The sequence below is a fragment of the Lytechinus pictus genome, chromosome 4 (assembly GCF_037042905.1).
Source record: "Lytechinus pictus isolate F3 Inbred chromosome 4, Lp3.0, whole genome shotgun sequence".
NCBI lineage: Eukaryota > Metazoa > Echinodermata > Echinoidea > Temnopleuroida > Toxopneustidae > Lytechinus > Lytechinus pictus.
In genome coordinates, this window is record NC_087248.1 from 26,448,267 (window position 1) to 26,571,478 (window position 123,212).

General features: G+C 36.7%; 3 protein-coding genes across 3 annotated transcripts; 1 reads left to right on the top strand and 2 right to left on the bottom strand.

The window, feature by feature from the left end:
- Window positions 1-30,735: 30,735 nt before the first annotated feature.
- LOC129258254 (quinone oxidoreductase-like protein 1) lies at window positions 30,736-35,018 on the bottom strand. Its single transcript, XM_064099012.1, has 3 exons — window positions 34,880-35,018; window positions 33,087-33,192; window positions 30,736-31,455 (listed from the first exon to the last, which is right to left on the bottom strand). The coding sequence occupies exons 1-3, from the start codon at window positions 35,015-35,017 to the stop codon at window positions 31,406-31,408; spliced, it is 294 nt and encodes a 97-aa protein (XP_063955082.1). The 5' UTR covers window position 35,018; the 3' UTR covers window positions 30,736-31,405.
- An 11,348-nt stretch (window positions 35,019-46,366) lies between these two features.
- Window positions 46,367-65,323, bottom strand: LOC129259221 (quinone oxidoreductase-like protein 1). Its single transcript, XM_054897524.2, has 6 exons — window positions 65,203-65,323; window positions 57,356-57,506; window positions 55,144-55,257; window positions 52,053-52,186; window positions 51,249-51,360; window positions 46,367-49,524 (listed from the first exon to the last, which is right to left on the bottom strand). The coding sequence occupies exons 1-6, from the start codon at window positions 65,275-65,277 to the stop codon at window positions 49,322-49,324; spliced, it is 789 nt and encodes a 262-aa protein (XP_054753499.2). The 5' UTR covers window positions 65,278-65,323; the 3' UTR covers window positions 46,367-49,321.
- A 324-nt stretch (window positions 65,324-65,647) lies between these two features.
- On the top strand, window positions 65,648-117,054 carry LOC129258767 (intersectin-1-like). The gene is made up of 32 exons (XM_054896997.2): window positions 65,648-65,824; window positions 73,278-73,331; window positions 75,180-75,260; window positions 80,091-80,154; window positions 81,400-81,569; window positions 82,634-82,783; window positions 83,267-83,336; window positions 87,477-87,650; window positions 88,246-88,715; window positions 89,528-89,625; window positions 90,198-90,250; window positions 91,081-91,192; window positions 92,065-92,214; window positions 93,217-93,357; window positions 94,479-94,566; window positions 95,387-95,526; window positions 96,081-96,238; window positions 96,782-96,966; window positions 98,722-98,760; window positions 100,229-100,279; window positions 102,613-102,678; window positions 104,096-104,520; window positions 105,095-105,279; window positions 105,927-106,416; window positions 107,067-107,254; window positions 107,953-108,221; window positions 109,340-109,600; window positions 110,335-110,456; window positions 111,300-111,422; window positions 112,234-112,270; window positions 112,939-113,136; window positions 114,352-117,054. Coding segments are annotated over exons 2-32 (4,788 nt in total). The 5' UTR covers window positions 65,648-65,824; window positions 73,278-73,303; the 3' UTR covers window positions 114,354-117,054.
- The last annotated feature ends 6,158 nt before the right edge of the window (window positions 117,055-123,212 follow it).

Consider the following 123,212-nt stretch of genomic DNA (forward strand, 5'->3'; position numbering starts at 1 on the left):
GTATACAGCTGGATGTCATCAGCATAGAAGTGTATACCAACACCATGTTGCCACATTACAGAGCCAAGAGGAGTGATGTACAGTTTGAAGAACAAGGGACAAGGACAGACTCCCAAGGAACTCCATATCAAAGGGTAGTCACAGGATACTGCATGCCAGTGATGAATACAGCTTCATACAGCTCTGTTGGCAAGGTAAGAGAAACCTGCCATTGGAGTGCAGAATCATCAATTCCAAAACAGACTGTCAGTCTCCCAAGAAGAATGACATGTTCACTGGTATCAAAACCGGTTGACAAGTCAAACATAACTTAGGCAACTGCTTTCCTCATAGAAAGAGAAATCCTGGCTCTACAATCGAAGAAATTCTCGACCTAGACTTTGATGGTGATATTTCAGACTCGCATGCAGCCTATCAGAGCTGGGTAAGCTATTGGATGCTGTTGGGTTTAATACCGATCAAAATAAGTGGATTAATAATCACCCACAGGAACGCCAAACATTCCAGGAACCCACCATCCTCTGAAAGATATCTTCGTTATCAATTTGAAATAGTCTATCTTATGAAGATATGAAGATGTGTGAATATTAGAAGTTCGATAAATGGCCTAGAAGACATTACACAATTCACTGCGGTATTGAAAAGGTGCACTCCGAGCATTTTAACACCTGAAACAAGATCTGGTTAGACAGAAGATTCTCTCTCAAGACAAAAGTTTAGGTTTTCTCTATGGATCTGTGACATGAGAATCGGACATATCTCAAGAACACAAACACGATGACTTCGATACGAACTGCCTCCGCAGAATACTTGTACTAAATTGGTTTGATTTCAACAATTAGAGATGACTTTTATAATATGAGGCTGCCCTATCAATCAAGCCATCCAATTGAACACCAAATCGATGATAACTGACATTGATCATTCAACACCCCGAAGGTAAAGGTGTATATCAAGCTGGGGGAAGCTGGATGCCTCTAAGTTGGATGAAGCGGCAATCCTTGATAGGACAGGTGCAATACTGCATTGGAAAAGATATATTATGGAGATGCACATGTAATCCGTTCATGAAGTCCAATGATAAAAAATTGGCTTTTAAAACACGGAAAACGGTCTAATTGATAGGCAAAATGAGAAATTAGATGGATTATATGTGGGTTCAGTTCTGATAATTTTTTTTCAATATTGGGACAATTTGACGAGCGTAATGGAGAAAAACAAAGGACATCTCATTTTCAGCAGACGGTTTTCACTTCATTTTGCTGAAGAAAAACACACTAAATATATATACATGTATGTGTGATCAGATTTTGTTGGTCGGGAACATAACTACTCCAAAGGATATTAAATGCAACTGATTGACCATTAAGGAGTTGAGAATTTCAGTACTGTTATGATTCAAATTTAATAATTCATAATCTAAAATTGTAAATATGAATGAATTGATTGATATCATAATTCAAGATACCATTTTATAATAAAAATATAAGCAATTAATAGTGACATTCGCTTGAATACAGATACATGTAGGTTCATGAAATTTGTTGGATCTCCACCAGTGTGCTTTTAAATGGGAAGGCCCTCCGTGCAGGAGTTTACCTTTGTATGCAGATGTGGGTGTGGGTGTGGGAGTGGGTGAATCTGTTTATGCCCATGGATATATGCGAATAAAAAAGTGATTACATAAAAAATAATTGAAGCTTATTATTTTCTGCCACTGATAATCAATATTTTGACAGATCCCATAACAAAACATGTACAAAACAAAAGGTACAAAATACAAAGAAATACATAAGAAATTCAAAAACAATAAAATACATTATTATTCACTGTGATATTATATTCTAAGGGCCGTACAATTATTTATAATGATGTAAATGCTATTTGTACCAAAAATATAAACAATTGAGCTGAAATTATCAAATTATAGCATAATGATCCAAAATATGCATAAATTTGCATGATTAATTAGCCGCAAACAAAAATAACAAGTTTTCCCGAAAGGTAAAGGTATGTATGCAGGATTTTGCAGTATTCATGTCTGTGAAGGCGAATATGATTAAAGAACATTGTCGAAATAATATTCTGAATTGTCAATTTGGCAGCCATTTTGTTTATGCAAATTAGGTGGTCAAAACATTAGAAATTAGCTTGGGAACCGATCTTATCAGATTCAGCATATTTGAATTGAGTGAAACAGTCCGATTTCCAACTTTTACCCCAAAATGCTTCTTAAAGTTTATATAGGCCTGTTTTTCCAGAATGTGTCTAGTCTATGTCCGAAGAAGGGTCACTGGCCGAAGTAAGAATATGGAGGAAGGGGTGGCGGGACGTCAGAGAGTGTTTCGTGAATAGCAACGTAGGCCTAATTTTCATTATAACTACAAGTATAATTTATTGTCAACGAGTAAGAACAAGTTCTTATAGCTCCTTGGTTCTAGACATGTCTTTATGCATATTCATTGGGTTGGCAGATGATGACATATCCCCACTTGTTCTTATGTATTTTATTAAGGCGGCAATTGCCCTCACGAATACAATTTTTGAGCGAAGAGGAGAGAGGCCACTGCCGCCAAACACGAAGTCTCGTTAGAAAAAAAAGAAAAGGGGGAGAGACGGAGAGATATCCGCTCTGGGCGATATGCATGCAGCGCATGCTGCACAGTCATGACAGCGGGCCTTTCGAGCGAGTTGCACGCACGCTAAATAGTAAGGGCACTGATCGAGCGAAAAGCCAGTGAATGGAGAGAAGACGGAATTTAGGAGGGTTCTCTGCTCGAAACCGAAGCAGACTCAGTGGCGAGGCTCAAATTTCTGACAAGTATGTCTTAAAAACAAAACTTTCATGATGAATCTCGTTCATTTCAAAACTTAGTAATGACAATATCTAGCGTGTTTCACGGTTGTCGGTCAGGGTTGTCGGGGACATTCACGGTTGTCGGCCAAGGCTCACAAAACTTTCACGGTTGTCGGCGGCCGACAAAGGTGACGCGTGTTGGCGAGAACGTTGATAGAAGGGTATCTAGAAGAACAATAGATTCGAGCGCGAAGCGCAAGCTGAAAATTTTGATATTTCAATCTGGAAAAAAAAGACAGTTTAATGGACGCTTTTAATAAAGAACAAGATATACATCCAACAAAAGATTATCGCAAATCGAAGCGGGAGTTCTTTTGAGGTTTAGAACTGAAAACGGGACATTCTATTCACCTATTTAGGCATGAAAAGTATGGGTTTTCACAGAAATGATGCGAGCGCGAAGCGCGAGCTGAAATTTTTATATTCCAATCTGAAAAGCAGACATTTTGAGCACGATTTTAAATCAAAATCGAGTTGGTATCTCAATCTCGCTTGCTGATTTCAGTGTAGCATTACAATCTTATTTTATTTTTTAGTTGCACATGCATAATTATTGGGGGGGGCAAAACGATATGTTTGCCCCCCCCAATATTTTCATTGGTGGGGCGATCGCCCCCCTGCCCCCCCAGGATCGACGCCTCTGCCTATCCTATCCATTTTCAGAAGATTAAGCTAATTGTTTATAGTATTTATTATAGCATTGAGGTGAGTGGCCTATCGCTGGAGAGAAAAATACACGACAACCTTGATTTAGATATTATGATGCATTAATGCTGCTGCTTTAAGATAAAATCATTTCAAATTATATACTTGATTTTATTTATATTTTCATTGCTTTTGGCAACGCATCGCAATATATAGAAGTGTTATTTGTTTATCAACCTTTTTACTTAATTTCCACTGATATTTTGGAAAAGATTTTTTTTTACCTCTGACCCCTAAATACATTCTCAATGACCTTCATTATTTCAGACTGAAATTATGAAACCTTGATGATTCATTACAAATTAGCCATCTTTCTTTACATTATTCACAAATAAAATATAAACATAAAGGATAAATTTCTGGTTATTTTCATGTCATACAGATTATATATATATATTTCCTCTGATCTTGGATGTCAAGGGTGAAAGTTTATTCTTTATATTTATTTTTGTGCTGTTTAATCTTCTTGTACAAATATGGGAATTTTTGCACCAAGATCACCAACCTGCGGTGTTTTATCTCTGAGATACCATTAAATGGTATCTATTGTTAAAAAAGGACATTGACCTTTGAAATTAAATTTTATGAGTGAATGTGCATTCTAGGTACTTAATTTCATTTGATCTTCTTGTAAGAATATGTGCATTTTGATACCATGATCACCAACCTGCGCCTTTTCATCTCAGAGATACCCTTATACAGTATGGTATATAATGTAAAAAGGTCATTGACCTTTGAAAAGCTTTGACCTTGAATTTTATTGGTGAATGTGCATTCTAGGTACTTTCATTTATTTTATTTGATCTTCTTGTAAGAATATGTGCATTTTGACACCATGATCACCAACCTGCACCTTTTCATCGAAGAGATACCATTATACAGTATATATGAAAAGGTCATTGACCTTTGACCTTGAAAAATACCACACTTTCCCCAATCCGTATTTATCCTAACCTTTTTTTGGTAAATGTTGACACCCATACCTACTCAAATCAGTTGAAATACCATTTCCAATAATTTTATTCCAGATTGGCTATTTTGAGGTCGAATTTAGGGATACTATTATTGCAAAATCTGCACACATTTAAATATTCAATGAGTTATAGAATAAAATAATTCCGAAGAAATACTGAGCGATTAACATAATTGACTCTCTCATGTCCATATCACTGTGTATTGCATTTGTGAAAAACTTTCACATTTCATAACTTTATTTTACATCCGATTTCAATGAAAATTTTAAGCTATGTTTGCTTGATTTTTCTCATTTTTATTCAATTCCACCTTATCTTTGGTTGGACTTGCCCTTTAAAGGTCAGTCCTAAAAGTCAATGATATAAGATACACGGCTGTAAAAACCCAAATATAAGTGCACGCACACACACACACACACCCTGTATTGTAATATGAAAAATGGGGACACACTAATCAAAACTTGCCAAAGTGAGGACTGAGGACGTGTGTTTGCAATCTCATAACATAAATAAATTTGACATAAATCCACTAACCGGGCTCATTTTCGGACATGATAAGGTAAGCATACAGTGTATAGTTCGCTAACCGGGGACACTTCCTACTTTGTCCTACTACACACACTTTTTGAGTTTAATTAACCGAATGGGAACTTTTTACAAATCATGAGTTAATACTACAGGAGACGGTTTTAATTTACATGAGGAATTGATTGGCACGGTTATATGAACCGGGGACGTCCTCGGTTGATGGGTGAAAATGAAAGAAAATTTCCCAATTCACAATTTACCCTCATAAACACGCAAACATCGTCTCCCTCTTATGTTGGTGTAAGGTCTATCATTATTCTACAGACTTCGCAAATTATTGACTGGACAGGCTCGGCATTTCATATATACAATTCACACCGTTGCTGTGATATTTTATGAAAAATATGCTGCATGCCACAGAATGACTCGATACATTAAAAACACATGAAAAAAAAATCATTTATTTTGACAAATCGGCAAGTACATATACTTTTATTATTAAATATGAGTATATGACAGGATACATTTTGTGATAATCTCTTCGATATAATGTACATTTTACAAATAAAAATAAGTCTTGATTCTAAATAATCGTGACTACAAATCTTAACAACATCACAGTTAATTCCCCCTAAGGAGCGCCATAAAATATTCCAATGTGACAAATTATTCAGGATGAATGGTTACAACTTGAATAATTTGTTATACTGGAAGATATGGTTCTTTAGAGGAAACTTACTTTTGAGGTTGTGTTTATAGTTGGATTCAATAAGCTATTATAATTTAAATGCTTCTCTCCTTTTCTCTCTCTATTTATTGACGTGGATACTTTTCCAAGGTTTCATTCTCCTTTAATAATCATTCATTCATATTTCCATATAAATATATATGTATTCAAAATATTATACCTAGATAATGTGTCATTATTGACTCTTAGCAACGCTTTGCAATAATTTGGAACAAATAGCAAAAGTGAGCGGAAGGTTATGACTGTAAACATACACCTACAGCACATTAACAAAAGTGCATACAAAAATAACCTAAATATACCAATACATTTGAGTAAGCTATTTTTTCCCTTTTATTTCAATAGGAGAATAAATATTGGTTTGATCTTAAATTCATTCGAAATGGGGCTAATGCGACTGTTTAGAAATATTAGGTACACATTTCGTCGATATCTCTTAAAGTGATTGGTTAACATTGGTTTGACTTTTAAAAAATCTGAGCTAGAAGGTCACACTTGTCACCTGTGTCTGTGATATGTTACAAAAATGAAGCCCAGAAAAAATTGCTTTCGAAAATAATTATTTAGTGCTTCTAAAATTGAAATATAAAGTGACCGAAAACACCATCTTAATTTCATCCCATACACTTATGTGTACTAATTTAGACGTCTATAAGACGCCTATTTACAAAATCGGGGTTTGCCTTTAGTTATAGCTTTTCATTCTCAATAATGGTTGTTTTCAGGGTTTATTAGTTCTAATACATGCACTTGTACACATGTTTCATCTTGGTTTGAGAATTTTTAAAATCGGCTGCTCACAAAGTTGAACAATACCTTTAATATTGTCAACCGCAATGAAAACTACACCATACATGTACACTGATTAAAAAAAACAAGTCACCTTCCTTCAAGCATAAGTGGTTCGGAAATGTAGCGCCATCCTAGGCAGAGTTAACTACTGCATATTCAGTTTTACTTTGCTGCATCACCATGATCACTAAAGCCTATATAATCCATATGAATTTGGTCCATGGGTAATCAATTAGATCTGATTTTGTTTACTTCATTTCCATGACGATTTTCTTGCAGCCTGCTGATGACAGAAGATCAAGGTACTTTTGTGGGACGTCTTCTAAAGCTATTGATTTCACGACTGGTGGTCTGAAAGAATAATGGTGGAATCAACAGAAATACATTGTTTGATATAAGAGCAGGGGCCTGTTGCATAAAAAATTTACCTGAGAAAACTCTGGTAAAAACTGAAAACTAAGGTTAGTCTGATTTCTGCCATTGACTTTAACACAGGGCGAAAACTCCGGTAAAAACAACCTGATATTTCTCAGGTAAAAAATTTTATGCAACGGGCCCCTGATGAGTTTACAAAGGACCCCCACGGCGGGGGCTCCACCCGTCATCAGTGATGCCACCCCCTTCCACCCATGCTACAGTCATAACAACCAACTCGACTCCAGGGGAGCGTTTCATGAAAGGACTTGTCAGACGTTTCATCCGACAAGTCCCGTTTTATCCGACAGTTAACAAAGTAACAGCGCTTCTCAGCCAATCAAAATCAAGGAAAGTTGTCAGATAAGACCACCTGTCGGATGAAAATGCTGACGAAACGCTCCCCAGGACCTCGTGGCAAAAAGACTTGCAAGTCAGAAAATCAAGTGCAAGTCTAAAATACGAGGTTCTGGGGAGTGTTTCATCAACATTTTCATCCGACAAGTTGTCAGATCTGACATCTTTCTCTGATGTTGATTGGCTGAGAGGTATTGTTACTATGGTAACTGTCGGATAAAATGGGACTTGTCGGATAAAACGTCCGACAAGTCCTTTCATGAAACGCTCCCCTGATTGGTTGAAAATTAAGTTTTGTTTGATTTCCTGTAGAAACGAATTATGACATTGATGGATTTCCATACAGTTGAGATTGATCGGATCAATCGTAACTCTTTTCATGACGGAGCCCAGATTTTGCTAGTTGCACAGATGTCTCCTGAAAATCACAGTCTCGATCCACACAACATTAAAACATGTTTAATTTCTTGAGATTGCCTTCCAGTCTTGAAGTCTCCACCAATTGCAGATATTTTTTCTTAGACTTCTTGAAAGCTTCGTTACGATGGCGTTGACGTCTCAGAAACGTCGTCATGACTGATGAGACTTCCATGCGACTGGGGAGACTTTAAGATGCGTCTTGAAAGCTTGAGGACGTCTGCGCTTACACCTCAATCACATTTCCCCTATGGCGGCCGTACGGCGAGTCGAAAACGGCCGTTCTATTCATTTGTATTCAAACCACCTATATGTACCTGAACAAAAAACGGTAAAACGGCTGTTTTCGACTCGCCGTGCGGCCACCGTATAGGGAAAATATGACTGAGGTAGAAGTATTTGAAACATTAGGGCGAGACCGTAAGCGTTTTATTTATTCCTTATTTTTTTGGACTTGGAGACTCAATTGCAACAACAATTAAGACGTCATCGGTGGCAATGTTTCGGTTGTCATGGTTGTAATAGACATTTTAGTCTTAAACTATTTGAGCTAAGTTACTTCGAACCATTCTCTTTCACACGTTAAAGAACATCTAAAGTCAGAATACATGCACAAACTCTTAAATTGTTTCAGAAATTTCGTTCCCCTTCTGATTTTGAAAAGAAAAACAAATAAAGATAAATGACAAATTGTCATAGTACATTTCTTTTTTCAATTTTAGATCGGAACTATGACACATTTTGTTTCATAATTTCACAATTTCATTCAATGAATTCTTTCAAACTTAATTCGAAAATTATTTCCCCCCCAATTATCTTCTACAATGACCAGGTGAAGATCCAGGTGTGTGTGTGGGGGGGGGGGGACCTTTCGCCGGGAAAGTGATTTCGAAAGTGCTGGTGACCTTCGACTCCTTTTTATTTCGTTTTTCTTTGTCAGAGGACTTTTCTTTACATGAATGTGGTTCTCAAAGGCGCGGTGACTTGAATTTTGGATCTTTAATTTTACCACCATGATCCTCTGGTGACAAATCTTTGATACATAATCACTACTTAAGAGTGGTCATGCCCCAATGACCAGTTAAAACCTCGCTTTTTTTTATACAATGAATAGACCTACACATACCAGACGTGGAGACAGTTCGGCCACATTATTGAAAATTCATAATCCGACAAGGTAAACCACCAAGACAAACCAACCATTAAACAAAAAACTATCAAAAGAGAACAAACTCCGGTGCTTCTTGAAGTCAGCTTACACCCAATGTTTTGGCATTGATAGGAACTTTAGGAAGATTCTTGATTTAAGAAGATACCACCCCTGGTGCTAGACAGATTTAACATTTACGCCCACAATCATGACAATAGATATCTTCGAGACACCAAACAAACACATGTTCACACGGGACTCTTTCAATTCTAAAATGATACAGATCTCCCTTTATATGATATTGATATTAACCATCGATTTTACCTGGTATAACCAATTGATTATTTGCTGGGATCCACCTTCCAACGAGTTACAATTGATCCAATCAATCTTAACTGTATGGAAATCCATCCATACAAATAAAAATCCACAAGAAATTTGTACAATCTCATTGATGAACGAAGAGAATCACACCGAATCTTCATGAGAAAGATGAAAGTATGCATTATCTAGAAGATATTTTGAACAAATTTGCATTTCAGATGTTGATGTTGCTGGCCGTCCATAGTTTTTTAAACTGATTGACTGCATTTATTCTTTTTCATTCCAAAATTCAACAAAAGCAAAACAAAACAAATGTAATATACAGAAATGAAAAAAGGGAACCCACTGGAAAGCAGAGCTTGTTAGTATATGTTCCCCACAATAAATAGTTAATTAAAGTACATCTTTGATCAATGAAATTCAAATCGTAAATTTAAAAAGGTTTGTACAATGAACAAGAATACTAGTGGGGTCAAGCTTTTTATGCCTACTCACTATGTTACAATTAAAAAAAAGAAATTATATCATACCCCTGCTGTATAACCCCCCCCCCTGAGTTGTGGTTGATCGGATCAATCGCAACTCTTTGTAAGACGGGGCCCATGAGTGGATATTTATAATTGTTTCACGGGGTGGCATATAGATCACTGGCCATGTTATCATAACCAGAGGGTCATGTGTTCGAATCCCACTGCGGCCCAAATTTGTTTTGCCAAGGCGTCAATCCATACTTCGATACTCTCCACCCAGGAGTTTAAATTGGTACCTGGTAGGATGCAAAAGCCGATGTGGAATGCCTAGAAATGGAGTTTGTAAACTCTTGTTGGAGCGCTCCCCATGCAGGGAGTGAATAAAAGCATGTCATATGTGGGCAAACCAGGTCTCCTTAACACAAAGAATAGCGATCAATCGCTAAAATGAACTGACCAATCAATATCAATGTTACACGCTCATTTGGTTTAAAATACTGACCAGGGACCAATCAGTGCGGTTCTTTCATATTTGCAATCCATCGCAAACCTTTGTGTTACGGAGCCCAGGATCCGATAACCGGGGTAATAACATTAGAGATGTTGTTGCAATGTATTAAGTGCCATATTTTAATTAAAACCAGTATTTTCACTTACTTTTCAGTTTTCAACTACCGATCAAAAGGAGTCGACATGCTTTATAAAAAACAAACAGTTACCCATTGAAACGAGAAAGCATTCAATATCAAATCAAAATTCTGCTTTGCTTCTGATAACATACCATTTGATTATCTTTAATACCCCAAAAGCTTTGTTGATATTAGACCAGTTAAGTTACACTAATGCCATGTGAATGTAGCTACAGCCCAGACTCCAATGACATAGAAAGAACAAAATCCGGTCACCTTTTCAAATGAAATAAAAAGACACAGTCCTTGCATGTACCATGGACCTATGTCAGACAGCTTAATCCACGCCTATTTCATGGTTGGTATTTGGCATTAAAGGGATGGTCCGGGCTGAAAGTATTTATAGCTTAAAAGGGGAATCCAACCCAAATAAAAACTTGTTTTTATAAGGAAAAGAAAAATCAGACAAGTTGATAGGTGAAAGTTTGAATAATATTGGACAAACAATAAGAAAGTTATGAATTTTTTAAAGTTGTAAATATTGGTAATCACTATACCCATGGAGACTTCAAATTGGCTGCATATGGGATGTCATAGTGATGTAAGGCAAGGACTACTCTTCCATGTACTCCAATACATATTATGGCTAAAATGTCATTTTCCCCCAAAGTTTTATTTCAAATCATATTTTTCTTTCATGAGGACATAAAACAATATAATACCTGGGTTATATTTAGATTACTGCCCCAGGGGAATGGGTACTTAGAAGAAAACCACAAATCCCTGATAATAAAGTACATGGCCTGTGGAAAAGTTGTCCTTGCCCCTTGTCATAATTTACTTACCCAGTTGCCAATTTGAAATCTACATAGTATTAGTGATCTCAATTTTAAAGCAGCTATAACTTTCTTATTGCTTGTCGGATTTCTTTCAAACTTTCACCATTCTGTTTAATTTTTTTTTCTCCTTCCCATCACAACATTTTATGGCCAAGGCTGGATTCCCCTTTAATAAATAGAGCAGAATTCACTGAGCAAAATGTCGAAAATTTCATCAAAATCGGATGATAAATAACAAAGTTATAGAATTTTAAAGTTTAGCAATATTTTGTGAAAACAGTCGTCATGAATATTCATTAGGTGGGCTGACGATGTCACATCTCCACTTGTTCTTTTGTATTTTACTATATGAAATTAGGTTTATTCAATTTTTTTCCTCCAAGAACTAGAAAAATTGGATTGACAACTGATTTAGTGCATTGGATATTTATTGCTGCAACTTATTTCATTATAAGGGAGGCATATTATTCACACGAGTATGAAATAATAAAAAAAACCTTGATTTAAGGTAATAACATAAGAAAACGGAAAGTGGAGACGTAACATCATCAGCCCACCTACTGAATATTCATGACGACTGTTTTCACAAAATATTGCCAAACTTTAAACTTCAATAACTTTATTATTTGTTATCCTGTTTTGATGAAACTTTTGGCATTTTGCTCAGTGAATTCTACTCTATGTATTAAGATATAAATATTTTCAGCCCGGACCATCCCTTTAAAGAATGAAATTCCATTATGGCGACCTTACTTAAGGAGAGTCATACTATTGTATATTGAGAATAATGTAGATATTTGTGGCTGGCATGGGATAAACTTCTAACATTCTCTTACATGAATCACTTTTATATCATTGTCAATACTATCATAATCATTAATACATCACTACTATCATGATTTACAATCATTTTGATCATCTTAATCATAATCAACATTATCATACATTTATCATCCTTAAGAGTATCATTACAGCCATCAAATACAGAGGTTAGCATTGATTTCAAATTAAAAGAACTAAAACTGTTTGTCGCCTATGGCTGTAAAAAAATGACGCCCTGAAGTAAAGGGAAAGAAAATGCACCAGAAAAATCAATGTTTAGTACTTAAAGGGATGGTCCGGGTTAAAAATATTTATATCATAATATATAGAGTAGAATTCACTGAGCAAAATACCGAAAATTTCCTCAAAATCGGATAACAAATAATAGAGTTATTGAAGTTTAAAAATTTAGCAATAATTTGTGAAAACAGTCGTCATGAATATTCATTAGGTGGGCTGATTATGTCACATCCCCACTTCCGTTTTCTTATGTTATTACATAAAATCATATTTTTTTCATTATTTCATACTTGTGTGAATATTAATGCTTCCCTTATAATGAGTTGCAGCAATAAATATCTAATGCACTAAATCAGTTGTCAATCCAGTTTTTCTAGTTCTTGGAGGAAAAAATTTGAATAAACCTAATTTCATATAATAAAATACAAAAGAACAAGTGGGGATGTGACATCATCAGCCCAGCTAATGAATATTCATGACGACTGTTTTTACAAAATATTGCCAAACTTTAAACTTCAATAACTTTATTATCCGATTTTGATGAAATTTTTGGCTATTTGCTCAGTGAATTCTACTCTATGTATTGAGATATAAATATTTTCAGCCCGGACCATCTCTTTAAGGGAGGGGGGGGGGGCCGTAACACGCACTGACGGGTGGTTTATCACACGAGCTGAAAGAGATACAAGATACAATATATCGTGTAGGGAAAGGAGGAAGAGAGAAAGAGCAGATGGATTTCATCATATTTTAGCAGTAGCACTATTATCGCTATTGTTATGATAATTTACATCTCAGGGGCGGATCCAGGAATTTTTTTACAGGGGGGGGGGGGCGAAGGCCCCGTAACACGCACCGAATGTGCGTCCTGACCGGGGTCTGGAGGCCCTGCCCCAGAAAAAAAAAAATTGGAAAATTAAACCCCTTATACGCGATTTCAGCGTTTCTGAGGTCATTCATGCACTCTAAGTAATATAACAAATTATCGATTTCATAAGAAAAATGTGCATTTTTATGACCTAAAGTTGACGCTAGGGGCTTGACTGAAATAGAAAAATGAGATAGTGGCAGGTATTATAATGCTGAATGTCTTTGACGGGCGCACATGTGCCGTAGCGTAGTTTGCGTACATCAGCATGCGGTGCCACTGCGAACGGGCCGACTGCTACAAGTATGGGTATAATAATTCTTGTTTTTAAAGTTAAAAAGGACACTTTTTCTGCAGGCTGCCCCAAAAATAGGGGACCGGAGTCGGATCGCCCCCTACCCCTGATATAAGAATGCAATCAAAAGGCTATCAAACTGTTGATGGAGATAACAATATAAAAATATGAAACATATAACATATATGCAAAACCACACTTGTGATACAAGTTGATAACAAATACTCAGGTGCTACAACCCCCCCCCCTTATGAATTGGTAGAGTCCATATAAAGCCTTGGGGTTTATTAATACAAAAAAAAAACACTTCATAATAACACGTAGAACAAATAATACAACTCATCAATGCCCTTTGACTGAATAACCTCAATATGGCTATTATATGTTATTTATAGAAACATCTTCATATCTATAGGAACATCCTTATTGTGAAGCCAGTCATGGTAGATAACTTATTTCAATGTACCATCGCTCACAATAAGTAATGTAAGCCGAGCTGTCAGTATGAAAATCCACTCTATATCCACTTTGCCTTTTGTAAAAAAAAATATTGCGATACTGCTACACAGTCACTAGCGTACCTACGGGGGGGGGGGGCAGAGGGGCAGTCTGCCCCCCCTGACGAGCCACAACCCATGCAAAGGACGTATCCCTGCCCCCCTGACGAGCTTGAAAGACCTTTTTTTACCCCCCTGACGAACTTGAAGACCTTTATTGGCCCCCTAACGAGCTTGAAGACCTTTTCTTTTTTTTTTTTTTTTTTTTTTTGCTTGTCAATTTTTTTTCTGGTACGAAATCCTTCACTTGTGATTGAAGACCTTTTTTTTTTTTTTTTGCTTGTCAAATTTTTTTCTGGTACGAAATCCTTCATTTGTGATTGAAGACCTTTTTTTTGTTTTTGTTTTTTTTTTGGTCAAATTTTTGGCGGACGGTTTTGCCCCCCCTGTGAAAAATCCCAGGTACGCCACTGTACACAGTGGTGCTCAAAAGTTAGTGAACCCCACCAGAAGATGAACATATCTTAAGTGTTCATGTTCTGCCATGTTTTTATAGATATTTAATTGTTATAAATTCAGATGATAAAATATATCACATGCAAGAAAATTCGTTTCTCTGGGCTTGCCGAACCTTGTAACTTTGTCTACATTCAACAATCAGCATGACGGAGTGCATTTTGTGGTGGGGTTCACTTATACATCGGTCACATTTGCTCTACGGCGGCCGTACGGCGAGTCGAAAACAGCCGTTTTAACATTTCTTTGTATCAGCTACATAGGTGATTTGAATAGAAATGAATAAAACGGCTGTTTTCGACTTGCCGTAGAGCAAATGTGACCGAGGTATAACTTTTTGAGCACAACTGTATATAGGAATATCTTTGATAAAATACTCAATGCTTTTTATTTGAATGTCTTTGTTCAGTTATGGTTGTAAGATTTTGTAGAAGTTTATTCACATATTGTTAATGTTAAGTCATTTTGGTTGATAGTTCCTTCTAATAATAATTGTCTACAATGTTATCTAAATTTCCTCTAAATTTTTTGACATTCCTTGTAAAAAAGATGAAGGTGGAAAACAGTAAAAAAAGAAAAGAAAAAAAGAAGAGTGAATAAATACTTTTGGCCAAAGCACATACACTTATCGAGTTCTTACCCTAGCTTTAGCATGGCTACCCAGGTATTGTGCTGGAGAATTCCCTCCTAACGGTACCCATTTACTACACCTGAATGGAGAGTGGCAAATGTAAACAAATGTCTTTCCAATAAATGTGAGCGCTGAAAGTACGATCATGAACCTGGACCCTGTGGTTCCAAGTCTGGAGAGTTCTCTGAGCCCCAGCACCTAATCAAAGCAAGTTTTGTGATAGACTCTAGGCCAGAAAATAGGCAAGGCCGTTTACAAAAACAAAAGGCAAAAAAGGAGGGTTCTTTGAATTCCCAGGTATTCAGTTAACACGTAATATGGGAGGACACAAATAGGTAGTTTGATGTTTGGGTAAAGAGAGAGACTGAAAGAGAAAGAGAAATACGGAGAGGGACGTGATATCCTTTTGTGTACATTAAGTGTTGGCCCTGTGTTGGTGAGGGCGTGATACAAACGTCGTGTCTAGTGTCCCTGTATCTAGTGTTCTATACAGGAACACTAGTCGTGTCACCAACACGACGTTTGCTAGAGTTAGGATTGTAATAAGTTTTGGGTCCAGAATAATATGAACAAAAAAATAAGGGTTTATTCAGCAACGAAACAAAGGTTCTATATTTGGATTATCATGCAGATTTTCTGGAGCAAATGTCATGGAAACATTAATACATGATCATAATCCCTTTTTGACATATTCTGGGAAATTTAGAGGACAAATCAAGAGCCGATAAAAAGGAAAGTCAATAATGATTCGTGTCGTTGAGGCCGTTCTCATTACGCTTTCTAAAACTTGTTTACTGCATGGAAACCGATTCATCTTGCACGTTCCTGTAATATTCAGAACGATCGCACTAATGTTAAAATATTTGCATAGTAATGCACGTGCCCCAAAACAGCTATGATGTAATATATAGCTTTACTATAGGTAAATTGAGCAATTGTAATTCAATCGTGTGACAGATCAAAATAAATTATAACTGGCTTTGTATATTTTTAATTTATTAAAAACACTTTCTAAAGCACGGAATGGGCTGAAAATTTCAGGATTATAATCACCATTAGTAACTTTCTATTATCCAATCACTATATCACTATATGTGGAGCGTTGTGGCCCAGTGGATTAGTCTTCTGACTTTGAAACAGAGGGTCGTGGGTTTGCATCCACATTGCGCTGCACTCAACCCAGGTGAGGTGAATGGGTACCCGGTAGGAAGAAATTCCTTGGATGCTTGAGCGCCTAGGCAGCCCAGCTAAAGCTGGGGGTAATAAGAAAAGCAGGGCCCCGCTGGTAGAACAGATTTCAGAACTGAAGTGGCTTCCCTGGGTAAATATACCTATATTAATATTTATTATTATTATTATCATTATCTGTAAACAGAGTACTCACAATCATATTGAATGACTGTAATTTTCACACTAATGTCATACATGTATAGGAACGTTATATGTCATTAAAGAAGCACCTAAAACTGGAAGCTACTCGAGAGCAGTATTACCAGTAAAAATCACACATTTTGTACAGTTGGTTTCTAGGATTGTAGATAATGTAGGGTAAGTTAAAAAACAATCTTGTTTCATATATTAGGAAGATTGTTGTTTGCTTAAGATGTTTAAATTTCATTGTAATCTCCTATGATATTCTTGACGAATAAAATCAATCAATCAATCAATCAATCAATTCAGATCTAATTTACATCACTGGGAAGCGTTAAAGGACAAGTCCACCCCTTATAAAGGTTGATTTGAATAAAAGGAGAAAAATTCAAAATGCATAACACTGAAAATGTCATCAAAATCGGATGTAAAATAAAGTTTTTTTTTAAGTTTCGCTTAATCTCACAAAACAGTTATATGTACATCCTGCATGGTCGGTATGCAAATGTGGGGACTGATGACGTCATCCACTGAGTATTTCTTTTGTATTTTATTATATGAAATATTCTTATTTTATCCTCATTGTTCTTTGAAACAAAGTTTTAATCCTGAACATGTGGTCTTTACATTGTTTTAACATGTTGGTTCTGTAAAGTTGGTCCTTAATGTCAAATCTGTAAAAATTGAAATATTGTATAATTCAAACAATGAAAGCCAAAAGAAATAGTGAGTGATGGACATCATCGACTCTCTCATTTGCATCACACTGAGTTGTGCATATATAACTGTATTGTGAAAAATAAGCAAAACTTTAGAATGTCATATCTCTCTTTTGATGAAATTTTCAGCATTTTGCTAGTTTGATTTTTCTCTATATTTATTCGACCAAATTTTTCTGGGGTGAACTTGACCTTTAAGCGATCACAAAGAAATACGAGATGCATTGTAAATAAATATTCTTTGATGTATATATCATGAATTGTGTGATTTTATGTACACAGTACAGAGAGATGTAATATATTGAAGATCATATGTCATTGTGCATGACATTTATTTGTCAATTATATATGAAAGATAAGATATGAAGCTTGAATGAAAATGTATAAGGCTATGTTGCCCTTTGTTATTTGCATTAAAATACAAAATTGGCTGAAGGTCCATGGCTGAACCAATACTGACACTAGGTTCGACAAGAACAGAGTTTGCTTATTTGGCCAGGTTCACCTGTTTGTGGTGAAATAGTTGACGAGAGACATCCATCAATTCATCCGTCCAAGCGAATGCTAGGTGTGCCCAAGCGAACATAATAGCGGGGGAGGGGGCGGTATAGAGGTAACTTGGTTCGACAAGAAGAATAAATGAAAGTACTTTGCACTCTCATATAAATAATAATTGTATATAAATAGCTTTAACTTATGTTATTGTATCTGAACGCTTGATTTCTTCAGAAAGATTAATCCAAATGTGGGGGCCATTATTATGCCTTGATGAATTGACAAAAGTCTGAGTTATAACAATGGAATAACATTTTTTTTTTAACTTAAGCTGGAGTATTGTGATAATGAATGTAATGATTTATTAGAAACATTAGTGATATGTTTGAAGGAATTATGGTCTGACCTGTATATGAAAACATCACCAGTGCTATCTGAATTAATATCAAGAGTTTGTGTTAGACTCTAGGCCAGAAATTAAGATGTTTTTAAGGAGACAAGCCTGGGAATAAGAAAGAAAAAGCAGCCCCTCAAAAAAAAAATAAACACAAAAAAACCAACAACAAACATGCATATTCAAGGAGTAACATGTCTTTTGAAAAATCCTAAGGTATTCACATAACATACAATAGGGGAGGAGAATTATGTTCTGGCCTGTAGACTCTGAGCAAGATATTTACATGTTTTAAGGGAGCAAGGCTGCTTAGAAAGCAAAGCCCCCACCCCTAAACAACAACAACAACAATAATAATAAAGAAATAAAAACAGAACATGCATATAAAAGAGGAACACATCTTTTCAAATACTCCTTATGTTCTGAGCTAGATGAAAAATCACGGATGCTATCTGAAATTTAGAATATATTTTTTTGATAGCCAGAAATTCAGATGTTTTTCAGGGGCGGGACGCGAAATTATTTTTCCCACCGAGTTCTGGACCGACATATGAATATTCATGACTTGCGTCTTCGGATTGAGAGTACGCATGCGCGTGGACTTGGTCTCGACCAGTGCCGATCGTAAGCATTCACGTTGCTCAGAATGAATTAGCATCGTCAAATTACCGGTACCCTTACATAGTTACATAGGCCTTATAGGCTTAGATCTATATATATATATATATCAAATTCTTAAACACTTAATAAACTAGCTGCCATTAATGGCAAGACATGTGCTTTGGTAGGGCTAGCTTAGGCTAGCGCATTAACATTTACCTCAAATCTGGACCTGTCTAATGCCTAATACTAATAGGAATAGCCGACTAATGCCATGGTTAACTTCGAACTTGTTAATTCCGAACTTTACGTTTTATTAGGTTTGGACCAATATTAGCTTATTTACCATGGTTTAATATGTCTAGTCCGTATACAGAACCAGTCCTAGATCTAAAAAAAATATCTTAGTTCTAGTCTAGTCTCTAGATCTAGACTCTGATCTACGCGCTATCAGCCATGGAACCACTAGTGTACCAAAGGGGGGGGGGGCAGACTGCCCCCCCTGACGAGTCACAACTGATCCAGGGGACGTGCCCCCCCCCCCTTGAGAAGCCAAATTAATAATTTGTAATGTCAAAATGCAACGAAAAAAGACGTTTGTCCCCTCTTTTGAACGTGAAGATCTTTTTTTTTTTTCTTGTCAAATTTTTTTCAGCTACGAAATCCTTAATTTTGGGTGAAGACGGGGATCAAGATCACTGACGTTAATTTGTGCCTGACGTTAGAATACGTTCCATGCACGCACTGGTGTACCTAGGATTTTCCAAAAGGGGGGCAAATTTTTTAGAGGATATTTCTTCCGTGAAAAAATGCGACAAGCCCCCCCCCCCCCAAAAAAAAGGGTCTTCACCCCAAATTATGGATTTCTTAGCTGAAAAAAAAATTGACAAGCAAAAAAAAAAAAGATCTTCACGTTCAAAAAAGGGGACATACGTCTTTTTCATTGCATTTTTACATTACAAATTATTAATTTGGCTTCTCAAAGGGGGCACGTCCCCTGAATCAGTTGTGACTAGTCAGAGGGACAGTCTCCCCCCCCCCTTGGTACACAAGTGGTTTCATGCTGATACAGCGTAGATCAGAGTCTAGATATAGAGACTAGACTAGAACTAAGAAATTAAGTTGAGCAAAGGCTTTCTAAAGTGATTTTTAATTATAAGATAGATATTTTGCTTTAGGTTTTACTTCTCATCGAGAAAGCATAGCGAGCAAGCGGTTTTGAAAAAAAAATCAATTCTGATGTTGTAAAACTTGATTTATGGTTAATTATGGGGCTAATCATTGTTGAAATTTCCTTGCGCGATGTTGCCAGCGCGAATCACCAGCTCAAACTTCTTGACATGTCGTGTAATAAGACATGGAAATTATTTTATTCTGAGCTGGTTTTGTAATCATGAAAAAGATGTGTATCTAACTAAAAAATAACTTTGCGCTCGCTAATTCTTTTTATATACTGACCAGTAAAGGAAGCAGTTAATTACTGCATTTTAAATAAGATACATAACTCACCAATAAAAAATAATGCGAGCGCAAAGCGCGAGCTCAAAAATTTGTGATATTCCAACCTGAAAACTGGACATTCTAAGTATTTTTTTTGTGAACGAGAAGAGAACGAGTACAATAATTGATGCAAGTGCAGGAAGCGAGCCAAATATTTGTGATATTTCAACCATAAAGCAACATTCTATACATTTTTGTAACCATTAGCAGTACTGTACTAAACAATAATTGATGCAAGCACGATTCAAAATCTGTGATTTTTGAACCTAAAATGTATTATGTTTTATTATTAAAGAAGGTATTTCTTTTTTAAAAAGGGCATATTTCATTTGGAAAAAAAAATCCTACAGGGATTTTTTTTTTTGGGGGGGGGGGGGGCAAGAGAGCACAAAGCGCAAGCTAAAATTTTCAAATGCTTAAACTGAAAATGAGTCATTTTTAGGACTCTTGTCAGTTTTCATATTTTTTTCTGCTTACAACCACTTTTATCAAACAGTTAATTAATCATCAATTATTAATACTTACTACTAATACTAATTATTGATAATATTGATAATTATTAATTACTAAATTATTTTTTGTTAATTATTATTTCTTGAAACCAAATTGACACAAAAACAAATACGTTGCTTATTTCCTTGAAACTGTATAGAAATGAGATTCAATGTTGAACGATATATGATTAAAAAGAAGTAAACATTTTCCCCCTTTGTTTTGTCAATCTGACCCAAAACTAATATAAAATTTAGAAGAGAGATAGAGAGAAGAAGAAGTCCCACCACCAAGAATAAACTTAGACAAGGGGGGGGAGGGAAAGGAAAAGATGGAGTAAATGTGATATTATTTTTTAAACAATCTATTGCAAAATTAGCTTTTCTTATAGAAAGAGGGGGACAAATTTTGTTCACTCGCTCGCTTCAATCGCTTTCTTCTTTTTTTTGACAGAAATTTTGCTCTATATATGCCATGCTTGGCCCCTCAAAGTTTCTGGCTCATCATGCCATTGACATAACCCATTTGGATATGACAAAATTGGAGACTGTGTTCAAGTTTACCAAATATTTTCAGAATATCATTAAGACTTAAAACATTCTTGTTGGCCAAAGAAAATAATACAAGGAAAATCCTAATGGAATAGAAATCAACCTTGTTATCGTTCTTTAGAGTTAGCTATGTTTAAAGTATGAAAATTTTTGTCAAAATTGCAGTCAGATGTAAACATTATTCTTGTCATCAAAGCACTATTATCTTGATCATGACCATTATTATTTACTGTCATTATCATCATATGATTACAACACATTACCAATACATAATGCTATTTTTCATAACTGATGTATTCTTTGTTTGAATTTCTTGATAATGGTGACAATTACAATTGATGACACTGCTAGTACACTTACTACTGCTGCTGCTACTGTTACTGGTGATTTGTAGTATTGACCATTAGTGTTATTAAATATATACAGTATTAAAAAAAACAATTGAAACATTTATAATTACTTATTTAAAACAAATGAAAGTACAAAATACAAAATGCCTTGAAAAAGCCTTGAAAATGCCTTAAAATTTGAAGGCTCAAAATCCTCAAGGCCAAGGCTTTGAAAAAGTAGCTAGGCATTAAGGCGCCTTAAGGCCAAGGCCGAGCATCAAGGCACTACAACACTGATTAGTACTAGGCATTAATTAGACAGGTCCAGATTTGAGGTAAAGTTAATGCGCTAGCCTAAGCTAGGAGCTAGCCCTACCATAGCACATGTCTTGCCATTAATGGCAGCTAGTTTATTAAGTGTTTAAGAATTTGATATATATATATATATATATATATATATACATATATAGATCTAAGCCTATAAGACCTATGTAACTATGTAAGGGTACCGGTAATTTGACGATGCTAATTCATTCTGAGCAACGTGAATGCTTACGATCGGCACTGGTCGAGACCAAGTCCACGCGCATGCGTACTCTCAATCCGAAGACGCAAGTCATGAATATTCATATGTCGGTCCAGAACTCGGTGGGAAAAATAATTTCGCGGGCGGGACTGCTCGGAGAAGGCAAAACAAAACATAACAAAACAATCATAAGGAGTATAAAGGTGTTTTCCTAAAACTCCCAGGTATTCACATCATAACATACAAGAGGGGAGGAGAATCACAGATGCTATCTGAAATTATGAATAAAGAGTTTTGTGATAAACACTAGGTCAGAAATTTAGATGTTTTAAGGGAGCAAGGCTGCTGAGAAAGCAAAGCCCCCCCCCCCGAAAAAGACATGCATAATAAAGGAGTAACACATCTTTTTTTTAAAGGTATTGTTTAACTTTGTGAGCAGCCGATTTAAAAAATTCTCAAACCAAGATGAAACATGTGTACAAGTGCATGTATTAGAACTAATAAACCCTGAAAACAACCATTATTGATAATGAAAAGCTAAAACTACAAGGCAAACCCCGATTTTGAGAAAAGGCGTCTACAAGACGCCTAAATAGTACACATAAGTGTATGGGATGAAATTAAGATGGTGTTTTCGGTCACTTAATATTTCAATTTTTGAAGCACTAAATAATTATTTACGAACGCAATTTTTTCTGGGCTTCATTTTTGTAACATATCACACACACAGGTGACAAGTGTGACCTTCTAGCTCAGATTTTTTAAAAGTCAAACCAATGTTAACCAATCACTTTAACTCCCAGGTATTCACACACCATACAATAGGGGAGGACAATTACTGTCTGACTTGGATGAAACATCCCAGATGCTATCTAAAATTGAGAATATTATCATTATTATAATTATTCAGGGTTCATTTCAAATAGAATCTTGCAGCCACTGGCTGAATTGTACAATTAACATTTTTTAAAGATACAAGTATGATCATGAAACATCAAAATCCACAACAAAATGTAACATGAATAATCAAAGATAAAAGTAATTAGAAATAAATAAATAAAAATCCATGAAGAGAAAACTACCATATTGATTTATACGAGTTAAGATTGTAAACGAATTAGAAAATTGAAATTAAACATGTTAAAGTGAATTCCTTAATATATCCCGTATTGGTTCTTGAATAGATTTAAGAATAGTATATTTGCTAGATGTCAAATAGAGAGTTTTGTGATAGACTGGGCTAGGAATTGAGATGTTTTAGAGGGCCAGGCTTCAGAGAAAACAAAACAGAACAAAACAAGCATGAGGAGAATAACGAAGTCTTCTTAAAACTCCCACGTATTCACATAACATACAATAGGGGAGGGCAGAAAGAGGTGGATGTGCATAAGAGCATAGCAGGTAATAGCTTCATGGTTTGATCATAGAGCTATAATAGCTCTATGGTTTTTATGTTTAGTGAAAGAAAGACTGAGAGTGAAAGAGAGAGAGAGTTTTGATGTACGGTATAGGGGTGATATTCCCCTTGACAAATTCTCGGAAAATTGGTAGACAAATCAAAAGCCAACGACAAATAATTAGAGCTATTTTGGGGGACTGGAATGGCAACATTTAGATAAACTTTAATTACCATTGTTTGGAAAACTGGTCATTTGGGGTTAGTTTTTTTCCTCCAAGGACAACGCAAAGAAAATCAGTTGCATGAATATGCTGAAATTGTCAAACTAAGAGAAATTGAACAACTTTCAACATATCCAGAGCTGCCAACCTTGTGCAAGCAAAAAAAGGAATCATTATGGCCAAAAAAAGGAATTTCCAACAAAAAAAAGGAATGTGTTAAAACGAACCTTAAAACGACATGCGACAAACATCCAATGCAAAAAGTATGTATGCAGTGAACAATTAAAAAAAAGTTAATCTCTAGGCCTAGTCTGGGCTAAGTAACGGAGCGTTACAAATTGGACCCTTATTTTAATTAAGTCAGTAGCAGGGCTTGAATTAAGAATTGAGAGGGGCAAGGCCATTTTCAAATGGGCACTTTCAGCTTGGGGCAACCGGCAAAGTGGCCTTGGATGCCCCAAAATTTCAAGGGGTATCAAGGCCATTCTAAAGGACATGAAGGCCACTTTTATTCTAGTCAAATGGGCACCTAGGCAAATTTTTCTAAAAATGACAAGTAGGCCTTTCATTTTGTAGTGCAACCTACTCCGGCACTTATCAAAGTGAAGATCTGTCGAGAAAAAATTCTTTCAGGGGCACCAAAATCAGTTCTGGTGAACATTTTTAGGGCCCCATTTTTCTGGGGCTTCCTTTCCACTTCTAAAATAATTAATTGTTTTATGTTGAGTTTCCTGACAAAATTACCAAATTGTAGACTAAGAGAAATATATAAAAAAAGTTGACATCAATTCAGACTTCTCTTCCCAAGTAACATTGTTTTTGCCAAACAGTACCCTTTAAAATTAAAGTGTCATAAAATGGAAGTGTACATGTAACATTCCACAAATATAGAAAAATTATTCATAAATCAATCTAATCTAAAATTCAAATAGATCTATAGATAAGTTGAAATCATTCCACAAAAGTCCCATCGTAAATCACTTCACGATGTGCACAGCTCTTAACCCAGAGAGCTCCCGCCCGCGCAGCGGGCGGGAGCCCAGAAGCTCACAGTGTATTCTACCATTGCCACCGAACAAGGGTGATTTATGGTCTAAATATTTCTCCAAATGAATTGTGAAAACAAAAAGTGTACAATTACCACGATTATATGGATGAAGGTCTAGCGAGTGGCAGATTCCTGACATCTGAGCACAGTCTGGAACCTCAAAAAAACCAAAAGTTCTCTCTTTCTACCCAGTCTCGATCGGCCGTTTTGTTACGATTTTTAACAAAAATGGCCGATCGAGACGGGGTAGAAGCAGAGAACTTTTCGTTTTTTTGAGGTTCCAGACTGTGCTCAGATGTCAGGAATCTGCCACTCGCTAGACCTTCATCCATATAATCGTGGTAATTGTACACTTTTTGTTTTCACAATTCATTTGGAGAAATATTTAGACCATAAATCACCCTTGTCCGGTGGCAATGGTAGAATACACTGTGAGCTTCTGGGCTCCCGCCCGCTGCGCGGACGGGAGCTCTCTGGGTTAAGCCTCAATCACACTGCACGCACACTCAATCATCCCCAGCAGTGACGGCACTATAGAGCAGACATCTAGGCCGCCAGAACCGGGGAAGAAATCTTCCCATTCCTGCTAAACTGAATGCTAAAGTGCCGACTTTTTTAATGAATTCCAAAGGCAGTAGGACATCTCTCTAGTATAAATCATGTGAAACTATCAATAAATGTTGAATATCACCAAGAATTATTACTTCAAGGGACAATGAAGAGCTTTCCAGGTCTTTTCAAAGCCGAATTCATCGTTTGATACGATTACGAGTTGATGAAAATTAACCAGACAGTACCGTTATCCGAAGGGAATTGATCAATTCAAGAAAATAGCCTCAAAATTTCATTTCTTTATCACAACAATTAATTTTAAAGTATATGAAAAATATCTTTTGATGATTCAATCTTTAATATATATGATGAGTATTTTTGTAAAATTTTGCAAATGGAATAATAATTTCCCTCAAACCTCCAAATCCCCCTCCATTACAAATGGACTCTTCTCTTACTACATTTGGGAATTACCCTACCCAATTCATCGTACTCCTCGCTCTGCGCTGCAAGAACAAACGTTGGCTCGATCACCTGAAGAGTGTTGGCCCGTGCGTAAAGACAACGTATTAGCAGTAACGTTAGATCTAAATTCTGAAATCTAATTTTCGGATCGTTTTTTGTACATAAAACATCACTTTATAGGAAAGAAATTACATGCAAATTTAAGATAAAATATATAAAATTCAGAAATATCGTACCTTAGACCGCAGTTACTGTTATTTCCTTTCAAATGATGATCAAAACATAATCGTCCTCGATCCTTTCGTTTGTCATCGTAAGTTGCCATCTTGGATGACGTCATCATCCTTACAGACGTATTTACCAGTCGCTATACATCGCGATTCGTACCATGCATGCCGCTCGCATATTCAACTAACGTATATGTACGTGCACGCTATCAAATTATTAAAGTGCGTTGGAAAACCGGCTGGCAGGCGACTACGCACGCGCAAATACCAGGCTCATCTCGGGCTCAACCACTGAACTAGAAATACGTATTTCTAGTTCAGTGGGCTCAACACGCACTCCACATACATACAATTATGTACACACATTATCAAAATTGTCAAAAAACGGAATTTGAAAAGAAAAACCATAATGCCGTAATTTGAATGAAAAAACGTAATGATTACGGCAAAAACGTAATGGTTGGCAGCTCTGCATATCCATATTTAGGCGAATAATCGTCCATCTTGATGCAGATTAAGACAATTTACTTAAGTTATTCAAATTAGCTAAAATGAATATATTTTGCTTTCCAGTTGTAAATAGGCCCGTGCGACCTGTAGATGGAACTGAATTTCAGAGCACTGTAACTTTGATAGGGAGGCAAGAACTGGGGGCTTTAAAGGGGAACCCAACCCAAATAAAAACTTGTTTTTATAAGAAAAAGAAAAATCAGACAAGTTGATAGGTGAAAGTTTGAACAATATTGGACAAACAACAAGAAAGTTATGAATTTTTTAAAGTTGTAAATATTGGTTATCACTATACCCATGGAGACTTCAAATTGGCCGCATATGGGATGTCATAGTGATGTAAGGCAAGGACTACTCTTCCATGTACTCCAATACATATTATGGCTAAAATGTCATTTTTTCAAAGGTTTTATTTCAAGTTATATTTTTCTTTCATGAGGACATAAAACAATATACTACCTAGATTATATTTAGATTACTGCCCCAGGGGAATGGGTACTTAGGAGAAAACCACAAATCCCTGATAATAAAGTACATGGCCTATGGGAAAGTTGTCCTTGCCCCTTGTCATAATTTACTTACCCAGTTGCCAATTTGAAATCTACATATTATTAGTGATCTCAATTTTAAAGCAGCTATAACTTTCTTATTGCTTGTCCGATTTCTTTCAAACTTTCACCATTCTGTTTAAATTATTTATCTCCTTCTCAACACAACATTTTATGGCCAAGGCTGGATTCCCCTATAAACTATTAAAGACGAACAACATTTTCAATGGGCTATGAAATAAGCTATATGTGTGTTGCTATCTTCTGTCAGCGTATGAATTATCTTGTAATTGTAATTATAACATTCTATTCATTTCAGTCGTCCCCGTATTTGGAATACCATTAATTATGATATTGCATCTACCAGTTAATTAACAACATTTAAGGTGAAGTACAAGTTCACCTTGCTAGTGCAGCATATGTACTGTAAATTGAACTTTTCTTCAACTGGTTAATGGAACTGTACGTGTGTTTTGTGTATTTGTCTCTCTGCCTTGCCAATAATATTCTATGCAGTTTCTAATGTACATTTTAGTTTCTCATGTTTAATTATTACCTTTCTTAGTAGCTCATGTGCATGAATGCGTGTGTTTGTGAATTTAGGTACATGCCGTACATTTGTAAGTTATTTCATTCTCCCCTTCCTCACTCTTTTTTCTCCAGGCTAGCTCTCCTCTCCTTTCTCCACTTTCATCTTTTTGATATACACTGTACCTCCTATTGTAGCTCTGCCGTTTTTCTTAATCTTATTCCTTAAACTTCTGCCCTCTACACTTTCTTCTCTCCTAATCTGTTCACTTTATATGATGTATATATATGCATGCATTCTTATGTATCTTGCACTGTATATATGTTTCACAGGTGATCTATGTCTTACAAGCTGTGCTTTTTAATAGATCACCTCAGGGGGGTGTTTCATCAACATTTTCATCCGACAAGTTGTCAGATCTGACATCTTTCTCTGATGTTGATTGGCTGAGAGGTACTGTTACTATGGTAACAGTCGGATAAAATGGGACTTGTCGGATAAAACGTCCGACAAGTCCTTTCATGAAACGCCCCCCAGTTCTGCATTCTTATTATTGTTAATTCATTTTAATTCATTGATGACATGTATGTTTTGCAGAATTGAAATAAACTTGAACTTGAACATACAATAGGGGAGGGCAGAAAAAGGTGGATGTGCAAAAAAGCATAGCAAGTTGGATGTTTGGTTAAGATGAAAGAAAGCCAGAGAGAGAGAGAGAGAGAAAGAGTTTTGATGTGGGTGTGGTAACTGATATTCCCCTTGACAAATTCTCAGAAATTTGATGGACAAATCAAAAGCCAATGAAAAAGAAATAGAGCTATTTTTAAGGACTGGAAGGGCAACATAAACTATACCATTGTTCGAAAACTATAGTCATTTGGGTACTATTTTTTTAAACAAACATTCAATGAGAAGTGACAAACACCCCCCCCCCACTAGTTATACATGTATACAGAAACGATTTTTGGAGCACTGTAACTGGGGGCTTTTAACTCAAGAAACAACACTCTTTAATGGCCCGCATTCTGAACTCAGGTTTAAATTAAACCGTGGTTTAAAGTTGTGGCTTAACTATGGATAGCCCATTGGGGCACAAATCTTTATTAATACATGTTCAATTCATTAATTCATATGACACTCAAATAATTCATAACTGCTGGGAATGATAACTGAAGTATTTTTCTTCATTATGAAAGCAAATGGAAACAAAACATAAAACATATGAAATATACAATGTAAACATAATTTTTGAGTTTTTGGCTCCCCGTAATTTCAGCATAGACTTTAATAGACCATGGTCTTAGTTAAACCCGACTTCCGAATACGGCCAATGAGTTATGAAATAAGCTAGGTATGTTACTATGTCAGTGAACACATTATCTTGTGTTCGCAGTACTTAAAGCCCCCAACTGGACATCACAATTTAAAAAAATGTGAGATAAAGTATACACAAAAAATGAGAGTTTTCCACCAACAGATGGCAGCATACTCATCAGGGAGTCAGAGCCATTTAATAGAGAGTGTTCGGCCAGCAAGATTTCAATGGCTTACCAACATGGCGCACAATGCTATGTTAGGCAAGCCCAATCCAAAACAAACTGCAGACAGTGACAATGCCTAAAGTTTTGTGCAGATGAACCCAATGCAAAGAATTTCAAATAGATGCACATTATTTCTCAATGACTGACTAATCAGTATTGATTAAATAATAATTATGATGATAATAATAATAATAATAACAACAGTAACAATAATAATAATAATATTAATATTGATACCGGTACATGTATTTGATAGCGCTTTTGAAATACAGTAAGTTTCAAAGCACTGATACAAACAAAAAGTGAACATTGCATGGGAATAATAAAATATCACCATTATTTGCAATCAATCATTCAAATAGAAACACACACTACATAAAATAACCTACAGGATTATAAAAGTTAAAAACATAACAATTTTACTAAACTGCTCCCTAGTTATTTCCAGCCAATCAAAATCAAGGGAATTCGTAAGATCTGACTACTTGTCAGACAGCAAAATAATGAAACGCCAAGTCCAAGATACATGTCAACAACTGGTGAGATATCAGCAGGGAAAACAATTACATCAGACCTGCCAACCTCTGGGAATGAAAAAGTGTATTCTGTGTTAAAAAAGTGTATTTTCCCCCCAAAAAGTGTATTTCATAATAAAATGCATGGCGCAGTTTGACAGAGGAAGTTTTTCGCACGTGTTTCGGCTCTCGAAAAATCTTTTGCTTCCAGAATTCAGTCTATACCTCATTTTATTTACTTCTATCATATAGGGTCTATATGCTTCTATTCATCTTGTTAGTTTATCCAAAATGGTGTTCGGAAGTGAATTTCAGCGTAGATCCAATTTAATATTGATACTGTATACTCAACAACAACTGAGATCATTGTCTGTCCAGTTAATTCATTTACTAGAACTTGAAGTTGAAGACATGACCAAAAATTGAAAAGTAGTGGACGATGCAATGACCAACAAAGAACTTGAACATGGCAAGAAATGCATGCATAGTACATAATCATGTACATACAATGTCATTGTATGAGAATATAGAGCGCCTTGAGCTTGGCAAGAGTCAAACCGAAAGTAGCCCGACACAACAGTGAGGTCATAGAATCATGATTGTAATCACGATATCGTTTATTCTAAGATTTTCGTACGTGATTCTGCAGAAATGTCTTTCCAAACGCCCCTTTTTTCGTGTTTCATGTTTGTGATTCTAATCATGATTATATTCAATTTCGACTAAACGCAATCGTGATTCTGCAGAATCATGATTTGAATCATGATTCAGATCATGATTCTAGGGCAAAAAAGTGGCGGATAAACGCACCCATATAGAGATGATTTTTCTCAATAAATTACGATTTTGAAAAAAAAAGAAAAAAAACAAAAACGTACTGCCGTATTTTGGTTGCAAAAACGTACTAAATACGTCAAAAACGTACTGGTTGGCAGGTCTGTTACATGGAGGCTGGAGGTGATTTAGCCCCCGAAATGCTCAAAAGAGCACTGGATACTATGAAAAAGTAGCCTTGGAAAATCCTGATTCATTGCAATTAAGGTTAAAGCTTATCCAATGTTGGAGATTTTGGCAGTAAGTTTTGAAAAGCAGCCCACAAAAATAAATTAAGAAATTTTTTATTTTTTTTTATAATAATCTATTGAATTATTTGTGTACCTCCAGCCCTTCAGCTATTATTATGATATGATAATTTGTGATCCTTATAAATTATCACAAAAGCTACAAAACAGAGACAAGTTATTTGATGAAAGGTCTCACTTGTATATGGGGTTGGACTTTCATATTTTATGCAAGGAGGTGAGTGAGTGATCATAAATAAAAAATAAAAAAATAAAAAATGTTTAAATTGAAAAAAAAAAACCTGCTATACTTTTGGATAGAGGAAAAGTAAAATAAACTGAAATCAAGCTGAAAAATCAGATGCAAAAATAGCTAAAAAGACCCCCTGAACTCTCAACCCAATGAATAGCCCAAGGCCCCGTCTTACATACAAAGAGTTGAGACTGATCCGATCAACCACAACTATGGAAAGCCAGCAATGTCAACATCTACTATGCATGTTCATTCAAATAATTTTCTAGATATGATGTAGTACACTTATACATTCATTGTTTTCTTGACAATCCAGTGTGCTTCTCTTCGTTCACAAAGTACAATGTGCCAAATAATTCCTGTTGAAAAATTATGACATTGATGGATTTCCATGTAGTTGAAGTTGATTGGATCAATCGTAACTCTTTGTAAGACGGGGCCCAGGAGCAGTTTTGAATGATAAAATCAATCTCTGAAGATCATTTCTTACCTTAGTAGTCCGTGCTGTAGCTTGGCCATGATGTCTTTAAGAATGTCTACAGTGTGGTATGTTCAGGAAAGCTTCCATGTAACGTCAAAACTTAATCTGTTCCTGCTCTCTAAATTGGCAACTTTATACATTTTTTCTTTCTAATTTGTATACATACATGTACCTTGAACAAATCTAATTTGGATATACATTAAAAATGCATGATGCGCTGATCGATGAGCAAAATCTTGTTCTTTGCATTATGTTGACAAAGTAGAGTGTGTAACGGAATTAAATGGCATTTATTAAGTACAAAAACTGTGATAGAAATGGTATCAGCATTTTTCAATGCCATATTCTCTTCCTAAATATATAACACTACTACTACTACTACTACTACTACTACTACTACTACTACTTCTACTATTACTGCACTACTACTACTACTACTACCACTGCTGCTACTACTACTTCTACTACTACTACTACTACTTCTACTACTACTACTTATTCTACTTCTACTACTTCTACTACTACTACTACTACTTCTACTACTACTGCAACTACTACTACTACTTCTTCTACTTCTACTACTTCTACTACTACTACTACTACTTCTACTAATACTGCAACTACTATTACTACTACGGGTTTCTTCTACTACTACTACTACTACTACTACTACCACTACTACTACTACTACTACTACTACTACTACTTCTACTACTACTGCTACTACTACCGCTACTACTACTACTACTACTACATGTACTTCTTCTAATACTACTACCACTACTACAACTTTTATAAATAACAATAATGATAATAACAATAATTATAGTAATATGCATAATTATTTATATATTGTTAAAATACATAATCCATACATCAATCATATTGACACTGAGCTGCTTAAACCTTGTATCGCAAAATGTTATCATTATGAGGGCAGCTCAGAAAAACACTAGATTCTAGAAATATGGAAGACATGATGATAGCCTCATGTTGTCTGAAAAAGTCTCCTAAATTATGCTGAGAAATCTTTCTAGGCAAAAGAAGGTTGCTACTCACGTCACAACTCTTTTATAACTTTTTTTTCTTATAGCTGTCTTCCAAGTTTTGGATGATTCTAAAGGTGCATGGTCCCGGCATTGTGGGACGGTTTTGTACCCGCCACCATCATCATCATGAAGATCATCAACATCTATGCATCCAGATGTCAATCATCGACCAATTGCGCAACACACGCACACAAGTCATGCACAGTACACATATGCTGCACTGCTTTTGGCTACATCAGCATTGGTCCAACCCTCTGCTGACGTCACTTCACAAAGCAGCACGAGGCGGAGCCAACCCGACAAGATCTTCAAGCAGCAGCCAAAGTGTACTCAAACTGAGAATCGGCAGCGTCTGGGCATTCAGAACATGGCAACTGCATAAAAGCGTTGTATAACGGTGGTGTCAATGGGCAGGTGGCGCCGTCCGCAACACGTACGTACATGTACGTCCAAACAATGCCCTCTTGAATGCAGGGATCGTGCACCTTTAAATAAGAGATACAGAGTTTTGACAGCCCAGCCACAATATGCAATTGCCATTATTCAGAATGAAAAGATATTGCAAAAGTTTCTCTCAAAGGAGACAATGTCCCACTATTAAAGTAAAAAAAAAATGACTTCCAGCATCAAAGGATACGCAAGTACTTTCCAAGTTTGTGTGAAGACAGGGTCCAGGTGGCTTCATTGAGGAAACAAACGCTTGCACCCTTCAACTGCAGAAGCCTAGAGTCTGGTGGATCAAGCTATAGATTGATAAAAAAATAAACAAATAAATACAGTAAATAAATAAATGAATGGATGAATGCATGAATCAATGAATGAATAAATAAATACATGAATAAATGAATAAATAAATATGTATATAAATGAATGAATATACAAATAAATGAATAAATGAATGAATAAATAAATACTTAAATAAATAAATGAATGAATAAATATGTATATAAATGAATGAATATACAAATAAATGAATGAATAAATAAATACATAAATAAATGAATAAATAAATATGTATATAAATGAATGAATATACAAATAAATGAATGAATAAATAAATAAATAAATAAAAAAATAAAATGAATGAATGAATGCATGAATGAATGAATCAATGAATAAAATAAATAAATATGTATATACATGAATAAATATACAAATAATGAATAAATAAATAAACAAAGAAATAAATATATAAATAAATGAATGAATATGACATTTATTGCAGACACATCTATAAATGTAAGTGACCTGTTTTCTATTAATACAGTAAATTAAAACTTGAAAAGAAAATGAAATGGGCATAAGATACTTTGAAAATCGTAAAGAAAAAGAAATGAATAAATGGTCAAAATCAAAGCTGGGTGCAACTTAAACTGGAAGACCCACAACATTAATAATGATAATATTAATTATCATAATAATAATAATACAAAGGATTTTAATCTGGCATGCTTTCCACCTCTAAAAGACAAATCCTACCCTACTGGAAATTAATTGGAATAAAAACAGAAAAAGTCAACAAGCATAACACTGAAAATTTCATCAAAGTCGGATGTATTGAAAACGTTATGATCAAGCTTTCGTTTAATTTCACAAAACAGTTATATTCACATGCTGGTTAGTAGGTAAATGAAGGGACTGATGACATCACCCCCTACTGTTTATTTTACATCTCATCATTTAAAATATATTTAATTTTCTTTTCACTGCCATGGTGAAACAAAGTTTTATTCCTCTCTGAATGCGTGTAATTATTATCTTTATTTTACATCCAATTTTGATGAATAATGTTCAGCTTCATGATTTTTTTCTTTATTGATTAAAATCAAAATTTTTCTGCCTTGAACTTGACTTTTAATAGCTATTATTAAAGGCACTAGCGCTTCTGTTACAAGGGAAAACAAGAACAAGCCAGGAAATATTGGAAAGGAGACATTGGAGGTGGGGGTTTCAAGTACAGATAAGGGGCCTAGCTGTAATACAGAGCCTTAACACAAAGCCTCAAGTAGCCATCATCGTAGAACATTTGTTTTGCAAGTTCTGATGGCATAAATTTCAATGTATAATTAACGCTGAAAATCAAGGGTACCATTAATCGCTAACCTTGTGTCAAGGGACCCCAGGGCCTCGTCTTACAAAGTGTTACGATTGATCCAATCAATCGTAACTCTGTGGACATCCATCAGTGTCATAATTTTTTTATACAGGAAATGTGCAAAATGTCCTTTGTAAACAAAGGAGAATACACTGAACAGTCAAGAAATCAATGAATTTATGAATATACATTAATATCTAGAAAAATGTTTTGAGCAAACATGCATTTTATATGTTGACTTTGCTGGCTTTCCATAGTTGCGATTGATCGGATCAATCGCAAGTCTTTGTAAGATGGGCCCCAGGTCTTTATTTCAGTAGAGTCTATGATCTCACCTGTAGATCTCTTTGTGATGTTATCCATCGTCCTCCAACCCCTAACGCCGAGATGACCTCATGCTTCTTAGGAAGGTCGCATTTCCTTTTTGATTTGGGGGACTTACTTCCTTCTTCATCCATTTCGTTAGGATACATATTCACTGTGGAAGAAAAGCCGATAAAAGTAATGAAGGGGACGTAAATAAGCAGAGAAAAGAAAAGACTAACTCTTATGTAATATGTATACGTATGTAAGGTCCCCTTAAGGCCACCGCACACCTTTCGACTGTTTGCGATCCGATTTTGAAACAAATCACATTTTGCTCATTTTCTGAAAATGTGAATGGAACATATTTTTATTTGAGGTTAAAATTAATTGAAAGAATACTAATTTAACCATTTTGAAAGATTGCAAGCCTTTATTTTGGAGTAAAGACCAAATTAGTTTCAAATCGTAGCCAATTGTACGACTGCTATGACGCCATTACGACTGCATATTAAATTTGCTTTTACTCTAAGAAGGATGATAGCATAGTCACAGATTTGAACATAGGTATTCATACGATGATTTAGAACATTACACAGTAAGATATTCCAAGTCTCAATATTAGCATCAAATTCTACTACATTTTATTCTGAAATCGGGTTGCAGACCAATCGTAAGGAGTGCGGTCGCCTTAAGTCTGCACTGTGCCCCTTGTGTGCGCACGCGCGTATCTGCACGATTGTAGTAAAAAGAAGATGAGCGATGACAACAAACTTTAATACACATGCAATATATAGAAAGATATTCATTAAAAAATCTGACTCAAAATGGTGGAAAAATAATGAATTTCGGGCATTTCATGTAACGACCTCAAAATCCAAGCCTTTCTCATCAAAATCCCTGAATTATTTGTAAAGTTAATGGGTGCATAGACATGGGGTACCATCTTTTTGTTCAATCTGAAAATGACTGGCCGAGGTTTTTTCTATAAAGATTATCATTAATTTCTCTCAAATTTTTATATTTTTGGCACACTTACCCATAAAAATATAAGGAACATTATCAACTGAATTCTTTGAGAACTGCTCTGACATAGCCCCCCCCTTCATACACACTATTAAAGTTCTTTCCCTGGGGTACATCAATTACGGGGATAGACCTTGATAGGCCAATGGCATTCTGTCTTTCCCCCATATTCACCGTACTGCAGTAATCACTGCTCCTTATTATCTGTTTATGTTTATTTATCCTATATTTGTCAATACCTGTGCTGTTGTATGCATTTTATTGGTATTTTGTATTTTTGTGTATTTTCAAAGAGATATGTGAAATAAATGAAACTGAAACATACTAATGTAAACTCTATGCACCCAATGCCAAAATAATCAGCTACATGTAACAGCGAATATGTGGGCAGTCTGAGCACCTTTGCTGTTAAGTGCAATGAAAATTAGTTCTTAAGATTTCTTAACTACAATACAATGAGTAAATTAAATTCTTGAATTTTTAGATTAAAAATATCTCAATATGTAGAAAAACAAGTGGAATGCCTCATAGAGATATGATGGCAATTCAACAAATACCCCCAACGTGGCCAAAGTTCTTTGACCTTACATGACCTTTGACCTTGATCATGTGACCTGAAACTCGCACAGGATGTTCAGTGATACTTGATTACTATTATGTCCAAGTTTTATGAACTAGACCAACACACTTTCAAATTTATGGCTGTAATTCAACAAATACCCCAATTTGGCCAAAGTTCATTGACCCTAAATGACATTTGACCTTGATCATGTGACCTGAAACTTGCACAGGATGTTCAGTAATACTTGATTACTATTATGTCCAAGTTTCATGAATCAGATCCATAAACTTTCAAAGTTATGATGGTAATTCAACAGATACCCCCAATTCGGCCAAAGTTCATTGACCCTAAATGACCTTTGACCTTGGTCATGTGACGTGAAACTCATGCAGGATGTTCAGTGATACTTGATTAACCTTATGTATAAGTTTCATGAACTAGGTCCATATATTTTCTAAGTTATGATGACATTTCAAAAACTTAACCTTAGGTTAAGATTTTGATGTTGATTCCCCCAACATGGTCTAAGTTCATTGACCCTAAATGACCTTTGACCTTGGTCATGTGACATGAAACTCAGGCAGGATGTTAAGTAATACTTGATTAACCTTATGGCCAAGTTTCATGAACTAGGTCCATATACTTTCTAAGTTATGCTGTCATTTCAAAAACTTAACCTAAGGTTAAGATTTGGTGTTGACGCCGCCGCCGCCGTCGCCGTCGGAAAAGCGGCGCCTATAGTCTCACTCTGCTATGCAGGTGAGACAAAAACCCTTATATAAATCAAGGGCATACATGTCACTTCTTGCAAAGAAGGATGATGGAAGTAACATGACCATCATCATTATCATCGTTAATTCATAATGAAGTGTAATTATTTAATTTCATTTTTCATTTTCTTTTCATCTTTCACATCATATCACATGTACAGTTTTGATTGCTATCATTGAGGTTAAAGGGAAACTGCACAAGAGGGGATACAATTACATGGGGGCTGGGGTGATTATGCCCCTGAAATACTTAACCCCCCGCCCCCAACCCAGTAAAACGACAAAGGACCCCCCCCCCCCATTACCCCTTTTCTGCAATGATAAAGCTGATCCAATGTTGCTGATTGAAGCAATATCGATTATGAAAGGAAGGCCACAAAAATATTCAAAGGACAAGCCCACCTCAACAAAAAGTTGATTTGAATAAAAAGAGAAAAACCCAACAAGCATAACACTGAAAATTTCATCAAAATCGGTTATAAAATTTTTTTTTAATTCGTTTGATTTCACAAAACAGATGCAAATGAGGGAACTGATGACATCACTCACTCACTATTTCTTTTGTATTTCATTACATGAAATATGAAATACTCTAATTTTCTCATCATCATCCTGTGAAACAAAGTTTATTTCTCCCTAAACATGTGGAATTACCATTGTTTAACATTTTATGGTTCAGTCAAGTTGGTCCTTATTGTCAAATCTGCAAAAAATTGAAATATTGTGTAATTCAAACAATAAAATTTTTTCGCATTTGCACGCGACTAAATTGTGCATGTAACTATTTTGTGAAAAACAATCGAAGCTTTAAGATGTCATAACTTTCTTTACATCCGATTTTGATAAAATTTTCAGCATTATGCTTGTCTGATTTTTCTCTATCGATTCAAATCAATATTTTTCTGAGGTGGACTCGACCTTTCACAAATAATTCTTTGCCTGCTGCAAAATAGTGTTTCCTAGCCACCGAACAACTGTGGATGAACATTCCTGGCATATTACAATGTTATTCTTTCAAAATGTCATTTTACTTTCGTTCCAGTTTATTTATTTGTGGATAATCAGTACGTGTTCCAATGCGTAAATTTCTAGGTCACATTCCATGCTTCCATGTGTTTTCAAAGAAAAGTGACGTCAGAAAGATTACCAAGATTGATGGGCGATTAAGTCAAGCAAAGGCAAAAGTTTTGTTGAATACATAAGAAATGGTACATAAACATTTGGAAGGCATTGTTAGGATATCTGTTCATTCTGTTGTCATCATGTTGGTTAAAGTTCACAATCTGTGCATGGATAGAACAATCTGTTCACATTCATGTATGTGAAAAGTGCTTCACAATGACTACATGTACATGGTACTGACAACTGAATGTTCTGATACTATATGTGTCACATCTCAACCGTTTAAACCCCCCCAAAAAAATATTGCTCAGTTCACCTCAGTGGCGCAACTATGGGGGGGACAGGGGGGGGGGCGTAGGGGGAATGTGCCCCAACCCCATCGACTGCCCCTCCCCTCAAAAAAAAAAAAACAGAGAAAAAGAGGGAGAAAGGAAAAGAAACGTAGTGGGAAAGAATAAATTATTGTATATTATTATATTACATAAGAATTTTTTTTTTTTCATAACTCATGAAACATAATTTGTCTCAGGGCCTATGTGTTCATCATTCCTGGTGCTCACATTGTCTGTTTAATAACGAGATGCATGATCCTGTTGTACTATTAAAAACATCCTGTTTTCAAGTCAATATACATGTACACCAAAAATATTTCCTTGCACTCTGAGTTATTATTGTTTTATATAGTGACTATTATGCTTCATTTTCATGACTATTTTATTGCCCCTTTTAAAGGTCTGCATAATGAAACATTTCCTGTCCTTGCTTAAGTTCGCATTAGTGGATTGGTGTGATATGTTTGCTCTTTATGAATTCCTGAAATTGATCTAAATATTAAAAATTTTCAGCTTGCGCTTCGTGCCCGCATCATTTGGTTAGTAAAATATGAACAGTGAATGGTTTCAGTGAATACATGTACAAACAAGCTTTAAAATGCTCATCCTCAGGTCTGAATTTCCTAAATTTTCAGCTCGCGCATTGCGCTCGCAGTATTTGGTTAGTGAGATGCGTATGATAATCATGATTACAATGACTACAAAAAGTGTTATATGTGTTTAGATGTAACAAAATCAGCAAGTGCTTGGCACTCAAATCAGATGACTATGGTGAGATATGTATACTCTTATTTGATTCCTAAAAAAATAGTCCGTAGACTGTCCCTGTTTGGTGTTAATGAATACAAAAATTTCAGCTCGTTTGTTTAGCAAGACGGGTACATATCATGATTACAAAAATTTGCTTATAATGTCCCTTGTTAGGTCTGAATGTCAAAAATTTTAAGCTCATGCTTCGCGTTCGCATTATTTGATCAGTGAGATAAATATCTGTTTGTAATGGCACAGTCCTTTAAATGTCTCTGTATACCTGTAATTCGCTCACTATATGTGAATGACTCAAAATTTTTGCTGGTGCCCCCCCCCCATGCCATGACCCACGGTACGCCACTGGTTCACCTGGTGGTGGTAGGGGGGGGGGGTGCATAGAGGGGTGGAGTGCCCCAAGTACACTTTGTTATTCCCTTGTTTTTAAGGGGGGGAGGGGAGTTGCCACAAAATAGGAGAATTCAAAAGGAATTAGTGGCGACTTATTTTGACCTCTTATTTTCGTTGTTGTCAGATCCCTCCCCCCAACCATTAAAGAGTCATTCTCATCCCAGCCACCACCACCACCATCATCATCATCATCTTAACCATTTATCAAACGTAGCAGAGTAAATAATCCTCATTAGCCGCCCTTAATATGGATCCTTTCTTCTTCTTCTTCTTCAGATCACATCTGCCTCCTTCTAGTCTGCTGTGCAAACCCTTCACTCAATTAAGTTAAGGGTCTGAATGTGCAGCCTACTCATGCCTTGTGTACTATAAAAGGCCCTGCATCGAAACAGCAAGTTTCATATGTGCTAGTTTTTGCGTGGAGACACACTTGCTGATCAAAGTTTCAATCAGTGTCTGTGCCTGCAGACTAGCCTCCTTCAGGGTTGAAGATTCTTGCAGATCAATGGATAATAACCAACCATGATGTCAATCGAACGTGTTGTCTATCATGTTTGAAACATGGACATTTACAGGATTCATTTAATAGCAATAAATGCTTTAAGAGAACAGAAGGATAATAATTTCTTAATACCTGAAAATAGAACAGAGAGATAAGTATGTCTATTATAATATTCAACATAAACAACAAAGCTACGTGTTATTTAAAAAAAATTACCATGATTTTTTTACATTGAGTGTATATTGTGGTTAATGCATTCGATCCTAATGATTTGTTGTGCGATCATTCCCCACCTATGTGTTTAGGGGCCAAAAAGCATTGGCCAAGTCATCTTTTATCGGTCCTGGGAGCCGTTTCATGTAGCTGTTTGCAAAGTATACACACGACTTTACGCACGACGGAACATGTTCTTGAGTGCCAAGTCGGTCAGGATATACCATGCATCCATAGAAAGGGTCACCAGTCATGCGTAAATTAATTTGTTACTTATGAAGAGATTTAATATTAAAAACAACCCCAGGTTATAAATCCTGGGTTTCCCCTGAGAAGACCTGAAAGTTTGGGGATCACTACATGAAGCCATCTCCTCTAGTTTAGTTGCCACGTTAAATTAGCACATGGATATGGTTTATCAAGTATTTCTATTTTTCCGCCAGTCATTTCCAAAAAACCATTCACCTTTACAGTATAAATAAACAAAAGGAGGCCTTATTATGTTTTGATCCATGGCTACCTCTCAACCGAGAAGTGCATGAACCTATTGAAGTGGGGAATTTAACCTTGAAATCAAAGTGGTTTGTACAAAATATGAGAGAATCACATTAGGTTCATCATAGATGTGGATGAATGGATTTCTAAAGTTTAAAGGACAAGTCCACCCCAACAATATTATATTCGAAAAAAGGGAGAGAAATCCAACAAGCATACATGTAACACTGAAAATTTCATCAAAATCGGATGTAAAACAAGAAAGTTATGACATTTTAAAATTTTGCTTAATTTCACTATTTAGTTATGACATGTACATGCATGCATCCTGGTCGGCGTGCAAATACAATGACTGATGACGTTATCCCCCTTTATATCCACTCACTTTTTTTTGTATTTTATTATATAAAAAAATATGAATTTTTTTAATTTTCTCCTCATTCTGCTCATTGTCATGTGAAAGAAAATGTTATTCCTCCCCCGCCCCGAACATGTGGAACTACCATTGTTTTTAACATTTTGTGGTTCAGTCAAGTTGGTCTTTATGGTCAAATCTGTAAAAATTGAAATATTGTATAATTCAAACAATAAAAAACAAAAGAAATAGTACGTGAGGGACATCAATCATCGACTGTCTCATTTGCATGTCACTGAGTTGTGCATATAACTGTTAAGTGAAAAATAAGCGAAACTTTAAACTGTCACAATTTTCTTATTTTACATCTAATTTTGATGAAATTTAAAGTGTTAGATGCTTGTTTGATTTTTCTCTATCGATTCAAATAACATTTTTCTGGGGTGGATTCGAACTTTAAGGGGAATTTAATTCAACACCGAATCACCACCATTCTAACCTTGAAATCAAACTGGTTTGTATAAATATGAAGTTTTAAATATGATGATTCCACAATTGAGCAGCTCTCATGAATTCCATAAAATCCCATTGTCCCCGAAAAATGGAGATTAATTAATCTCTGCATATGTACAGGCCTGTTTTTATGAGAGAAAATATTTTCAGTCCTCATGATAAAAATGAGAACTTTATACATGTACATTATTGAAAGTACAAGACACACACCTACAGGTAGGTTACTGTACTTGCTCAAATGGAAATCCAAAGTTTCAAAACTTGAATGAAAGTCAAACATTCATTTAAACATGTACATGAATTTTCCTACTCGTATCAGAGTGGTAATCCAGGAAAGAAATATATTGTCTAGTCAAATATTCAGCAAGCTCAAACGCAAAAAAAAATCATTGAAATGGGAAACAATCATGAAGTTTAATATATTAAAAAAAATATATATTTTACATTTAGCAACATTTTGTGAAAACAAATTTAGTATTCATGTATTTTGGAGAAAAAAACATCAACCTGCTCATAGATTATTCATGTACCTGTACTGTACTTGAGAATGTATTCAACAAAATATTCAAAAACAAAATTCTTTTTTTTTTATGCCTCACTCTATTTTGATGGTTTTTTTTTTACTGTTTTGTTTGTCTGATTGCACTATGTAGTGTATCTGTTCAACTTCAAATCATATACTTTCAGCCTGGAGTACCCCTTTATTCAAAGTTGCGTTAATGTGAGGGTACATGTAGATTTCTCCTTTAAAAAAAAATCTATGCCATAACCTCACCATAACACCACAAAGTAAACAATGCTTTGTAAACATATACACATCAACAGGAAGTACATTCAACTCGATCAACAATTATACATATATATTTATAAATGACCTTGAAAAAATCAGGACCTTGTCAAAACATGGCCTTTGGTCATATTTTGTGAACAAAATGAAAAAAAAATTAATGCTATTCTTTTCAACCCCTTGACTTTAAAATTTGGTTGAAAGGGTAATGGGTCCTACCACAGACTCATTGGAAAACATATATGTACATTATATGGGCAATTTCATGAAAAATGATACCCAAGCCAGGTGAAAAAACGGAGATACAAATTTGTATTCAAAGTATTCAGGAAGTTATGTAAACAAGATTTAATTAAAAAAAACAACTAAGTTTTACCTGATGACAAGCTAGTGTTTCTTCAAAGCCATGATTGCCATAAAATTTAGTGCATTTTGCATGTATTTCCTCTTAAGTAAAAGTTTATAAAAATATTTTAGCATTAAAAGAACTAAAAATTTTGATATTTCAATCTGAAAAAATCATTATAAAATGACTCTCGGGTCACAATATTTATGATAAATTATAAAGCTGAGAACACATTCTGACACCATCCAACAGGATTTTGAAAGGTATTTTCTAATAAATAGCCATTTCAAACTTTTCGATTTCTACCGTGCTTGAAGTGTAATGTCCGTAATGTTTTACATGTACATGTAGGTTTATAATTTCCTTTCAATACCTATATGAAAAATTGTATTTTCTATTTCAATTTTCATTTCAAATATGAGAATTAAGCATCTATACTGATGGGTGCATGATGAGTTTTTTTTTCCTTTTAAAGACATAGATCCACGTATTTCAGGGTGAACTTCCCCTTTAAATCTGATGAATACTTATTATTTTGTATGAATTCTTATAGAATTTGTACCAGAAGCAGTTATCTTTAGTAGTGGAAAACATGTTAATCTTGTTCACAATAGACTTGTTTTGAATAGCAAATTGCAAGTCATATTTGTAGAGTCACAAGTATTTACATGAATGCACAGATGAATATTAACAAAAAGGATTTGGAACATTTCTTTAAAATAAATCATCAAAATTGTCAATCTTCAGTCAACAACCTTTTTTTACCCCAAAATAGTACCCCTCCCCTCATAAAACTCATGTATCCATGCACACAGAGTCAACATTCAAACATTTTTTTTAATCAATAAGATTTTTTAAAAGGTTACTCCCAAAAAATCTAAATGGCATTGAACTTTTTCATGACTACCGGTAATATTTCAAGCAAAACTCATTTGATGTGTTCCTTGCTTTATTCTGAAAATATTTTTTGTGAAAACAAAACTGATCCATCTGGTCATACATGTACATGACAGAGTATACAGGTACGGTACATGAGTAGTGGAAGAAATAATTTGTAACTTTTAAAATTTTGTAGGACTTTTGATACCACAGTGTAAAAGGTGATTGTCTTGCTGTTTCTCGTATGATCCCCCAACATTGGATCCTTGAAACCAGACAGTTAAAATTCATATAAAAAGTAAAATCAAAGACACGTGTCCAATGGAAGTTTGAGGACGATTGAATGAATCATTTCAGACTAGCAGCAGGAATTAGTTCCGTGAATGCACAGTGAGCACTGGAAGTCAGCTTCGAGCTATTAAAAGGCTGGGATTATAATAAAAGTGCGCCTTGAAATAGATTATTTCTAGATAGATTAATCGGCCTACCTGTATTATATTATCATTATTTCAAATATTGAAAGCATCATTGCTATGTACGTGCCAATGGACCAAGGCCTGTAATGCCACACACGTACAGCTTCCCTGTACAGTGCGTCCCACAAAAAACGAAACCGAGATTTATCGATGATTTATCATAACTTTAATAATCACAAATACAATAGACAAATGACCTACCGTTGTAAAGCTTAGAATCTCCTCTTTCATCTGAAATTACTTAGATTATTTCTCATTCACGCATGAGTGAGCAAAAACAATTTGAAGAGGGGATACCAAAAAGTCACTTGGCGGGCTGTATCTGGGTTTCAAAAGGAAAACCACATTTTCAAAAAAGTTCAATATCTGCTCTTTAATTTGATACTTCAATTACAGAAAATGGTCAAGAAATACCAAAGTTCTGTTTATCTGAAATAATTAGGCTCGAATTTCAATAATTTCATAAAATGAAGAGGTTTTACAGGCTAGTGTTCAAACTCACTCGACACTCCGTTTTGTTGCCGATCAGCCATGCATTAAGTCTTTTGTTAACCGTGTGATAGCTTCTGTGGGAAACCAGTGAAAAAACGTTTATTAAAGGGGAATCCAGCCTTGGCTATTAAATGTTGTGTTGGGAAGGAGAAAAATAAATTAAACAGAATGGTGAAAGTTTGAAAGAAATCGGACAAGCAATAAGAAAGTTATTTGCTTTAAAATTGAGATCACTAAGTATGTAGATTTCAAATTGGCAACTGGGTAAGTAAATTATGACAAGGGGCAATGACAACTTTCATATAGGCCATGTACTTTATTATCAGGGATTTGTGGTTTTCTCCTAAGTACCCATTCCCCTGGCTTGTTTGCATGGCAAAGGGAGGGTCTCCATACAGCATTGATCTGGACAATATTCAAATGCTAATAGCGTTGCGGCCCAATGGATGAGTCTTCTGACTTTGAAACAGAGGGTCGTGGGTTCTATTCCCAGCAATGGAGTAATTTTCTTCAGCAAGAAATTTATCCACATTGTGCTGCACTCAACCCAGGTGAGATGAATGGGTACCTGGCAGGATTAATTTCTTGAGTGCACTGCGCGCTGAAAGGCAGCTCGAGCTAAAGCCAGGGTAATAATAATGATAACAACGTGCCTTTGAATAGATTATTTCTAGATAGATGGCGCTATATAAATGCCTACATGTATTATTATTATCAACTTTTTTATTGCTTAATTGTCCAATTTTACTCACCCCCCACCTGTAATAGGCGTTGAAATAGCCCAGTTAATAGCTATTGCACAGGAATTAACCCTTCCGGGTACCCATTCACCTCACCCGGGATGAGTGCAGCACAATGTGAGCAAATTTCTTGCTGAAGAAAAACACGCCGTGGCTGGGATTTGAACCCACATCATTCTGAAGATGGGAGTCATAACCACTAGACCACGACACCAACACCTCACAGTTAAATCTTAAGTTAATAATAGGTCAATGGCCTCTGCTAGCATCCCATGTTCTCATAATATTTCTTTATAGTATGTTTATTATGAGAATAGGAAATAAAATATTGTAGGCCTAACATGAAATAAAAGACATTTCTCACATGTAATGAACACAAATTGCTCACATTCCTTGCATAATTACATGCTTCTTTTTTACACAGCACTTTGAAACTACTGTGTCTTGGTGCTTTATAAAAATTAATTATTGATATTATCATTATTATAGCTCTGTTTGGTTCTCAATGAACTTCCCAGAGATTAGTCAATCCATTTCCACATGTACATGCCACAATGGTCAAGTTCCTGACTTCGTAGCACACAGAGTTGCCAAAGATATTTCATTTGATATTTTTATTATCCCGGGTAAAAGAATTTTTGCACACACAAAAAAATAGAATATCCTACTTTGTAGATAGAAATTCATGTTTCTCTCAATCTTAGGGTTCATGGTTGTGGAAGTATGTTGTAACAATGTAATAGGAAATAACTCTTGGATCAAAATAAATGTTTTCTTTGAGATTTTAAAAGACATGTCTCACATTCCTTGCATAATTACATGCTTCTCAATACAATTGTGTTGACAGTTGAGCATGTACATGACATCATTAACTTATCCAATAACTCATGGATCAAAAAGAATTATTCCCTTCATATTTTTATAGGGCAAAAGACCTTTTTCACATTCCTTGCATAATTCTACATGCTTCTCACAACTTTTGTGTTCACGACCGAGAGCACATGGATCACAAAGTAACCAAATATCTCGGATCAAAAAGATTATTTTCCTCTCATATTTATGCAAGAAATACCACATTCCCGGCATACATGTACATCATGGATATTGCATGGTTCTCTCAACGTTTGCGTTCATGGTTGAATACGGATCCCTAAATCAGTTTCCCAGTGAGAGTCAATCGTAACCTCAGTCACATGTATTTACTGTGACACTGGTTTAAATTCCTGACTCTTGTACTGTATCTAGGTCGTGCTCTTTCACACATTTTCACATTAGCCACGCATTTTTATGCAATTATTTCTCATACAGCTACATAGTATGTATTGTGATTTCATACTACAGTACGTCTGGAAATCTGCGAAAATAAATACTTTACAACTTCTGTCATGCTTTTAGGTGACACTACATGTTTATCAAAGAAAAAGCACTTCTAAATCCCTTTTCATACAGACCTCGCACCAATGGACACTCGGTGCCGCCCGAACTTCGCATTTCACGTTCAAACAACCCATTTTTTCCCTCCTTGAAAATAATTCAGCACAGGGGTTCATGACCCAGCACAAAGAGTTAATGGGTATAGTCAAACCCCCCCTTCCCCTCTCAAAAAAAATAATCTTTTGAATTGAAAAGAGCAAAATCAAATGACATAACAGTAACAATTTCTTTGAATAATGTGAAATAAGAAATGTAGGATATTTCAATTATTTTGCTTGAAACAAAAAATAATAACTTATCGGTACATGTACATACTTGTACGCACATCACAGGGATAATCAAATGAGCGAGTTGGTGATATTTCTCACTCATTGTTCATCTTTTATTTTATTACAAGTACAAATAATACAATTTTCATTTTTTGCATGTAATAATAATAATTGTACATTTATATTGCGCAAAATTACTCAACTGCGCATTGCAATAATGTTATCATTATTACCCTGGCTATAATTGCTGTGCTGCCTATAGGCACTCTAGCATTCAAGGAATTTCTTCCTATCGGGTAACTTTACACCTCACCTGGGTTGAGGGCAGCACAATGTGGGTAAATTTCTTGATGAAGGAAAATACGCCATGGCTGGGAATTGAACCCATGTACCTCAAATTGAAAAACGATTGTCATAACCACTAGACCACGACGCCCCCACATGAACATGTAGGTACATGTCAGGGGCGTCAATCCATTTCTCAGATGGGGGGGGGGGGGGCATAATCATGAATCAACGTTCCAAAGGCGCTCAATCACACACACACAAAAACTGACCCACACACACACATAGGCCTATATACATGTATAAGTGTGTGTGTATAGATATGACTCATGAGAAAGGGACACTTGTCTCACCAACAAATTAATGCGAGCGCGAAGTGCGAGCTGAATTTTTTTTAGTATACTGACCTGAAAAGAGGAAAAAGGTACCCGCTTAGGACTGTTTGTAGTAACTCATGAGGAGGATACTTATCTCACTACACAGATAATGCGAGTGCCTAGAGCGAGCTGAAATTTCTTTACATTCTGACCTGAAAGCTTGATATTCTATTAAAGCATTTTGGGTACCAATTATAAGATTGGTATCTAAAAGAACATTAGATGTGAGCGCGAAGCGCGAGAGCTAAAAAATTTGATGTTTCGATCTGAAAAAATTTGACAGTTTAATTTAATAAAGAACAACATACATGTACATGTATATATCCAACAAAAGATTATAGCAAATCGAAGCAGGAGTTCTTAATAGTTTAGAACTGAAAACGGGACATTCTATTCACATATTTAATCATGAAATGTATGGATTTATACTCAGGAAATGATTGATGCGAGTGCGAGCTGATAATTTTCATATTCCAATCTGAAAAGCGGACATTTTGAGCAAGAACGAGTTGCGTATCTCAATCTCGCTTGCCGATTTCTGTGTAACATTACAATCTTATTTTATTTTTGCACATCCGGAATTATTGGGGGGGGGGCAAAATGATGTTTGCCCCCACCCCCAATATTTTCATTGGTGGGGCAAGCAATTTTTCTTCTTCATACTTTAAAAGATTGAAGTTTCAAATCTGAATAAACAAAAGATACTATAAGAGTTTCTTTTTACACCATTTTGTGTGGCCTGATTGTAGGTTTTCACCAAAATTGCAAAGTGTGCATATGTTACGCATGAGTGAACCCCTTTCTGAATGTCTACTGTATTCTATCAAATACTTTATGAGGGAACTTGATATCATTTTAAAGCTTGGGAGTGCTTTTCATGCTCAATGAAAAACTCAATATTCATTTTGGTTGACTTATTGTTGGTTTGGGGTGGCCGCTACATCTAGGTCACATGAGGTGGTTTCAAACCGCCTCAATAACAAGAATCCCTGTACAAGAACTTTTTCAGGCTAAAAAATACCTGTATATTATTCCCGCACTCAAACTGCCCGAAATATATCCTCGGGGAGAAGTTCCTGAAGTCACGAGCATGCGCAGTATGGTTTGATAAGCAACCAAGGCACGAGATTCAAAATCGCTAGCTCAGCAGCTGCCCACACCCAACTACACGCTGGGCTAAAAGTTCCCGTAATTTGCTTTCACACTGCCAAAATACCTGCCACCTTGGAAAAGTACCTGTTAAAGTTCTAGAAATTTTGACAAGTACCTACTATTTTATAGCGGGCATTTTCTTTTGGGGACATTATCCGTAACTTGCTTTCACATTGAAAAAATAACCTCCTATTTTCTGATCATGGTAAATTTGCCGATCAGAAAATACCTGGATCTGATGAACTTCGAAGCAGTCTGAAACCACAGACCTAAAAAGGTGTAATGCTTACCTCCGTTATCCAGGATGCAATCTACCCCTAGACCACCAGTGTCCTCTAAACATTCATTAAGGATGGCAAACCTTTTACTTCCACTGGCGTCTATCACACGGGCTGTAGGAGATACAAGATACAATGCAGACAGTCATTGTGTAGGGAAAGAATAATAATAATAATAATGTGCAACATTTATATAGCGCGTTACAATGTTTCTAAAAGCGCTGCATACTATTACCCCGGCTTTGGCACGGCCATCCTGATCATACACTTTAAAGGAATTCCTTCCTACTGGGTACCCATTTACTACACCTGGGTGGAGAGTGGCAAATGTAGATACTGTAGTACGCCTTGCCAAAGGACGCAGTGGTGGTATTTGAACCCCGGACCTTGTGGTTCAAAGTCCTAAAACTTATCCAATGAGCCACAACACCTCAAAGGAGGAAGAGAGAAAAAAAAGATGGAGAGAGAGAGAGAAAGAAAGAGCAGAATTCATCATCTTTTAGCATCATCAGTACCATTATTATTGTCACGGTATTCAATTATTGATATTAATGCTATTATTATTATTATTGTTCTTCTTATCATTACTATCATCATTATTATCATTATTATTATAATCATTATCATTATTATTACTTTTATTATTAGTATTATCATTATCATTATTACTATTATTATTATATATTATTATTATTATTATTATCATTATTATTCTTATTCTTCTTATTATCATTTACATCATTATAATGATTGTTATTATTTGGATTATTTATCATAGTTTATCATTATTATCATTATTCAGACAAATATCAATACTATCATTGACTACCATTATTATCATTATCATCACTATCATTTTCATTATTATCAAATATAGTAAAGTGCCATAGTTGTAAATGGTGTTAGAATATCTGATCCAAACAGCACACAAGCTCATGGGAAGTTCGAGCCTGGATTTGACTGTGGAAACGGTAAAGAGAAGTGGTTTGAGACACATGGTCCACCTGCTGAGGATAGAAGTTGGTGAACCTATGAAAGGAGCAAGGGATCTGAAGGTGGATGGCATAAAATGAAAGGAAGAGTCATGGCGTAGTGGTTCTGACTGCTGACTTGCCATAGCTCAGTCGGTAGAGCGGGGGTTTCGGATTCCGGTGACCCGAGTTCGATTCCCAAGTGGTGCGCTAGTGCCCTTTGGTAAGGCATTTATCCTCATGACCAGGTCCCTCGGAGAGGACCTTAAGCCGTCGGTCCCCTGGTTGCTTGCTCACAGGCATTCGTGCTTTCTTAGCAGTCAGGTAAAAAACCTCGGTATAAAGTAATCTGAGGATCGGGTGTACAAATCCTACCGCGGCCTAGCGTCCTTCGGCATGGCGTCAATTCACACTTTGCCACTCTCCACCCAGGTGTTAAATGGGTACCCGGTAGGATGGCAAAGCATACATGTATGTTGTATGCCTAGCAATTGAGTCTTGGAACTCTTGTTGGAATGCTACCCAGGGAGTGGAGAAAGTGCATACGTTATGTGCAGGCATGTCAGGATCCGCTGACCAGGGTAATAATATATCTGTCAATAATGTATCTGTAAGCACTCAGAGAGGTAGTTCTGATGCATAATCAAACCGCAATATAAAAATGGAATATACATGTATCAGGGAAGACCAAATATCACATGGAAAATGTGCTAAGGGTGGTCTGAATAAGAGGAAATATGCTCTAAACAGAAAAAAGGTGGAAGGAGAAAATATCAACATTACACATAGTCTGTAACTCTATCTAAGAGGGGAAATGCTGACTATTAAAGATGATGGTGAAAATAAAAGGAGCAAGAAATGTCTTACCGAGTTCGGGTTTCATATTCTCGAGGAAAGATCTTTCTTCTTCTGAAGCTGCTGTCGTGATGACCTTCGCACCCCAGCCCTGGGCTAACTGAATGCCAATATAGCCTGCAGGCTACAGAAAGAGAGAGAGAGAGAGATTTGAAGGATAAGAGATGTGGGGGATGACATGGAGATCAAAACATAAACTACTCTTTAAAAATTCTATTTTCCTTTGATATTCACATATTGTTATAAACCAGACTTCGGTATTTACCTCATGGACAAGTCCTCTCCTTTCTTACGCAAATTTTTAAGCAAGATATTGTGTAAGCTAGCCTGACATAGCAGGATGCATAAATTGCATAGACTGGTGACCTATAGAATAGTACATCAATGCATGCTACATTTGCATGTTGCTATTCAATGTACTTTGGCAACTGTTAAATACCAGACTGAGTTGCTAAAGGACGCAGTTAAAGCGCCCCAAGCCCCTTCTAAATACATCAGGCAAAATGTCATTTTCATTTTTCGAAGGCTACATATACATTTTACAACTTTCTGCCAATTATTAATGTACAACATTGAATAAGCTTTAACATCGCAATGAATGGCATTTTATGGGGCCCTAATTATTATTATTATTATTTATTTGACCAATATAAAAAGTACATACACATTACATTAGAATAAAAAAATTACAGTACATGAACATGCACAGAAATGCGGGAACGGCATGTGGGCACTTCACAGGGAAATCACCTCAAGCACCATCATCATCATTTTTCCTGGAACAAACATGTGTATCATTTTTTATCATATTCTTACCCGGGCACCATCCATGATAAGAATCGTTTCTCCACCATGCAGATGACCAAGGTACCGCAGAGCAGTATACATTTTCAACCCCTCACCAACACAGCTAGCAGCATCCCTGTAGCTCACCTTCTCGGGTTTTATCACTACATGTATATCAAACAAATGATTAATAACATATATGCATTACATAAACAAAACTACCAGGGAACATGGTGTTTCTATCAATGATTTTAAACTATGGAAATTAAGCAGAAAAATACAGAAACATACAGTTGAGGCCAAATGTTTACATACACCCATGGAATTCAGTGAAATTTGTTCGCTTACCAAACATTGTAAAATTTACTACATGTATATCTTCAGAAATATAAACATTACTATTACAAATTTGGTATCAAATAAAAGAGGCTATTAAGTTCTTTCACATGATTGGGATGCCGTTGGGATTAATGTATATTTCAGGTGGAATTTTCTTTGAAGAAATATAGTGATATTTGTGTCAAATGTATTCTATTGATTGTTATTATATTTTGAAATATTGTTTCATAGAAATATATAACTGTAAAATCTATGATTTATATTACATTTTCTATCATGAAATGTTTCTGTTGAGAAGTACTAGTAACTAGCAAAATATGAAATGTTTTTGTCAAGTTTTTGTTTTTAATTTGTGTAAACTATGAAGATTTTTTTGGGGAAAATGACACCTAAATATTTTTCTGCTCCTGATGACAAAGCAATGTGATGAAGGGGCATGACAAACTCATTTGTTTGATATCACATTCGTCATGATAGCACAAATATTTTTATAAGATACAGTAAATTTTAAGATGTTTGGCAAGAGTCAATTTTTCTTTGAATTTCCTGGGTGTATGTAAACTTCAAGCCTCAACTGTACATGTATTGATTAAAGTTTAAAGAAAACATGATTGAGCATTTATGAATAATCAGAATTTCACATGCCAGAAGCTCCCCAAAACACCAATGAACTCCATAGCTGATGGTCCATGATATACATTTTTTCATTTGTAATGAATAGGGATTATTATTTTTTTATCAATATTTCTATTGTTTAGAACAAAATAATTTTTTTCATAATCAATATTTCATATTCATAGATTAAAGAATAATAATAACAATAATAAATAATATAGTCTACCGATTCCGGTGTGCACAGCTTTTTGAGGAATTACTTCCTGCTGGTACCCATTTACCTCACCTGGGTTGAGTGCAGCACAATGTGGGTGAATTTCTTGCTGAAGGAAAACATGCCATGACTTGGAATCGAACCCACGTCCTTCAGATTGAAAGACGAGAGTCTTAACCACTAGACGACGGATTATGCATATCCCTTTACTACTAAACTTCAATTTGAAAATTGAAATATGAAATTTTGAATTTCTATTAACTTGAATGTGAAATTAGGATTTTGGAACTTGTATTCAAGTGTGTGTGTGTGTGTGTGCGCAGGGGAGGGGGGGGCAGTGACACATTACAGGAGCCTCAACCCCCAACCCAAACAGGAGGTTTCTAACTTGAATCACACCAGTGAACATGATTGTGATTCTAGTTTTGACAACTTTGTTTGAACACACCTTTAAAATTGACAAATCGAGCCTCAATAATTTAATATGTATCCCCAAAAGGCATCACAACTTGTCCTCGGTGAAACGGAAGATATACAGGGACAAAGCATGACACATATTTCAAATTGTCAACGAGCAATTACAACAATATTAAACCCAAAAGAAAAACCACCTGGGGCATATTCACATGACAACAAAATAAGGGACAATAGGATGGATTGCTATGACTTGATGTTTGTGTTTTTTTTATTCTATTATTAGAACGAAAAAAAAATCCTGAATCAAATGCAAGACCAGTATATTCAAACCAAAATATCTTCAACCCTATACGTGAAAAGCCACCACAAAAACAACAATAAACTTGATAGAGCATGTCCTATACTATAGCTTTGAAATGATACATACATGTATCTAGTCAAACATGATCAACATAACCCTCACAACTACCTACAGTAGGTACCTGATTGAATGCAGAAAAAATTATGCGAGAGCTTCAACAAATAAGGAGAAAACAAAGTTTGAATTTTGGGGTTCACTCAACCTTGAGATTTGCACTCTGCACAACCTCAGTGAAACTACCAAGCAGTCCGCAAAACATGGTGTCAAAGATCGAGACTCTTGTATCTTGCTTTTTTTTTAAATAGCTCAACTTTAAAACTTCAAATTATGAAAGTGTGAAGAAGAATGACTTTTTTTCAAATTCATAGGCTAAATTTTCAAAATATTTTTTTCCTTTTTGAAGACAAAATGACTATTAAAAATTTGGCAATTTTCACAGAACCTTCCCTAGTGACTTTGGGGTAGCTGGTTACATAAGGTACAGGTGATGCGACATTTGCTCCAGTCTTTATTTCGTCTAAGATATATGTACACTGTAGGGTTAGGGTTGCAATAGGGTTTTATGTCAGGTTTAGGATTGGGTATAGTGTTAAATCCAGAGTTGAAGTTGGTCATGCCATTAGTGTGTGGAATTTACAGTGGAGCAATTGTCACCGGAGCGAATGTCATGGAACAAAAGTACAGACCAACTTTTTGATGCATCATCATAATCGTGTTTTGAGTTCTATCCGGGACAGGCAGGGAAAAGTTACTAGGGGGACACCCTACTAAATAGTGTACACATAGCTCAGCGTAAGAAATATACGAGGGCAACGGGCGATTTCACCCTCATGACAGCCTAAATTGCCCCCGAAACTCCCCCAAAGTACATGATTTGGGGCGACCAACCATTCTTTCTAGAGTCACCCCAAGATCTGTCATAAACAATATTTAAGATTATTTATAAAATCAATATTCTATCTATGGCAGAATAATGATAGTTGAATTTACTGCATAATTGCTTGTTACCCATATTAAAAAAGCAGCCCTCATTTGAAAGAAACAGCCCAAAAAATTCTAAAATTCCACAATCGCCAAAATGTGGAAAAAAGGATGCAGCCCCTAAAGAATGAAAAATATTTCCCACCCTGATGTAGCCTATAAAAGTAACTTCCGATTGATATTCTATAGCTTACCCAAATAATTCTCATTGACAATGCAATATTCTGCACATCCAGATGAGGATGTATCCATGGGGAGAAGCCCGACGACATCGTCCCCCACGCTAAACCTGGTGGCTGATGACCCAACTGAAAGAAAATTTCATGATAAAAAACAATTACAAAAAATTTCGAAAATTTAATGATCTGGGTCCCGTTGCATAAAAGTTACCATTATGGTAACTTTAATGCCATCCAATGGTAACTTGCATGGAATCCTTGATTCTGATTGGCTGTTCAGCGTTACCATGGTAGTTACCATTGGATGGCAAAGTTACCAAAATAGTAACTTTTACGTAACGGGGCCCAGAAAGATTTTTTGTGAAATGACAATTAAGTAACCAAGGGCCCCATCTTACAAAGAATTACGATTGATCCCGTCAACCACAACTATGGAAAGCCAGCAATGCCAACATCAAAATGCATATATGCAAAAAAAAATCTAGATATAAAATTTTGTATATATTCATACATTAATTGTTTATTTAGTTTATTTAAGTACAAAGGACATTGTGCGAATTTCCTGTACAAAAAATATGACATTGATGGATTTCCATATCATTAAAGGTTGATTGGATCAATCATAACTCTTTGTAAGACTGGTCCCTGATGTTAAAAAATTGATTTATACAATCGGTAATTTTTAATGCTTGTTTTGGTGCAAAAAATTACCATCTGAGTGATGGGATGAAGAGTTAAAAAAAATTGAGATAAACAATGCAAACAAGAAAAAGTCATAACTAAGGGGAAAAAAAAGGATAAAAAAAGAAAGTGAATAAAAATAAAAAGGGAGAAACATGAATTACATGATCCAAATTTTGACTCATCGAGTTGCTGTTTACCAAGTTTCAATGCGTACTTTCATCGTTCATTTTAGGGGGTGTGAAGGCATTCTATGCGGGGTACACTTAAAGGTACTGTAAATGCTAGTTTTGGTAACGATATCAAAATGAGTTCGTACAGAATCCAATGAAATGACCACCAAAGTGTCTGTTTGTATAAATAAAACGCATGTGCCAAAGGATTCTGGAAGAAATTGTGTAATTGCTGAGAAATCTGCAAATAATCACAGGATTCGGGTAGAGCGTCGGGCCCGATGCCCAAAGCAATAATTATACACTGTCCCACGTGCGCTTATCTGTGTTGGGGAAGTTCAGTCTGAACATTATTCAGCGTAGATTTCAAGATTTCACAAAGTTCAGTTTATGTAACTGCACCAGATCTAGATCCTCGATGATATACTGACAATTAAGCCTGGTTTTACAGACTTTCTCATGAAATCAGTGTTTACTGCAAATACTGGAATTTCTCTTTAACCTCGTCCAGAATGAGTGGGATGCACCATTATATTTTCAATTTTTTAAGGGTTGCACCCGTTCGCACCTTCTGTAACTGTTAAACAGTTACAGTGTACAAATTAGAGCTCTTTAGTTGATACATATCAAAATACTTCAACCAGGGGCCCGTAACACAAAACTTACATGTAGCAATGATCATAGAACATTTTTTACGACTGATTCCATTAAATACAATGTACAATCAATCGTCAGAATCAAGCGTACGACCCGGGGGGGGGGGGCCACTTCCATTCACGAGTGGATACCATGCGCGACCATAGGGTCTCGAAAAGCACCCTAAACACGTAATTTCCATATTCTGAAAATGCACACCTTAACAAGTATTGGCGTGTGAAACCCTACCCTTAACAAGTATTGGAAACAAAACGATACTCTTGGCAAATATTCCCTGAAATGAACCCCTAAACAAGTACAGGAATGTTTTATTGTTACGGGTCCTTCGGTCGTCGGCTTTACCTTATTTGGTTTAGTACGACCCCACCTTCTACACCTCGCGCAAATCGGACTCTAAACACAAAGTGTTGGGGCAAAATGGACATCATTTATAAAACATTTTAATTTTGTTTTATCATTCCCGCAAATTCGACCCTAAACACGTAATTTTCCTACCGAAATAGACACCCTTTTTTCATTATTTTTGTGTTTTTGACACCCTTATCACGTTACGTACGTAACGTGCCCTATCGTGAAAAGGACATCCTTTTTACGTGTTTTTTTGGTCGCGCATGGTATCCACTCGTCAATGTAAGTGGCCCCCCCGGGGCGTACGATCAATCGCTAACCTTTGTGTTACAGGACCCAGGACTTGAAACCTACATGTGTGCATGTACCTTTTGTAACAATACCGGCTAATTGAAGCCCACATGGTACCTCCTGTCTGGTCTGTCCCAAGGGCTGTAGAAGCTCTGAATCAACATCCGAGAGGCCACATGCCTTGATACGGACAAGAACCTCTGGACCTCCAGGCTCTGGAATCGATTCCTGCATTTCAGGAAAAAAAAATGTACTTGAGCACATTAGCAGCTAGGGGACAGTTTCACAAAAGTACTTGTTGGCTTTTATAACAGAGTGTGTTTATCCGCATTAAAGTTACATGTACATTGTGAGAGTCTGGCACTATATACATGAGATGGAGGGGGGGGGGGGGTGCGCCAAGCAAAAAGGAAAGAAAAGAAAGGAAAGGAAAACGATAAAATATGATATTATTTCTGGTTAAGTCCAAGAAAATTTCACGTACCCTAGAAGGCAAAATTTCATCTCTATTATCTTTTGTTGGATTTAGAAAGCCCAAATGTTCAATTCTAAAATTTCATCAAGAAAAACTTGACAATATGCAAATTTATGCAATTAATCTTTGGGGCACCTTATTTGCATAATTGGTAAAATGGGCATTATGTATGGGGCAAATATAAAAACTCACTCTAGGCAAAGAAAGTAAAAAAAAACTTGTTAGATTTAATCATAGGTGGGACATGGACCCCAACATCTTATTACTTTTGGGGGGAAAGTGGAGTCATATGCAAATTTAGGTCTTGACAACATAGTGGAATGTCCCATACATATACCCATTTAAATACATTTCTTTAGAACAATCATCAATTTTCTTTTATCATATTCAGCAAAGAAATAATTAATAGGAGAATACTGCCCAAAATGTTTGTATGTATACAGTGAGGGATTTTCCCCCTCTTCTTCTTCATCTTCTTCATCCTACACTGACTGCCTCCTTCAATCCTGAAGATTCTTGCAGTATTGTAGTACCGGGGGCCGGTACACTGGGTGAACACCCTACTCTTTGACGAATAGTGTATTGGTTTTAACGTGCATAGGTTGTGACTCTCCTATACACGGGACCAACATTTGCGTCCTTTCCGATGGACGGAGTGTTTTCCAACTGCATTCACACCTGCACTGAATACAGTGGCGAGGCACGCTAACACACAACGCTATAACATCAGATTTTTTGTTAGACGCGTTTCGGCATGAGCGGGACTCACGTTGAGATCTACGATCTTATCCGAAACATGCGCTCTAACCGACTGAGCTACGCTGCCTCCCCTCCAACAGTCCCATTCCTTTTTTATCGGTATTTGAAGTAATTCAAGCATGACTTTCAGCTCATCAACATCTGAACAAAACTACAAACTCTGAAATCAAACAACCTTTCACAACATGGCCCAGAGATGGCGCTATTCATGGAAAATGATTGGTGTCCTATACAAGTACAATAGAGAAGATAGTGGGTAATCAAATAGAAAAAGAAATACGGTATAATAAAAGACAATTAAGCATTGTACATATGTGTTTTACACTACCATTTCATCACAAAATTCAGAAAAAAGGGGGAAGGAAAAAGCTTTATACAAAATGACAATCTAGAGCAGGAAATCTTCACTGCCGGACTTGTTGAGCAAAAAGCATCAGTCTGTATTCTGAAGTCTGGCTTTTTTTTAATAGACCATAGAAAATAACTCTGTGCTACTGAATTTACGTGTTAAAGCTAAAAATGCCATAAGATTGTTCATATTGATTCTTGTATTTGCTTTTAATAATTTTCTTGTTTCCCATCCTTTGGATGCTTTTTGTATGCAACAAGCCACCCAATAACCAACAATACATGTACATGTGTATGCATAAAAGTCACTCAAAGTGAATTCATGGCCCCGTTGTACAAAGAGTTACGATTGATCCGATCAGTCGTAACTCTATGGAAATCCATCAGTGTCATAATTTTTTCTACAGGAAATTTGCAGAATGTCCTTTGTAATCAAAGGAGAACACCCCAAATTGTCAAGAAATCAATGAATGCATGGATATGCATTCATATCTAGAATTTTTTTTTGAACAAACATGCATTTCATATGTTGACTTTGCTGGCTTTCCATAGTTGCGATTGATCTGATCAATCGTAACTCTTTGTATTGAGATTAAAAAGCACATCCAATCAAAGTTTTTGTGATATAACGTGTCAAAATTTATCAATCATAGCCAACACAAGTACTTGACTGAATGCAGAAAAAATTCAGCAAGAGCTTCAAAAAAGGGAGAAAATAACATTTGAAGTTATTTGTTATCTGATTTTGATCAAATTTTCAGCATTCTGCTCTGTGAATTTTTCTCTAATATATTGAGATATAAATATTTCCAGCCTGGACCATCCCTTTAATACAAAACTTATCGAAGTTTCTGAAAAGGGCGGGGGAGATCAAGCAATCCAGCTAGGGAATTACTGGTAATACTTAATTTCTTTTAAATAGTTGGCTATCATTTTTTATCAAAAATATTTTTAAATAAAAATCTAGAAATATCTAAATTAACACTATAAAAGTATTCCCCTCATCCAGCTTTTCTTCATATAGTTTCACTTTGTTGACCCATTTACATTTTCCTCTTCTTCAAAGTTCAAAATGTAATTTGCCTCTTTAAGACAATAATAAAGAAAATCGAATCCGCTATAACTTGATGTACATACAATATCGGTATTTTATAGATGGCAAATATAGCGATCTTCAACGCTTATATATAAGCGTAGAAATTTGTAGCCATCTCCTTGTATTAGTCTATAATATACGACGTGTCAAATTGTAGCGAACTAGTTCGCTATTTCCAGATCTCCTCTATATATATATACCAGGGGGAATTGTAGCGAACTAGTTCGCTATTTTCCAGATCTCCTCTATATACAAAGCGACGGGAAATTGTAGCGAACTAGTTCGCTATTTTCCAGATCTCTATATACATACGACTGGAAATTGTAGCGAACTAGTTCGCTATTTTTCGGATCTCCTCTTTATATACATACGACGGGAAATTGTAGTGAACTAGTTCGCTATTTTCCAGATCTCCTCTATAAAATTATATACAAGAGGGGGAATTGTAGCGAACTAGTTCGCTATTTTTCGGATTTCTTCTATATATACGAGGAGGAATTGTAGCGAACTAGTTCGCTATTTTTCTGATCTCTATATATACAAGAGGGGGAATTGTAGCGAACTAGTTCGCTATTTTTCGGATCTCCTCTATATATACAAGAGGGGCAATTGTAGCGTACTGGTTCGCTATTTTTCGGATCTCCTCTATATATATATACGACGGAGATCCAAAAAATAGTGAACTAGTTCGCTACAATGCCCCTTCGTATATATATATACGCCTTCTTCTCGACTTTAGTAAGGCCTTTGATAAGGTATCACACAGGAAGCTGCTCTACAAATTGGAGTATTATGGCATTACTGGTCAAATGCATGGATGGATCAAAGCTTTTCTATCAGGCAGATCTCAGTCAGTTCATGTTGATGGAACATCCTCACCACGAGCCAGTGTACTCTCAGGCGTGCCGCAAGGCTCAGTACTCGGGCCTGTGTTATTCCTGTTGTACATCAATGACATCTGTGAATGCATCTCATCACCAATCAGACTCTTTGCTGATGACTGTGTGCTGTATCGCAAGGTCAAGACAAGAGCTGACCACGCCATTCTCCAGCGAGATCTTTCAACATTATCAGATTGGGCAAAACTGTGGGATATGTCCTTCAATGTCAAGAAGTGTGCCCACATGTGTATCTCATTGAAACGACAACCCTTGGCTTGCAACTTTACCATCAGTGACCAACCTGTTCCAACGGCAACCTCCTGTAAATACCTCGGTGTGACCATCACAGACAACCTGAGTTGGAACTCCCATGCACAGAAGATATCCTCCAAAGCTGCTCGTACTCTTGGAATCATACGTCGAGCATTGGGTAAATGTGACCTGAAAGTGAGAGACATTGCATACAAGCAACTTGTCAGACCACAACTTGAGTATGCTTCATGTGCATGGAATCCTCACATACAGAAAGATGTACAAACATTATTGAGAACATTCAGCGTCAGGGTGCTAGGTTTGTCCTTCATGACTATAGCAGAGAATCCAGTGTAACATCGATGTTGTCAACTCTTCACTGGGATACTCTCCAACACAGACGCATTCTTAGCCAATGTGAGATGTTCTACAAAATTCATCACAATTATGTTTACATCAACATGCCACATCAGATTAAGTTAAGCAGCAGTTCTCGTCCACAACGTTCACAACACACTGGACATCAGCTCAAGTACACCCAGCCTTTTTGTAGAGTGAACTGCTACATGTACAGTATGTTCCCAAGAACCATCCGTATTTGGAATACTCTCCCAAACGCTGCTGTAACTTCGACCTCTATACCTGGCTTCCGGGGAGCAACATTGCCTATCATTCAGCAAATGTTGCCTCCCCCTCCCCTTAAGATGCTGTAAGAGGGACACACACGCACCACCCGCACACTGCACCTAGCACACTGTATATAGTGCACCAAGAATACCACCACAGGATCACCACATCACCTGAAGCACTGGCAGCACCTGACATAGCACAACCCTCTCCAGGACAGCGTGTACGCTTTTGGGAGAGTACTTCTTCAAGGTTCAAGGTTATAGAGGAGATCCGAAAAATAGCGAACTAGTTTGCTACAATTCCCCCTGGTGTATATATCGAGGAGATCCGAAAAATAGCGAACTAGTTCGCTACAATTTCCCGTAGTATTTATATAGAGATCTGGAAATAGCGAACTAGTTCGCTACAATTCCCCCTCGTGTACATATCTAGGAGATCCGAAAAATAGCGAACTAGTTCGCTACAATTTCCAGTTGTATGTATATAGAGATCTGGAAAATAGCGAACTAGTTCGCTACAATTTCCTGTCGTTTGTATATAGAGGAGATCTGGAAAATAGCGAACTAGTTCGCTACAATGCCCCTTCGTATATATATAGAGGAGATCCGAAAAATAGCGAACTAGTTCGCTACAATTTCCAGTTGTATGTATATAGAGATCTGGAAAATAGCGAACTAGTTCGCTACAATTTCCTGTCGTTTGTATATAGAGGAGATCTGGAAAATAGCGAACTAGTTCGCTACAATGCCCCTTCGTATATATATAGAGGAGATCCGAAAAATAGCGAACTAGTTCGCTACAATTTCCTGTCGTTTGTATATAGAGGAGATCTGGAAAATAGCGAACTAGTTCGCTACAATGCCCCTTCGTATATATATAGAGGAGATCCGAAAAATAGCGAACTAGTTTGCTACAATTCCCCCTGGTGTATATATCGAGGAGATCCGAAAAATAGCGAACTAGTTCGCTACAATTTCCCGTAGTATTTATATAGAGATCTGGAAATAGCTACAATTCCCCCTCGTGTACATATCTAGGAGATCCGAAAAATAGCGAACTAGTTCGCTACAATTTCCAGTCGTATGTATATAGAGATCTGGAAAATAGCAAACTAGTTCGCTACAATTTCCAGTCGTATGTATATAGAGATCTGGAAAATAGCGAACTAGTTCGCTACAATTTCCCGTCGTTTGTATATAAAGGAGATCTGGAAAATAGCGAACTAGTTCGCTACAATTCCCCCTGGTATATATATATATAGAGGAGATCTGGATTTGACAATTTGACACGTCGTATATTATAGACTAATACAAGGAGATGGCTACAAATTTCGACGCTTATATATAAGCGTTGAAGATCGCTATATTTGCCATCTTATTATTTCCCATATATTATTGATCATAAATCAGTATTTCATGGTCTGTTATTTATTTTGTGTACAACTTATAGGTCTGGGTCTGCTGAAAAATAGGCTGGCAATTTAGTGAATCTTGCAAAAAAAAACTTAGGCATATTGACTCACTGAACTGTGCGATCTCGATTCTCTGCCTTTTTCAGTCAACAATGAGTATTAATCCAAATAGTGAGTTTGGTTTTTCTTCCATGCCACAGACTTTGCCACTTCTTAATTTTATCCAAAATATTTCAAAATATTTTTAAAATATAGAAATATCAAAACATTAAAGTTATTCCCTTCATTCCTTTTCTTCAAACATATAGTTTTATTTTATAGTCAACCTACGACGCTACGCTTGCCTCCTCTTCAAACTTAAATTTGCCTCTTTATAAAAAGGCAAATTTACTGGATACTGTACAGGATATATAAATGTAAATTCCCGATCAAGATATTCATGGTTTTATATGGAATTAATTTTGATATTATAAGCGACTGAAAACATAAATTTGTGGCTAATATGTCAAAACATTATCTGTCCCACGTGCAAACTATGTCCCAGTGATGACTTGTGAGAGAGTGAGCTCTGATCATCATCATGCTGGTCTTGTGTATCGTTCGATTTCGCATCCAGGTGGGTGTTTCATCAAAGTTGTCAGCCCTGACTAAATTGTCAGTGCTGACCATTTTAGTGAAAGCCTCGCTTTTGATTGGCTGAGAAGCTCCCGCCTCTGACTGTTACTGTGGTTACTGTTGGGGAAAGAAACTTTTTAGTGCTGACAACTTTCATGAAACACCCTGGCACCTAAAGTGCATTAAAAATCAGCGAAGCAGGTAACCTTTTCAATTATTCAGAAATTTGTGAGCAGGATAATTTAGTTGTGTCCATGCATGCAGTGTCAAGCCTCTGACTGTTACTATGGTTACTGTAGGAGAAAGACAACTTTTTAGTGCTGCCAACTTTCATGAAACACCCACCTAGGCTAAAGAAGTGCATTAATTAAAAATCAGCGAAGAAGGTAACCTTTTCAATTATTCAGAAATTTGTGAGCAGGATAATTTAGTTGTGTCCATGCAGTGTCATGATTAGACCATGGAGCTATTTAAGCTTCATGATTAGACCAAAAGCTTCGGTCTGTTGGCTGTTCCACTGAACTCCGTTGGCTCCACTCACCAAATACAGAGACCAAAGTTCTAGCTCGATCTGTACAGGGACTCAATGGCCATATGTTTATGTATTAAGTTCGGATAAAACAGGGAAGTGAAGTTGCGCAACAGCCGAAGTAAGTCACTGTTTTTTCCCCTTTTAAGTTTAGTTTTCCCCGTTTTGGTGCATTTCAGGCCAAAACACGTAAACGGATACTTGGTATGATGTTCCTCCGAAATACTCCAAGTCCAAGTCCAAGAAGAGTTTATTAAACTGGAGTGGAGGTGTATACAGTTCTCCTTGTAATTTGTATATTTATGAAATAAAGACAAAAATTGATGAGCCCCATTGGGGGGATTTTGCATTGTTTACCCCCTACTATGGTGGCTGCACGATAGCGAGCCGTCTGTGTACGAGGAGAAATTTATTATTTAAAAAAATGTTAAAAAACTCCTCGAAACAGACAGCTGGCAGATGTCTACGTCATGATTTGCATTTGAATTTAAATTAATCACTCCATCCTTTTTATTTTACCAGTTACAGTCAGTATAACAACTAACATTATTAGTTAAAAAAGAACTTCAAAACAATGTCTTTGTCAATGCTCCTTCACTCCTTCCCTACCAGCTCTTTGACTTTCTCCCTCCAACCCTCAGTCACCCCTCCCTCCCTCACTCACTCACTCAGCTATGTCCTGGACCGCCTCGGCCCCGGCTGCGCCCTTGGCCTTGCCGCGGCGGCTGCCGCGCCGCCGGCGCGGCGAGCAAAGGCAGAGCATGCATGCCAAGTCCCATGACACGTTGAGTGCAGGGCGCGGAAGCCAAAGGCACGCACACACATAACTTAGTAGTACTTACACGGATGCAATCATCATCAAAATCAAATCAAAGTTCCCATAGTTCGATTCAAATTCTGTCTTAACTTACAGATTCACGTCACTCACCTCATTCCCAAGTAAAAGTTCTTTTTTTATGAGCGGACCGTCTGATCTTACTGACCAATAGACGAATTTCATCATGAATATTCACTTCTGGCTTTCTGCTTGAATTGACCGAAAGTCCAGTAACTTAACGTAAGCAGACGATATATGTCAAAGGTCATAATTGTGATTATTTACTGCTGTTACATGGATTTCTATTGGTTCGTATAGAAGGGGCGTGCTAACGTTAGAACTTTTATTGAAGACTGATTTGCTTGTTTTCTTGATGTTTTATAAATCGAATAATATATTTCATTGTGCAATGTGTGTATCAGATGATTCAATTACAGAATTGCCAAGTCTGTAGCTAGTATCATTCATTCCGTGTCTACTCTGAAACTTGTAATAATTCCACATTCTCAGAAAATTGACCAATCAAACTTGCGCTTTCTATAAAGGTGGGTGGGTTACATTTCCTCTAAGTTAGGTTCTACATGTAGCAAGATGGGCGAGTCCACTTTCTGTCTCCGGATCGAACCGAGCTGAGTTGATTAACTTCTTTTTTTACTAGAATCCCCCTTCGTTCACCCTTTTCAAAGGACCTCTGTCATTTATTAAACATTTCATCAATATTAGAGTATTACTGGTGAGTATGATTTCCAAATCGATGTGCTGCCAGCCTGCCACTGCACTCGTTGATGTGACCTGCGTGAGTGGGGACGGATGTGTGACTGTCTGTGAGCGGTGAGCACTGCCACCACTGAGTGACATGACTGAGCTGATGAGGCCTTTCCTTGGCTTTATTATTGGGCTGTGTCCTGTGACCACACTGGCCTGAGCCTGAGGCTGTGGTGCACTAGTGTGACTGTGGAGTGTGGGCAGTGTATAGGCTATCATTGAATCAAATAAATATCATGTCTGTTTCCGTAGTACAAATGTTGAATATTAATAATAATGTCATGATAAAAAAATAGAATTGAAAAAAATATGCCGGATGCCGGAGTCATCATGTAAATTGTAATGTGTGCCCAAAAATATATATATTGACACTTCAAAAAAACTCCAAAGCATAGATCTAATTCCATAAAAAATTAATAATATGACCAAAAGTAACAAAAATGCAATTACTGAATCATATAAAAGCCATGTTAATTCCGTAGTACAAATGTTGAATATTAACATGATTAATGTCATAGAAAATAGAATTGAAAAAATTATGGTAAACGGAAATTATTTACTTACTACCAGAAGCTTGTTTTTTGCCAAAAATCGGACGCAGTTTCCAATTATCGGACGTGTAGAGTTGTGCGCCGCTGCCGCGATCAATTTTGGCAATTTAAATCGCGCTCTAGACTCCAAAATAATTGCTCAATTGTTGATAAAATAATTTTAGCTGCGCAATGCCGATTTTAATAAGGTATTTCTATCAATGATTTTGATATAGAAATCGGTAAATAATAATTTACTTACCAAATGGACCTCTTTCGGCTCTAAACATCGGACGTCTTCGCTCAGCTGGGCGCGACTTTGTTCTGAAAATGAGCGCGCGTGCGTTAACAGCTCACGCATTTCCAATTCAATCGGCCGATATGTCCGATGTTTGGGATCGTGCCATACAATGTATTTCCTGCCATGGGGAACCCTGCAGCGGCCATTGCAGATTTTTTTTTGCGATAGATCGAACATGGGTGCGGTCTCGGCGGTGATATTTCCGGCGAAAATCACTTTCCCCTTAAGAGATTCTTCTGGAGTCCATAATTAGCGAGGGTCATAAGAATCTTTGCCACTTTGGAAGTCAAAATCATGGATTTTACCCCTGGAATATTTGTTTGAGCAGCAACCTGGATCTACTGTGTGTGCAGTTCAATAGTAGGTATGTTCATGTATCTCAATGCATGCAAGTCCCCCGCCAGTGCAGGTCCCTGTAGTTGTGGGGAGGATCGAGTTGACGTCATTTCCGTCCGATATTTGGAATCGTCCGATGTTTGGGGGTTTTACTCTAGACAGATTTAAAATTGATATGCTCCGCGGTATCCCATCTGTTAATAAGCCAGTTCACGGTTAGCTCATGATCAACTTTTCTCAAATGACCTTTGTGATTTTTCATTAGGATAAGCACTATCATTTTCAAATGTAGATGTTGCGTAAGCTTTACCAGTAGTAGAGTACGGTATTCAAATTCTAAGAGCAAAAGGCATTGTATAGACCAGGTGACTAGAATAGAACATCAGGGATAAAGTTTGGAAATCTGTTTATTGTCTGCCTTTGGCACATTTGACTATTGTTTAGGCTACTGTCAAATACCAGTGATTATGAAGGCTCTATTTATTACTCTTCATCTTGGATGTGATAAAATGAATATTTTGAAAGGAATACATGAATAATCATCAAATCACAAATGCCTATGTCAGTGAATTTGAAAGCCATGTTCCTTTTAATAGGCAAATTGCACAAATCATAAATTTTCAATTTTTGTAGGAATGCCATAGCAGATAGCAATATGTTAAGTTAAGAAAGAAATAAGAAAAATTATGTCTGACCTGATAAACCAAAACTTCACACATGGATCATTTGTTTTTTGTTTTTGTTGTCAATTATGTTCTGTGATGAAAAATAATAATATTTGATTTGGTCTACATGTATGGTGGAAGAAAATATTGCTCATTATTTTTCAAATATTGAATGAATTATTCTTTGTTCAATTAAAAATAATGATAAATGATGTCATGATGTACATGTACATGTAAAGGGTTTTGTTATTTTTTTTTAAAATAGATAAAGCAAGTAGTAATCAATGCTATTGCCACTAAAATCAGGGGGAAAAAATGCAAACCAAATCAATCAATAAATGTTCTTGTACGTACATTTGATTTCTAAGATAAATGCCTCTGTGGTAACAATTTCAAAATGGGTTCATACCATCCAAGTGTATCTTTGCACTGAAAAAGATACTGTGTCATAAAATTCAGCAAGAAATTGTGTCATTGCTGAAAAATAGGAAAATAAGCTTGTGATTCCAGTCAAATATCAGGGGCCCGTTTCTCAACACCGTCATAAGTCTAACTTCTTGACTAAATCGAAGATGGTGAGCTACTTGTCCGCTTACCGTTTCACGACGCCCTCTGCCAAGATCGGGGACAACAACCTGACTAAATATTATTTTATGACAACTCTGAACCTGTCATAACTTCTTTCTTAATGACATAGTGGCTTCACGTGGGTAGACTATGACATGCGAAAGTGCCTCGAAATTTGAAAATTATAATCTTACGTAATCATTAATAGAAGTTGAAATTACATTGAAAAACTTGTGTGATAGATCATTCAATAATAATTGTAATGCACAGTAACTATAAAAACTGTTGGTAAAATGCAACAAAACCATTCATTTTTTAATAAAATAATGGAATCGATAAAGATTTTACCACGTCAGGTTATCCATAACTGGACTCGTATTCGTCGTTTTCAGACACTTATCAACATTTTTGATAAATTCTATCTCTAATTTATGCAAAGAATTCGTCAAATCGTGTGTTTAGGTATGTAAAAATTTATGTTAAACTATATTTTGATGATGTTTGGAACCATAAATAAACGTATAATTATCATTACTTTACAAAGAAAACAATTGTATACTTTCGTAAACTATCAAAATTTACTATCCCGGGATACCCATCTCAATGTCCACATGTGATTTTTTAGTCATGAAATGAATTATTCATAATTTAATTTTCTCTGCAATTGAATGCTCCAGTCTTCATGGTTTAAGTATGCATGGTACATATTTTGCCTGTGCTATTATTTTGATTAGATGTATTTCCAAATTAATCACAATAATTGCAGTTTTATCATATTTTTGCTTTAAAAAAATAATGCTATTTTGTGACTAAGGCTACGTCTCATCTGCTCTTTCTACCGATAGTATCGATATCAAGGGATTCTAGTTAGGAAGCCCTTCGTGAAACGGGTTTAGTAAGATTGGAACTCCGTGGTTGGTGGATAAATTAAACTTGTCCAGGTGTTGAGAAACGGGCCCCAGTGTTTTTTCCAAGAAATAATAATACACTCTCCAACATGTGCTTAAAGGTAAATGCTAGTTTTGGTAACGATATCAAAATGAGTTCGTACATAATCTAATGAAATGACCACCAAAGTGTCTGTTTGTATAAATAAAACGTATGTGCCAAAGGATTCTGGAAGAAATTGTGTAATTGCTGAGAATCAGCAGATTCGGGTAGAGCGTCGGGCACGACATTCAAAGCAATAATTATACACTGTCCCACGTGCGCTTATCTGTGTTGGGGATCTTCAGTCTGAACATTTTTCAGCGTAGATTTCAAGATTTCACGAAGTTCAGTTTATGTAACTGTACCAGATCTAGATCCTCGATGATATACTGACAATTAAGCCTTGTTTTACAGACTTTCTCATGAAATCAGTGTTTACTGCAACTACTGGAATTTCTCTTTAATACAGTGTGTTCGTTTTTTTCCTTTTAGATTTTTTCAGGATTTTGCAAAGATCAGTTTATCAAAATATGTAATTGTACCAGATCAAGATCCACGATGACATAAATGATGTCAAACACACTGACACCTGGGTCATTCCATCTGGTTTAAAGTGATTGGTTATTAAAAAACATTGGTTTGACTTTTAAAAAATCTGAGCTAGAAGGTCACACTTGTCACCTGTGTGTGTGATATGTTACAAAAATGAAGCCCAGAAAAAATTGCGTTCGTAAATAATTATTTAGTGTTTCAAAAATTGAAATATAAAGTGACCGAGAACACCATCTTAATTTCATCCCATACACTTATGTGTACTATTTTGGCGTCTATAAGACGCCTATTTACAAAATCGGGGTTTTCCTTGTAGCTTTAGCTTTTCATTCTCAATAATGGTTGTTTTCAGGGTTTATTAGTTCTAATACATGCACTTGTATGTACACATGTTTCATCTTGGTTTGAGAATTTTTTAAATCGGCTGCTCACAAAGTTAAACAATACCTTTAACCCAGTGGGTACACCGGACCCTCTCAGTTTTTGTAGAAGTTTGGTACAGATAAAATTTCCCATGGGCCAAGCACAAAACAAAAACAAATTAATACGATCGGTCTGTCGGTTTTCGTGCTATGGCCCGCCCTTTTCTCTTTGTTTTTACAAAAATGGGTGTGACCTTTAACTTTCAAATGGCCATTGCCTCGTAACAAGTTGACCAAGTTTCATGAAACAGGCACCATTCAAAAGGTAATTCAGAGAGGAATTCAAATTCCAAAACATGCATCAAATATGTATTTGAGCGATGTATAAGGTTATGACCTTTTGACCTTTACTTTGACCTTGAGTTTGACCCCTGGGCGAATAATTTTTTTTACTTTATTTTCCTGATATTTACAAAATAGGTTAAAACAAATAAGGATATTTTATTTCCTCACCTTTTAAAACTGTTCCAAAGATACCAATAATCTGCTCTGGAATTTCACTCTTATACATGAATTGCAACAGCCCATTTAATAGCTTGTCTAGACACAAAAATAATGATTTGGTCTTATTGCTATTTAATAACCCATTTATAATTTTGTCTAATTTCCAGATCTTGTCCTATTGGCTATAAAAATGTACCCATTTCATCAACTATCCACTTTACAATACAATGTACATGTACTCTATATTCCATATGAAATATGATCTGCCTATGAACCAAATTTTCATTTGACCAATGGTGTTGTATCTACTTATAGGCAATAGGTTGAAAACAGCAGTTACTGTACATGTACATGTGATTAGACAGTGATATTGCACAAACTGTATTTTGCAGAAGATGATCACTTGTAAGTCCTGGAAAGTGAATACCGGTATGCACTTCTGGTTTACAATCAGGAATATTAGTTTTCCCAAACAATTTTTTTTATGGTTCTAAAAAAATTGGAATGAAACTTATTGTCTTTAACAAAAAAATTTGATATTCCTCTCCAAAATTTCATACTCTTGATAATAATGTCACTCGTAGTAATGAAATTTTAATTAAATAGGGAATAAGGGTAGGAATGGAATTTCAAAGGATAAAAAGTGTTCATTATGTACAGTGTAGGTCTATAATTGTGATCAATTATAACATTTTAGCATTCAATTGTAGGAAAGAGTTCTACATGTAGTACTTACACCTGTTGAGGAGGGGGTTAGCACTTTGAATATCCTTTAATTTTAAATAGAAAAGTGTATACTCAGATCCTTTCTTATGTTATTTATTTATTTGTTTATTTATTATTTTTTGTTGGGGGGGGGGGGCAGAGGTTTGAGGACTGGACCTTGAACCCCTATAAACCCATCTTCTGCGGCAAATGTTCCATACCTTGACCAGGCACATCCCTGTTAACTTTATACAAGTACATGTAGTATAACCTCCCCCCCCCCCCCCACATGTATTTTGGAGACACAGACTAGGTTTTGCATCATCCATAATGCAGAGTTGGAAGTAGCCAGACTAGATTCATTCACCACTGTGGCTTCTCCTATCAACACTGACAGATAGCTTGTAGTCTAGTCATCATGTATAAATTGTTTAATTACAATGTATCTTCTTCTTTTCTTCCTGTAAAGTACAGACTGCCATTGGCATATTACCGTACTAGTTGTGCTTGTCAAGTGCCCAGATGAATAGTGCGAGTAAAAATCTCTATCAAATTTGAGGCTGCGCTTACCACCCCCTTACCTGCCCCCTTCCAAGTGTATGAATTCTTTAATTGCCCCCCCTCCCCCCTGATGCAGCCTATGATACAGACACAGTTCCTTTGCAGTAGACTCTAAAACATGTACACACAGTTACATGTGTAAAGCTCATCTCTTCCCAAACCAGTTTTCACCTTCACCTCAAAGTGCATGTATGCTGTTTGAGATTAGTCACTCAAAGTTTTCTCAACAAGACATTTCCTTCCTTTTAGAAGTCAAATTTCATGTACAGGAGCATGCTTCAGTAAATGCAAAATTCAATGAGGCATTATCTGCATGAACATTTTGTTGAGATATTGATTTAAAAAAGATTTATCACTATCAGCAATGTACATACAACATGTTTTGTATACAATGTGAGCAATGATAAATAGCCACTCAGAATCCAAAGATTTTATGGAAGTTACCATCGGATGGCAAAGTAAAGTTACTTACAGTTCTGTAATAGCAAGTTTTGTGCAATGGAGCCAAGGTGGTCCCTCTATACAAGTGGTTGCTGCTATGGCAGGTTTCACTGTACAGTATCTACATGTAGCAAATGATTTGCAGGCCTTGTCTTTTCTTAATACACCTGTCACCTATGATTTGTGAGGGGGAAGTAGCCCCCCCTGTCAGGATGTACCTATCTGCCTTGCTGCTATTTATACGCAGATTGGCAACTTTTATTAGTCATCTAGGTCATTGATGTCTTCTAATGTACAGTGTACAAGAACAGTTCCTGTAGTAAGTACACATAATGTACACAGGAGCAGAGTCGTGATAGCCTTTGTACAACCTCTTCAAATTTCAGGGCAAAATTAATTTTTGTGAGCAAAGTAGGAGACATACTGCAGTTGGCATCACTTCTATGTATCACTGTTTGGGTAGTACAGTGTGTCTCAAGAAATTTTCAACTTGTATGGTGTGTGTTTATGAACGAAGAAAGGATGAACGTTTTGACAATACTGCAGAATGCAGCATCACATCTGGGGGCTCTGGAGTGTGTAATCATTGCTTAAACTAGTCTACGAGAAGTACAGTGCGTCTCATGGAAATTCCTGAGCTTTACGCTGTGTTTGTGAACAAAGAAGGATAAATATTTTAACTGCAGTTTGTCATCACATATCTGGAGTGTGGAATCACTGTTGAATCCTTCGTGTCGTACAGTGTGACTTAAGAAAATTCTCAAGATGTGTATGCGTTTGTGAACACACAAGCGTCAATATTTCAACTGCCATTAGCGTCACCTACGTGTAAATCTGGAATGCGGAATCACCGCTAAATATTTGCACATGTAATAACATAGAACGTCTCAATAAAATTGAGCGTGATTATTATTTTGACTTGAATTTGAAGACTGACTGCTATTTTTTTCTACCATGTGTATGCTAGGTACCTGGAAACTTTACCAACACAGGATGATGCAGGGAGGGGGCATGCATCAAGGTAAGACTTCTTTTAATATGAAAAGTGTTTCATTAGTTAAAGGGATGCGCTGGGCTGAATAATATCTACATGTATAATAGAGTAAAATTCACAGAGCAAAATGCTGAAAATTTCATTAAAATCGGATAACAAATAATGAAGATGTTGAATTGAAAGATTTGCATCATTCTGGTGAAACAGTTCTAGGCATGTATTCATGAATATTTATTAGGTGGGCTGATAATGTCACATCCCCACTTTCCGTTTTCTTATGTTATTACATGAAATCATAATTGTTTCATTCTTTTTCATTAAAATGTGTAAAAATGTGTCTCCATTTTTATATTGTGAAATAAGTTGCAGCAAGATATAACTAATGCACTTTATCAGTTATCAGTTCAATTGCTCAAGTTCTTGGTAGAATTTGTTGGAATAAACCTTATTTCATATAATAAAATACAAAAGAACAAGTGGGGATATGACATCATCAGACCACCTAATGAATATTCATGAAGACATGCTAGAACTGTTTTACACTTTCCCCGGAATAATGCAAATCTTTAAAATTCAATAACTTCGTTATTAACTTATTTTCATCAAATTTTCAACATTTTGCTCTGTGAATTTTACTCTTATTTATTGAGATATGAATATTTTCAGCCCGGAGCATTCCTTAAAAAGACATATATATTGAGAAAACACTACATTTCAAATATGAATCAAACAAGTGTGGAAGTAAATATGCATCGTCTTTGGCCTGAAAACTATAAAGAGAATAATCGGTATTCAGTATACACTCTGGATATATAGTGATCAACATATTTCAAGATTTATAACAGATTGTTTTTTTTTATTTTTTTATTAATGAAATAAGTAATGATTTTCACGGACAGTTTTGCTCTGAGCCAATCGGATGCAAGGATTTTCATAGCTTATAATGAACAGTGATAACCACTGACGATTCTTTCCATGATATGGTCTGATTTACAGTGTACATTACGTTTGTCTTCATTGTCTTTTACTGCATCATTTGTTTTATCAAAACATGCTCATTATCACAAAGGAAATACATACATGTAGGATATTGAGATTGCAACTGATACTGAAACCTACCCCTACATGTATTTCTGCAGAAATTGATAACTTTTTTTTCTGATTTTTTCTTTGTACTTCAGTGTTGTACATTGTAGAGCAATCATTTTTATATTCCTAATTGTTTCCAACGATGAAGTGAAATGATTCACTGAAATCAAGCCACATACCCAAACTACATGTACATTAATTATTCAAATGAATCACATTAAATATAAATCGTCCTTTTGCAAATTTGTGTTTTTGTAAATACAAGTTAGGTGGTAATGATCTCAAAATAAGTTTGAATAGATCCAATGAAATGACTACCCAAGTGTGTATGCATAAATTAAAAAAAAAGTGCCAAATGGTTTTAGAAAAAAAATGTGTAATTGCTTTTAAGTTCTAAAAATAATCGTTAAATTAGCACAGAATTCCATAAAGATGTCAGGCAATGTTCAAAACAATATTAATACACTTTCCCACATATGCCTTTTTGTGTTAGGGATCAAAGCATACATATATTATCGGTTTTCAGCTATAAAGGATTTCATGATTTCACAAAGATTTAACACGTACTGGAGCTAGATCTGGGATAATACATGTACGATGGCATTTTACATGTAATTGTGATTTTAAAGATTTTCTCATCAAATAATTACTTGCTGCAACCACTTTCTTTTACCTTTGATATTACTTCAAGAAATTGACGATTTGTGTAGTTTTTAAAATTTGTATTAAGTAAAAAATAAAAAAATTGCATAATTTCTCTTTCTTTCCCCTCTCTTGCCCCTGTAGACTGGCGAATAACAGCAGAGGACAGAGCGAAGCATGATAATCAGTTCAACCAACTCAAGCCAGTCAATGGCTTTATTACTGGTGAGTAATATACATGTAGAGTACCGAAGCGTGACGTCATCAATTTTATGGAGGCGCGTTAACTCAGTCGGTAGAGCGAGGGACTCGTATTCCGGTGACCCGGGTTCGATTCCCACTTGGTGCGCTAATGCCCTTTGGTAAGGCATTAATCCTCAGTACCAGGTCCTTCGGAGAGGACCTTAAGCCGTCGGTCCTCTGGTTGCTTGCTTACAAGCATTCATGCTTTCTTAGCAATGAGGTAAAAAATCACCACCAATTATCACGTTTTGCATATCAGCATTTTCGATACCATATTTTTGGTGGAGCATGATAAAAAAAAATCCCACAACCAAAATTTGGTGGGAATTGGTCCATGGGGCTCCAAGATATGACCTCATGAATTAGCACCATTGAAGTCATGTATTATTGGACTGGTTCCTAACTGTACATTTACAACCAGGCCAATAGACTGACTTCAATAGGGCTAATTATGTATTCATGAGGTCGTATCTAGGGCCCCCATGGACCGATTCCCACCAAAATTGTAGTAGGGGGGGGGGGGGTTCATCATGCTCTACCAAAATACGGTATCAAAAACGCTGAAATGCTAAAAAAAAGTTTGTTTTTTATGTCATCACTTCTGTACTCTATAGTAGGACCGACCCCCCCCCCCCAAAAAAAAAAAAAAAAAAAAATCTCTCATTGGCAAATTAATCCTGATCTACCGTGGTCAGAAAATACAAGGTACATGTACAGTACATGTATATACATGTAGGTGTTTCATGAAGCTGAACGACTGGTGATCCTTTCTTAGGTGCTGTTTAATCAGCATCAATGAAAATTTGGTCTGTGTTATTGCTCACAAGAAAGGGTCACTGGTCAGTTGTCTGTGTATACACATGTATGAAGAAAAGCTTCACGGAACACCCTCAAGGTATTTTTGCCAGTGTTGGGTAAAAAAGGCATGCAACACTTTAAAAATAGAAACATTAACCGCTAAATTTTATGAAACGCATACATAGTGTTGACATTTCTGGGTTGAAGGTTTGTGTGAACACATCCTTCTCATTATGCCTTGAACCTTGAAGAGAAATCCCTTTCAGCAGCTTCAAAGCTATCCCGGGATGAAAACACTCTGTGTATCAGTGCGAGATACCATGTCTGATGCTTCTTTGCCCTAACAGAAAAAAAAAGTATTAAATGGAACATTGTACATACATGTACTGGGAGGCCCATTTATATTGAATGTTCACATTTCTGGGCTAGTAAAGATTTGTATGAATGCATCCTTGTCCTACATGTAATGTATACATGTACATATACTTCAGAACAGTTGTCTTAAGGCAATTGATCAAGTAGCACATGTAGTGTTCACATTTCTGGGTTATAGGTTTGTGTGAACTCATCCTAGTCATTATGCCTGATGCTGTTTTGCCCAAAAAAGAAAGAAAATAAAGAGTGAACATTTTAAAAAATAGTTATGTGAACATTATACATGTAGGCCCATTTGTATTGATAGTTCACATTTCTGGGCTAGTAAAGATTTGTATGAACGCATCCTTGTCCTACATACATGTAATGTATAATTCAGAACAGTTGTCTTCAGGCGATTCATCAAGTGGCAAAGGTAGTGTTAACATTTCTGGGTTATACACTGTACATTAGATTAGTGTGAACACATCCTTGTCATTATTGTATTGATAGTTCACATTTCTGGGCTAGTAAAGATTTGTTCAGGGAATAATTTTACTGGTATCGCATCCCAATTAGCTCCACATTTTTAAAAGACTGCTATATGTATGCATAAAGTGTTTTTATAGCATACATGTATCTTTTACATAGGACTGTACATTACTTTATAGTTGAGAGCTTTTCTCTTATGACAAAAAATGCTATTCAAATTTGTAAAGCAAAATTATGCCCTGTTTGTATAAACACATCCTTTTCCTACATGTACATGCATGTAATGTATAATTCAGAACAGTTGTCTTCAGGCGAATTGATCAAGTGGCACAGTTTTCCCACCCTAGACTGATGTCCGAGTTGATAAGGAGATGGATTTCTGTTACTTGATCGGTGAACAGTGTGTTGTGTGGCACGTGTGATGCTGTTACTGTATATGTTTCCTTCAGAGTTATTCATTTCCTTTATTACAGGAAAGGGGGTTTGCACACCATGTGTATTTCCTCCCTTCGTCTGGGTTCATACATGTACCTGTTATAGATGAAGTAGGGCTTGTGTACAACTTAAAACCCTTCTCCACGTTATAAACTCCACCATGCAAACCCACAAAGATCATACATGTAGATGTTGTTTATCATTAAACTCAAGTATCGGCACCAACATGTTCTACATGTGTGTGGGTACTTATGGTATAATGAAGTTCATTGCTCTCCAGTGCGTATCAAAAAAAAGTTTACACTTAGAAAAAATCCGGTAACATTGTACATTTGTAAGATCCTGAAGATTTTTCCACATTTTAACATTGGTACAGGTCCATTTAAGCAAATGACGATACAACTGTCGAAAAATATTTCCGCTTGAGTGAGCACCACTTACTTTTGAAAAGATAGTGAAAAATGATTTGCGCAGAACTTTGAAATAGTAATGCGAATAAAAGTAGACCTTAATCATGAAGAACATGTTTAATTTAGCTAGTAAAATTGATTTGAAGAAATATTTTACCTTTTTAAACTTGTTTCCTTGCCCAAAACACTTGGAAGAGTGCATTGCGCCCCACCCCACTCCTCCAAACACCCAGGCCGTCTTGACGATATTTGCTTTACACTGAGCTGTGATTTACATGAAATGGCTTAGGCTTGATTTTCAATTTTTTAATCATTGTCAAGCTTGGGAAAAGTGTGGAGAAACAAGTATTAAATGAAAAATGAAATGTAAACCCACTTTAAATGATGAAAACTTAGTAAAAAAATGCTGGAGATATCTGATATAAACTTTTGTTCAGATTCAGTTATGTCCTCAGATCCAGCTGGCACAAAAAGGGTAAAGGTTGTGCTTACTTAGTGTTGAAATTTAGATTTGGGTGGCAAAATTGTTACAAAATGCTTGAATGTATCCGTTTTATTTCAATTGGCTATAAAGTGCAAGTGAAATGTATGAGAAATGTTTCGCAGGGTAAGATTTATTTCGCCTTTCCCCTTGACACAGCGTTAAAATTAGCATTTCTGCGCAAACAGATTTCTGCGAGCTTTACAAAAATGGACAGTGCTCACTCAAGTGTAACATTCTGTCAAAACTTTTACTTTCATTGAATAGATGAGGCCCAAACCCAAGAATATATGTTGAAAAAATACCCACATGTCGTATATTTTTTAATTCCCAGGGCTTTTTCAAAGTGTAAACTTTTTTTTGATACGCACTGTATAATGTTTATTGCAGAACTTGGCAATTTTCAGACCATAAACACAACCCTCGAAATTCATTTTTTTTTTCTTAACTCATTGAAGTATGTACTATACAGTAGGCCTGTATACATGTACAGTACACTGGACTTGTGGTACATAAAGGAATTGTATATGTACAATTTTCAACACTTACTTTTAATTATTCCTGCATTCACACCGCCCCAAAACATACCCTTCGGGATAAGTTCCTGAAGTTACAAGCATGCGCAGTACGGTCTGATAAGCAGGGCAAGGCATGAGATTCAAAATCACAAGCTCAGCAGCCACCCACGGCGCCCGCGCCCAACTACATGTACACGCTGGGCTAAAAGTTCCCGTAAATTGCTTTCACATTTCCAAAATACCTGCGACCTTGGAAAAATACCTGCGAAAGTTCTCGTAATTTTGACAAGTACCTACTATAATTTGTACACTGTACTTTCAACACACGTTCCTTTCCAGCTTTCAGGCAATGTTGTTGTCGCATTCAAGCATGTACACATATTAAATAGAAAAAGTTTTGTTGAAAATGTTTTCACACCATACAGTATTATGTATGTGTCTGTGTGGAAGAATAATATGAAAAATATAAAAAAAGACAAGGGATTCAGAAAAAAATTTGAAGACAAGAATTGAACAAGATTAGTTTAATAGCAACTGTGTTCTTGACTTTCCCTGTCACTGTTTGGAATACAAAAAAGATCACTAGGGGAGGCCTGAAGATGAGGAAGTTATTCATTATCGTTATGTCTATTTTACTTCCCCGAGATTGACAGTAGTCTACACTATATGCACATGTCCTTTAGATGTCTTGAAGCGGATAGTTTCTATTTGTTACAGGTATAAGTGCTGTTGAATGTAAAAATTAAGAAACTAAACCATTGTTAAAAAATAAGCATGTAGTGCTTTGATATTTTGTCTTACAAGTCATATTACACACTGTTCTTACTACCTTCCTAAAACTAGTTTACTGGAAAACTAATTTAACGTGTAATGAGGACGGTCGATTTGATCTTGGAAGCGATCTTCCAAACTGGTTCATAAAACCACCTCACGATGTAGTTTTCAAGATCGCTTTGCCTCATTAAACTGGTTTTAGCGTGCACACAACCGTTCTTCGGGAAGCGATCATCGCACATTTTGAGCGCGCTACCCTACACACTGTGTATTTCTAGCGACACGTGTCACCCCATTGAGAGCATCCCATAGCAACAAGATCGCTTTAGTGAAATGATTTTGAAAACCACTTTCGTGTGATCAAATGGGAACGCGAGCAAAGCGATCTTCCAAACTGGTTTGCTGAACCGGTTTCCAGTAAGCTAGTTTTAGAAAGCGTAATGAGAACGGGATCCTAGTTTCACAGCCCCAGAATACATTTTCCCCTGATGATGACTAACAGTATGTATGAAAATTGTTTTTTCTCTATATTTTATGTTATTTTCTACAGGTGAGGCTGCTAGAGGCTTTTTCATGCAGTCAGGACTGCCGCCACAAGTACTAGGCCAAATATGGTATAAAAGTGACCCTTTCTCCCCCCCTCCCCCTCCCAACATTCTTCTCTCTCTCTCTTTCTCTTTTATTTTCTCCACTTCTCTTCCTCCTCTCTCTTGGGCCTCTTTCCTCTCATTAGACCTTTGTCTCCTTTATTCTTATTCTGCCTCTTTCTCTCTCTCCCAATTATCCTTCCACCCCCCCCCTTTCCTTTCTCCATCCTGAAAGGTTATAGGTCAAGTCCATCCTGGAAAATTGTTGATTTGAATCAATTAAAAAGAAAGATTAAAACATGCATATCCCTGAAAAAAATTATCAAATTGGGATGATAAATATGTTAAAGTTATGTCATTTATCAGTTTCACTTATTTTTCACAAAACAGTTTTATGTTTAACTCAGTGACATGCAAATGGAGAGTCGATGAAACCCCTCACATTTTTTTTTTATTATACAATATTTCAATTTTGACAGATTTGGCAATAATGACCAACTTGACTGAACCATAAATGTTAAAAAATCTTGAGAATAGTAATACCAGGGCCTCATCTTACAAAGAGTTACGATTGATCCAATCAATCGTATCTCTATGGAAATCCATCAGTGTCATAATTTTTTCTACAAGGGATTTGCACAATCTCCTTAAAACAAAGAGAACCACTCTGAATCTTCAAGAGAACAATAAATGTATGAATGTACATCATATCTAGAAAATATTTTGAACAAATTTGCATTTTTAGATGTTGACGTTGCTGGCCGTCCATAGTTGTGATTGATCGGATCAATCGTAACTCTTTGTAAGACGGGGCACTGGGCCGCATCTTACAAAGAGTTATGATTAATCCAATCAATCACAATTACATGTATGGAAAGCCAGCAAAGTCACCATATGAAATGCATGTTTGTTCAAAAAAATTCCAGATATGAATGCATATCCATAAATTCATTGATTTCTTGACAATTTGGCGTGTTCTCCTTTGTTTACATAGGACATTTTGCAAATTTCCTGTAGAAAAAAATAAGGCACTGATGGATTTCCATACAGTTACGATTGATTGGATCAATGGTAATCTTTGTAAGACGGGGGCCAGATGTTCAGGAAGGAATAAAACTTTGCTTCACATGACAGTGAGGAGATCATCTTGGAAAATTTCCAAATTTAACATAAACTTTGGAGCTCCAACAAAGAAAAATATATGTATTGCGGGTTCCAATGCATTGAACACCCTTCTCTTTATAATATTTACTCGTGTATGTGTGCTTGCAGGACACTATCTGACATGAACTCTGATGGGAAACTTGACAAGCTGGAGTTCTCCATCGCCATGTACCTCATCAAGAAGAAATTGAGCAAGGGGGAGCTTCCAAGGACCCTACCGGCCAGTCTGAAGCAGGCCCCGGCTCCTGCCATGCCTGGCTTTGGGGTCCAGCCAATGGGTGAGTGATGACGGGTTCTTTCCAAGGGAAGTCCAACCCGAGAGCTGTTTCTTAAAGCTTTCATTAAAATGACTTTACAAAAGATTTTCTGAACGACTGTTCAGCAAATACCACTTATGCTCAAGCACCTTTGTGTACTGTCGGAGTGAGTTAAAGCGTCTGCCTGTCAACCAAAGGTCGTGGGTTCGAGACTTAGAGTCCACCCCGGGCATATGACTGAAGCATGTGTTGTGTTTACATGTAAACATGCCCTTCCCTGTTCTATAGATGCATGCTATGTGCTATGTTACAGTGGAAAGCACTCTGTCCCTTGGATAGGACATTAAAAGGAGGCCTCGTGTAGAGGAGAGTCACCACCTTTGCATATTAAGAACCCGCTGCACTATTCGAAGAAGAGTAGGGGGAAAACCCGGTCTAGCGGTTTGCCTGCACTCCCCCAATCAGTTATATTGGGAAGACAGACCTGTGGGTCATAGTGATTCAAATCACTATTCGCTTCCCAGGCACAGCTGACGCCAAACAAATAAATTAATAACATATGATAATAATAAATTCTAATGGCTCTTTTTACTGATTATATCTACATGTATATAATGGATATGAAATTTCTTCTCTACACATCAAGAAAATGGGTATTCGGTTTAAAAATGATGCTTTTGCTGACTACATCGTTCTAGCCTTCTATAAACAGAAACTGCTGTGATTGACCGAATATGAGGCAGCAGCACTAGCAGATTAATATACCGATAGACGTATTACTATAAATATACTGTATTGACCCAAAGTGGTGTTATAATACAATGAAGCATGTTTCGACTTAGTGAATTCTGCTTGCTTTTGACCCTCGGACTCTCCTTCTGCAAGTGCCATTACCTTGCCACTGGCCAATCACAGCGATGGCCGTCTGAAGAAAACTACCTCAAATATTAATAATGAACAAAATTTTCTGTGGGTCCCTGATCTGTTTTCTTGATTGTGTAAAACTGAGATTGCATCTCAAATACCTGATCAATCAAAGAACTCTCTCTCTCTGATCATCACCAACATTCCCTTTGTCCTTCCAGGAATGGTGAGACCAATGACAGGGTTTGGTACCATGCCTGCAGGAGGGATGCCAGGTGTAGGGGGGATGTCGGTTCCAGCGATGTCTGCCCAGGGGATGCAGCCGGGCAGTTTCAACACTCTACCTAACAGACCAACACCAAATATGGGAGGTATGTGCAAACTAACCCATTGCTTACTGGAACCGGATATACCTTGTACAAGCCTATGGGAATTACAGAATTCAAGTGTAAATTTTGAAATGATTGATCATCCTCTGCAACTTCTTAAGGTTTCCATGGCTAAGAAGAATAGTGTAGTAGGTTTCACGGTGCACCATGTATCTTTCTTGGGCAAGTATTGGTCCTGAAAAGGGCCACCCAAACTTGGAACGTCCTTTTCAGGACCAACACTTGCCCAAGAAAGATACATGGTGTACCATGATACCTACCACACTATCGTCCTCTGCGCCGACATCCACAGATGAAACACTCTCCTGGACGTGACTTGTGATCTTTCCCTTCATAATCATTTTAAAGCATATACAGAGATGGCTTCTTTTTCAGTGATTTTCCCTAAACTCCCTGCAACTTTGCACCCTTCTTTTGGTATACATGTACATGTATGTTGTCATGATCTGAATCTTTTCCTTGCAGGTTTTGGAGCAGGCTCTGCCCAGCAGAATGCACTGGCAAGAGCTACTGCAGTGCAGGGTTCGCCAGAGAGGTGAGAGAGAGGTTTCCTTTCATTTGTTAGAAGACTTGGGACGGGGGTCACAAATTACTAAAATCAACTCCAAATGAGGGAGGGGAAAAGGTGTTATGAGAATTTGTTTTAGTTTTAGCCTGGAATTAAAGGTTTCCTTTCAAGACATTTGCTCTAAGAATGAGGGTTGGGGATCACCCGTTGCTAAAATTACATGTACCTTCAAGTAAAATAGATTATTATTATTATTTTTTTAATAATAGGTTGGTTTAAACAGATTTTAAGATTGGTTTTATCGACCTGTAAAAAGGTTTCCCATCATTTGCTTGAATACTTGGGGAATCAAAGATGGCTGACATCACATCAACTTTGAATTAGGAAAAAAAAAGTTTACTGAGAATTAGGTTGGTTTGAAGTTTTAGGGCAAGGCCACATTCCTATAAGGCATACTATAGGGCATATTTTTTTATTACAGTTATGGTTAAAACTAAAGGATGCAAATCATTGCCAGTCAAAAGGGCGCCTACGGCTATTGCCTATGGTTGGCTCGGATTAAATCAAGCCCTTGGGGTGGGGGTGTTTCATGAAGCTCTTCATAAGTTTAGAGCGACTTCAAGAACGACCGGTGGTCCTTTCTTATGCGCTAAACAACGCCAATGAACGTTTTGGTGTATACCATTCACCACAAGAAAAGGATCACCAATCGTTCTTAAAGCCGCTCTTAACTTACGAACAGCTTTATGAGACACCCACCTGTAGTACATTTGTGTTATATTGGTCACTATCATTGTTTATTCTTGATCAGGGTCTCGTTTCATGAGGACTTGTTTATAACAAGTGCACCATTTCAGTGACAGGTTACCTCTCAGCCAATCGAGTCAATGGGTTTCCAGTGCTAGTATGGATTTTCAGTATTTTGTCAATTGTATGGAAAAATGAGATTACCGATGGTTTCATGCAAAATACTGATTTTTAAAGTTCCAGTTTTATGTTTTGTCCTATGGTATTTCTTTGAAAATACTGATTTCCTCACAAAATTACTGATTTTTCACTTTTTGAAATACTGAAATGTTCTTGTTGAGCTTGGCAGCTCTGGATTTCAGTAACTTTAAACTATTTTTGGAAATATTTGTGTAAACAAGTTTCATGAAACGGGCCTCTCTATTACCATTTTGTTGTGTTCTTGGTGTGATATTCATGTGTTTTAATGTTTACCAGACTTCCGTTCAAAACACTTTGATATCAGGTCAATGCGGCCTATGATGCTGAGGTCATTGACCCTTGGAGGTTATGGCAGTCATAAATACCACTTTATTCCAAGGTAGCCTGCTGATCCCCTTTCCCCCATCACTGCATGAGATTTGACTTTCATCATCAGCTTGGTTCAAGGTAGCCTATGATCTCTGCGGAGGCTGCAGATTTTGTCTTTGCCTTTTCGAGTCTGACGCTGTAATAAGCAAAAAGTCTGCAATATGTCTGACGCTGAAGATTATGCCCAGTTGCTGCGAACAATCCAGTCTTGCATTAGGTCCTTTTTTCTTATTTTGGACTATGTCCAGTGGCCATTTTTTTGCACAAAAAACATGAACTTAATCCTAGAAAATGAAAAGATAACAACATAAAGCAAGGTGGAGGTATATGCATGTAGGCGGTGGCTGCAAAAGCCACTGTGTGAGGTCTACCGCATCAGACAGATTGCTGACGATTCGCTTGACAGCATCAGGCTTGTAATGGCAACTCGGACAAAATATGCAGTCTCTGTCCAAGAGTTCAGGCTAGGTTCAAGGCTTTTAATGTGTTCTAGGTCGACAGTGTCAAAAAAGGTCTTAATTGACAAATGAAAAAAAATGATAATATAGTCATACGTCTTATTCTTATAATAATAGATGTATACTGAGAGGGTAGCAGCCACAAAAAGAGTAAACCTTATTTGCTGCTGACCATTAATAAAATATAGTAAAATAGAATAGAATTTATTTTTGTGAATTACAAAAGAAATAAATAAATAAAAAAGACAATTCCTGTTACATATGATCATACATGTAGATTTTTTCATCATACTTATCATTCCAAATAATGGTGTTTTTGGCTTTCTATAATTGAGATGGATTGGATCTGTTGCAACAATTTGAGAGGCACGGCCCTGAAATGCATGTACATGTATGTGATGGTCAATGCAAACAAAATGGATTCATCTGAATTGTAAATGTTTGAAATTTAGTAGGAATAGACTTGATTCACTCCATTCAAATGCATAATTCATCATCGTTGCATTATGCCTGATCATGTCATTTGAAGCCCTGTGCACACTATACGACGTGATTGCTTAAGATCTAATTGCAACAAGTTGCCAATAGTATCTCCCTGTGATCGCATCACAGGTAACAGCACACATTTAACATTAGCTCTGCGATGCGCTGCATCTCCACGGTACGGTAGGCACCTATTACACGCAGGTTGTCTCCGCTGCATCAGCTCAGTAAATTGGTTGTGATGTCATCTTCTAAGACACATCTGATTGGCTGAAGTAATCGAGGCATATCGCAGGAAGATTCGACCTGTCAAATGTCTAAGATTGGGTCTGCGATTCCTCTGCAGCAAATCAGGTCGCAGCTGCAGCATGTTGCGGGTTGCCCACATTCTGCTATTCTGTTGTAAGCGGATTTTAGTGCAATCGCGTTGCCTAGTGTGCGCTGGGCTTTTGTATGCAAATCAGGGTTCAGAATGTACTCTGTGCATTATGGTTCATGGAAACTCATTTCAGCTTCGTTCATTGTAGCTTTCTCAGGTTGGTGTTTCATAAAGCTTTTACGCACAACTTCACGTGCAACTGGTGACCCTAACCTAGATCAAATTCTCAATAGTCTGAAATCCAGTCTTGTTTTGGTTTGATAACAATCTCATTGGAAACAAACAACTCAATCTTTTGGGTTTAATAACATTCTCATTGGTAACAAACAATCCAGTCTTTTTGGTTTAATAACATTCTCATTGATAACAAATAATCCAATCTTTTTGGTTTAATAACATTCTCATTTATAACAATCATTGAATGAATACTTTGGCAATTTTTCAAGATCTCATGAAAATTATAGAAAATTTACCCCAATTACGCTGTAGGAGGAAACATTTTTGGTGTCTCATTTGCCAAAAAAAAGGGTCAACCAGTCATGTGTACAGTCTTGCGTAACTTCGGAACAGCTTTATTAAACGGCCCCATGCTTCATGTAGCTTTAGGAATTGCATTCTGAATGAGATACATGTATACCATGTAGAGCAACTCGCACTGTAGGGCTGTTTGCCTTGTAGCATGTCACAGAGCAGTGACACAACATTTGCTCCAGCAACAATTGCTCCGGACAGGCTTTATTTCATCTCAGACATAGGGTTAGGGTTGCAATAGGGTTTTATGTTGGGTTTAGGATCGGGTATAGTGTTAACTCCAGGGTTGAAGTTGGTCATTCCATTTAGTGTGTGGAATTTAGAGCGGAGCGATTGTTGCCGGAGTAAATGTCATGGAACCCACGTCATCAAGTTGCCGACTTGTCAGTGCACGGTTAGTGAGCCTGGAAATGAGCTGAAAAGGGAGAGGGGTGGTGAGATGTATAGCATTATGAACCACCGGGGGGGGGGGGGGGGGGTAGAAGCGTGTGTTCAATTTTTAGTACCGATTTAATTAATAACTGGTAATGTGGCAAGAGCAAAGAGGGTTTGGTAAATTTCAATTGTACGTTTGGTATCAAGAGGATAAAAATATTCTGTTTTTATTTTTTTCGATCCATTTGCCAGCAGCTTATTTATTAACTTTTTTGATGTTGCATGCCACTTGGGCAGAAAAAAAATAGCCAAACTTTTACTACATAGCACTGTTCCTATTTGATTCTTCACCCGTTCTTTGTGGTTTGGTGATCTGAGAACTGTAATATGCACTCAACTGGCATCAATCCTGTATAGTCCAGTTTATTTTGGGCTAACTAGAACTAGCATGTAACTATTTTGCTTCGTCCAATACCCTAATATATGAAGTTACAATGTGAGACGAACATGTATAAATTTAGTTAAATTCTCTGGCAGATTTAAGAGCTTGTCTATCGGGTCTGGCCCTGCCATGTTAAAATCTCATTTTCATGCTACTTTCGTTTTGTCTTATTTCTTTTATAGGGCACGGTCATCCTCTATAAACGCCGACTGGGGTGTACCTCATAACTCGAAGCTCAAGTTCACCCAGATGTTCAACACCCAGGATAGGACTAGGAGCGGGTTCCTGACAGGAGCCCAGGCTAGGAATGTCCTGGTCCAGTCTGGTCTGGGTCAGGCCCACCTTGCACAAATCTGGTTCGTACATGTATCTCAAGCATGTGGTGGTTCTGGGCTCAGCAACATGAAGAAAGAGTTTTACAATTGATCTTAGGCTGATTTCTATGATAGATTGCATTGATTATTGTGTGTGATCAATTGTAAAAATGATCCACTCGATCAATCGCTAATCATTATGTTGCAGGCCCCTGTTCTTAATTGTCTATATCACATACACTCTGATAGCAGTGACTGGACGGTTTTCCTCGTTGACTTCCGCAAAGATCAATGTAATGACTCCTAATCCTGTGACGTCTTCAATCCTGTTCTTACACTGGATCAAATGTTAACAATTTCCCCGAGTTTTAATCACAGTCATAGTGCTGTGAGAGCTGAAAAATGCAGCTCGATTTAATTGTAATAAGACACCTTGAAATAAAATACACATGCACATGTTTCTCCATAGACTGCATTGTATAAATGTCTTTTATTATCAAGTATGTACTGTATTCAGTAGGATACAAATGAATTATGAAAATAGTAATGAATATTCAAAGAACTATTGGCCAAAAGTATGAGAATGCATACAATGCATGTATATGATGTCACTGATTTGTTTTATCTGTATTTCTAGGGGTCTCTCTGATGTCGACAATGATGGGAGATTGACTTGTGAGGAGTTCTGTGTGGCACTTCACCTTGTTGACCTGGTCAAGGCTGGGAAACCCCTCCCTGCTAAGCTACCACCTGACCTTGTACCCCCTTCCTACCGGCGAGGCCGCTCCTCCAGCTTGACCTCATCGGGGGCGGGAGGGGCACCCCCTACCCCCGCTCCGGCTCCCGCCATGCCCACCCCGAGCATGATGGCCAGTATGGGGGGTATGCCTCCTGCACCTATGGTTGGTGGCATGCCTCCCATGGGAGGGGCAATGATGGGTGCTGGTAGTGGTGGTGGTGGTGTTACAATGCCTGGTGCTATGCCAGGTGTTATGCCTCCTCAAGGAGGGTTTGGGGCTATGGGGGCCCCTCTCTCCCCTGCCCTCGTCAAGCAGCAGAGCGTGGACGAGCAGCAGCCTCAAGAAGAAGAAAAGAAATTCACTCCAGGTACGTGTTTCATCAAGCAGTCTGCAGATGTGTGAGAGTTCACCTTTGATTTCAGCTTTTTGTGATTCAGATTTTCAGCATAATTTCAGCTTCATTTTGCTTTACTCTGTACAAAAGTATAGGCCTTTTTTTCAATTTTTACATCTTCCAGACAACTTTACACAGAGCTATTGTCCCTTCCTTTGTGCCAAATCAACAATGAAAGTTGTGGGTATATCATTTATAAAGAAAAACAATCATCTTTCTTGCGTGAAGCCATGTGTTACTTGTTAATGCTGGGAAGAGCTTGGGATGTACAGGGAATGACAGGAAATGCTCGAATAATATGCTTGAGAAACACTTGGGCAATACCTGAAAATATTCAAGAAATGTATTTTGTAGTTTTGCCCTTCATTTTCAAACTATTTCCCATTTTATAAAAAAATTATCGGGGGCTGTATTTAACAACAGTATCTCTCACTCCAGCCAACCCTGCCTACACTGTCTAATGTCGGATGAAACTGACACTAGGCTTGTGGATTGGGATAGAAATGGGATAGGATGCAAATAGATACGACCTAGGTCTGATGAAGCTTGCAGCCTCTGCGTAAAAATTTACTAAGACATGTAAAATTCTATGATTGTGAAGAAAAAAAATATTGAATGTGAATGGGGAAAAAATTGATTTTTTTTTGTCTAGTGAAAAGGTAATGGAATGAAAATAAGGATTGAAATTGAAAGAGGAATGTGAATTAAAACAATTATATGAGGGAAACACTCATTCATGGTGAGCTTTACCAATTATCACTTCTTTTCCTTCCTGATGAATATAGTATCGTTTGAAGACAGAAAGAGACAGAACTTTGAGAAAGGTCAGCAGGAGCTTGAAAGACGGAGGGCAGCGCTGAGAGAAGTCCAAGAAAGAGAAAAGGTAAGAAGACAGACCCTGCCCACAGATAAGATCAAGACTTCTTGTACATGTATATGAGATGTAGGGTTATATAATAATCTAAGGCATTTATATTGCCCAATCTATCTAGAAATAATCTATTCTGAGGCGCATTGTTATTATTATTGTTTACTCCGGCTTTAGCTCAAGCTTCCTCCCAGCGCTCATTGCATTCACTCAATTAATCCTGCAGGGTACCCATTCACCTCACCTGGGTTAAGTGCAGCACAATGTGGATCAATTTCTTGCTGAAGGAAAACACGCCAAGGCTGGGATTTGAACCCAAGTTTCCCTGATTGAAAGACAAGAGTCGTAACCACTAGACCACGACGCCCCCTGATATACATGTTGGATGTATGGTTATTGCAGTAAATGGTCCACTGGTATACATGAGCACCCACTTTATTATTAATCCAAGTTTCTGAGGGGAGTGTTTCATTACACAAATAGTGATATCCAGTGACAAATAAGCTCTGAGCCAATCAGATGTAAGGATGTTGGTAGCTTATAACATAATGAAAATCACTGACTTTTTGTTTAATGTTTTAATACAGGAAAGGCAAAGGGAGATTGAAAAGCAAGAGCAGGAGAGGAAAGAAAGAATAAGGTAAATATCATAAGCAATGTTGATAATAAAGGGAAATGTATTTTCAATGGGTGTGTTAAAAACCTTCAAACTTAAAAACTCTCAACTTTGTGTAACTGATTAATGAATTACAATTCAAAAAATAATATTTGGAAAATTAGAGGAATGAATCTCCCCCTTGCTGTGTTGGTGTCCCTTTTTTGAAAATGTTATAGTTTAAAAGGAAGTCCTCTCTATTACTCATGAAATTGGTTTTATGGAATGCAGGGTAATAAGAAAAAAATATATATTGATGAAGGTTTGATGACTATCCATCAAAGAATAACAGCGTTATTGATTTTTTTAAGTTTCAATTTTTGTTTTATGTCACATGAGAGCAGCTACTCCATACATGTTTGTCATGTAATCACATTTTTCGATGGTTCAAGATGACTGAAAATATTTTTCTCATGTAAAATGTTATCTCTGATGGTATGATGAATGTACAACTACAATTTTATTTGTTATTTATTTTTAATATTTATTTTTTTATTTACTATTGTTTTGTTTATTTATTTATTTTTTTTTTTTGGGGGGGAATGGCATTTCATGGAATTCATATCACATGGCATGTGGAGGAGCTGCTCTTTTGTGAGCATCAAAACTTTTAAATATGTTACTCTGTCAATATTCTTTGATGGTTTTCATTCATTTATTTGTGCCTTATTTTCTATATTTATCAAAATCTATGTAATGTGCGGGTAAATTTTCCACTTAAATCAATGAATTATTGTCTGAATTTGTCATCATACTTTATTTTGAGAAGCATAAATATTGCCAATTTGATAACTAGGCTAATTTACTGATTACAGGTTAGAGCAGGAAAGGCGGAGGCAGCTGGAGTTGGAGAGAATGATGCAGAAGCAAAGAGAAATCGAAGCTGAGAGAGAAGCCCAAAGGTTAAAGTTAGAACAGCAAAGAGAGGTGAGTTACCCAGGGCTGGGCTTTATCTCCACTACTAGTTGGGACTTTTCAGTTTCCATGGTCACTAGTGGACCTGGCCGGTATCCAATCCCATACTTGAGCCATGATTTAAAGTATTTTACTCAGTATTCTGCTGAAGATAAAATGCTTAGCCATCTTTGCTAGTCAATTGCTATTTTTGGCTAAGTCATTTGCTTAAATCTAAGTCGCCCCCCTACCTGGCTTAAGTCTGGCTAGCATGCAGTTTACAAATTACATAAATGTGTGTGCATACAAAGTCTGTATACAAGGTCGGTGAGGGGAGAGTACTACAATGCATGGAGAATGCACTGACACACACTGCCTGTGCACTTTCCTGGCAACAGATGTTATTTGGTGGAAACCACATCATTGATATGTCAGGCAATATTAGTCAGGTTTGGGTAAACCCAGTGTCTCACATTGCTCTTGACTAAATGTATATATACTGCTTCTACTACTATTACCACTACTACTACTACTACTACTACTACTACTACTACTACTACTACTACTACTACTACTACTACTACTGCTACTGCTACTGCTACTGCTACTGCTACTGCTACTGCTACTGCTACTGCTACTGCTACTGCTACTGCTACTGCTACTGCTACTACTACTACTGCTGCTGCTACTACTACTACTACTTCTACTGCTACTTCTATTAACTATGTTGTAACTACTACGACTATTACTACATACTATTGACTATCCTGCAACTACTGCTGGTGTAACTAAGCTGCTGCTGCTTTTAAGACTGCACTTGTACTGTAAATATTACTGAATTTTTAAGAATAATGAAATTTAACAATTATAAAACAAATAATGATATTTTTTAATTTTCTTTGTAGGCCGCAAGGAGAGAGCTGGAGAGACAGAGGCAGATGGAGATTGAGAGACAGAAGAGACAAGAACTGGAAGCCAAACGGATAAAGTCCCAGGAGGAGGTTTGTCACCTCAAGGCCACCAACAAGACGTTAGCATGTGAAATTGAAACTCTGGTGAGCAACATATAATTTCATTTCAGGGGCCTGTTTCATAAAACTTGTTATAATAACAAATTTGTAGTATCTGTTAAAAGCTACTGAAATCCTTCAATCTGATTGGCTGATAGTAAATTTGTTATAGAAGTTTATAGAAGTTTTGCATTTGTTATTGTAAGAAGGCTTTATGAAATGGGGCCGAGGTGATGATGATGATAATGGGCATTGCATGGAATTGATATGCAGATTGAAATCTCCATTCATGTTGTGACGTTGATCAATGCTGTTGATGATAATGATATTGGTGTGAATACATTGTAGGAACACTAGCCAGCAGCAGATAATTTCAGTTTATGTTTAGTCCCAAGTGTGTGTTATGGTGATGTTTATGATATTTTGTTAATCGTTGCATAGACAGTGGTGGTGGTGATGGTTGTCATATTGAGAAAGAGGGGGAATGGTATAATGATGGTGGTGATGATGATGATGATGATGATGATGATGATGATGATGATGATGATGATGATAATGGTGATGATGATTTAATGAGGATGATGAAGATGTGATGGGTGTGATGATGATGATGATGATGATAATGATGATAATGATGATGATGATAATGATAATGATGATGATGATGATGATGATGATGATGATGATGATGATGATGATGATGATAATGGTGATGATGATTTAATGAGGATGATGAAGATGTGATGGGTGTGATGATGATGATGATAATGATGATAATGATGATGATGATGATAATGATAATGATGATGATGATTATGATGATGATGATTATGATGATGATGATGATGATGATGATGATGATAATGATGATGATGATGATGATAATGACGATTTAATTAGGATGATGAAGATGTGGTGATGGGTGTGATGATGATGATGAAGATGATGATAATGATAATGATATTAATAATGATGCTAGTCTCTTCTGCTTTAAGTTTGCCTTTGAAAAATATTTGACTAAATTCGTGTGATGCTTTCTCTTTACAGGAGGACAAGAAGAACGAGCTGAATAAAAAGATTAACGAGAGTCAGAACTATGTGCAAGAACACCAGACATCAATCATACTGATGGGACAGAATAGGGATGTCAAGGTTGCCGAGATAGACCAACTCCAGCAGAGAATAAAGGTGATTCTCACTGTTCAATTCTGAATTCTGTAATTATCCGAGGCATCGTATTTTACAGGGACCACCTGGGCCCCGTCTTACAAAGAGTTACGATTGATCCAATCAATCGCAACTCTATGGAAATCCATCAGTGTCATAATTTTTTCAACAGGAAATTTCGAAAATGTCCTTTGTAAACAAAGGAGAACACACCAATTGTCAAGAAATCAATGAATTTATGGTTATACATTCATATCTAGAATTTTTTTTAACAAACATGCATTTTATATGTTGACTTTGCTAGCTTTCCATAGCTGCGATCAATCCGATCAATCCCAACTCTTTGTAAGACGGGTCCCTGGGTCTAGTTTTTTTTAATTTTTATTATTATAGATTTTATTGCTTCAAAATCAAATCACAATATACATGTACATAAATAATAGCAGCAATATAATAAATCATATACATAAGTAAAAAAAGTGTTACAATTCAGCAAAAATATCTTGATACTTGTTTAATGAATTCCATTTATCAAAGTGAACTGAAAGTTTGCCTTGTTTTACTGCAATTGCTCGCTCTACTTTTTCTAAAAAAATAATTTCATTTTTAAAGTGTTTGAAGATTAACATTTTCTCATTGTATTTTTGTTTATAAATAAATAATTTTGCATAAAATATAATGGTATTAATAAGACTATTTTTAATATTGATTCCAAAACAAATATCCAAAACTGAAAAAGGCAAAGTAAGAATGTGTCTAGTTTGCATTAGTGTAAAAACCAACGTCACACTACATCTATATCCTGTCTGCAATTTGTTTTTTTAGATACAGGTACGTGGTATTTTTCATATTTTGTAGCATTATCAGCGATATAAATGTTTAAATTATGGATATCATTCTGGCATGAGATATTGGGTTGATATATTTTGTTTCATTTGGGAAATTATGACAGGTGAAGCAGGAAATTGTTTTTTTATTTTTCCATAGTATAATAAATATTATTATCTCAAGATTTCTACAGTGCCTTTTTAAAAGTGAATAAGCACTTGAAAGCAGTAAAAATAAGCAAAACTGAAACTTGAATAATGAAAGTAAACGTAACAAAAAGTGATTTTTTTTTCTCTCTCTCTGTCTTTCTGCAGGAATTACGTCAGTTGAAGCAACAGAGAGCTCAACAGAAGGATGAACTACAGGTCCAAGCTAAGAAACTAAATATCAACACCCAAGTCTGTGAGTAAACAATTATTATGACCTCACTAGGACCACTTATCCCATGTTTTTTGGCCCACTTTTTTTTTTAACTGGTATTTGGTGTGAAGGGGTCAAGGGGAGGTTGTCAATTTTACTACATGTAGCTTGTCTAGCTTTGCTCCTAGCTGATCAGGCTTCCTTTGGGGATGACAACCCTCGCTGTAAAGGGGGAACCTCTGTTTCAGTCCCAGGAGCACGTGGCTTCGGCCCCTGGCGATATTTGGTTTGGGTGGACTGCCCATTTCATCTCATTACTATTGTCATGTTACCAAATTAATGGTTTATTACATGGCAGTCATGGGCCACTTATCATCATTTTATGATGGCAACATCAGGCCCAAAGAACAGTCTAAAAAAAAAGGGAAAAAAAGAGAAATTGCCAGTGCAGGTCTAATTGCTACTTGGTTTAATTACCAGGAGGTCTGATGGCCACTTTAGCAAATTTTCACTCGATCTTATATTAATTTATTTGGTGCATTGGTAATGAAAAACCACTTGCTTGTTCCCTTGGGGAGAAACGCAGCTCTGACTTCCCACAAATCACCTTAGCTACCTTTCGTTTTACATCTATCTGCCCCATAGTTCAATAAACTGTATGGGCAACGCACGACCTTGCGACAAATTTTGCCATGCGTATTGTTCCTCCGCTTTCCTCACTGTATCACTTAGCCTACAGCCTGTCCATTCCTGGATATTATCTTCCCATCGTTTTTTCTTTGTCTGATTCTCCTTCTGCTTCTCTTATCTATGCTCTGCATATTTTTCTGTAAACCTAGTTTGTTCTCTTTTCTTGTTACAGCGGATACATATGCTGCAGTGATGACTAGCTATGACAACAAACAAAAGACTCTCGTGAGGATGAGGGCTGCTCTGGAGGAGGTGGAGAGAAAAACCGCTGCCAGTCTCCAAGACACGGACTCCAACCATTCAAAACTTGCTGTAAGTGAAATACGGTTCAATGATCTAGCTGAATGGGCATAGAGCATATTCATCTTAAAATATAGCACATGCTATTCACACATATTTTTATGGAACATGGGGGATGTTTCGCAACGATTCAAGCATGACAGATAGTTGAATTTGAATTCCCAGTAGCATGTTTCAAAACGCATCGCTGCACTGGCGAGCTAAATATTGTGTGCGCGTTGGTACGAAACTAATTTTGAAGCACCCCCCAAGTCAACGATTGGTTTGCTGTTCGAACCCTTCACAGGAGGAAAGTGGTCTGAATATCCAGCCTGGCTGTGACTTGTGTACAGAAGGTCTAAAGCAAGTTCATATTTGCTAGTCTTTATGCCAAGATCCACTTTTGCTCAGAGTATATCAGTTTCTGTCCATGCAGACTAGTCAATGCTGATGTGAATCTTACCTTGTGGCAATTCTAAATCGAGAGCTAGAAATCAATCTCAAGTCAGATGTAATCGATCTTGATGATGATTTGTGTGTTTAACAACTTCAGAAATTAATTTCAGCTGTTCTTTCTTTCACTGAAGGAATTGAAAGCGAACCTGGTGAGAGATCAAAACGAGACGGATCAGCTGCAGAAGCAGCTAAAAGCCAAGATGGCCGACTTCAGCACGATCAAGAAACGCCTTGAGGACCAGAAGAAGCTCTCACTCATTAAACAGAACCAACAGAATGAAAAAATAAGGTAAAATGCTTCATCTTCTGGGAGATGTTGCAGACAGAGTTGCCATCTTACAAAAATGTGATTTTTCACCAACTAGAATCGCACATTTTAAACTTATTTTTTATTTTGTAAGTTGTGATCAAACACAATTCTTTCTGGAAAGGGTCCATAGTCATTGTGCGTGTTGAATGTTAAGGAGCAGATAAATCAACTCTCTTCTTTGTAATTGAATATAATCTATTTCTTGAATTAAACATGTGTTGCTTCCTATTCTAAACCATGGTTCAGTGATTATGCAACAAAGTGTATCAGTGACTTTGATAGTATTCAAAGATGATAACTATACATCATTCCTGATAGCTCTCAAACATTTTTTTTTTTTTGAGGGGGGGGGGGGCTTATGGGCACAAATATGCTACATTGTATCACAATATACATTGGGAATATGGGAATCAATTTTTTCATTTATTGTGCAACTTGTAGTGCCATAACTGAGCAACATACATGTACATGTAAAGTAGTGTTTTGCTGAGCTGTGTTATATGGTAATTTTATCCTCCTCAGGCAAGACGCATTGCAAAAGAAGAAGGAGGAGGACGAGAGTAAGAAGAAGTTCGATGCCATCAGGTTAGCCCAGCAGCGAACGGAGAAAGAGAACGCAGAGGCGGAGAAGAGGAGAAAAGAAGAGGAAGAGAAGAAGAAGAAACAAGAGGAGAGTTCGAAGAAAGCTGATCCATTTGCTGCCTTTGGTGAGTTTCCTTTTCACTTTACACAATGGCCCCGGTTACACAAAGCGATGCAACCGATCGCAAGGCTTGATTTACAATTGATTGCATTGGTGCAGTCCATTAAACATCAGCTGTGTGATCCATCTCTAAACTTTGTGATGCATGGTCCAGGGAGTATTGTTGGCAAGTGAGGATTTTATGAATATTTTGTCAATTCTGACATCTTTTTTTTACTTTGATTCGCTGAGAAACACACGTCAGGTGACTAACTGTTTCTTCTTCTTCTTCTTCCGTTGAGTACAGTCCTCTTTACAGAGTATAGTCGTACTTGGCTGAGGCCGCAATCACAAAGACACATGACATTTGGTGCAGTTTCTGTGGTAACTGTCAGATTAATGATTCAACTTAACCTTTCATTGAACACTCCCTCTTGAAATGAAAAATGTATGACAAATTTCTTTTATAGTGAACAATGTTGTATTGTGGAAATGAAAATAAATGCTAGTAATTTTTTATTCAGATTATGATTGAATGTTTTTACCTTATGTATCCTTAAATTCTTTCATAACAACCTGTATCAAGGAGTGGAACAGGTTACCTTCTGATATTAGGAACTGTACAACTCTTTATCGGTTTAAAGTGCAATGTAAAAAATACTTCTTTGAAAATCTATTATCTTAGTTAATTTAGAAAGTTTTTCTTCCATAGAGTCTATTATGTTTTACATGTACCTCGTAGTTGGCCACCCTAGTCATGTGTGTTGGGGTGTGAGGGTGTGTGTGTGTGTGTGTGTGAGTTTGTTTATGCTGACACTTATTTAATGTACATTTTGTACATATTTGTAGTTGATATATATGTTTATTATGTACATGTATTCTCCTTTGTCATTTTATACATTTAGATCTACATCTTATTTAGAGGTATATACTGTAGGGCCCCACTCACAAGCTGTGCTTCTTCGGGGTCCTAGAAAACCGTTCATATCGTATCATGTATTCTTTTGTACCATCTGATCATTGATTTGTACTCATAATATGTCTGGTTTTTTTAATAAATTGAACTTGAACTATTTCAAGTACGATGCCTATGAGGGTGATGATGATCCACAGCATTGTACATGTATATAGTGCCATATTTCTGTTTCTATTTAAACCGATTCATAGTTCATTTTCCATGATAGCGTATAGAAATACGTTGTGGTCACACATGATACTGTACGACATATGCATTTATACAAATAGGGTGTATCATTGAAAATGCTGAAATAATACACTTTGTAAGGCACTGCTCAGTTATTTACATTTGAAATTAATAATTGCACCAATATAAAACTAGAAAAATTAAAAATGACGTGTTGAAAAAAAGGGCAATTTATAACTTGAAATTATTGAGTGGTGACCCCTTTTATAAGCATCGCTTCTCCGGGGTCTCCGAACCATCTATTTGTTTTGGTTTTTTTCTGATACTTTGTTAATACTGTATATTGTACTGTTTTTATCCTTTTGATGGTTGAATAAATAATTGAATTGAAATTGAATTGAATTGAATTGAATTGAGTAATGTAATTGAAATTATAAAATATTATAACCCTAATGACTATTAAAAAAAAGTGAATCAGTATATTGCCAATGAATTTGAAGAACATTCATAAGCGAGGGCTCATCCAATTAAGTTAATTTACTACACATCTTCTGAAACAATTGAGTTTATTATATGTATTTATTGATATAATGAGCTTGGGTCATTATTGCTTCTTATTTCTTTTATTCCTTTCAGGCTCAAGTGAGAATGACCCATTTTCTTCAGGCTTTGACGGTAAGTACCTGTACAGGAAGAGGTGTTGTGGCTCAGTGGGTAAGTCTCTGGACTTTGAACCACGAGGTCCAGGGTTCAAATCCCACCATGGCACTCGCATCCTTTGGCAAGGTGTTTATCTACATTTGCCACTCCACCCAAGTGTAGTAAATGGGTACCCGGTAGGAAGGAATTCCTTGAATGCTCGAGCGTCCTATCAAGATAGCTGTGCTAATGTAGAGCCGGGGTAATAACTAATAGTATGGGTTTATTTCCAATTCGTCCAAATGCCAACTGGTCTACTGTCATTTGGTCTACCATTAGTTCGTCCACTCACCACATGGTCAACTTTCATTTAGTCTAATGCCATTCCGTCTAATGATTAGTTGGTCCAATAGCCATTTAGTCCAAACACCATGTGGTCTAATTAAACTAAAGTGTTAATTGTGCAAAATGAATGAAAAGAAAATGAGTATTAGACCAACTGGTTATTAGACGAAATGGTAATAGACGAACTCGTGATTAGACAAAGTGATGATTGAACCAAATGGTTATTAGACGAAATGTTGATGGACGGAATGGAATTAGACTAAATGAAGGTAGACCATGTAGTGATTGGACGAGTCGGCAGTGGACGAATTTGCAGTTTACCAATAGTATGCCGTGCTTAGAACATTTGTATTACATGTAAGTGCTAATATAAATGTTGCATATTATTATTATTGTTGTACTGTGTACATACAGATACATGTACCACTTCAATTTCCAAACATTGATTGATTTTAAAAATAAACAGATCAGTAGGCTCAAACAGAATAATCATGGCAGCTCAAATGCCTATTTCTAGTGTGGCAAATACGGTGAGGGCAGTGAAAATGAAACGTTTGTTTGTATGCAGGATGAAATGAAACATAATGTATCATTCGAAATAACATTATAGCTTTGATTGGTCCGGATTGGTGTTCAAATTTAAACAGCAACATGAATTGTGATTGAAAAAGCAATTACCAAACTCTAGACCTTTTAGATCGCGATTCAGAGGAAATATGAAACGTCAAAAAAGGTACGTTTTGAAACACGATCAGCTCAGATTTTACGACCTTCAACATCGCGAATGCAACAAAAGCGACACTGAACAAGATTGGGTTTTTAAACACCTCTACTCTAGCGTTGGAAGCCTTCACAAGCGCATGCCAGAATTTACCTATCTTGTGATTGGTCAAACTGCAAAATAAGCTGCGCTAATGTGAGTGGAAAAGTTAGATGATCAATAGATCGTCAGCTTTATATTTTCGACACTGAACAGTGCACCCCTAATTGTGTTTGTGTTCTGCGTTTTGTAATTTGGTTTTCAATCATGACTCATATTGCTTTTTAAATTTGAAAATCAACCTTGAACATGCCCCTAGTATGAATAGAGTGATGGTCAAATAATACTCCAATGGTTTTAAGACACTTCTCTCAGTCTCTCCTTCTTCTCTCTTGACAGGTAATGAAGTTATAAAAACCGATCCAAACGACCCATTTGCTGCATTCTCAGGTATCTTATCTCAAGTTTTACGTTTGTCATATTCTCAAACATTTGGCCCAAATTCACAAAGGTGGTTTTGAAAACCCACAGTTGAGTCCATGGTTTATGCAGATTTCCTGTATATATTACGCTTATTTTACCGTGTTTATTAAAAAATGTCCAATGCTGATGCGCGCTTTTGTCACAGTGCGCCAAATTGACGCCTGTTGCCGTGGTTATCCACGCTAGTTTATTCATAAGTCCACTGTTTTGAAGTAATGAGTCCACTCTTCAAACAGTGGACTCATGAATAAAATAGCGAATCTATTAAACCATGGTAACAGGCGTCAACTTGGCGCACTGTGACAAAAGCGCACATCAGTATTGGACATGTTTTAATGAACGCGGTAAAATAAGCGTAATTTATACAAGAAATTTGCATAAACAATGGATTCAACAGTTGGTTTTTAAAACCACCTTTGTGAATTTGGGCCTTTGATTCCCATCAGGGAACTGTAAGTCCATCGGGTTGGGTAAAAAAATTACAAGATGTCCATGTAACAGATGCAAGGATTTCTAGTAACTTATTAACAATCATAGTTGGTGAAAATCACTGACTTTTGTTTTGTGAAATGCCCCCCCCCCCCCCAAAAAAAAAAGTTGCCAGATGTGGAAGTCTTATTTTGGTTTGGTCGGCCGAGGTGCTTAGGTGTTTCTTGTTATGTTGTCTGCCGATATGTAACTACATTTCAGTACTGACAACTGTCACAAAACGATCCCTTGTCCCCCTCCCGCTTTATGTCCTATTCAAGCAACCGACAACTCGAGAAATTGTGAAGCAAATAGCCGGTGATTTTCATAGGTCTCAACTATTCTATTTCACAGTGAAGATCAGTTCTGGGGAGCGTTTCATGAAAGGCCTTGTCGGACGTTTTATCCGACAAGACCCATTTTATCCGACAGTTACCATAGGAACAGTGCCTCTCTGCCAATCAAAATCATGGAAAGATGTCAGATCTGACAACTTGTCGGATGAAAATATTGATGAAACGCTCCCCAGATGTGACATCTCTCAATCTATTATTGATTTTAGTTGAATTGTAACCAGCCACCCTGAAGGCAAGAATGAGTCACCTAAAGGAAAGCTTCCAAACGATCCATAACTTCTCAAAATTGATCACAATAACCCACACAGGTTTTTGATTGAATGCAGAAAATGTATTAAAGCAAGAGCTTAAAAAAAACCAGCATTCGAAATTTAGGGTTCACTCAACAGGGTTCCCACAGTCATGGAAAATCTGGGACGTCATGCAGACCTGCCAACCAGTACGTTTTAGCCGTATTTAGTACGTCTTTGCAACCAAAATACGGCAGTACGTTTTTTCTTTGAAAAATACGTGTTTTTTTTTTTTTTTTTTTTTTTACTAAATCGTAATTTATTGAGAAAAATAATCTCTAGATGTCTCTATTTCATAAAACATACACAAAGATGGTTAATAGATCAATGTAATTTCAGGTAACTTTTTTTTCAATCATTTTGTTAAAACCAGTGTGAAGATATACACATGTTTTAATGTTATTTTTTTTTCATCTGCAAAAGCAGTGCGCGTTTTAGCTTGCATGCAGCTTGAGCGCCGCGATAAACGAGTGCGCCAAGCATTTTATTATGAAATACACTTTTTGGGGGAAAAATACAGTTTTTTTTATCACAGAATACAGTTTTTCATTCCTAGAGGTTGGCAGGTCTGGTCATGGGTAGTCATGGAAAGCAGCAATTTAGTCATGGAAAAGTCATGGAATTCTGTTTTCAAATTTCTGTGGGAACCCTGCTCAAGCATGATATGGGCACACTGTACAATCTCAGTGGAACTTCAGAGCAGGCTGCAAAAGTTTGTTTCAAAGAAACTGTTGTTTATTTTTTTCTGTTCAACCGTACAATTTGAAATTTTGACAGTGCGAAGAAGAAAAATTACTCTTTCAGATAAGCAATCTTTTTCTATTTTTTTTTTCATTTTGAAGACAAAATTACTATTTTGGCTATTTACAGAGAACCTTCCCTGGCGACTTATGGTTGGATTTGTGGTGGCTGGAAACTGATTATCTCCCTTCTCCTTCCTCCCCCCCCCCTCCCTTCTTCCCCCACCCCAGTCATGATATTGTTTTTCAAAGCTTAGTATCTGCATGGACCAGGTCCATGGTATCTGTGACTGATTTTTAAACAAGATTACAGTGATCGTTATGTAAAATCAAGCTTACCAATCAACTGTGTGATCAAACACATTGATTTGTGTTGCAGGTCCCAGTTCTAACAAAATTTTATTACATTTATTGATATTTCTTTTTTTTTGCTCTCTCGTGATCAGGTACTGGCTCAGTGCAATCAACCAAATCAGATTCAGAGAAGAAAGATCCATTCGGAGCTTTTGCAGGTAGATTACTGATTAAGTGAATAAGTGATTGAGCGGGTAAATGGATGAATGAATGAATGAATGAAGGGATAGATGTACATGTAAGAGTAATTGATGAATGAATGAATGAATGAATGGGTGGGTGGATGGATGGATGGAAAGATAGATGGATGGAGGATGGATGAGTGGATAAGTGAGTGAGTGAGTGAGTGAGTGAGTGAGTGAATGAATGAATGAATGAATGAATGATTTAATGGATGGATGGATGGATGGGTGGGTGGGCGGATGGATGGATGGATGGATGGAGGGAGGGAGGGAGGATGGATGAGTGGATGAGTGAACGAATAAATGAATGAATGAATGATTGATTGATTGATTTAATGGATGGATGGATGGATGAATGAATTAAGGGATAGATGTAAGAGTAATTGAATGAATGAATGAATGAATGAATGAATGAATGAATGAATGAATGAATGAATGAATGAATGAATGAATGAATGAATGAATGAATGAATGAATGAATGAATGGGTGGGTGGGTGGGTGGGTGGGTGGGTGGGTGGGTGGGTGGATGGATGGATGGATGGATGGATGGATGGATGGATGGATGGATGGATGGATGGATGGATGGATGGATGGATGGATGGATGGATGGATGGATGGATGGATGGATGGATGGATGGATGGATGGATGGATGGATGGATGGATGGATGGATGGATGGATGGATGGATGGATGGATGGATGGATGGATGGATGGATGGATGGATGGATGGATGGATGGATGGATGGATGGATGGATGGATGGATGGATGGATGGATGGATGGATGGATGGATGGATGGATGGATGGATGGATGGATGGATGGATGGATGGATGGATGGATGGATGGATGGATGGATGGATGGATGGATGGATGGATGGATGGATGGATGGATGGATGGAGGGATGGAGGGATGGAGGATGGATGAGTGGATAAGTGAGTGAGTGAGTGAGTGAGTGAGTGAATGAATTAATGAATGAATGATTGATTTAATGGATGGATGGATGGATGGATGGATGTGTGGATGGATAGATGGACGGATGAGTGAGTGAATGAATGGAAGAATGGATGAGTGAAGGGATAAATAAAAGAGTAATTTGAGTGAATGAATGAATGAATTGCATGTAACCAATGAGTTGTCAAATGAATTTATTAATGATAAATGATTACATTAGTTATGAAACAAATGATTGGATTTACCACTAAGGATAGTGATGAATAACAATGTAACAAATTTAACTAATGTAACAAATTAGTATATACAAGGATTGAATACATTATTGAATTCAACAATGAAATGATTGATCAAGTGAAAGTAGTAGTAGGTTATCTCAAATGGCAGTACAAGTAAATTTTCAATATTCAACATACATGTATTAAACGACCCTCTTTCAGACTTCAGCAACTCCACCTTTGACTTTGGTCAACCCTTCAAGCCACAATCGTCCACAACTTCCAGTAGTGCAACAACAACATCATCAACTAGCGCAACAAGCCCTGCCAGTCTTGCCACTTCTTTCACGCCAACACCTCAACCACGAACAGTAACAGCACCAGCTACAGTCAAGCAACCCTCTCCGGCAGCCTCGTCGCAGCAGAGTCCATATACGATTCAACCAACGGTCGAGGCCGTCGTTGCCTCCCAGCCTGAGAAGAAAGAAGTGGAAGAACAGCCTTCGGGGGCAAAGATCTCTGCTGCTGTGAAACCGGCCCCACTTCCCAAAAATCTCAAGACGGTTCTTTCGCAGTATAAAGCCCTTTATCAGTTTGATGCGGAGGGTCCTGATGAGTTGTCCGTCAAGCCAGGAGACATCATCCTGGTATGAAGCTATTTTTGTACACAGCTTTTGAACCCCATTAATGATTGAGCATTACAAAAATTAAATAATATATAAAGAATGAGAATTACAAAAAAAATACAGTGAAAATCATAAACAAAGAGCTAAGCAACTCAGGGTTCCCAGCCCATCAGGGAAATCAGGGAATTTGATAAAATATACCTCAAATCAGGGGAAAATGCCTCAAATGAGGGGAAAATCAGGGAATTTTGATCGCCCAAAAAGTCAAAAGCACGGTAGTCAGAATGACATGTAATTCACTGCAACAACTTAGAAATTATGCTAAACTTGGAATGGGTTTTAATAATTATCAGGGAATTTTTAAACTTCATCAGGGAAAAATCAGGGAATTTTGTTTTCTTGAAAAGCTGGGAACCCTGCAACTGCAATAAACCACAAATAAGCATGAAGAAAAATGTGTACATCAAGCATGTTCACAGTGCATCTCCTTCGTTGATTGAACCTAAAGAAATACAGGATAGTACCCTAGCGAATAGAAAGAATATAACCAAGGTCAATGATTTGAGTAATAGCCTTTGCTTTGATTATGGAACAGGTTGGTAAGAACCAAGGGGGTGAACCCGGCTGGCTTGGAGGTGAACTGAACGGAAAGACGGGATGGTTTCCTGAGAACTATGCGGAGAAACTACCGTCCCCGCCTACCACGCCCAGGAAGCCAGAGAACGGCACCATCTCCAAGACAGACGCCCCTTCTTGGGCCAGCTTTGGCGACACAAAGATGTAAGAACTCTTTGATACGACATTGCTGCTTGTTGTATAGGATCTTTCTTTTTTTAAGCTGGCCAGAGAAACTTTGTCCGTGGGATACCAAGTACTAATGGCAAAGCTGTTAACAGCTTCTTTTTATGGATGCTTCACTTGAATGAGCCCTCTCACAATTTTCCCACCTGTTTGCTTCATCCCACATTGATGAAAGTTTCTTTTGTCAAAAGTGGAAAGCACTTTATTCTGTAATTTAAATACTGACATGAAATTTACAAGATACTATGAAAACAATGAATTGTAGAAGAGTCCTTTAATTACAGAATTTGTATAGTTTGGGGTAATAAAGAGTAACAGCATAATGTGATAACACTGCTTAAAATATTTTCAGTTTGAAGCGAAATTAATTTTGCCCCCTAAAACATCCAACCCCTTACACATACTTATTTATATGGGACCCCACTCCCAGAAATAATTTATCCTATTCATTAGTTCTTGTGGACATTTGTCATGCTTTCAAATTTTGACGTGGGCATATAATGATGTGAAGTAAGAAAGGAGAAAAGGGGGCTTTGATGAAAAAAAAAAAGAAGCTGATTACTTAATGAAATTGCCTGTAAGTGTTGCTTGCAATTCATCAAAGAAATGTTGTATGTCTTTGACAGGAGCATTGAGGTGAAGCAGCAGTCCGCTCCAACCCCTGCAGCAGTCTCTGCCGCTCTATCCGCCTCGGCCAGCCTGACCACCTCTGCTCCGGCACCCTCCAGTCTCACCCCCTCTCCAGCTCCAGACACGGCTCCGGTGGCAACGTCCAGTCCGTCACCTGCCCCTGCACCTCAGGAACCAACCACTCCCCATTCCACACCCGTCTCAGAATTAGAGTCCGCTCCAGCAGCCCCCTCCTCCTCACGATCCGTTGCGGCGTTGACTGCTGCCTTCTCCGCCGCCGCAGAGGCCAGTGCCATCCCGCAGGTCAGCAAGCCAAAGCCAATCGAGAAGGAACCAGCTACCAGCTCTGTGCAGGGAGCTACAGACGAGCCAGTGTATGATGTGATTGGAGAGAGTGATTCTAAGGTAGCAGCAGCTGATAGTCAATCCTCATTCACCAAGGTTGTACCGCAGACAGGGTCCACTCCATCACCTGTTCCAAATCAGGTAGGATCGCTAATGCAAATCATGCTGTTTCACAATCTGTGTCAAAGAAAAACAATACGTGATTCAACTAAAAGTCAGTGCACCAAAGCTTTATAATGAGTATCCCCAAAAACAAAGAAATACATTTTAGTAATGGTTTTTATTACTGTGCCTTCAAAATTTTAAATTCTTATTTTGCATCAGTGATCTTCTAACAAAGAGAAAGATACATGTACCAAGATAATTTGATTCAGTGAAGCTTAGGCATAGATTTTTTTTCTATAATGTTTTTTTTTCAAATTCAGTCATTTCCCATACCTGTACTTGCACGAGAGATGATAAATTAATTGTGTCATACTGCAATTGAGTGATATATTTTTATTATCCTCTTAAAATATTTTTTTTTACTTTACTTTCTTCCTCCCTCGATTCATCTCTTGCTTCTCTTATCTGTTCTTCTATTCCTGTTCCAATTCAACACCACTTCTTACTCCCCTTGTCTAATACATTTCCTCTGCTCGTTCACTTTAATTCTGCCTCTCTTTCTCCCTCTCTTGTTACACACTCTCCCTTTCCCTCCCATTCCCTCATTTCTAATATCTATCTCTCTCTTTCCATCTCTTTCTTTCTCTCTACCCCTCCACTTCACTCTCTCCCTTTCATGATCACAGGGTACAATACCCCCAGCTGGAACCCGGGTAAAGGCCCTGTATGACTGGGACGCCAAGAAGGACAATCACCTGTCTTTCAAAGCCGGAGACACCATCACCGTCCTGGAGAAGCAGGATATGTGGTGGTCCGGGGAGATGGACGGCAGACGGGGCTGGTTCCCTAAAGCTCACGTCCAGTTCCTTGATGAGTAAGTTGATGTGGTTGTTGCAGCAGCTGCGATGATGGTGGTAGTGTCGCTCATGGTGATGGTGATGGTGATGGTAATGGTAATGACGTGGATGATATGGAGGTTGATATTGAAGATTGTAAGGATGATGATGATGATGTTGAAGATGGAGTTGGTGATGATAATGATGATGTTGATGACATTGTTGATGATGATGATGAGATGATGATCATGATAATATGATAATCATAATCTGGGTTCCCTTTTACAAAAAACGAATTCAAAATTCTATTAAAAAATTGCTTGTAGTTGAATGCAGGAATACAGCTGTGAACAGCTTTACATTTGTATTCTCATTACAAATTCCATCAAATGGTCCCCTGTCTACACTTTTTACCCACTCTAATTCTATCCTTGTCACTGCTTTTTTATCTGCACATGCTCTTCCTAATGCTCCCCATACAGTGACATGGCATTTGCTCCTATAACAATTGTTCCATGCTGTACTTTGTCTAAGATGCATAGGTTTCGGGTTAGGGATGCAATATGGTTTGATGTTAGGATTAGGATAGCGTACATCATTAAATCCAGGGTTGAAATCTATCACTCCACTAGTGTGTGGAATTTACAGCAGAGCGATTTCGCCAAAGGAAATGTCATGGAATCCCCCCCCCCCCCCGTACACCCACTGAACCTTCTCATGCCTTCTCTTTCTTCAGGGCAACACCCGAGGGCAAGGGCCACAGTTTCCGCAACTCCGGTGACATGGATGCCATCTACGCCAACACCCCTAAACCCCAATCCGAGGATCCGTTCGCCCTGTACGCAAATACCCCAAAGGTGACCAAGCAACCGAGCCCTCCTCCGACGTCTCTTCAGCAACCAGTGCAACCCGATCCAGCGGTTGCTGCACCCGCGGTGGCTGTGGCAGCTGCACTGGATAATAGCGCCCCTCAACAGGTGGATGCTGGGGGAGAGAAGTCTGAGGGTGAGAAAATATTTCCATGCCAAACTCTCTTTTTTTTAATCTTAAAGCTAGGCTTCAATTGTCACAAAAAGCAGTCATTTAGAGAGAACATCTAAAAAAGGAAGGTAATCATTTTCATGTGATTATAGGTCTACTACATGTAGTATGTAGATCCAATAAGTGTTGCCATTGTAGAGCAAGCCAAACATTGTGAAATCATGCCAAGTTAATAGGTTTTTTAATATCACGAACACAGATACATGTAAGCACACATGGGTATGTGCATTCATTGCAGCATGGAGAGAGATCTCATACATGCTTCAGCATTTCAAGGCATGAATTCCTGCCACATCCCTCTTTACTTTATCTTGGTTGTTTGCAATGTGGATGACCATGGTTGGGGTTCACACACACATGACCCTCTGATTAAAGGACAAGTCCACCCCAACAAAAAAATGGTTTGAATAAAAAGAGAAAAATCCAACAAACAAAGCACTGAAAATTTCATCAAAATCGGATGTAAAATAAGAAAGTTATGACATTTTAAAGTTTTGCTTAATTTCACAAAACAGTTATATGCACGTCCTGGTGGGTATGCAAATGAGGAGACTGATGACGTCATCCACTCATTATTTCTTTTGTATTTTATTATATGAAATAGGGAATATTCTATTTTTCTCCTCATTGTCAAGTGAATTCCTCCCTCAACATACGGAATGATCATTGTTTTATACTATATGATTCAGTCAAGTTGGTCCTTATTGTCAAATCTATAAAAAAATGAAATATTGTATAATTCAAACAATAAAAAACAAAAGAAATAGTGAGTGAGGGACATCATCGACTTTCTCATTTGAGTTGTGGATATCACTGTTTTGTTAAAAATAAGCAAAACTTTAAAGTGTCATAACTTTCTTATTTTACATCCGATTTTGATGAAATTTTCAGCATTTTGCTAGTTTGATTTTTCTCTAATTATCCAAATTAACATTTTTCTTCTGGGGTGGACTTGACCTTTAAGATGGGAGATTAAGAGGCGAGAGTCAGAACCACTATACCATGCCACTCCGTAATAAGGACTCACCTTTGAAAGGTCACTTATGCATTACTTTCGGCTGCGTTCTTTTTTTTTTTTACAGAGTGTGTGGCTCTGTACACGTACTCTTCGGACGAGCCGAGCGATCTTGCGTTTGAGGCTGGGGAGCGCATCACCGTCACCAAGAAAGATGGAGAATGGTGGACGGGTAAGATCGGAGGAAGGGAAGGCATCTTTCCTTCTAACTATGTCCAGACGGCACAGCCAGAGGGTCAGGGTTCATCGTCCGGCGTTGGTCCATTCCTCGCTCCAGGCATACCAGCTGATGTTGCATCAAAGTCTGGATCTCTGTCAAGGAAACCAGGTAATCTACAGGGGATAAGTTTGCTTTTACAGATTTGAATAGCGTTTTTGGTCATAAGAGAAATGCTCTCAACTAAGTAATGTACAGTCCTATGTAAAAATATGCTATACAAAAGACTTAATGCATAGCAGTCTTTCAAAAATGTGGAGCGAATCGCGTGCGATACCAGGAAAATTATTCGCTGAATCTGCAATTCATTTTCTATCTGTTTGTTTATTCATCAATTCATTTATTGGTTTATTCGGTTATTCATTCATGTGCTTATTTATCAAATTGTTTATTCATCCAGTCAGTTATCATTTATCCTTATTTATATACATTATTCTGTATCTTTATTCATTAATTTTTTTTTAACCACCCTCTACCTATATTTCACTTCTGTCTGCATTCGATCTCCTTTTCTTTCTATTTATCTTTTTTCTTTTATTTTCCATCTTTCTTCTCCCCTCCCCCTCCTCTCTCTCTCTCTCTCACTCTATCTCTCTACGCATATATTGTCTTCCTAAATTCCTTTCACTTACTTACCCTTTCTCTTTCTCTCTCTCTCTACATTCTTATGCTCTCTCATTATCCTCCATTCTCTGTCCTTCACTCTCCATCTCTCTCTTTTTTCCTTCCTCACCTTTCTCTCTCTATATATCTCTCTCCTCGTCTTCCCCACTCTCTGTCCCTCATTGTCTGTATTTCTCAAAATTATCATTCTCTCTCTCTTATTCTTCTTTCCATCTCTGCAGAGATAGCTAAAGTCCTTGCATCGTACGAAGCGACGGGTGCAGAGCAGCTGAGCCTGACCGCAGGGCAGCTCATCATGGTCAGGAAGAAGAACGCTAGCGGGTGGTGGGAAGGTGAACTGCAGGTGAGTTTGATCGTACATGTATCTCACAAAGACACCCGTTGGGTGATCCCATTTCCGGTTACGTTGCGAGGAGTCGTTTCGCAAGCTTCTTGTGTGTTATGCAAGAATTCACTCCCAATTGGTGGCCCTTTCTACTTCTAAATGATATATTGCTATGCAGCTGTCATACGCAACTTTATGAGCAGTTTTATGAACCACCCGCCCTAGGGCCCGTAATATAATGTTTATAATAATAATAATGATATAGGTACATTGTATTTACCCGGGGAAGCCACTTCAGTTCTGAAAACTGTTCTCCCAGCGGGCCCTGCTACATGTATTATTATTACCCCGGCTTTAGCTGGGCTGCCTAGGCACTTTAAGCATTCAAGGAATTTCTTCCTACCAGGTACCCATTCACCTCACCTGGGTTGAGTGCAGCACAATGTGGATAAATTTCTTGCTGAAGGAAATTATGCCTTTGCTGGGATTCGAACCCACAACCCTTTGTTTCAAAGTAAGAAGACTAATCCACTGGGCCACAATGCTCCAAGTTTAGCGATCATCATGGAACATTTTTTCTTATGATTGATTGCATTGACTACAGTGTACAATTAATCGTGAAAATCAAGCGTACGAGTAATCACCAACCTTTGTGTTAGATGCACTGGTGTTGATATTAGGGTGACACTAATTGCTCCTAGCTTAGTATTGTCTAAGATGTAGGGTTAGGGTCGCAATTTGATAGGTGTGCAGGATTTAGAGCGGAGCAATTGTCATGGAACCGATATTAGAATCACAATTCAGATAACAGGAAGTTTAACTACATACTACGTGACATTATTATTATTATTGTCGTTTCAGGCAAGAGGCAAGAAACGCCAGATTGGGTGGTTCCCTGCCAATTATGTGAAGTTAATGGAAACGGGCGGCAAGCCCACTCCGGGCGAGACTTCAAAATCACCAAGTATCCTGTCTCCACCTACGGTGAGTGTCTTTATCTTCTCCTCTTGCCTTCTCGCAGCCCTGTAGCGCAAAGGCTTGCGCTGGATTGGAAACGTCACTTAGAGAACTTTTTTTTTTGTTCATTTCAGGTTATTGTAAAAAAGCATCCTCATTATAACAGTCGGGTGACTGATACAAGCAAAGATTACAAAATAAACATAATGGCCCGTATTCTGAAGTCAGGTTTAACTTAGACGATGGTCTAACTCTGTGCTAAATTATGGGAAGCCAAAAGTGTCCAAATTTTTATTAAGTTGTGTTTCTTTTGGAGTACTGTGCTCTTTCCTGATTCATCGATGGTGAAGACAATCATCTATTTATACTTCTTAGACAATTATGAATGACTTGAGAGCCAAATGAGCTGAAATATTATATCTCTACTGTTAGTGATTTATGTAACAATTGGCTATCCATACTTAAACCACAACTTTAAACCTGAGTTTAAGTTAAACCTGACTTCAGAATACGAGCCAATGTATTTAATAAGTGAAGTAAAATGTTGAGGTGTGGTTGATCCAACCCTTCCTCCTCCTTCTTGCCCCCCTCCCACTCCCGGCATTGTTAAAATTAGAATTGCGGTGATGAAAGGAAAATAGTATTAATACCAATACATGTACATGTATGTGGAATAAAATTTGATCAAATAAGACCATGATAATATGTTGCCTCAAATTCCCTGCTCCTCAGTCCACATTATCAAGCTTCAAATCTAATATTCCCAAATATATCACTGACCAAGTAGCACGCTTTCTCGAAACCACTGACCATCTGATCTTTCTCAAATCTCTTACAGCAAGCAAATCAGAGGTTAACGCCAGGTATCGATATGGGTGAGCTGATGTATAATTAATATTTTTTAGTCCTAGTGAAAATTAATCAATCCCTCCGCCCTCCCTATTTCCATGGTTAGATATAATTTCCAGTTGTAATAATAATTGCAAACAGAGTTCAAACAGAATCTAACAAGATGACCACCCGTGCATTTTTGTAGTAGTACTTACACAGTAATTAATGAAATATTCATTACATGGTTTTAGCTAATGAGTCTTTTTCCAAGCAGTGATGAGTTCAGTGCCCAAATAATTTTTATGCTTATCTTTGTTGGTGATCTCCAGTAAATTCCATGCTTATTCTAATATGTCTGGAACTTGGTAAAGTTTTGATAATGTAGATTGTATTACAGTATCATATTTTATTCCAGTCTTACAAAGATGAAGTATGAAAATGTCATAATTTTTGCCCCAGCTTGCTAGTGTCTTTATTTTTCTTTAAAAAAAGGCTCTTTGAACACACAGATTTTGTGATCACTTGTAAGCAATTCGGAATTGAAAATTACATCCAGGAAGTGCCAACCACTTTCATTCTTGAAAACTGGCTTTCAAGAGTGCAATGAGAAAGACAAGCTTTCGGATGTTCCTGGACTTTGTTCACTTTGATGAGCAAAGGTTTGTGTAATTGAGATCGTATCAAACTTTCTCCTTCCCCTTACATTTCCCAGTATGCCAGGTGATTACCATCTACCCGTACACGCAGCAGAACCAAGACGAACTCTCCTTTCAGAAGGGCATGGTCATCAATGTCCTAAATAAGGAGGATCCTGATTGGTGGAGAGGGGAGCTGAACGGCACTGAGGGCGTCTTCCCGTCCAATTATGTTCAAGAGCTTGGGGATAGCAAAAGTGCTCCCGCCGTTGACTGTAAGTAACCGTTCCATTTTCCGCTTGCCTTGCTGTATGAAAACCCTGCTTGTATCACTGAACTTGAGAAATCACTCTTTTTCCACAGTCATGAAATTTAGCTGTTTGGTAAGCTTTCACTTGCGAGGCTCCAAACTTCATCAAGGGATCATTTCATGAAACTTGTAGTTACTTTGTCATAGATTGAGTCGTTCCTGATGCAGCATTAGAAAGGAGATCTTGCCGCTTGTAGCTCTTCAAGTGGTGTCTTACCAAAACAGGTAGAGATATCATGATTCTGAAAAAAAGAAAGACTTCTCAAGGCATGCTTGTAGCTATAAAAATGAAGTCTCATTCTGGCAAAATTTGTGCGATGGCTGCATTGTTTTCTTCTACATGTATGGTGATGTACAGTTTGATATATTTCACATAGGGACTTTGTTAAAGGGGAAGTTCACCCTGACAAAAAAGTGTCAACTGGATGTAAGATGTCCTCTTTGGAAATTTGCCCTTGGAAGGAGAAAGGAAGCTACTGTGTGTTCTTATAGGGAGGGGGTGTTCTCCCTTGGGATATGTCATTGGTGAAAAGTGTGCTTGTGTAGATTTGCCCATGAAAAGAGCTATCCTGTGAAAGATTGTCTTTCCTGGAGAGATATCTTCCAGGGGAAGGGTCCTCTTGGGAGCGTACATGTAATAGTGCATGTATAATGCAGGATTTACAGCATGTGTCAATCAGATACGATTATTTATGTCTGGGACCAACCTTCAAGGTCACTATCTGAACAATGTGACCAGGCAAACATTTAATTATTTCCTGGGGGGGGGGGCTGCTCCTTCTTACAACCTGCTGCCTAAACCTTTCAGTGAATGGGGATTTTCCAGGGCTCCTTTGAGCATTTCAATGTTTTATTTCAATTTTTTTTTCCTGGATGCGACTCATTGCTGGAGCCTTGAACCTCAGCATCAATTTGTTAACTTGCGCTATGATGATCTGGGGAATGGGGGGGGGGGATGGTGTCTTCTGTTTGAGGAGTTGTTGTAGTTTACTTGGTGAAGAAAAGTTTATTTGGAATTGATGTAAAGGATTAGCAATGAGAAATCCTTTAATTTGCCATACCCTCTTCCTACAGCTACTGACCCCCCTCCCTTCCTTCTCCATGTTGACTATCAAAAAAGCCAATCCATGCACTAAAACCAGTTTGTTCTTTCATCTTCTCTGCTTCCATCCCCCACTAGAACCAAGTATCCCGGTCTCTTAGCATACCACTCTTTACAAAAAAGAGCATTTAAGACCCACTACCAAACTTATACCTGGATTGAGAAATTGAACCCGGTGCAAAAAAAATAACCCTCTATGGAAGTATCTGGATATACAACTCGACCCGAGAGGCACTGAGACGGGAACAACACCAGTCTTGGACTTCTCTTGATGGCCTCTCTTTGGACAACCTTCGGAACTGCTTCACCCACCTTCGAGTCCTCGTGCTTATATGATCACTGTTCAGTCAGCACTTGTGTGCATCATTCAGAGTTGTGTTTGGTAGTGGGTCTCAGATGCTCTTGACCGTTCCCATACTAATGTGCTAGTCACCAGTGATAGAGTTCTGCCGCAGTCACACCTACGAAACCGACCCTGAACCGACCGATGAAATGCCAGTGGAAATAACGCAGTAGTTTCCCATCGGTCCGGAGTGGGTGTGACTGAGCATTAGCTAGGTCTAGGCTTAAGCTATTTCTCTTGATACTGAATCTATCCCAAACTGCTTGCAGATCTGCGTGAGTCCGAAGCAGTCCTTTCTGACAGACATTGAAAGCGTATGTCCTTGACCTGAAACCCACTACCAACCAAAATTCTTCTGCCATTATTCATGTCGCTACAGTAAAGGGGCCATTCCACTATGCCAATCTTGCTACGATTTGGCAAACCTACAGATCGGGAACCTTCTTCACCTGAGTCAGCGAAAAGTTCTGTGTCGGAACAAAAATTGCCGAATTGAGCGGGGGCTTCATTACGTCTACCCTGTTAGTACATCTGAAAAGTCGTGGTTGCGATAATCCCATGACTACGCGCCGTGTCGTTTGCGCTGTTCCCGCCCATCCCGATTCAAAATGCTTGTTTTGTGCTCAGGAATATTAGCCGGAGATGTATTTAAATTCATGTTGATCTGAATAAATGCCAGCTTTCACCCTGTCCTTAAAATGATATTGCTACGCTGCTCCTGATTTCGACCAATTCTTATCTTGCACTCCATCGATCCATCAGGATGGATCAGGGTTTAAGATCGCGGTAGTGGAATGGCCCCTTAATCCTTGCTTAAAGGATGATAAGAATGGTAAAACTAAGCTTGGTTGCATTATGACCTAAAGTTACATAGATGGCTTTGAATTTGTTTCCCAAAGTCATGGTGAAATCTCTGTATTGAGCTAATTTCATGCAGCGTGTATTTTCTGAAAGAGTCCAGTAATGATTTGCACTCTTTTGTAACAGCGCAATAATAATTTAATTAGCCCATTATTCGTTAACATACACAGTAGTCATTTATTGCTGTTGACATTTGTTTATTTTGAAACTTTTTTTTAGATTAAAGGGCCCAGCCACTGACAAATCATGGGGAAATTGAATCAATACGATATTTGCAAAAGGCCAATTGACTTGCATAATATAATCTGTCCGTCATGAGCGCCCGTCGGACTAATGCGATAAAAGTTTGGACAGCACGAATTTGACCAAACTCGTGATGGTTATTTACTTCGGATCGTCGCAGTTCCAGTTTCCAACAATCCCAATTCCTAGACTCATAACAGGTCTCTTGATTGCGAAACAAAAATAAATAACCTCTCTGAAGTTATGTACATGTTTCAAAGTGAAAACATGCTGTTTACTTCTGGTTGGTTAGTCTACTAACTATTGCTCTCCTAAAGACCTCCCAGACATGCCGGCGTCTATTACATAACACCCCCAGGCATGCAGCCGAGTGAAAGACTTGAATCCCTTCTCTGTTCTGAGATAAGCCTTGATTTCCCCATGATTTGTCAATGAAAGGTCGCTTTAATATCACTTAAGCAGCAGTGGAAAGTATGAGTAACATCTATTTCATCAGGCCCTAACTTTGGGTTTGATAGGAATGTATTACATACATGAAATAGTGTTTTATTACTAAAAGTTATTGTCCATTATTAGTCTCAATCTAATGTAGTTGTTTTTTTCTTATGTAGATTGATTCTTAATAATGAAATAAGTTTATTGTTCAATCCATTTTGATTTTATGCTTGAAAAACAAATATTTTTTTTAAATGTCTGTAAAGATTGTATTTTAAAATTTCAAGTAATATATTGCAGGTTGTATCATTCCATTCTTTAATGAAATAATGCAATTAAAACAAAATAGGTAGCACTGATCCTTCATTGATTTTAAAGTGTGCACCTATATGTGGGGTTTGTTTCCATAGCTTTGTAGTCAACTTGAATATCCGCTTTAGATGTTGTGTATTTTTGGGGGAAACTGCTGGGAAGGTAATTTTCACAACAGTGATGTGTCATAAATCTTTTGTGAAGTTGATTTTGTTAACCCACTGGAATGTGAACTGTCAGGTTTAGAGACCAAGTGTTTGCTGGTACAGGTTTCCCAATTTTAATTTTTGGTGGCCAAAAAAATGCATTCTATCATTAAAATGACATTCGAGTACAAATGACTAATGGTCAACATCTGCACTTGTAATTCAACTTGAATTTTATGTGATTACACAGTAAAAACGTTGTTTTAAATTTTTAACAAATGAATGCTTATTACTATATGAATCAGACAGTAGTGTATATCAACAGTTTAAATAACCATGCTTAATTTATTGAGAATTAAATATTAAAAATCAAAATTTGTTGTTTACGATTTTAAACACAAGTTTGTTTAAACGATTCATATAGTGAGCAATGTTGTTTGCAAAAAAAAATAACTGTGTAGAAATGAAGGAGAATAATGAGATTGCAAATTTTGAACTTGTTTTTTTTTAAATAGCATGAAAAAAGTCCTGTGAATAGACATTAACATACACTGTACTTTTACATTGTCTCTGACTAAGTAGGTCTTGTACTTTAGCTTTAGGCTTTGTAAGGTATGTATTAATTATAGACAAAATTTTGAAATATTTTAGTAACTTTTTTTTTTCGTCTTCCATTTTATTAAAGTGACCATTAACAGTAATCACCACATCATCATTTTCATACATATCATAAAAAAGGGTACTTGAATTCCTTTCATTGCGATGTGATTTAATTTCAATTCTTTTAAAATATTGATGATTTGTTTTCAGGTTTAGCACTACACAATTTGGCAATGTTTTGTATACAAAGTCAATGGCAAAGAAGTACATGTATTGATAACAATAAAAAAAAGTCGGTGACATGACAATGATGTCACTAATATATTGGAATTATTTTGTGTAACCACACTGCACAGATCTAGAAACAGATTGTCTGTTTATAAAATTAGCAAAATATATGAATTAGGAGTTGTGTGTTCATACAATCATTCTCACAAAGATTTATGTAAAAAAGGATAATATAGGATTTGTATAGCGCACATATCCACCTTGCTAGGTGCTCAAGGCGCTCCTACATGTATGTTTGTGGGGGTTAGTGAATATAATACATAACTTGAACGTCTCTTAAAAGTTGATGAGATAATTTGATAGATGAGATAATTTGATACATTTTATGTAGTTTAGAGTTTGAACTGTATATAATTTTAATTATAAAAGAAAAGAATTGGTAAATAATATACATGTAGAATAATGTGAAAAAAGATATCGGACAGATTGTTGAATTACAAAGTATGTAATACAGCCAAAAATATTTTAATAAATGGAAAAAATTACAACAAAAAGTAGCCACACCCTAATTCCAACCCAGACGTTTTTTTTCAGGTAAGCATATTCTAAATGAATATACATGTATATATATATATATACATGTATATATATATATATATATATATATATATATATATATATATATATATATATATATATATATTAATGTCCTTTTAGCACCGAATTTGCACATATGTGACCCTCTGCAATAGAACCCTAGCTATCCAATGTTATAAATGTCGAATCCATCGGCTTCCACGCATATTATGAATAAAAATGATAATAAAATTGGACGTTGTCTGAAAATATAGACTGAAATTTATTGAGAACTTCTATGCAATTTTTATTCATTAATACATGTACAGTATGTATACATGATATGACTAGAAAAAAACTAGTGATAGTATTCAATATTTGCACAAAGATCATTTTTGTCACAGCACAGAGACGTACTGATAATACAAATTTAATAATTAGGTGCATATTTACACAAGGGATTGATTTACTATTATGATAGCGCTGAATAGGAACACCAGTTTTATCAAGACTTGCGATAGATTGATCTAAATTTTAGTAGAGCATTGTTAAAAGAGAAATGAATTTTACATCATTTTGGCAATTTTAGATTGATTGCAATCTGTCACTCCTCTTGCGTCCCACAAGAAAGGAAACCAGGATTCCCTGTTATTTTTCAACAAATATGAAAAATTCATGGTCTTTCATTTACAACATCATAAAAAAATGCAACTTTTCATTTTCGTTTTGATACCAAATATGGTACAGTGTACGCATATAGGAGCAAGAGAGTTTGAAAATGTAATGTCAAAACAAGTTATGCAGAAAAATGGTTGGAGATTTGTTCAGGATGCTACGATCTTGCGTAAGAAAGGGATGACTCATTATAATAAACATATCTTTGTTTTCTTTCCGTAATCTCTATTAATAAGAGTGGGTGGAGATTCACTCACAGGGTTCTGTATATCGTTTCTGGTATATACCTCAGAATTTGTTTTACTGCATTGTGTGAACAATTCAGTGAGAAATAATTTGTCTCCAATCAAAGAAGAGATTCCGTCTTAGGATTAATGTTAATTTCGTGATCGAAACATATCCAAATATGTCTTACCCGGTACTCTAAAGAGGGCTTTCCTTTTTTGTGGCACGTACATGTACTGTATAAGACGGGGCCCAGGGCTGCAGAATACCTGTAACTTTGGGGGTTGCTGGTCACATACATGTACACAGATTTATAGAAAAGCACTCTTTATGAGGAATGGTCTTTATGAACAGGTTCCTGCAAATCATGGCCGGGGGAGATGTTCAAGGGAGACCAACTTGTTGTCTTTATAGAGAGGTGGCCCTTCTGTATTAAGTGGTCTCTATGATAACCTGAGCCCTGTCTTACAACGAGTTATGATTGATCCAATCAACCACAACTACGGAAAGCCACCAACACCAACATCTAAAATGCATGTTTCTTCAACATGTTTTCTAGATGTGATGTATACTCATACAATCAATTTTGTTTTGACAATAGGGTGCGCCCTTCTTTGAATTCAAAGAACATTGTGCAAATTTCATGTTGGAAAAATTGTGACAATGATGGATTTCCATATAGTTAAGGTTGATCAGATCGATCCAACTGTTTGCAAGATGGTACCCTGGACTCCATCTTACAAAGAGTTACGATTGATCAGATCAAGCTCAACTATGTGGAAGTCCATTAATGTCATAATTTTTTCTCCAGGGTATGTGCAAAATGTCATCTGTGAATTCATACACTGTATGTACACACACTGAACTGTCAAGAAAACGATGTACATGTATGTATGAATTTGCATTGTATCTTGAGAATATTTTGAAAAAAAAACCATGCATTTTAAGCTATTGCCGTTCCTGGCTTTCCATAGTTGTGGTCGATCCATTCAATCGCAACTCTTTGTAAGACGGGGCACAGGTTGCACTGGGCATGTATTATCCTGTATTAAACAAAGTACTGTATATAATGTACATGTATGAGAACGTGCAATCATCTATGTGTGTGTGTGTCAGTAGTGACATTGTGAGACACAATGTCAAACTGTGTATATTAGCATAGAGCAGCACCAATCAGATTGATTTATTGATTGATTTATTGACGTTAGATATTAGACTCTACATGAATATTATGTAGATATTTTAGGAATAATTTTTTTTACACTGTACCTGCCAAGTCTTCAAAAATTAATATTTTTTTTCAGATTTGGTTTTAAGTTATAATTGTTTTTTTTTTTTTGCAAATTGGTATTAGGTAAGATTTTGAAGTATGAATGTTTTAACAGGATTATGCAGACATGTTTTTATATTATATTTCCAGTTTATAAGGTACATGATATATGTTTAGTTGGAAAGATTTGCAAATCAGTACTGGGATATGTATTTTCTCTTTGTTGTATTTCTTTTTTATCTTATCTTATCTTTTTTATGTTTGAGTAAGCTTCACAAAAGTATCCAGTATTGATATTAATTACATGTAGCAAAAAAAGGAATGAAAGCAAGTCAGACTTAAGTGTATTTAACATACATGCTTGATCATTTATATGTAGATGGATGAAAGACTTTAGACGGCCAATGACAAAGCATTATGCAAATGGGATACATGTTGGTGGCTCTCCACAAATGAAATGGAGGCCACCATCTTCAGCATATATTAGAACTTTTAGAATTTTAGGATGTTTAAAAGAAAGTTTTAGATAATTCTATAGAATTGAATAAAAAGATAATATATATCCACTTCATATCACATACATAGATAGATCCTATAGATTATGTTTTACATGGGTTATTTGCCTCATTGATGATATTGTTAAGTATAGAGCCTTGTAGATTTAGACATAGAAATAGAGAATAGAAATTGGACAAATGAATAAATCATATTCATTTCTATTATTAGCATATAAAAGATCTAAGGCTTATTGTTATACTATAATCATGACAATTTGGATAAGTACATGTAAATAGCAGTTTAGCTGTAGCTTCAAGAACTTGATTGAAAAGGATGATTTAAAGTATTAAATCCTGAAATTGAAACCTATTTTTTGTACTGCCATGTTTGATATTCATATACAAATATTGTCCTTTTTCTTGCATTTGTACACTTTTTAAAATATCTTTCATGATTAATATTCTATACAATATACCTAGTAACAAGAATCTTTTTGAGGATGATTTTTCATACAGTACCTCTAGCCCATTTATGGCCTGCAAACATATATTTGATTTTTTTTAATTAAATTTATAGTTTATTTCTTACACTACATTTTAGTATTCTGATTAATAACACCTTTATTCAAGATTACATAAAATGATAGGCAGGATAAGGGGGGGGTAGTGATCAGTCCTCAAAACTTGACTAGGACTTTTAACTCATTCAGAGCGATTAAACAAAACTTTTAGCTAAATTACATACCATCGTCTAAAGTTATGACTGCATTTAAGTTGTTGAATTTACGGTTATAAACGTTTATGTGTACATTTTTTTTTTGCAGCAGCAGCTTTTGACATTACTGAAATTAGCACTTCGCACTTTATACATGTATAGTCTGAACTTTAAAAAGTATGAACATTTTTAATATAATTTTTGAAATAAGGAAAGTGGAATATGAATATTAACTTCATTGTTTTCTTTATAAATGTTTTACTGAACAAGCTTTTTGCAGTTAAATCTATATTTAGTCTGGCTCTGAACTTAATAGAAAACTGATTCTTTTTTTTAATGAGAGAAATGGCATATGAATATTTAGTTTTATTGTGTCATTTTCAAATATGAGGGTCAAGGTTTGAATTATTTCATTAATTTTTATTGAGATTGTGAAAGGGAATTGCACACAGAGGCATATTGTATGCCTACCAAGCAAGTATGTTAGTGCTCATATTGTAATGTATTTCTCCATGCTTGGAAGTTTCTTGCATCCTATTTCCAATATTTAGAATACAATTTATCCACATATTGTTGTATTGTTGAAATTTTAAGGGGTGTAAATGCACAAAACATGAAAATATTCGAATATTTGATGCTGATTAAATTTCATAAAGGTGCTGCCCCAATCAATATTTGTGAATTCAATGTTAATGGAAGTGTACATGTATTCTTCACCAGGTTAATTGACTTGCATGCAAAATATGAATATTATATCAATATATTATATATACTCCATGTTTATCCCATTTTCCTGCTAATGTGTGCATGTATAAATTCGGCCATCATGTGTAAAATTTATTGATTAAAACAATGAAATTGACTATAAAAACAAAGGTTCCAGTGTTATTCTTCCATGGCACATGTACATGTATTTTGTTTTACTTACAAGCACAATAATACATGTTGGTTGTGATTTTTAAGAGTTGTGGAATAAACTGAATTGAATCAAATTGATTCAATTGATTTGATATTGCATACATACAATGTCCATGTAAGTTGAAAGAATGTAGCCAGTAGTGAATGCATTCCAAGTCACAAGTTGATGCCTTAATTCTACGCATTTAGGGTGCAACAACGAGCATTCAGATGCATCACTTTCCCTCTGCTGCAACAACAAAAAAAGCAGACACCATGAAATACAAATAGATTCTTTGATCGAGAGGACTATGCATGGGTTTTGATGTGTTCTTTCTTAAAAGCATGCCTGTAGTAGCTACGTACATACATGTACACATGTATGCCCTTAATCTTGGGGTCTTCATCTTGCCAATCTCTGGAAATTTGAATGTTGCCAAATTCATATTACCTCCCTATTATATAAAACAAATAATGCGCAGGTTTAGATTGGTGATGTTAGTTGCCATGCAGGCATCTTAATAAGTATTTGCATTCTCATACAAAAGCACTTGCCCCACTCGCACCTCTTGTTGCAAATCGTACCCTTTTATAATTGAGCTGCATTGCCACTAATGCATCACACTCAAATTTGCGCATTATTTGTTTTATTATTTTAAGTTGCAATTTAGGGATGAAATCAAAATTTTTATTTGGCAGTGGGTTAAAAGGGGAAATATATTATTGGGAGTGGTCACATGATTGTCATGCAGCGTGGTAATATTATTGTGATAATGCTGAGGATGGTGATGATTACTATTATTATCATGATCACCATCATTCCCATCATTCATAATTTCATACATACTCCTGTTGACTTTGACTTTGTTTTTAATAACCAGTACATGCTCACAACATGGGGAAAACAAATCATTAG

Excerpts from the sequence above, each read along its gene's own strand:
- LOC129258254 (XM_064099012.1), bottom strand. The coding sequence starts at position 35,017 with ATGTATCCTAACGAAATGGATGAAGAAGGAAGTAAGTCCCCCAAATCA. Across the intron at positions 33,193-34,879 it reads CATCACAAAGAGATCTACAG|CTTGATCCACCAGACTCTAG; the intron begins GTGAGATCATAG and ends ATCAATCTATAG. Across the intron at positions 31,456-33,086 it reads CAAACTTGGAAAGTACTTGC|ACATTCTTAAAGACATCATG; the intron begins GTATCCTTTGAT and ends ACCACACTGTAG.
- LOC129259221 (XM_054897524.2), bottom strand. The coding sequence starts at position 65,277 with ATGATGAAATTCGTCTATTGGTCAGTAAGATCAGACGGTCCGCTCATA. Across the intron at positions 57,507-65,202 it reads AACTTTTACTTGGGAATGAG|GAATCGATTCCAGAGCCTGG; the intron begins GTGAGTGACGTG and ends CCTGAAATGCAG. Across the intron at positions 51,361-52,052 it reads TTATCATGGATGGTGCCCGG|CCTGCAGGCTATATTGGCAT; the intron begins GTAAGAATATGA and ends CTCTTTCTGTAG.
- LOC129258767 (XM_054896997.2), top strand. The coding sequence starts at position 73,304 with ATGATGCAGGGAGGGGGCATGCATCAAG. Across the intron at positions 87,651-88,245 it reads GCCCACCTTGCACAAATCTG|GGGTCTCTCTGATGTCGACA; the intron begins GTTCGTACATGT and ends CTGTATTTCTAG. Across the intron at positions 109,601-110,334 it reads ATCTCTGTCAAGGAAACCAG|AGATAGCTAAAGTCCTTGCA; the intron begins GTAATCTACAGG and ends CCATCTCTGCAG.